The sequence below is a fragment of the Eubalaena glacialis genome, chromosome 6, assembly GCF_028564815.1.
Source record: "Eubalaena glacialis isolate mEubGla1 chromosome 6, mEubGla1.1.hap2.+ XY, whole genome shotgun sequence".
Classification (NCBI taxonomy): Eukaryota; Metazoa; Chordata; class Mammalia; order Artiodactyla; family Balaenidae; genus Eubalaena; species Eubalaena glacialis.
The window spans coordinates 2,326,437-2,441,453 of NC_083721.1; the positions used below are offsets into that span (position 1 = coordinate 2,326,437).

Sequence of the window (115,017 nt, forward strand, 5' to 3'; positions counted from 1 at the left end):
GGTGATGTCACAGGAGCAACCCTCCAACACGGAGACAGGACGCTGCATGGACCTCGGTGGAGTGTTCCCTGCCGTCTCTCCCCGGTCCTCCCTTCCCGGTCCTCTCCCGTCCCCCCTCAAGGGGACCACCCTGAGCCTTGGGCCAGCTTTGGTGGGAACCCACACTAAGATGCATTTCCCTGGGTTAGGGTTAGTCTTAATTCTCTGGAAACATCAGTTTCAGTCACTGCATAATATTCCATCCAATATATTGACCATTGTTTTCTCAACCCTTCCTTCTTTTTGGTGAGCTTTTCAATCTCAAGAGTTGTACATGATGATTTTTGGTATCTAGAGTAATTTCCTCAGGATCGTTTCTTGGAACAGGAATTTTTTTTTTTTTTTAAGGCTCTGAATTTGTTCTGCCAAAACGCTCTTCTGAAAAATTAAACCAATTTAGAGTCTTCCCAGTAGGATATAAAAGTGCCTGTTTTATCATATGCTAAATGGCCCATATCTTCTAAGAGGAATTAGCATCTACTCTTAGTTTATGTAATGGAAAAATTTTTAAATCTGAGTGATTTTTTTCCATTTCAGGTGATTCAGGAAGAAAACAGACACACCACTGATTTCCACGGCCTCCTCCTATGTTTCTCTTGTGCAGAAAATAGCTATTATTTTTACCAGGAGGTGCTGGTCAGAACACCCCCGGAACAGGGGGCAGCAGCACCCACAAAGGTAACAGCTTCTGGGCCGCGAGTCGGGTCTGTCCTACATTCGGAGCAACCCAAGGACGCCTCACCGAGTGCCAGGATTTGAGCACAAATTGCTGTTTCGTTTTTCAGGTATTTTTTCATTTGGCTGAAGAAACGTAATAAGGTGAGAAAACGTGTGTAGCTGAGAAATGTGGTTTAGGAAGAATAGATTATTAAAAACTAGTTCTTCACTTTGGTCTCCAAAGAATTCCCACAGAGTCAGTCTCTTGGCATCAATCTCATCCTGGATGAGCGAGACTTGACTTCACGTTTAATTGGTTTCCATGGTGAACAGAATAATGCCCCCCAAAGAGGTCCACATCCTGATTCTCAGAACCTGAGAATGTTACCTCGCAGGGCAAAAGGGACTTTGCAGATGGGGTTAAGTTAAAGACGGGGAGATGCTGGAGGGGGCAGGGGGGACTCCATGTAATCACAAGGGTTCTGTGAGAGGGAGGCAGAGGGTCGGTGTAAGAGGAGCGAGGTGGTGGAAGTGGGTCAAGCTAGGCTGTGTGCTGCTGGCTGTGGAGGGCCCACGAGCCCAGGAGGCTGGCGCCTGTAGGAGCCAGGAAAGGCAAGAAGGGGATTCTCCCCCGGAACCTCCAGGAGGAAGACGGTCTTGCCCAAATCTTGATTTTAGGACCTCCAGAACCATAAGATAATAAATCTGCGTTGTTTTAAGCCACTACATTTGTGGTCATTTATTTGTTCTGCAGCCGCAGGAAACCACTGCAGCTACTTTCTGCTCTCCAGATTATCAAAGACCCTCACAAACACGTCTCCATGGGAAAACCTCTCCTAGAAACACCACTTTCTTAAAATGTCCAGCAGAGTAATAATTACTTTTTTTAAAAACTCCAACATGGATAGACCTAGAGATGATCATACTACGTGAAGTAAGTCAGAAAGAGCAAGACAAATATATGATATCACTTATATGTGGAATCTAAAAAAATGATACAAATGAATTTATTTACAAAACAGAAATAGACTCACAGACATAGAAAACAAACTTATGGTTACCAAAGGGGATAGCGGGGCTGAGGAGAGGTAAATTAGGAGTTTGGGATTAACAGATACACACTACTATATATAAAATAGGTAAACAACAAGGACCTACTTTATGGCACAGAGAACGATACTCAACATCTTGTAATAAACTATAATGGAAAAGAATCTGAAAAAGAATATATGTATGTATAACTGAATCACTTTTCTCTACACTTGAAACTAACACAACATTGTAAATTAACTATACTTCAATTTAAAAAAAAAACTCAACCAGCTTCCCAGACACAGCAACTCTGCAGAACCTGCCCAGAGACCGCCGACCCGGGACAGTGCGTGCTGTCCGTGCGGACCCAGGACAGCAGCCCCCAGCAACCCCTCTCTGTGCAAACAGAGTGTGGGGAAATGGGGTCAGATAGTAAAAGCTAGCAGTAAATTTAGGAAAAATGTTAATTCTACTACATATTAAAGATAAAATGGAGGGACTTCCCTGGTGGTCCAGCGGTTAAGACTCTCTGCTTCCAGGGCAGGGGGCCTGGGTTTGATTCCTGGTCAGGGAACTAGATCCCACATGCCGCAACTAAGAGCCTGCACGCCGCAACTAAGACCCGGCGCAGCCAAATAAATAAATAAATATTAAAAAAAAAATGATAAAATGGACACCTTTACTCCAAGACATTGCCCATTGGCTCCGTTACTGGGCTTCAGGTGTACATGGCTGCACCACACTCGTTGGAGGGTACTGTGTAGACGCTCCTCTCCCAAGTCCATCCACAGGGATGCATCTGCCCTCTCCCGCTGGAGAAGGAGGGAGCCCAGGTTGTGCTTGCTGTGAGTCCTTCCCTAGGTCTCAGCGCTGTCTCATGTCCACGTGGTCGTGTTCACGGGGGACCGCTGCCCACAGTTCCAATTTGATTCCTTTAGCCGGCCAATAAAGCAACATTAAGCACCTACTGTGTGCAAAGCGTGATGGTCACTATTCCTGCCAGCTCAGGGCCATTTAGGGGAGGCTGAAACATGCATCACACTGCCGATACCTTGACTTAATTTCTGTTCTTTTCTTTTAAAAAATAAGCTTTAAATTGTGAAAGACGTGCTGTCCCTTGGGCTCCCCTCGCTGGCCCGGTGCATCTGCACACGTGTCCCCCAGCCCTCCAGTGGGACAGAACCAACCTGCAAAGCCAGCTGAGCCTGTCTGGGGCTGTTCTGTTGTTGGCTGGCCAGTTTTATTTTTTTTACTTTTTAAAAATTTATTTAATTTTATTCATTTATTTAATTTTTGGCTGCATTGGGTCTTCGCTGCTGCGCACGGGCTTTCTCTAGTTTCGGTGAATGGGGGCTACTCTTCGTTGTGGTGTGCGGGCTTCTCATTGCAGTGGCTTCTCTTGTTGCGGAGCATGGGCTCTAGGCACGCGCGCTTCAGTAGTTGCGGCTTGTGGGCTCAGTAGATGTGGCTCGTGGGCTCTAGAGCGCAGGCTCAGTAGTTGTGGCGCACGGGCTTAGTTGCTCCGCGGCATGTGGGATCTTCCCGGACCAGGGCGTGAACCCGTGTCCCGTGCATTGGCAGGCAGATTCTTAACCACTGTGTCACCAGGGAAGCCCTGGCCAGTTTTAATGTTGCTGTTTTCTTGGAAACTGCTGAGCCCATGTCTGACGACAATCAGAGTTTCCAGACTTTCTCTTCCTCTTGTATCAATTCTGGTAAATCTGGGTTTTGTTTTTTTAGGAATTGGCCTTTTCATTCAAATGTTTTATACGTTGGTATAAAGCTGTTCATAAAGTTCTCTTGTTCCTGCTCTCTAAATGTTTTTTATTTATATCATCTATTTGAAACTTTTGGGGTATTTTTTTTCCTTGGTCATTCTTTGCTGAAGGATTTTCATTTTTTCTTGAGTGGCTTTTCAAGAGCCAGGATGGGATTGGTGGTGTTGATCTGTTTTATTGTCATTTCTGACTTTCTGGTGCCACGCCTGGTGCCAACCTGCCTCAGTGCGGTACCTCGTCAACCAAAAGGTGAATGAAATCACAGGGAGAATTCACTCAGCAAATGATTGAAATTGATTAAATGATTTAAATTGTGAGATGAAGATGGTCTTCTGTGTTTTAGCTTTTTTAATGTTCCAGCAATTTAAACAGTTACTATGTACGATAAGATTACTATTTTAGAATGACTGGTTAATGAATGAAACTCATGTATGACGGCGCCTGTTAGCACTCCAAGGGAAAGTCTGGGCGATTCACCTCCGCTCAGCATCTCCGTATACTGTACGCAGGTGGATTAACCGTTGCCTCTTTGGGAAGTCATGAAGCACACTCACAAGGCATCCTGGACAGTCCAGTCAGGATGACGCAGGGCCAGCGAAAGGTCCCCCGGCCTGGGGACCTGCGTGTCCCCCCCGTGCTCACCTGCGTGGTGAGCTCGGGTTTTCTCCTCGGCCACAGGTGAGAGTTTGGATTTGGAGTCGACGAGCCTATGGTTGTCAACTTGGCTGTACCTGCTGCCACTGCAAAACCTCAGCACACCTCAGTCTCAGAAGCTGCCACGGGGCCTCGCCCTCCTTCGGGCCTGGTGGGAAGTGGCCAGCGCTGCTGGACTGAAGTCCCCCCACTTCCGGAGGCCTGGAGGACGAGGATAATCCCTCCACTACGTGCAGGCCTCGAGATGCCACCGTGCAGGTGATGTCACGTCACATTGGGCCCCAAACCGCACACCCAGTCCTGTCTCCGCCTCGCAGGGATCAGGTCTTGATGCTCTTAGTCTGTTCTGATGGAGCCCGAGGTGCCAGCAGAGCTGGCCGAGGCCCCCCCTGGCCTTGCTGCCCACGCCGAGGCCCCTCCCCATGCCCCCCACACCCCAACGTCAGCCCAGCGTCACCCCCTCCTGTGGGTCAGGTCAGCCCAGCACAGGATCCGGGCCCCCGGCTCTGCACCCCTGGCGCTGGGCGGATGCCGCTGCATTGCTCCGTCATCCGTGTAGCCGTCGCGGCCACGTCTCCTTCCCTGCAGCTCTCCCTTCTCCCCTCGCAGCCCTCAGCGCCTCCAGGCCCCCCACTGCAGCCCCGCCGGGGGCCTGGGTCTCCACTGAACTTGGTGCTGTAGGGGCACGGGGAGGGGGGGCCACTCAGTCCTAAAGGAACAAAGTCATCGATCCTGGTGAGTCTTCTGCTTCCTCAGCGTTTCCTCCCATCGTGGAACCCGCCTCTGTGGAGGGGACGGAGCACGAATGTTCAGCATACTCGGCCTCGGGCCATAACACCAGAGCAGAAACTAACCTGATGGAGGCTTCCTGTGAGTCAGGACCAGTCGATGCTCCTCTCTCCCCGCTAGCGTGTTCACTGTCTGCCGTGGCCGGTCCTCAGCCGTCAGAGCTGGGGTGGCTGCCGTGTGCTCACACCTCACTGGAGGGGCCGCCCAGGTGAGCAAGCAGGTGGGGAGGGGGACACCTCCACGTGCGGAGACCTCCGAGAGGCTGAGTGGGCCCCAGGAGGGGGAACTGTAACCTCTGACTCCCTCGGCCTGAAGGACAAAGTTCAGCCCCGACCCCCGGCCCACGTGCTGGGGTGACCCTCCCGCTGGCCTCCAGAGAGGACGGACAGGAGTGAGAGGCTGCTTTGGCAGAGCTGGTCTCCGCGTGGCCACTGCGGGGACAAGTGGCAAAGGGCCAGAGACCGAGAGGCTCTGAGAGGGCACAGGGGAGGTCAGGACCCCCAGACAGGGAAGGAGGCCCCTCCCGTTAGAGGCTGAGCCCTGCCCCAGAGGGCGAGGCGTTCGCAGGCCGAAGAGATGACCAGAGCCCCTCCCGGCCTTCCTGACCCTGGTCCAGTCACCAGGACTCGGATTTCTTGCCCAGGGGCCACCTCCGGGGTCTGCATCCTGCGGGGGAGAACCACCCCAGGCCCGAGGGGCTGCTTGCTGCGGGGGCAGGGGGAGCAGGGACCCAGGCTGGGAAGGGTGGGGGGGGAGGGGAGGCAGGCCGGTGCCTCCAGCACCACCTTCCAGAGCCCCTCAGAACAGCCAGATTCCCAGGTCCCACCTGGTCCCCGCTCTTTGTGGCTCGTTGGCTCGTTTATGACTCTCAAATATTCAGGCACAGCCGCCTGCCTGCACGTGTCCTGCCCGCCTTGCCGGCCCATGACCGGGGTGGGGGGGGGGGCCGGTGGTGGGTAGGCTGATGCTCCCTGCCGCCGGCCATCAGCGCCACACCCATCCCCACATCCGGTGAGGAGCTGAGCTCAGGGGGACCTTCCTGGGCCCCAGAGACAAGAGTGGAGCCGCTATCCCAGCAGAGTCAACACTGGGCAGACACCTGGGAGGCGCTCAAATGCCCGGGTGTGTTGGGGGGCCTGCACACCTGAGCACCTGCTGTGTGCCCTCAGTGAGTCACCTTCAAACAGTCCCTTCAGAACAATCCCAAAGAGAAGCATCAGTATGTTACGGTATTATTATCTTTATTGCATTGGTGAGAACATTGGAATAGACCCAACGAAGGGGCTGGAAGACCCCTACTCCCTAGAGCCAGGTGACTACTCTGACCCTCAGTTTCCTCATCTCTGAGATAGAAATGAGCACAACGACTGTAGTTCTGCGAAAGTGCTGGACCCAGCACACTCACAGCCCCCGAAGACAGTGCAAACCAGCAGGCTGCTATTACTATTACGACCTCCGTACTCCAATTCCCTGTTTCAAAAAATCTCCGGGACACAACTAAACACACATAAAATGTAAGGGCAAAGGATGCTGACCATAAAGGGAACGTGTCTTTGATCACTCGAAACACACTGGTCTTCAGGGACATGGTTGCGAGAGGCCCGCCTTGAACTCAGGACAACCTGACCGATGGCCAGCCCTGTTAAGAAGGGGACCCAGCTGACCAGGTTTTCTGAACACCGCACACAGCCAAGCTGGCCAGAAACAGCTGGCCTGAGGAGGGAGACGCTGAGTCATCGGCAGCTCCTGATGCCCACACTTCTAGAAACAGATATTCTGGGTTCCTTTGGAAAGCAGTTTCTAAAGAGGAGTTGGACTGGGCCGTCGTGTACCAAGGACAGAAAGGAGCAGCCCTCAGAGCCGAGTTCAAGGGGGGCCGGGGAGGGGGCTGAGCCCTCCTTCCATCCTGGGGGCCCAGGGACTGGGGTTCCTCACACAACCACTTCAGGCCTCTGTTTGTGTTTGGGCTCACGATGCGATCGCGAAAGGACCCCAAGGGAGATGGGGATCTTTTGGGGGGTGCATTTCTAAGGGTTCTGCGTAGCTCTGACCAGGATGCCCTCTCCACCGGGGTCTCTGTGGGGATCTCCGCAGCCCTCTCTGCAGATCCTGGCGTGTTCTCCAAGATGAAGCAGGCCGAGGTCACCAGGGGACAGACACACAGTCAGGAGGCCTCAGAGCAGAGGATCCCCGCCCCCATTGTGGGCGGCAGACCCAGCCTGTAGAGGGCCTGAGGGACAGGAGATGGGTCAGCGCCTCTCTGTGGGCCACTTTCTTCATTTGCATAAAAGGAAGCAGCAAGAGGAACTTGGGAGGATTCTAGAAGACTCACCACAGGACGCTCTGCGATCGAGGTCTGGACAGGGGCAGTGGAACCTGAAACCTCGGGACTGAGGTCGGCCCCTCAGCTTCCATCTGCGTCCTAAGTGCTCAGACCCCTTACAGTTAGCAGGTCACCTCCTGATGCCTGCTTTCCAGACGCCCGTCCTCGGAACGAAAGAGCTGATTCCGCCCCAGACAACCTATAAACAGAACAGCCAGGGACAGGGGTGCTGGGCAGGTGCTCTTTCCAGGCCTGAAAGCGGGGAGCAACTCTTCTGGAGACATTCTTAGGCCCAAACACAACAGCTCTCAACGGACTGTGTGCGGGAAACACCTCCTGCTGACCCCAAGCTGGAGCCGGCGGGCCTGGGGCCTCGAGGGAGGACGGACTCCTGCATCCCGGATCCACCCGGCTGTGTCAGTGGGTCTAGAAGCCTGTGTTCTCACGGTAGAAACTGCCATCAGCAGTGCATCTTCCCCGTTTCTGACTGTGGCGTTATCGTGGCCGGACCCACGGTGAGGACGCCCTGCTGCGTGGCTTAGGGGTTGTCTAATGGCCAGAAGCTTGGGGCCGCAGGGACTCAGCACCAGGCGGGAACGGGGTCCCCCCACTGGCGCCCCTGCTGTCACCGGAGCCTGTGCTGGGAAACTGGGACAGTCCTGTGTCCCTCTGTTCTCAGCTCCCCCCGACTCCCTGGCCTGGCTGCTATGTGAACAGCTGCGCTTGCTTGCCCTGTGCCCATCTGCAGCTCTGCCCCGTGACAGAGGTCTGCCGGGTCAGACCCCACCCTTCCCTGCTTACCCCTGCCGTTCCCAGCAGCCTCTCTGTCCAACAGCTTCCTCCCTTCCCACTTCAGCTCTCTCCTGCCAGCCTGCAGGCATTGCCCCCTCAAGGAACCTTCCCCCGCCGCCTGCCCTGCTGGGTGGTCCCGATAGCCTCCCCCTTCTCCTCTTGCCCCGGGGTGTGGGACCCGCCACCAGCCATGCCCCTGAGGAGGGGGCTTACATCCCAGTCCCCTGCATCCCCTGCACCCAGCTCGGAGCCGGGGCTATGCTCAGACTACAGTGGACAAACAGGCGGTTAAAGCAAAATGAAAGCGTCCATTTAAAAAAAAAACAGTGGTTACTCTTAGAAACTGAGAAGAGGTGGGACTTTCCTGGCGGTCCAGTGGTTAGGACTCTGTGATTCCACTGCTGGGGGCCCGGATTCCATCCCTGGTCGGGGAACTGAGATCCCACATGCCGTGTGGCACAGCCAAAAAAAAAGAAATTGAGAAGAGGTGTGGGGTGTCGGGAGTGAGGAGTGGGTAGGTTTTTTAAATAAATGTGTGTTAACTGACTTTAAAAAAACCTTAAAAACCCTCATGCCTTCCACTGACATTATTTGAAATGTGAAATTAAATTCTGCGACCAAAGACAAATCAGAGCTGCAGACACAGACTGCTTATCTCCAAGTCTGCTTATCTCGTGCAGGGGGCCCCACACCCCACGAGGATCTCAGCCTAAACTAGTCTGCAGTGATGGGTCCCACTTTATTCCAGCCCCCTCCTCCTCGAGAGCTGTGGTCACTTGGGCTAAAGACAAATTTTTGCCAAAGTATGGGTTTGTGATGGTCAGTGGGGTTCGGTGAGCTCTGCTCTCCTTCACCCCAACTTCTGTGGCCACAGAGACTGATCCCAGCTGGAAACAAGACCCAGACTGGGGAGGGCAGGCATGTGCAGGTCTGAATCAGGTAGGATGCCGGCAGGGCTCAGACCCATCCTCCAGCAAACACTCACACTGCACTCCTCTGTGGGCCAATCAGGACCGGGGCCGGAATTCGGGGGACAGATCAGCCCAGCCCCCACCCTCAGGGAGTTTGCACTTTTATGGGGAGACATAGTTACAGACTGTGGTTAGTGCTGTGAACAAAGCAAATAGGGGCCGAGAAAAACAGACGAAGCTTGGGGCACCTCCTTCAATGTGCGAGTGAGGAAACTTGCCCCTCGCAGCCTGTCCAATATCCATTCTCTTCTCTTCCCTTTTAACACAACTCCAGTATTGGTGGTGCAGCCATGAGCACAGCTCCGAAAATTTCCCCCTGCAATGGGGTTTGCCAATGAGATATAAATGATAGGCTGAGACTTCCAGAAAAGTTCCTTATAGAGGGCGGCCTCCACTAAGAAATGCTCTCTTCCTCGCTCCATTCTTCTTCTTCCTGCCTGAAATATGGTTGTGATGGTTGGAGCTCCAGTGGCCATTTTGTGACATGAAGTGACCTTCTCAAACAGTGTTTGGGAATCCAAAGTTTAAACAGCAGGTAAGTTCTAGAGCCAAGCATTGGACTTTTGATTTTAAAACCTATATTCCTCACCCTCTCCAACCCCTTCCCTCTAACACACACACACACACACACACACACACACACACACAACCCTAAGATGGAAAACAGGGGGAGCCTTTCCATGTTAAGGAGACCTTCTTGTGGGATGGAAGCCTCCTATGACTGCAGGGAAAGTTCTTGCCCATGTGAGTTCGGCCTCAGGCAGAGGAAGCAGACAGACCAGATGACAGCAATTCTTGTTCTACTGAGAGCTCTAAGATCAAATTCCCAATTCTCCTCTGTGACTACACCAGATAGAATTACACAGTGCCAGCAACTTATAAATAGAAGAAAATAAATGGGGAGAAACCAGCAGATTAAGCTGTAAGCCACCGGGAGAAATCAGAGGGTGGAATTTGCTTGGTTGCTTTTTCTTGCATCCTGCCAACACCGTGGCTGGAATTCTCTGTGCTCTGCATCTGCTGTGTATGGTCCCCTGTGAGTCTCTGGCTCCATCCCCTTCTCACGTCAGCTGAATCCGAGGTGACAATGCAGAACATCGTGCTCTGGAACCTCGTCTGCACTTTCCAGTCTGCTTAGGACGCTGAGTCCATAGAGTGAGACAAATCAGGAGACATGTGGTCACCTCGATGGTCTGTATTTAGTGGCGCCACATTCCTGCAGGTGAGGGTCCCACAGAGAGCAGCCCCAGGCAGACCCCAAGGTAAGCGGGGTGGCAGAACACCAAGTTCATGGCCAAGTCAGCAAAGGGATGCGTTTTCTCCTCCAGCACCATTTCTGACTTGCTCTTAACCAGGAATCAGATGCTCACTCGTCTTTGCAAATGCACTTAAAGTGCACTGGACGTCGACATGAAGCAAACCGAAGGGGAGACAAATTTAAAAAGAAAAGATCCAGTGCTTTGTCTCCGGAGCTGCGGACCTCTTCTGATGTGCAGAAGAGACACAGCTGTGATCTTTTTTTGATTGCATTGCTCCGCCACACAGAAGGCGACGTTGAAATACGTCAGGCGACATGGTGAGAGCCAGGAAAAGCTCATCTCCCCTGCGATGCCCCCGCAATCATTGCCCAAAGAGACGTCTGCGGGGGGCAAGTCTCAAGCAGCCCAGCCTGCATCTCAGGCCTGTGAGTTTCTTTTCTTTTTTTTTTTCATGGAAGAATGAGGACTGTTTTCCTCTTTTTTTTTTTGGTCTGCGAGTTTCTGAGCAGGACAGAGAGCCTGCCCCGTGAAAGCCTTGGGCACGGGCTCCAGGAAGGGTCTAGGTACCCACATGCAGTGGTCCTGGCTGCTTGCTGTTTTTTTATTATTATAAAACTTTTAATTTTAAGATAATAGTAGATTCACATGCAGTTGCAAGAAATAATACAGAGAGATCCTTTATTCCGTTTCCCCCACGGTAACATGTTGCAAACTGTAGAGGAGTGTCACACCAGGACGGTGACACTGACACAGACACAGAACCTCCCGTCCCCGTGAGGTCCCTCCTGCTGCCCTTCTGTAGCCTCACCTCTTCACTCTCGCCCCCCCGAACCCCACCAACCTCCAACCTGCCCTCTGTTTCCATAATTTTGTCATTTTAAGAATGCTCTCTAAAAGGAATCGTAGGTATGTAACCTTTTGGAATTGGGTTTTTTTTTGCTCAGCTTAATTTTCTGGCGATTCGTCCAGCTGGCTGTTTGTCAAGGCTGTTCCTTTTTGTCACCAGTGTCTTTTGAATGGCCCATCTGTATTCGAGGAAGCGCCAGGTCATTGGCGCCCTGGTGTAGGAGCCGGAGCTCCCTCTCCACCCCCAGCAGCCCGACCCAGCCCGGATGCACCGGTTGAGGCTTCAGATTGATGGGGGGGGGGGGCGGGGGCGGTGTCAGCACTTGACATGCGTGTTTCCAGGTGCAGGTGAGCTCGGGTTGCTTTTAGGGCCACAGCGTCCAGGGTCAGGGTGGGCGGCCGGCAGTCAGGAGCTTTCCTGGCACGAGTGTGCAGCGCCAGGGCAGGGGCTGGGGGATCCTGGGGCCCGGTCTCAGCGAGGCTTGGGGTGCTGATTTTGGAAGCTTCCCCTGCTTCTATGGCCTCCCAAGCCCCCCGACGTCCCTGTAAACATCCCCTCCAGCTGAACTGAACTGGCCTGAGAAGCTTCTGCTGCTGTCAACCGAGGACCCCAATCGGGGTACCCTCTTCTCCTGAGGTGAGACGGGGCACCAGGCCCCGCCAGCCACGAACGCACGGCTGGGGACGGAGCCCCACACGCCCGCACGAGCCCACCCGCGGAAAGGAGTCCAGCCCCGCTGTGCAACGGTCACAGCCCCGGCTCTTGGGTCTCGGTCTCCCCGGCTGGAAGCCAACTGGTATCACACAACGTCTGTCACGGCCAACATCTCTGTTTAGTGGGCGAGAGCCCAGGTCTGGCTGCGAGGCTGCCACTGGATTGGAGGGGGAGAGGCTTCCCGAGGAGACCTCATCTCACAGCAGGTCGGGCCGATGGAGTCTCCTCCTGGCCTCCTTTCTCTGCCCTCCCCCGCCCGCGCACGCTCTCTCACACATGCTCACGTTTGCACGCACCGTTGCACACCCATACTCGCATGCTCACACCCAACACTCGTGTGCCCACACACGCTCATGCTCACACTCACATTTAAGGTCTGAGCTCACTTTCTGGGTCCTTTATGTGCCTCGGCCTTTAAACTCAAAGATGAGCTTGAAGCAGGAGGAAAAAAGAAAACAAAATCCGTGGTCCGCCTGCTGTTTAACTGCTTAATCTTCGTGTCTTTTGCTACCCTGGCGAGGCACTCATTTGGCTTTTGTTTTGTTTTGTTTCTACTTCTTAGGAAATGAACCGATGGAGCCGGGCAGGCATATGAGGGCAGCAGGCCCGGCCCTCGCCCTCCTCCAGCCGGGGTCGGGGATGGGGGTGACTTCAGGCCTCGCGCCCCACCTGCCCTCGTGGTCCAGGCCCCACCGCAGGGTCCCCTCCTCTTGTCCTCACATCCCACTAGGCCCAAGGGCGTTACCAGGTCACCCCAGGCTGCGAGTATAAAGGACAAAACCCCAGATGCTGGTTGGGGGGGCAGGGGAGGCTGGCTGGGGTCCCCGAGGGATCCTGCAGGCAGGGCGGGGCCGGGCAAGAGAGCTGTGCCTACTTGGGTGAAGTACTTGAGGGGTTGCCAAAAACTCAGCAGTGAGATAAATAACATTTTATTTCAATATTTTAATAAATCAAAATGGATGCCCCCAAATCAACAATAAACAAAACAGCAAATTTTTAAATAAAGGCAGAATCTGGCCCTGGCCTCGCCGGCTCTTTTCCCTCCCCTCCCCCAACCCCGGTCCCACCCGTGGGCAGCTCGGGCCCCAAAGCAGGGAAGGAAGTAGGGGTCAGGGGTCCCTCTGTGGCTCAGAGCTCTCTGGCCTTTGCAGCCTGTCAGGTCCTCATGTCACCCATGTGGCAGGGGGGCTTTGAGAAGTGAGTTGGGGTCTTTCCCTGGAGTCCCATAGCTCTTGCCTCTGGGCGTCCCCAACACACACGCACACGTGTGCACACACACATGCACACACTCACATCCACACACGCACATGTGTGTGCACAGCAGCCAGCCTCCAGGGAGCCCCTCCTCGCTGCCCACAGGCCGGAGCAGTGGCTGCAGGGTCCTCATCAGCCAGAGCAGATTTCTGAATCCGGGTCAAAGGCCACCTGGGCAAGAACTGGCGGAGGCCCAGGCGCCCCACGGGGCTGAGTCCATGATGCTCCCCGACCCGGGCCCCAGCCGGGCAGCACCGACCCTCCGGCTGTGGCACCTCCGCGCACGTGCGTGTGTGCTCAGCATCTACTTCCCCGGCTGGACGGCACCTCCACAGGCCACAGCCCTGCCACACCATCTACCCCTTGACTCTGCTGCACAGTCACTCGTTCTGCTAGAATGCATGAACAAATGACGTGGGCGGGGAAGCACTGCGCTTAGCTCTCAGCAGGGGGTGTCCCTTTGCTGTGCAGCCTGTCCTGTGAAGCCCCCGTGCTGCAGGGTGGACCGTGGTCTGGTGCAGGCTCGACAGGCCACGTGTCAGCCACATAGCTCTTCAGGGCCGTGGGGAGGGCAGGTGGGCTCGGGGGCAGAGGGGCGGCCCCCACTGGCCCCAGGGAGGGCACGGTACAGAGAGTACCATCTACACTGGCCGGGCTAGGAGCCTGAGTCCTGCGGCCAGTAGAGACGAGGTTCTGTCCTTTCTTCCCTCCCAGCAGTGACCCTTCTGCCTGACCCGACCCGCCGTGCACGTTCATTGCTATTCCGAGCACCTTCACCCCCTCCTTGCTGTTTCCAGCTCTGTCAGTCCCACTATTTATAGCTGACTATTTCAGAGACACAAACGACTACTGGGGCATGGCCTTCAAACTTCGTTGAAGACAGTGGGCTGAAACGTTTGCCAACGGACTTCGCGTCTCTGGCGGGAGAGCAGTAAAACTGACTCTCTTCTCTTCAGCGATGAGTGTCCTTTCACGTTGCAAGAGGCTTCGCCAGAAACACACCTTCCTTTAAATAAACTGCCCGATCACCCCGCTCTCCTAACCTGCCATCCCCGGGAGAAAGGCCGTCTTCCACACTGGGCTTTAGGAAGGTCCCAGACGTTCCCACGTGGCCCCGGTTCCCAATTCCACGGCCCCTCCCGCGTCCTCCCCAAGCTTGGAGGTCGGCCTCCATTCGGCACAAGCAGAGTGAAAAAAATGATAAAAAATCAAATCGCTGACACGTGCCCACAGCTGCTCTGGGCCCCGTGTGCGTCTAAGTACTTTACACGTATTAGTTCACTGAATCCTCAGACGACCTCGGAGGCCGGCGCCGGCGCCAATCCCAGGCGGGAGACGGGGAGACAGGCCTGGCTGCCGCTGCGCCGGCGTCGCGAGGCTGCTCTGGGCCCCGACGGCCCTGCGGGGGCTCCTGGGCCCCAGCCCTGCCTGCGCTGAGCTGCTGGTCAGGGAGCACTGGGGCCTGGGGTTACTGGACGGGCGCGTGCGTAAAGCGTGGGGAGGGATGGGGCAGCAGCGCTGGCAGACAGACCCCCGCCTTCTGGGGGCCGCTGGGCGGGGCAGGTCACGAGCCTACAGCCGAGTCACGATGAATGCCCACAGGATTTAGGGCCGACGGTTGCCTCTCTGGCCCATGAGGCAGAAGGAGGTGTAGCTGGGAGAAGCCCCACTCCGGCCCGCAGAGGAGAGGGCGCTGGTGCTGGGACCCAGGTCGGGCTGAGTAGTTACCCGGCGCGGCGTTTGGACTTGGGGAGATGAGTTATGAGAGTCCTCGGGGTTCGCTCCACCTCCAGACAGGCCTCGGCCACTCAAACCCAAACCCGCCAAGCCCATCGGAGGGGTCAGAGCCCGGGAGGGACGTGAGCTTGTTCAGGACGTGGCCCACGGACTCCATTCCAGCCCCGGGGGAGCCGCTGCGTGGGACCCTGGGCCTGGCGGTGACTCACCCGGCGCCCCCTCCCCCGCCCCCGCGGGGTGTGCGTCCCCACCTCTCCTGCCGTTTCTAACACAGCAGAGGAGACACGGGCCCGGGGGCCCCAGGCCCCGAGAGCTGGAGGGCAGCAAGACGAGACCCCTCCCAGCCAGCCCCGCGCGGGGGCAGGACGAGGTCAGGTAACCCAGCCTGGGAAAGCCTGTGGGGAGACGGCTGGAAGGGAGTCAGACGCCCCGGGCGCCGGGGCAGGGCCTGGAGAAGGGGGGCTCTGCGCCACCCCACCGCACCCACCCAAGAGGAATCGCTGCCCCTCGAGGAACCAGACAGAGCTGGTGGCCGCCTACCTGGCCTCTCGGCCGGGGCGTTCACGCCGGGTCCAAGGGGAGCCCCCCCATCAGCGGGTCTCCCCCTCCCGCCAGGTCACAGTGGCTGCCAGATGCTGTCCCCGGCATGTGTGATCTGGGCGGTATCAGGCTGCGATCAGGCTGCTGAGAAGCCAGGCAGACAGCGGGAGGAAGCGTCGGGCTGCCAGCAGCTCTCCCGCCCGTACAGACACCAGAGGCGCCAAGCGGACCTCCTGAGGCTGCGTGCCAGGCCAGCCAGGGCCCAGCGCCCGAGAAGCTGGGGAGACGGGCACCCTCGCCTGAACCGGGTGTCGGCGGGCGGCTTCCCTGCAGGCCCGGCCCGCTCCAGGAAGGGACTGGCAAACACCCAGGCCAGCGGATGGCAAGTGTCAAAACCCCGAGAGAGGGCAAGTCAGATGAGGGCGGCAGAGCCTCAGGCACGGGCGGGGGAGCAGGGGCCGCGCGCCCACCTCCTACCGCCAGGACAGACGGGCCAGCTTTCCTATAAACACACACACACACGTTCACACTCACATGCATACACTCATAGCACATACACACCACAGACACATGCACACACAACACAGATACACACTCGCAAGTACACGCGTTTCCCTGAACCTGAACTGTATTATGGTCCTGTGGACCCGTGCAAAGTATGAACACAAGAATGCATGGTGACACAAGTAACAGTCCCACCCCAGCAGGGTCACACTGTGAGGACCCCAGGATAACAGCCAGGGTGTTTACCAGGCCATCAGGGCCCAGGTTGAGGCCGACGCCACACACACACACACACACACACACACACAAACACACAGTGCTGGTCCAGTGAGGATGTGTCCCAGGATGTCCTGGCACTGTGGTCGGGGGTATGGGCAGCCCAGGCCGGCCAGGGGGCTCCCCAGGGGCGGGGCTCCACGTGGCCATGAGCCACGGAGGAAGGGATGTCCCCGACATGCGTGGGAAGCCTCACAGACAGCGGAGGGGCGAACAGCGGAGGAGGGATGAAGCCCCGGCACAGCGATGTGTCCATGGACCCAACAGACGGCCCTGTGCCCAAGGACCAGCCAGCAAAGTCTGACTGTGGGAGTCTGAGGGTCAGAGCCCAGACTCCCCAAGAGACAAGTCATAGGGAAAAGAAAGGGATGGAAGGGGGCGCTCTGGGTGAAGAGGGACTTAAACATTTCAATCTAAAAACAAACGGAGAAGTTTGGCAGGCCTGAAATAGTTAAACAGAATTGAAAATAGGTGTTCAAACAAAAACGTGTCCCCCCAGGAGAGGGGCCAAGATGGCAGAGCAGGAGGACCCTGAGCTCCCCTCTTCCCACGGGCGCTCCCAAATCACAGCTGTTCACAGAGCAACTGTCGGTGAGAAGGACCAGGAGATTAGCAGAAAGGATCTCCTACAACTAAAGACATAAGAAGGAACCACAACGAGACGGGAGGTGGGCAGAGCTGTGGTTTGGTCAAGTCCCACATCCCCGAGCGGGCGACCCGCAAACAGGAGGATCATGACAGTGGCAGAGGTTCTCCCCAAAGAGCAAGGGGTCTGCGCCCCGTATCGGTCTCCCCAGCCCGGGGGTCCTGTGCTGGGAAGACAAACCCCCAGAACATTGGGCTTTGAAGGCCAGCAGTGCTTAATTTGGGGGGACCCAGAGGGCTGGGGGAAATAGAGACCCCCGCTCCTTTAGGGCCCACACAACCTCACACACTCGAGAATGCAGGGCAGAAGCAGGAATTTGAAAAAAGCCTGGGTCAGACCGCCTGCTGGCCTTGGGGAAGCAGGAGGTAACTGGACCTCACCCTGGGGATACAGACACTGGTGGCAGCAAGTAGGAGAGGTGGTTCTACCACGTGGGCACTGGTGCTTGGCAAGCACCACTGGGGAATCCTCTCTCTAGTTATCAGTGCTGGGACCCGGCCCCGCCCAGCAGCCCGTGGACACCAGTATTGGGACACCTCAGGCCAAGCAGCTGGCAAACAGTTAGCCTGATGGGGACACAGCCCCACCCACCAGTAGGCCTGCTGTCTTGAGACCTTCTGAGCCCACAGCTGCCCCAAGACCCAGTCCTGTCCACCAGAGAGCCAAGGACCTAGACCCACTCACCAGTGGGACAAGACATCAACTCCTGGACACCCAGGGCCCTGTCTCCAGAGACCCCAGGATCCAGCTCCACCCACCACTGGGCTGGCACTAACCCCAGGATCCAGCCCATCCACCAGCAGGCCAGCACCAGCCCCGGGACCTCCTGGGCACCAACCCCATCCACCAGCTTTGGGATCCCCCCAGGGCTCTACAGCCAGAGACCCCAGGACCCAGCCCTGCCCATCAGTGAGCCAGCACTAGCCCCAAGACCACCTGGGGCTCTGCAGCCAGACACCTCATGACCTGGCCCCACCAACCAGTGGCCAGCAGCCTTGCCACACAAGGCAGGGCCTGGCAACCAACCAGATGGGGGCAGCCAAACCTACCAGATGCCCACAGTCAGCCCTCCACAACACAAGGACCCACCCAGCCCAGATAGGGAGCACCCCTTAGAGCACACGGTTCTCGCAACCAGACGAGAATGCGTTCCTGGGGCGCACGGGATGTCTCCTACAAAAGGCCACTTCTCAAAGGCCAGGAAAAATAACCAACCTATCGCATACGTAGAAATAAAAACAGCATATTAGGCAAAATGAGGCGACAGAGTAATATGTCCCAAATGAAGGTACAAGATAAAACCCCAGAAGAAGAACTAAGTGAAGGCAATCTACCCAAGAAAGTTCAGAGCAATGATTGTAAAAATGATCAAAGAATTCGAGAGGAGAATGGATGCACAGAGCGAGAAGTTAGCAGTTTTTAAAAAAGAGTTAGAAAATATAAAGAACAACAAAAAAGAGCTGAAGAATACAATAACTGAAATGAAAACTACACTAGAAGGAATCAACAGTAAACTAAATGAGGCAGAAGAAGGGATCAGTGAGCTGGAAGACAGAGTGGTGGAAATCACTGCTGCTAAAAAAAAAGAAAAGAAAGAAAAAGAAAAAGAATCAAAAGAAATGAGGACAGTGTAAGAGACCTCTGTGATAACAAAAGCCATACTAACATTTACACTATAGGGGTCCCAGAAGGAGCAGAGAGAGAGGAAGGGGCAGAGAACATATCTGAAGACATAATAGCTGAAAACTTCCCTAACCTGGGAAAAGAAACAGACATCCAAGTCCAGGAAGCACAGAGAGTCCCAAATAGGATCGACCCAAAGAGGACCAGGCCAAGACACACTGCACTTAAAATGTCAAAAATTAAAGATAAAGAGAGACTATTAAAAGCATCAGGGAGGGGACTTCCCTGGTGGCACAGTGGTTAAGAATCCGCCTGCTAACGCAGGGGACACGGGTTCGAGCCCTGGTCCGGGAAGATCCCACATGCCGTGGAGCAACTAAGCCCGTGTGCCACAACTACTGAAGCCCACGCACCTAGAGCCCATGCTCCACAACAAGAGAAGCCACTGCAATGAGAAGCCCATGCACCACAACGAAGAGTAGCCCCCGCTCACTGCAACTAGAGAAAGCCCACGCACAGCAACGAATACCCAACACTGCCAAAAATAAATAAATAATAAAATAAATAAATTTTTTTAAAAAGCATCAGGGAAAAGCAACAAATAACATACAAGGGAACTCCCACAAGGCTATCAGCTGACTTTTCACCTGAAGGGAGTGGCGTGATATTAAAGTGATGAAAGAGAAAAACCTACAGCTAACTCTACTCAACAAGGCTCTTGTTCAGATTTGATGGACAGATCAAAAGTTTACAGACCAGCAAAAGCTGAAAGAGTTTAGCAGCACCAAATCAGCTTTACAAGAAATGTCAAAGGGACTTTTCCAAGGAAAAAAGAACAGACCACAACTAGAGACATGAAAATTACAAAAGGAAAAATCTCACTGGTAAAGGTAAACGTACAGTAAAGGCAGCGAATCATCCACACACAGAGCTAATGGGAAGGTTAAAAGACAAAAGCAGTAAAATCATCTATAACCACAATAAGCAGTTAAGGGATACACAGGACAATTAAACGTAAAGTATGTCAAAAACAGTAACTGTGAGGGAAAGAGTACAAATGCAGGATTTTTAAAATGTACTTGAACTTAGGAGATCAGTCACTTTAAATAATCATATATACACACATATATGTATGTATATGTGTGCATATATGATTATACATACACACATCATGGTAACCACAAACAAAAATCTATAATAAATACACACATTCAAAAGAGAAAGGAATCCAAACATAACACTAAAGATAGTCATCAAATCATAAGGGAAGAGAGCAAAAGAAGAAAGGAATAATAAAGAACCACAAACCAACCCCAAATAGTTAACAAAATGGCAATAAGTACATACCTATCAATAATTAATTTAAATGTAAATGGACTAAATGCCCCAATCAAGAGTGGCTAAATGGATCCAAAAACAAGACCCGTAATGCTGCCCATATATATACAGCAGAATATTACTCAGCCATAAAAAAGAATGAAATCTTGCCATTTGTGATAACATGGATGAACCAAGAGGGTATTACGCTGAGTGAAATAAGTCAGACAGAGAAAGACAAATACTGTATGATTTCACTTATATGTGGAATCTAAAAAACAAAACAAATGAACAAACGTAACAAACTTATGAGATACAGAGTTGTAGATACAGAGAACAAACAGGTTGCCGAGGGAGGGGGGCTGGTAGAGAGGAGGAGAGAAATAGTGAGGGAGAGTAAGAGGTACAAACTTCCAGCTGCAAAATAAATGAGTCACAGGTATGAAATGCGCAGTGTGGGGAATATAGTCAATTACTACGTACTACCTTTGTGTGGTGACAGATCGGAACTAGACTTAGCGTGGTGATCATTTTGGAATGTATAGAAATATCGAATCGCTACGTTGCGTAACAGGAACTAACATAGTGTTATAGGTCAATTATACTTCAGAAACAAACAAACGCATAGAAAAAGAGATCAGATTTGTGGTTACCAGGGGTGGGAAGGGGCAGGGGAATTGGATGAAAGTGGTCAAAATGTACAAACTCCCATTATAAGTACCAGGGATATAATGTACAACATGATAAATATAACTTACACTGCTGTACGCTATACATGAAAGTTGTTCAGAGGATAAATCCTCAGAGTTCGCATCACAACGAAAAATAATTTTTTTCTACTTCTTTAATGCTGTATCTATACAAGACGAAGGATGTTGATGAAACTCATTGTGGTCGTCATTTCATGACGGGTGTACGTCAAATCATTATGCTGTCCACCTTAAACTTGTACAGTGTCGCATGTCAACTACATCTCAATAAAACTGGAAGAGAAAAACACACTCCAGTGTTCACAGCAGCACGATGCACAACAGCAAAATGTGGGAACAACCCAAGTGTCCATCGGCAGATGATGGATAAACACAACGTGGTCCCCCCCCCGCTCAGTGGAACAGGGTTCAACTACAAAAAGGAAGGAAGTACTGACACACGGGACAACAGGGATGAGCCTTGAAAACACTCTGGTCAGTGAAAGAAGCCAGACACAAAAGGCCACGTACTGTACACTCCCATTTAGAGGAAATTCCCAGAATAACAAATCCACAGAGGCAGAAGTAGCTTAGTGGGTGTCAGGGGCTGAGGCTGGGGGTGGGGAGTGACGGGTAATGGTGCAGGGCTCCTGTTGGGGTGGTGAGAATGTTCTGGAACTACATAGAGATGATGGCTGCACCGCACTGGGAGTGGACTAAATGCCACTAATGGTAAAGTTCATGTTATGTGTATTTTAGCACAATAAAAACCATGTAGAAAAACAAGAAACAGACCAGAGTAAACTATAGGCTCTAGGGAAGCACACTTGGGTGGTGACCCTATTTAAACACACAGGCGGTGATAACTATGATGAAATAAAATTTATATGTGAAGGCAGGACAAGAAAAATTAAACGTAAGATCCTCTCTGTGTGTGTGTTTGGGCCTCTGCATTACACATGAGGCCGACCTCCTCAAAGGTGGGAAGCACTGCTCACCGCAAGGATCAATTTATTTTCTCCCTTCTGACGCTGGCACTTCGAAGGATGTCAGAAGGATGATGCCATCTTAGAAGGATGGCGTCTTTCCCAACTCTAGGAAGTCATGGTGACCTGCTGCTTGCTGGGTACGTGCTACCGGGACTGTGTATCCCTGGTGAACTTTATGCAAGATACCAGCATGTCCTTTTGACATATGATCCTTTGTCTCGAAAATGTATATGACTGTGCCTTGGACTTCTAGCAGGCAGAACAGTGCTCAGAGCTTCTGAGAATCTGCTTCCCGGGTTAGAATCCTCAGTTTGGAATAAAATTCCCTTTTTGATTCGTAACTTGATTGTTAACTGAATTTTCGTGGACCACAAGAAGCCAGGATGGTGGTTACCTGTGTGACTGGGAGGGGCACGTGGAGGGGCCTCTGGGGGGCTGCTTGGTGCTCCTGCCTGACCTGGGTGGGCTTCCCTCTTCTTCACCTGCTTTTGCGTGGCCTCTGCGTCCTCTGGTTTCTAGGACAAAAGACTTTCGGACGTGCCCTGATGGCCCTGAACATTGCACAGGGCGGCTGCTTGCCCCTCACCTGCTCCCTCCCCTGGCTCCCCCGAGGACTTGCCCATCCGTGGGTACCGCGAAGTGGCTGTGTGACCCCCAGGGCCATGGCCAGCTGGCGCCTCTGAGCCCCCTGGCGCCACTGGAAATGGGAGGAGGAGGCCCAGCCCCTGCCCCCAGCCTCCCGTGTCCGTGGGTTCCTGTGGGCAGAATCAGCAGGAAGCTGGCTGGTGAGGAAGGCTGGGAGTCCTTCAGAGACCCCTGCCCTCCTGTGGGTATGGAGCTGAGGACACAGGGCGGGGGCCGGGAGTGGGGGACAGCTGGGCAGGGGAGGGTGGGGAACACAGGGCTATGCCCAGAGCCTGGCCAGTTCCTCAGCACCCCAGCCCCCTGGCTCCCATGTGGGTGTCGCGGTGGCAGGGCATCCAGTGAAAGGGTCAGGGTGAGTGGCGGCTGTCGAGGCCGTGACTGTGGTGCTGATACTGAGCATTGGGGTGACCGTGGTGAGGCAAGAAGGGACGAGGGGGAGCGGGGAGCTAAAATGGTTAACCATGAGAACGCACACATTTACCTCCAGGGCAGGTTTGGAAGGAGGAGGCTGCCTGCCAGGGTAGGTCCCTGTCCCCAGGGGACGCCTCAGCCTGTACCCCCAGGAGGGCCCCACGTGTGTGAACGGTAGGTTTGTGAGTAAGCGAGGGGCCGGACCCACACAGCACACAAATGCTGCATCTAGATTTAGACTCTGTGTATAAACCAGAACAGGATAATTTAAAGCAAAATGATTTCAATTTACAACATAACGTAACCAATTGATCTACTTTGTTCTCATATAAACGCCTGGCTTATTAAACACATCCCATTTCTAAAGCCCTAAAGGTGGCAATAAAACAGAAATCATGGAAATGATGTTTTCCAAAGATTTCTTTTACTTTTCTTTTACTTCTCATAGAGAAGTAGGTGACATCTCAAACAGATGAAAGAAGAAAGAATCATAGGATAAACCCCTGACAACCTCAGTGGTTCCCACCCTTGAACCCTTGAGTGTGTCCTTCCCACAAGGATGCTCTCCCACCTCCGCTGCACGGCCTGAAGGTCAGGGGACATGGCGCACGTGTTGTCCAGCTCTCATTCCCACTCTAGTTCTCCGGGTCCTGTGACATCCTTGGGAGCAAACTGCCCAGCTCAGAACTGGGTCACTGGACACCCCTTATAAACGTCCTCCTCACACCCCAAATCACATCTCCTAAACCAACGCAGCCAAAAATAAATAAATAAAATTAATTAATTAATTAAAAATCTTTAAAAAAAAAAAGAATCTACAAGTGTCCATCTGGTCGCTGCTATGAAGGGAAAAACAACAATCCCCAGAAGAATGTTGAGAAATACCTTAAGATTATTATTTTCAACATCCTTGCCAAGGCAGGAGGGACCCTCTGTCCCTTATTCAGGCTCCTCAAATAACACTCAGTTACTGCACACCTCTGGGCTCATTAGGTGCTGGCGGCTGCCACGGGCTGACCTGTGACCCCCAAAATCCATATGTTGAAGTCCTGGATCTCGGACGTCCAGCCTCCAGACCCTGAGAAGATAAATTTCTGTTGTCTGAGCCCCCAGTCTGCGGTAATTGTTAAGGTGGTCCCGTGACTGGGCCACCTGTTACCACCCATCTGGCCTCTCCAGCCCACTGGCCTCCTCGCCGCTCCACAAGCCAGCATGCTCACCACTCAGGGTGTCTTCACTGGGGTCCCCTCTGCCCCTAATATCCCTCAACTCACGGCTTTGCCCAAAGGTGACCTCACTGGACCACCCCTCGCCCTCCACACCTGACCCTTCACCTTGCTCTACTTTCTCCAAGCCCGTGGTCTCTGCCTCTAGAATGTGGGTTCCGTGAGGACAGAGCCTAGCACGTGGTAGGCCCTCAGGTGAGGCTCAGAGAGGAGCCCAAACCCGCGGAGCCCACAGCAGGGATGCCAGGAGCTCCCGTCAGGGGTGGGGGCCCGGCTCCATGGCTGCGGCCTGCACGGTTGCTCAGGGTCCTGCACTCAGAGACCCTGCGCTTGGGTTCATGTCCTGCTCAGAATTCCACATGATTTTAAAGAGGGGCCCCGCCCCACAGGCTCATTATTTTAGACGGGGTCCTGCAAACTGTGGGCCTCAGGGCCCTCACCCAGTTCTAGACACGTGGACGCAGACTCCTGGACACCGTACACCTTGAACACTCTCGTCAAGGTTTTACCCTAACCCCACAGCCAACGACTGATTTGGGGGCTTCCCCCAACAGGCCAGCCTGGCCTTAAGACGCCCGACTCTATGGCGGCCCTGCTCCGGGGCTCCCGTGGGACCAGGTGGAAGGTCCCCAGCCGAGCCCACAAGCCAGCCGCTCCTTCCCAGCCTGTCCTGCCTGCCCCCTCCTCCCGAGAGCTGCGCCATCAGTCACGTGGATGAGAACCCCCGTCTCAGGCTCTGCTTCCGAGAGCCAGCTGTCAATGACCCCCTGGGCCCCCTGCAGGCAAACCTGGGCTCCACATCCACGCTGGGCTGCGTGTGCTTTAGCCCAAGTTCACGCAGAAAATGGGGCCCTTCGACAGCACCTACAGACCTGGACGCAGCTGCCCCTGCACTCACAGGGGCCCCGTCCTGGCCTGAGCCTGGCTTCCGGGCGAGAGCCTTTCCTCCTGTGTCAGCTCATTTCCTCCTTCCCAGGACCTTCTGGAACGTGCTCGGACTCCCACAGGGTCGTTACTCCGAGGGGACTTTTGCTCTCATCTAGAGAGAAATGTGTGCCTTTCACTGGAACTTTCTAAAAAGAAATTCTTTCAAAGGAAAAACAACAACAAAATAATAAAATCTCACCAAGCCTCTCAGCTGCTTCCAGCCAGGAAAGTAAAATGCTCATCGTCACGTCACTTTCAAACAGGCACAAGCAGGGCTGTGAAGGATCAGGCCCCGGCCGCAGTTCCCACGCTGCCCACGTGGGGAAGAGGGGAGGCCGGGCGGACCAGAAAACCCACGTGAGTCCTGCACTGAGGGGCTTTGGGAGAAAGAGGGACACCAGGCCACCATGTGTCATCAATGATACTCAGCTTCAGAGCCAACCGCCCCTGACTTGCCGGCACTTCTCTACTTTGTCCGGAGTTTTTGCCCTAAGAAAAGGTGAAGACAGGAAACCCTGGGGGACGGGGGAGTAGGTGTTCTGCGCTCCACCTGCCCGACGCCTCCATCACTATGTTGTGGTCCCAGAGGTTCCGTGGCCTGTGGGTGTCAGGCTGTGGCACCCTCCTCTGACCAGCGGCGGGTCAGGGCAGCGTGAGCCTCAGGACTCAGGCTGCGAACACGAGACCCTCCCCAGTGGGGCGACTGAGGGCGCGGAAGCCCCAGGAGCGGCCGCTCGGTCAGGGGGCACCAGCCATGCAGGGAGGAAAAGGGACTTGATGGTTGGTGACCTCACCTGAGGCCAGCCCACTCCCAGAATTCTCCAGGGCAAGGCCCGTGACCCCCCTCCCCTGCATAAGCCAATGCGAGTCTGGGTTCTGGGAGCTGAAGCATTCCGAATCCACATGCCCCCAGTTTTGAAATTCAACCCCATCTTCAATTCACATCAAGGCAGAATTTACTTAGTCATTAAAAGGAGAGGGACTTCCCTGGCAGTCCAGTGGTTAGGACGCCACGCTTCCACTGCAGGGCGCACGGGTTCGATCCCTGGCGGGGGACTAAGATCCCACATGCCACGAGGCGTGGCCAAAATTTTTTTTTAATTTAAAAATTAAAAAATAAAAGGACAGAGACAGACTGCAATGCCAAAAGCCCAAGGCACAAACCCCTCGGCCTGAGAGCAGCTGAGGCCACTCCTCCAGGGGTAGGGGGTGGGGCTGCAGCCAGAGGCCCAGGCTTGGACGGGGATCCCGATGACCCTGCTTGGTGCCAAGTGAAGGGGGCTGTGAGCAAGTCAGAGCCGGTCGGACTGACCTGGAAGGCCCGTTTCCTTGGAAACCACGTTGCTGAGAGACGTGTAGCAAGCCGTGTGCCCAGGCGCAGAGCCGCACTCCGACAGTGGGGTTTGCAGCAAAGTTAAGGGTTTACTGCAGGCCGGGAGCGAGGGAAGGGGAGACAAGCCTCAGAGCCACTCCCACCTGGTCTTTGGGTTGGGGGATGTGTTTAAGGGGAAGAACAAAGAAGCTGGGGTGAACCTTTGTCTTGTGACATTTCTGAATCATGGTTTCGGGAGTCAGGGTGTCCCAGGTGGTCCCTGGCTCAGGGGTCTGTGAGCTCACCTTGCCCTGGAGAAACAACCCGAGTTTGTACGTTAATGATGAATCTATAATAGCAATTTTAGTACGTTAACAATGCTATGGACAACAGCAACCTAAAGCATCTGACTCTGGTGACCAGTGCTGTTAGCACAGGCTTGAGGTCAGAGGGTACAGAAAGGGGATGAAGTTTTGGATGAGAGATGAATCGTAAACTCGGCAAAGGAACTCAGCTTTAGGGGTCTCGGCTCCAGAAGACGGGGTCTGGCCGGCAGGGTGGGGAGCCTGCTCCGGGGGGCGGCCCCTGGACGGGGAGCTGCGGGGTGTGCAGACCTCAGGCCTCCTCGGGGACGGTGGGGGGTTTCTCCGTGTGCAGGTGACATGGAGCCCTTAGGTGAGAGCAGGACCTTCTGTCCCCACAGTGGGAGGTCCCCACCCCCTCCCCGGAGGGACACCTCCAGGGCAAGGCCCAGGCCGCTCAAGTGCCACGAAGCAAATGGGGTGCCGGGGGTGCCCAAGGGACACCCCGCACACCATGCCAGGGCCTTGGGGCCATCATCCTCTCCCATCGGTCAGGAGAGGACCGAGGGGCGCTGGGGGCTCAGCGAGCAGCGCCGTCCCCGCCACCGGCCGCCGCGGAGCTCAGGCTCAGAACCGCATCAGGGATGCCTGCCAGCCCCGGCAGCGGCCTGCCCTCCAGCCTGGAGCAGGTGGGAAAGGAGCCAGTCCAGGCGGCTCCACACTACAGGGGAGGCCAGGGCCGGCCGCCGGCCCTCAGGGTGACGTGGGCCCACGCCCAGCAGACGGCGCCGCAGCCACCACTGGTCCTGCAGGCGTCACCAGCTCCTGCCAGGCCCCAGGTGCTCTGGGGGCAGCAGGCAGGGCAGAGCCCAGGGCGGGAGTAGCGCAGGGTGAGGACCAACAGGGAAGCGCTGGCTGTGAGACAGGGGCAGCCGGGCCAAGGGTCACGGGGGGGCAGGTGGTGACAGGAAGACCTGGAACATCTCCCCCTGCCCCCTCATCACCCTGGACCCCCGCCAGGGAATTAGCAGCACTGCAGGACGAGGCAGACCAGTCTGGGCGTCAGGGGGTCTGGGCCCCCTTCTGGCTCAGTCGACCCTAAGCTGCTCCCCAACAGTGCGGTGTTTTCTATCCTTTCACTCTCTGGCAAACCTCCCAGGGCAAGGAACTTTCCAGGGGCAGGAGAGGGAAAGGGCCCCTCAGTCTTCTGCTCCTGGGTCAAGCTCTGAGGGTTAAGACTCAGGAGAGAAAAAGGGACGGGACATGGGGACTGTGCGGGTGGATTCTCAGCCGGCCCCTGGGTGCCCACCCCTAGGTGTGCACACCCTACGTGTCCCCTCCCCCAGCATGGGTGGGCCCGACCTCATCAGGTGCGCTGGAGCTGGGGACAAAGTCAGAGGTTCGAAGTGTGAGCATTTCTCCTGCCGGCCTTGGGCACGTGGCCAGGAGCTGTGGGCAGTGCCTAGGAGCTCAGAGCCACGCTGGCTGACAGCCAGCAAGAAAACGGGGACCTTGGCCTCATTCTGCCAACAAGCAGTGAGCCGGGAAGGGGACCTGAGCCTCGAGTGTGGTGGCAGCCCCGCGACACCTGATCTCAGCCTGTGAGACCCCGAGCAGGGGCCCCACTACCCACGCCCTGACTCCTAACCTACAGAGCTGCCAATTCCACCACCAAGTTTGCAGTAGTTCCTGACGCAGCAGCTATCCCATACAGGATTGTCCTGCAGCTATCTCCTGCGAGACTGAATAAACATTTAGGCAGGAAAGGGGGGAGGGGAGGGGGGGAGGAAAAAAGGGAGAGGGGGTGACTACGAAGAGGGGCAGGGAGCTGGGCTGCCAGGGGCACGGGACACCCGAAGGTCTCAGGTCCAGCCAGGGAGTACAGCCCCCAAAACACCGAACGTCAAAACTGGAAATCATGCAGCTCAGACCCCCAAGCGAGATGGAGGAGGGGAAAGGGCAATCGGGGGCGCCGGGAGGTGTGCAGGCACCCACGTGTGGCCGGACCCCAGGGGCTGGGGGCGGGTGCTGCCCTGGAACCACCAGGAGGGGCCGGGCGCAGACTGCCCGCCTCCCGTCCTCTACGGGCACTGGGGCAGCTGTTGCAAGACGCTGTGCAAATCCTAACTCGGGTGAATGCCTCCCAGGAAAGGAGGACAGAGGTGAGGCTGGTTTCCATCGTCCCTCCCCCGGCACCCCATGCTCTGTCGTGCTGGCGCCAGGGGCAGGCCACTGCCCACTTGTCAGGGATGCCCTGTGGTGTCGCCTGATACCACTGGCCACACCCCATGTACAGATGAGGAAACAGGCCCAGAGCAGGCGGGGACTCTCCTGGGGAGGGACCAGGACCCGGTCTCAGCTGCCAGGGGGACTGTCCCCAAATCCACCCCACCGCACTACCCGAGGGGGGTCCCAAACCGCCCTGGCAGGTCCCTCCCCTGTGTGAACTGTCTGCAGCACACAGGCCCCTCCTCACGCCCACCCCTCCCGGAACAAGACCTTCCCATGCAGCCCTTAGACTCAGCCTGGGCCAGAGCTACCCCGCCGGCGCTAAGGAATCAAAGTAGCCAGCCTGGCTCCAACTGGTCCCGGCAACGACGGAGTTTTGGGCCACAGGAGTGTCTGATGAGCAAATAGGCTGATGTAAGCACTTTAAGAACTTCGGGCTGTTGTTCTGGACCTTTCTCAGAAAGCCAGGGCGAAGAGCCGAGAAGCCCACGGCACGGCTGCCATCTCGTCATCAGGACGAAGCTCCGGGTCGGTCCACGTGTACCGGCACACGGCGGGGGGGGGGGGGGCGGGGGGGTTCCCGAGACACTGCTAGTGAACTAGCTCGAGCGACCATCCAGTCTCCCGGGAAGAGAACCTTTAGCAGAGCCAATCATAACCGCAAGCTATAAAAACACACTTGCTACTGGAAGCTCTTAGGTCCCTCAGACACAGTGATATCTGTCCTAGACCCCAACTGCTCCAGGAAACTATAACTGAACGTTTTAGCCTGGTGATCAATAATCCCACGGTGGGGGCCCCTGGGGGTCCAAAAGCCTCCCTCAGGCTTTCTCCCCAGTGTACAGGAGGCCCTGAGCACAGGGTTTCTTTGGGGGTAAATGAAAATGTCCTAAGATGGACTGAGGTGACAGACACACAACCCTACGAATATACTAAGAACCACTGGATCGTATGGTCTGTAAAGTAAATCTCAATAAGAAAGACGAGGGGCCCAGAAGACCCTCACCCACACCAGCTCCTCCAGGGCCGTGCAGGGCCAGGCCCTCAAAGGAGCCAGCGCTCTCTGGAGACATGGCTGGTCCAGGGCTGGGGCTTCCTGCCGTAACGAGGGCAAGGGAGCGAGCGCCTGGGGGTCTCAGGAGCCGGCCTGAGGGCTCCCACCGGAGACTGCACCGAGCAGTAATGTAAGTGACAGTAAGGGATTACGTATAACCACTAGATCAGACAGGAAACCAGGGGCTGCTGACACGGATCAATGAGTAAGTGGAAGTCTGATGAGAAACTGGGCACCAGAATTCCAGAGCCCCCTCCTACAGCACTGTGTTAGCCCCCAGGGGTAAGGTCACTTTCTCAAGACCCCCCTCCCAGCTGCAGGGCAGGTGGAAAGCCGGTGGCCTGGGCAGGACCGAGGGAGAGCCGACGTCGCTTCTGCGATGCTCCCGCCCAAGAGGGCCTATCCGCACAGTGGGGTATTTACTACTCAGCCATAAGGGGAAGGAAATTCTGACATATGTCCCAAGCCGCATGAACGCTGAACACACGCTGAAGGAAGCCACACACTGATTTTCACTATCTGAAAATCGAGAAAGCAGCACAGAAAGTAGTTAGCGGTTGCCAGCGGCTGGGAGGGGCCCAGACATCCTCAGGAGTGAAAACGTTGTATGGAGTGTGAATCATATCTCAATAAGGCGCTTAAAAAAACGATGCCCCCTTTGGAACACAAGCTTTCCTGGGGCACAATGGCTGGCGGTCGTATTTCATTTCCTCATTTTGCCCGATGGGAACGTTTCCTCACACCGGAGAACGCTGCCCGTCAGAGCAACTGCAACCCACAGCCCACCAGTGCCCGCAGCTACGTAACGCGGTTACAGTTGAAGGATCCTGAAGACACGGGAGGTGTTCATACAACGTGGCCTGAAAACGGTGACAGGAGAATGGCACTGGTTTAAGAACTGCAATCAGGAATGACTGCTGCTTCTTTCCCCCCAGAAACCTCTATAGTATGGCTGCTTCCATACTTTTCTATCAAAGGAATTTCAATAAAAACAAAAAAAATACCTGCCCGCACCCACAAAACAGCGCTAACAGCAGCAGCGCCCTCCCTCCCAGGGTCCCTGCTGGGGAGGAAGTGACGGCTCGAGGGTGTCAGCCAGGTGTCACCTCGCCCCTTAGCCAGCCCTGCCCGCCGGCAGTCTGTGGTGGGCGTCTCCTGAAGCCGCTTTGGGGTGGTGAAAGGAATGTTCACATACTGAGGCCTGGGGAAGTCGTTCTGGCTTATGCATGAGCTAACTTGCATTTGATGTTGACTAGAACAGCCTGTTTGTGGCCTATCAAACATACACTGTCCATCTGCTGCAATTATTAAAGCGATGGGCGCACTGACCGGAAGAATGTCCATGTTAAACATAAAGATGAAATGCCTCCCTTCCTGGGAGGCCAACGCTGGTCCTCCTTTGACGATAAGCCTCCCTCCCAGGTGCCAAGGCCACGCTGACTCGCTGTGTACCTGCTGGTCTGGCTTTTACTGAAACCTTGAAGGAATGTACCCCTGACTTCACGTTCTGTTCTGACAGGACAGAAAACTGTGCTGAAAGCCCTGCTTCTCCGGAGCAGTCCTCAGAGTTACGACAGGCTGCCTTCCGGGCTAGAGTCCTCAGTCCGGCTCAAATAAAACTCTTTCCTATCCCTATTACAGATTGTTTACTGATTATTCTTGCCAACAGGGAAAGGCACTTAAACTTTAAGGGACGTAGACTCTGGGACTTGTCACTACTCTCCCAGCTCCTGCACCCCACCAGCCCCACCCACCTCACAGCTGGACCAAAATGGGGTCCCCGGGCATCTACTCCAGGGGCGCCGTGCTCACACACGGCTGGGCTTTGGAAACTGAGGTTCGGCTCCGGCCTCTACGGGCCCCCCAGGCTGGGCCTGTTGCCGGGCTGCACACGCCTCGGCCCAGCAGAGGCCGGCCTGGCTGACTGGGGCGGCACGCACCTGTCACCCGGGCAGCCCTCGCCACGGCCACAGCCCTGCCTGAGAGCCACCAGAGCCCACACGGCACTATGTCCCGTTTCTCTTTTCCATCTAACTGGGGCTCGGGCCAAGGGCTGAAACGGAATCCAAAGGAGCCGAGGGGAGGTATGCAGACGCCCACCGGGACCTCAGATCCAGCTCTGCCTCAGTCACGGACAAGGGGCGGGCAGGGAGCCGACCCTCCTGCCCAGGCAACAGGGTTGGCCCAAAGCACCGGTTCACTGTCAGCTCCCAACCCGAGCCGATAAAGTGCACGTCCAGACGACACTGTTAACCCTCGGCCTCATCTCGCCGAGCGTGTCTGAGGACCGCATCAACAGACTTCGGGTGCAAGACACAAACACCCCCAGAGAACCCGCATAAACGCACCAGGGCAGGACTGGTTGGTAGGCACCGCGTGGCACTTTATTTACAGACGCCCGGCGGGCAGCCGGTCCCCTGCCCAGGGAGGGTGCCTGCAGGGAGGCTCCAGTCCCGGGGGTCCGCCGGCCTGACCGAGGTCAGCACAGCCGCAGCACTTTCTGGGACGCAGGCGCTAAGTGAGGGCCCAACCCCCTTTAGTCCTGACCTCTGCCACTTCCCGACACAGTAAGTCGGGGAGCAGTCGGTGTCCAGAGTCTCGGGAACCCAGCCTGACTGTCCTGTCCCCTCATCCTCCCCGGAGCGCCTGGCGGACGTCACTTCTGGCCCTCCAGGGTCCGCTTCCTTTTCGCCTTTGGCGCCTGGCCATCGGCCGCCTTCGCTCTGGCCCCCGCCCAAGGCCGCCGCCGCCTCCTGGGGGCCCCTCTCCTGCCACGGCCCCCGGGCTGCTCCCGGGGCACGGCGGGGTCAGCCCCTGCGCTCCGGCGTCGCCTCCCGGATGCCGGGCTTGGGTCTGGACACGAGGCCTCCTCTGCAGCTCTCCCTGAAATGGCAAGGCCTAGTAAACGAGGCGTCGAGAAGGCCGGCTCCAACTGCTGTGATGCTGACTGAGGTGGCAGCCCCAGGGCGGCGGAGGACACACAGTGCTCAGCAGAGGCACCGACGGCCTCGGGAGTGGACCCGCGTCGGCCCCACATAGGCCTGTGCCAGTGAGGCTGTGAGTTCCACGGCCGTCAGGCAGGCGAAACCTACTCAGGCTCCCGACGCCAGGGAGGCTGACCGGGAGGTGGGCCTTTAGGACGACCGGCATGAGGCAGAACAAGAAGAAAGGGAACTGGGCAAAGGCAGGACATCTGGGGCGGGTGGGTGGGCCCAGGCTCAGTGCACACAGGGCCAGAGGGTACGCTGGTCGGAAGGGGCCGCTGGGAAAGCAGGGCCGGGCCTCTCAGTCAACGTGACAGCCAACAGTCAGCGTCCACGGCCCAGCCTGGCGTGAGTATGTGAGCCAGTCCACGCCTGCTAAGCGGCCCTGGCGTGAAACGAGCTGGACAGGGCTGGCCCGGGCCGGAGCAGGGGCGAATGGAGAGACCCTTCAAAGGGCGCATCCCCAGGACTTGGGGCCAGTTGACCACACACGGATGACACAGGAGGGGTCTCGGTGGGGGGTGGAGCCACCATCTCTCCCTCTTCTGTGTCCCCTTCCAGCCAGGGGTGCCTCTGGCTCCTGCCCCGCTCGGTGCTGTGGGCACAGCCCATCCCACTGCAGGGGGCAGCCCCAGGGGTCTACAGTGGGTACAGGGCTTGGGGTGTGACAGGAGCGCACGACAGCCCTTAGTAAGGTCAGTCACGTTCTAACCACAGGCCTGTGGACAAGCTGGGGGAGGGAGGGGAGAGAAGGGGGAGAGGCGGGAAGGGGGGAGGGGCAGGAAGGGGGAGGGGCAGGAAGGGGGAGGGGAAGGAAGGGGGAGGGGAAAGAAGGGGGGAGGGGAGGGAAGACGGGAGCGGGGGAAGCCTCTAAAATCAAGGAGGAGAGCGCAGCGAGGTTAGGGGCTCCCTAGAGGACGCCACGGGAGATGGAAGAGGAGGCACGGACCAGGTCAGATCAAAGATGGAAAAGGGTCAGGAAGAGGCACCAGACCGGAGCCACAGGCAAGGAGAGTGGGGAACACAGAGAGTGGCCCACGGGCCAGACAGCAGAAACAGCCCCCGTGCAGCGGGGCGTCAGGGCCAGGGCACCACATCTCCAGGACACACGGGCGCTGGGCGCTGGGGGGCAGCAGGCTGGGGAGGGGGAATCACGCCTGGAGACAGGCCTCAGTCACAGGTGACACGAGCAGGGAGGAAAGAACGCAGGTAACGAAGCCCCAGGCCAGCAGCCCACCCGCCAGGCCTACCTATCTTGTTCTGCAGCTGGGATTCGGACAAGCGCTTCTTCATCCTCACCCGTCTCCCACCCCGCGGATTCCTGTAGGCTTTTTCTGGGATGTCGTCCTCGGGGAAGAGGCCTAAAGACCAAGGCGGGCCATCAGGAGGCTGTGGGCTGGGAGGCTACGGTCTGTGCGTCCACGGCCACCAGCACCACGGCCACAAGCTCCGGGCAAGGAGGCCCCAGCCGGACTCCGCCACAGCTGCGGGCAGCTCACTGGGCACCAACAGACAGCACCCGGAGGAGCCCGTGCCTGGAGCGCCGGGACGCGCCTCACTCCACCCTGGAGCGCCCTGGAGCGCCGGGACGCGCCTCACTCCACCCTGGAGCGCCGGGACGCGCCTCACTCCATCCTGCAGACGCTTATGTTGGGAAGGGGCAGGTGACCTTTCTGAGTCCCGGTGGGTTTGAGTCACACAGGTGTGTGCGTCAGTCTAAGCCCACCAGAGGCACCCAGTATTCATGCGTTCCACTGAACGTACATTTCACCTAAAAAACACTACCCCAGCGTGAAGTATTTGGGGGTACAACCTGACTGAGGGGTGGGCGGGGGGAGGCAGAAACACGGTAAAACAAGAACACTAAACTGATGGCGGAACCAAGGTGGCGGACATGCAGGTATTCACTGTAAAATCCTTTTCGACTTCACCACGTGTCTAAAATTTTTCATAATGAAATGTTGGGGGAAAAACGCTTACATCTTCTACCTTAAACCTTCTAGGAAACTGTCTTTCAGAACAAGTCACGCCGGCTCCGCCAGCCAAACGCCGAGAAGTGGAGTTGGGTGCTGCAGCGCCGAGCAGCAGGGCGGCAGGCCTGGGCACTTACTGGAAATGCAGGTTCTTGGGCGCCAGGTCAGCCCCTCCCGCACACTCAGCCCTGAGATCCCCCAGGCTTCACTAGGACAAGGGCCACAGAGGCCCGCAGCCTGCCTCCCCCAGAGAAACACCACCTCCGGCCTCTCTGCACCCATCCGCGCTGTGGGAGAACACGCCACCCGATCCACTGCCAAGAGGACGAGATGCCGTCTAGGCCTGGCGGCCCAATGCTCACCTTCCGAGAGGGCCTGCAACCTGAAAGAACAAGAGACGGTCACCCGCCACGGCCTCTGGAGAGGGGGGAGCCGCCCCCGGGAAGCAGAGCTCTGAAGACGGCTGCCCTCCCACCTGGCTGAGGCCACCAGAGAGCGGAGGGGCGCGGACACAGCGGAGGGCCCGGGCTACTCACTTCCGGATCACTTTGTAGAGGCGCTTCCGGTTCTGCGGAGGGGTGTCCTGGCGACTGGCCGTCTCGAACAGTCTGTTGGCAACGGCCTCGTAGTCGAACTGTTTCACAGACAGACACCGTGGAGGCCAAAGTCAGCCCCCGCCAGGTGCTCCCAGGACGGGAACCAACAGAGAGAACGAGCGCGAGGACCACACGCCGAGGCTGTGCCCCAAGGTCCCCCGCAAACGCTGTCCCCAGCACACGCGGCAGCAGAGGCTCCAGGGCAGCGCCGCCCAGTGGATCGTGAGGGGCCGCAAGGCGAGCCTCTGCACGACTGTAAACCCTCCGGGAGAAACGAGTAAAATTAATCTGATAAATTTAACCCAAGCTACCTAAAATCTTATTAATTCATCAAGTAATCAACTTCTGAAATGTATCAGGAAGGACCCTACGTGTCCAACTCGCCTGAAGTCACAGATCCTGTCCGCTGAGCTCTGACCCCGAGTGGGGACCCAAAAACCCCCCACTCAGCACACGCCACCCTGGTGGCCCCAGCGCCCTCGAGGGGAGCCGCAGGCAGACCTGGGGCAGCTGTCGAGCAGTGAAGCCGGAGCCCAGCCTTCCGGCGCCCAGCCCCCAACTCCACTCTCAACAAATCTGCGCTTCTTTCTGCAGACGAGGCTCCGGGGCACCTGCGCTCCTCCGAGTCCCGGTTGGACGGATGCCACCCCGCTCTGCCTTCCAGAGGCCGAGAGCTCAGCCCACGTGGAGCCCGGCCACCCACCTGGAGGATGGTGCCGGCGCTGTCCTCCTCCTCCTCCTCGTCGTCTCCCGCCTGCTCCTTGCCCGGGTCAGGCTCAGCCCCACTGACGGAGCCTAGAACGAAAGGGCCCCAGGGACTCAGACACGCCTGATGCCGCAGGTGTCACGGGGCCCCAGCACCTGGGAACCAGAAGCCCTGCCTGCCAGGGCCCACACCTGGGCAGGGGAGCCCATAGCACAGGATAGCAGGGGCACTGACGGCCTCACCCCGAGGGCAGCAGTGCCCACACTGGCCTGGAAACACGGGAGCCATCCCAGAGAAGGTGGGGCCCGACCAGTCCTAAAAGTGAAACCAGGAGGGGATCATGAGTGGGCATCTTAGGCAGAAACCGCAGGGCCAGAAGTCCCAGGATGAGGAAGAAGGGTAGCTGGTCCAGCCACGGCGCAGCCTGGATTGAGGGGCGATGGGAGATGAAGCTTCCGGTGAGGAAGCTTTCGCTGGCCAGACATCTGGGGCCCTGACATCACTACCTACAGAAGACAGGTTCGGTCAACAGGTGGCCGAGAGGGACAGGCATGTGTGGCGCAGAATGACGACAGCAGGGCTGCAGGCAGGCCCTAGGCCGCCATGGGCCCCTGGGTCAGCCTGTGCCGGCGACTCGGGCTACTGAGAAAGAGGAGGAGGGGAAGGGAGGGCCAGGAAGGACGTCCAAGACAGCCGGACAGTGTGGCCGGGGTGCTGACCGACGAGAAAGCCCAGGGGCACGCCAGCAAGGGCACGGGAGTCAGAGGCCACAGAAGTCAGCCCTCGCTTCTACCATCAAACTACCTTCCATGAGGGCACAGGACCGGTCAGTGGGGAAAGGACTGTCCCTTCAACAAACGGTGGGGGGAACACTGGACATTCACATGCAGAGGAATGAAGTTGGACCCTTACCTACCACCGTATACTAAAATTAACTCAAAATGGATCAAAGACCTAAACAAACAATAAAACTCAGAGGAAAATGTAGGGCAAAAACTTCAGGAGATTGGATTTGGCCACGATTTCTTGGATATGACGCTGAAGGCACAGGTAACAAGAAAAATTAGACAAACCAGACTTGATAAGACCTTTAAATTTTGTGCATCAAAAGGGACTAGCAACAGAGTAAAAAGGCCACCCACAGAGCGGTAGAAGATACCGGCAAATCAGGTATCTGGGAAGGGGTTATTATCCAGAACATAGAAAGAACTCCTAAAACTCAACAACAAAGAAATCTGATTCAAAAATGGGCAAAGGACTTGAACAGACATTTCTCCAAAGATATACGGACGGCTAATAAACACATGAAAAGGTGCTTGACACCAATAATCATCAGGGAAATGCAAATCAAAACCACAATGATACTACTTAGCACCCACGAGGATGGCCACTACCAAAAAAAGACAACAACAAATACTGGTGAGGATGTGGAGAAACTGGAACCCTTGTGCACTGTTGGTGGGAATGTAAAACAATGCAGCCGCTATGGAAAACAGTATGGCAGTTCCTAAAAAGTTAAACACAGAAGTACCACATGATCCAGCAATTCCACTTCTGGGTATAGACCAGAAAGAATTGAAAGCAGGGTCTCAAAACAGGTATCTGTACACCCATGTTCACAGCAGCGTTAACCACGACAGCTAAAACATGGAAGCAACCCAAGACTCCATCTACCAATGAATGGAGAACAAAATGTGAAATACGTACAATGGAATATTATTAGGCCTCAAAAAGGAGGAACGTTCTGACACATGATATGGCATGGATGAACCCTGAAGATGTTATGCTGAGTGAAGTGAGACAGACACAAAGACAAATACTGTCTGATCCTACTGACATGAACCACAGAGTCGTCAACAGTTAGATTCACAGAGACAGGAGGCAGAACGGTGGGTGCCAGGAGCTGAGCTGGGCAGAGGGAGGAACGGGGAGTGTTTAACGGGGACAGCTTCACTTTGGGAAGATGAAAAGTTCTGTGGATGGACAGCGGTGACGGCTGCACAAGCGCACTTATGCATGGTCAAGATGGTAAACCTTACGTTACGTGTATTTTACCACAAAAGGCAAGAGGAGAAAAGTCCTGAAGCTGGTGGACAACACACACCCCTAAAGCCACAGGACACAGTGCACAGGTCACCCGGAGGACAGTCACGAGACCAGCTGGCGTCCCACGAAGACCCACGTTAGCATCAAGGTGCACAGGCCAGACTGGACACCACTGATGCGGAGCCCACAGGCCCTGCCCCCAGAGGCTTCAGGGGGACGTTCACAAGTGCTACCTTTGACTCGTTCATTCACCCACTCACTCACTCATCCAGCGCGATCGAGCGGGCGCCTCGTCCCTGCCAGGTGCTGCTCCGAACACCAGGTACGCAACATGGTCAACAGTCCCCGTGCTGGCGGAGCTGACATCCGGTGGCGGAAGCCGGGCCAGAAAGATGAACAAGTGATTTATGTAACTTCAAGTGACTTACGCCAGAAAGTGAGAATCACCATGGAAACGCCCAGTGAGCGAGGCAGGGTCGGGGTTGGGAGGCTGCACTTTAAACAGGGTGGTCAGGGTAGGGCCTGGAGGGACAGAGGGCAGAGACCCTGCCAGGGAGGGGAGAACAGGGCAGACGCCCCGGGGCAGGAGCAGAGCCCAGGAAGTCCTGAGGACACGGACGGCCACGGGGCAAGGGTGAGGAGAGTGAACAACATGTGTGCTTGTTTCCAAGGTCACCCTGGCTGCAGAGCCGAGAACAGACTTCGGTGGGGAGGGCAGAATCGAGGGGACGGGACAGGAGATGAAGGCAGGGGTCCCGCAGAGCCACCGCGGGCTCAGGCCAGGACAGGCCCGTCACCCCGGTCAGTGCGGTCCTCACCCTCAGGGGGCTCCCTGGACGGCGTGTCCCCGTCCCGCTCCTCCTCCTCCTCCAGTTCATTCATGAGCTCCTCGATGGCCAGCGGGGCCTGTTCCACAATCGCCTCAAAGATGCCTCGAGTGATGTTGTGCAAAACCAGGGAGCTAAGGGGCAGCCGCACCAGAGCCACCCGTCAGGCTGGACCCTCCAGGGAAGAAACACCGCCTCCCCGTGCCCGTCTCTCCTGACCCCAGTCCCTCAGCCCCGCCGGCCCCCCTGCTGGCCCGTCGTGAGCACACAGCATTTCCTAAGGGCAGTCCCCTCGGGGACTCAGCGGAACAGAAGAGGCGAGCAGGAGGGAACCGCACTCACTCCTGAGTCTGGGCGGCGACCGTGCAGAAGGGCCCAATGAGCCTGAGGTTCTGGTCCGCCGTCAGCTGCGGGGACAGAGCAGGGGCTCAGTTCCTGGGCCTCAGGCACCCGAGCGGCCCGGCCGCTGCCCTCACCCTGCCGCCTACCACCTACCTCGTGGGCGCCCACTTTGGTCAGCTCCTCCAGGAAGATCTCGATGAAGTGGCTCTTCACTCCGTTCGGGGCCTGGCTGTCGGGGTGCAGGATCTCTGTCATCAGCAGCTCCAGCAGCTGCTCGGTCTGTCTGGGGAAAGAAGAGGCAAGTCCAGCAGCAGCACGAGGGGCAACAAGGCGATGGGTTCACTCTGCCTGAGCGGGGGGCTCTGACGGGACACAGTCACAGGCAGGCGCCCCGTCCACCAACACAGGAAGACCCAATGACCTGGGTCTGTGGCGGCACAAAGGATTCCTGCGATCATGGATCCACGGGCAACAGCCAGGACCATGACACAGGGCAGGACTGAACCTTGGCTATAAAGCAAGAGCCCACCGTGTCTGGTGTCCCTCCTGTCCCCGCTGGGAACTGTGCGGGAAGGCTCACCAGGACAGAGCAAACGCAAAGGGAGACAGAGGCCAGAGAAGGGGACGAGTTTGCCTCCCTGGTCCTGCTGGACCGGGCCTGTGGATGGTCACACATCACATCAGACCTCACCCAGGCACGTGGGTCTCAACGGTCTCAGAGGCCTGGGGATCCCAGATCGGAGAGCTCCAGAGACCGGTCTTTAGTGGCCCAGACGCACCTGAAACTCCTGGGTGCTTGTTAATATACAGATACCTCCACCTGAACTGTAAAGCATGTATCCTTCAAAAAGCTCCCTGGACAGTGCTGATGCTGGCAACACCGGGGTGCCTTCCATGACTCAGCGGAAGGGAGGCAGGCCAGGGGCCAGGGACCTCCTCTGCCAGGCTGCTGACAACACTCACATTCACACGGACAAAAATGTTACACTTACAGCCTGCTACTCGTAAGAACGGAAAAGGGCCAGAAGAGCAGATACAACGAGCAGGGCTGGTTATCCCAGGGCAACGGGAGGTCACCAGTTTCTTCAGAAGGATCTCCGCACTGAGTTCCTAGTGACAATGCGGATGGGACTACTTTCATGGTAACAACCACACCCCCAAAATTAACAGAAATAAAATCGTCCCTTTAACACTGAACCCTGCTTCAGTCACTAGCCACCCCCTGGATAACACAATCCTAAATCCGGAAATGAGTGAGACTCCCAGCCTCAGGTCTTCATAGAACTTTAAGGATGAAAATCACTACAAGAGGCACCGTTGCCCAAAATGTAGTCACCCACAGTCATTCTCAACCTATAACAACAATTCCAGTAACTGCAGTCCAAATCCTGCTGACCTTCTGTGGGGGCAGGGGGGCTGTTAGGCCAGGGACTAAGAGTTTGTTAACTCCGCTATTCAGAAAATGAGAAAGTCCTAGAATAACATGGCCGTAAGCTGCATTCTCTAGTCTGGCAGCTATTTTGACATCTGGGTCCTAGATTTATTATCCTTGGGCTTAAAAATAAACTCTTTTACCATCATTTTTTAATCACAAACCAATTCAAAATATACTGTTTCTAAGCCCTCTCCCCTAGTGCCCGCCCTCCCCAAATCATGCAGCATCAGGACACTGATGTGAGATGTTTCTGACACATTCTCAGTAAAATGAATAAGCAGCCTGCTACACCACTTTTGGACCATGCAATTAGGCAACACTTTAAAAGTATCAATAACTGTCGGGGAGTCCCCTGGTAGCCTAGTGGTTAGGATTCCGCGCTTTCACTGCCGTGGCCCGGGTTCAATCCCTGGTCGAGGAACTGAGATTCCACAAGCCGCGCAGCGCAGCCATAAAAAATATATGTATATATTTAAAAAAAAAAAAAAAAAAGCAATTGTCTGCTGCAGTTAAAATTGCTTTTCAATGTTTGTAAAAAGTTTCCTGAGTTCCTTACATTGAACACCCATCACTCTCATAAGCAGAAAAAAGGTTTTTTTTAAAATTTTAATTAATTCCAAAAACTTTAAAACGTGAATGCTCAGAAACCCACTTTCTGTTGTGATCTCAGACTGCCCCCGGGAGGTTTGGAAACCTGCTGCTGTAACCTGGATGCAGAGCTTCAGGGGAAGGGGCAGGTCCAGGCTGCAGGAGCCCCGCCCCTGCCTGGTCTCCAGGAGGGGTTGTGGGAGGAGCTAAGACGCAGCAGAGCCCAGCCCAGCCCCACCTGAGGATCCCGCCCGGCTGCCAGGTGCCAGGGGAGGCCTGAGGTCAGCCAGAAAACACAGGCCCTTCCAGTTTGGAGGGACACACACAAGCACCACTGTCAAAAATGAGAAGTCTGGACGGCTCAAGTATTTGCAGAGCTGAGAGCAATGACCGCGGACGACAGAGCTGAGAGCAATGACCGCCGACGACAGAGCTGAAGGCGCCGCGTTTTACAAGAACAGCTGCTGAGCTGCGCCTCCTTTGGTGAGGACTTAGTTCTGATCCATAAGAGCCCACCGTCAAGGCTGAAACAAACATTCCCACGAACACGTGCACAAACTTAATTTAAAAAATGCCTTTGTTTCCAGCACTAAGTCACCCTTCAACATAAAGCTGACAAACGAGTAGAGGAGAGACCCAGACCGGCCCGAGTGGCACAGGCTGCCGCAGGCCGCTCTGGGACACTAACCTCTCATCCCATCCGCGCGTCTTCAGGGCCTTCAGTGACTCGTGCAGGACCATCCGCATGAGCTGTGGCACAGGAGGGGGCCCCGTGAGTGGCACCACCCAGACCTCCCCTGTGCCCCGGGTCGTCTGGGCATCCCACTGCACACGGCAGGCCCTGGAGAGCTGCTGGGGACCGGGGCCTGCGGGAGGCGCCCAGCCCCCCAAGAGCAGCAGGACGTCGGGCTCACAGCAGGGACACGGGGAGTGACCGCACACCACAATCGACGGCGACGAGGGACGGGCTTGTTTCCAGAGTGAAAACGGGACGACGTGGAGCTCCCCCAGGAGAGCGGAGCCTCGGCAACACCAGGTCTGCGCCGGAGACCGTTTCCTCTGAGCGCCCCCTGAGCTCCTCCCCAGCCAAGGGAGAAACCAGTTTCCTTCTCTGCCCACAATCCCCAGCACAGTGGCTGACTGCCCGGTTTCCCTACCCATGTTGGGTTCCAGGCATGAACCCAACAAGCCTGCAGGGGGGACCCGTAGTGGTGAAAGGTGACAGAGGACACCTGCGGTGCTGCCTGGAGGACCAGCCTCTAGAGCAGGGCTGCGCTGCCAGACGTGGCCACAGGGGGGTCGTGGGAAACAGGCCGCGGACAGCAGCAGAACCCCCGACCTAAGGCCCAGCACCGCATCCTGGGACACAGCCCCGTGTCTTATGAGCGGGCATTCTGTAACCGTGCAAAGCCCGGCGCCCGACCCCCCGCCCGCCCACACGCATCAGCGCCTGTCCTGCTTCTCTCCTGAGCCCCGCGCTCGCCCACCAGCTGTCCTCACTTTAACACCTGACATCACACACGTGGTGACCGCGTAACCCTGGACCGAGACGGAGCGGGTGACCGGCCTGAGGGGCAGATCACAGGGACCTGTGCTCAGCGAGGCCTGGCCGCTGCCCTGTCCAGTGTCCGCATCGGGCCACCTGCTCTCGGACAGCAGCACTCATCTGGGGACTGTCCCCAGTCCCAGGGGACACCCGCGCAATAACAAAGCTGCAGCTCAACAGGGGCAGCAGCAACACACAGTCCAGTTTCTCCTGCATTTCTGAGCGCAGATCAACAACCTAAATTCACCAGAATGCAGCGCAGGAAAGGACAAAGACAAGGAAGATTCTGCACGCTATTATATAAACTGTCCCTGCCCAGGGGTCTCTGTCCAGGGCCCGAGCTCTAAGCTTTGCTTTCACGGCAGCAAAGAAGCAAGGGCTTCGCCACCGAGTCTCCCCCAGGGGCAACTGTGGCCCTCCCCCCCTGAACCGACAGTCTGTGCAGAAACCTGGCACGCGCACCCCACACGAGGCCGAGGCTCCCCCCACGGCCCAACTAGGCTCACAGGGGACAGACCGCAGGGCGCGCGCCACCCAGCAGCCTTGGTCCTTGGCACTGCTGGGGCAGTGGGGGGCTCAGGGGCCGGGATGCTGGACGCCGTGCCCCAGCACCGCAGGGACCCCGGCGGGCAGCGGGCAGCTTCCTCACCATGTAGAACTTGTCCAGGCGCAGCCTATCGATGCCCATCCACTCGCGGTTCATGGTTTGCCAGAATGTCTGAAGGAACAGGTGCTCTGGTGGAAAGAAAAGGCCAGAAGAGAGTCGGGGGGCGGGGGCGGGGGGGGGGGGGGCGGGGGAAAGCGGCAGCTGCCTCAGGAGGGGAGGGGAGGGGGAGACCGTGAAGAAGCCCTGTCAGGGCCTCGCATGGCACCGGCCTCGGGGGTGCTGAGCCCCTGACTGTGCTGAGCTGAGAGCAGCGCTATGGATTTGGCTTAAAAACGGGGCTTTTAGGAACCTTGGAAAGAAAAGCAAATCCCAGCTACAACCGCAAACTGAAGCCACATCCTCTGAAGATCAGGCAGAGGATGATCTGATCAGCGCTCAGGCCGCTTCTCCCCACTCAGCCACTGCCACTGCCCCACCTCGGCTGGGGCTAAGGACCCTGCCAGGCACCCGTGCCCTGCCCCAGCACTCGCCCCACTGAATCCACTGACCTGATCAAACACAAAGGGCCCCCCACCTTTTCTTTTAATATTTATTTATGTATTTATTATTTTGCTTGCACCAGCTCTTAGTTGCGGCACTCAGGTTCTTCACTGCGGCATGCGGACTTCTTAGTTGCAGCACGTGGGATCTGACCAGGGGTGGAACCCGAGCCCCCTGCCTTGGGAGCGCGGAGCCTTACCCGCTGGACCACTAGGGAAGTCCCCGGAGGGCACCTCTTATCTCCCACAGGACAGGCCTGCATTCACTACCTCACTCAAGTGTCACCAAGTGAACGCTCTGTACCTGGCCTCCTACTGAGCACGGAAACGCTTCTGAAGGTTCTTAGAAGGTGAAAATTATAGAGAATGGATCTCCTCCAGTGACTACTCAAATGCAGTTAAGAGACTCTCCCGAATGGAGAAAGTAGTTACTGTAACTGCACACTCCCTACTTTTGACTACTTCGCCAGCTTAAGCATAACTGAACTAAACCCACCCACACAGCCGGGGCACCACCAGCATCGGTCCCGGGGTCCATGCCAGCGATGCTGCCCAGCCCTAGCTGCCCTCGGAGCAGGGTAGGGGGTGTCGCAGATGCTAGCGCCCAGGCCCCACCCCCAGAGCTTGACCTAATGGGACCAGGGTCTAGACATCGGGATTTCTAAAGACACAACGGGCAGGCTGCAGGGTTGAGAACGGCTGAAGTTGGTCAGAACAAGAACGCAAGAGTTAGAAAGATGCTCTGCAGGAACCTCACCACCATCAGGTGAGATTCAGTCAGACAGCTGCTGACACTACACCACTTTCCCCTGTAATTCTGAAATATAAGGGTTAGCCCTCTAGACTCCTGAACTGAGTCTACTCCAGGCAAGTGAGCGAACGCGTGCAGGACAAACAGAGCAGCATCTCCCACGTCAGCACCAGCAGACGCCAGCTGGGACGGGGCCCTCACTCCCGCTCTCAGAACGCAGGTCTCGTGTCCAGGGGCTGGCGGGGATACTCACGTGCCTCTGTGGTCTGGAAAGCGTGGATGAGCTGGGAAATGGTCCTGCCAAGCTCCTCCTGCGCAGGAAACAGAACGCACGCCCTCAGTCCTGAACGAACGTGATCCCACAGCGACGAGCAACGGCGGTAAGACAGACATTCAACTGTCCTCACTCGTCGCGGGATCTGGCTCCACGGGGCCTCGCAGCCCAGGGAGCTTGGGGCTTGCAAGTCTCACACTGGCTGCGAGAGGCCTGCCCTGAAGGCCAGGGCCCACAGGACCTCACAACAAGCAAGGGCAGGGACTCCCCGCGTGACTGACGCTGAACCCCGAGCAGCGGAGGCTGACGAAGGAAGGGGCGGGAGAGCAGGAGCCTGGGAGCACAAAGCCACCTGACCACCAGAAAGGGGGCTGACGAGACCCCTGTGAGTTCCCGGCTGCCTGCCTGTGTCACTGTGCCAGCCATCACCTGGTGCACTGGCTAAACAGACGACTCCAGAGCCTCCCCCGAGAGCTTCTAGTTTAGCAGGCGTGGAATACAGCCCAGGAATCTGCATTTTAAATAAGTACCCTCACCACCCACGTGATTTTGAACAGTAAACAATTCCCACTGGGAAACACTTCTAAAAAGGCTAGTATCTTAGGACAATGAAACTACTCTGTAAAATACCATAATGACGATGCACGTCATTGTACGTTTATCCAAACCCACGGACTGTACATCACCAAGAGTGAACCTTAAGGTAAGCTGTGGACTCTGGGTGATGACCACGTGTCACGGAGGTCCATGGACTGGGACAAAGGTCCCACGCTGGTACGGGTGATGACGGGGGAGGCTGTGCTGGGGGGGGGGGGGTCAGGGGCACATGAGAAAACTCAGAACCTCCTCCTCTCGTTTTGCTGTGAGCCCAAAACTGCTCTAAAGAATAAAGTCTGTTTTTCTAAAAAAGGCTAGCAGAAAAAATACTTGTCTCAGAAGACTTGAATTCCGTCCCCTGGTTTCCAGCATTTCAGCACTTAATTGCCATCTCTGACAAACACAGAACAGACAACCCGGTGTTCAGCCATGACGTACACTGGCAATCAACAGTGTTGCTGCGGTGCTGGACTCAGCCAGTGCAAGACTCACTTTAACCCAAGGCCCTGGACCCTCCGACCATTAAAAGCAAAAAAAGTATCGAAGCTGTAAGACTGTGCCCAGCATGTCTGCAGTAGTAAAATGAGGGTCGACAACGTGCTCGCCTGTCCCCCCACTGTTACTGCTGCCCTAGCTCCTTCTGTACCCTCCCAGGCACTCACCTGGAGGAGTGGCTTGTCCTGCATCCACACACAATAGAACAGTCCTTTCCACACCTTCAGCAGCTCGTCATGAGTGAAACCACCTGCACCAAAAACAGCAACACTCAGAACAGATGAACGCAACTTTTTAGTGCCAGAACACAGCCAGAGAAATGTGAACGCCTGAATTAGACCAAAGTCATCTTACTGTAAAGGTACCTGGACCTCCCTCTCAAGCCATCCTCCCAACTCAGAACCTGCTGGGCCTGTGGCTGGAAGGACTCCCCCAGATAACTGTCATTTCATTCATTCAATAAACGTTTACCGAGAATCTACAAGTAACAGGCGCTGTACTCCATTTCTGTAGATTCAAAATTGAGTGAATCACCACTTCCTGGTCTGGATGGTGCCTACTCAGGTGAGTCTGTTGGCAACAATTCACCCGGCGTTACACCTGGGCTTTGTGCACTTTTCAAATTTTAAAACTACAAGTTACCTCATTCAGGGTCGTTATGAAGGCAGATACTGAACATACAAAATCACCCAACAAGTATGTACTGAGGTCCTAACTACGTGTCTGGCACCCTGTTCCAGAGCAGTGGTTCTCAGACTTAGCAACAGGATCACATCACCCAGAGGGCTTCTTAAAACGGATTTCTGGCCCACTTGTCAGAGTTTCTGATTCAGCAGTACGGGGATGGGACCCAAGAATTTGCATTTCTAACAAATGTCCAGGTGATGCCGAAGCTGCTGATGGGGCCACGTTTTGAGACCCACATTTTGAGAATCAATTAGGAAGCATGTTCTCTGAGGACTGTACACTACGTGAAACTCAGACGACAACCCAATAATTACACAAGAAAAAGACTACCAACAGTGATAAATGCCGCTCTGAGGAAAAAACGCAGGGTGCCCAAACAGTGGGTAGCAGGGATAGCGGGATATATGGGCTGATGCGGGGGCCGGTTCCCACAGGAACGCAGGTCTTAACTGGGAAGAGGAAATAATGGGCTGGGGAGGGGGAGCCTCCGCATAGGGACACGTGGCCACCGCAGCAGGAGGTGAGCGCCGCGCACCTTCAGGGGAGCCAAGGTGGGGAAAGGGCGGAGGGCCAAGCGCTCAGGCGGGAGCGCGAGCGGGAAGCGGGGGACGGGTGGAAGCATCGCCGCAGGCCCCACCCACTCGGCCCGACCACGTGGAGGCTCCACGAGGTTGAAAGGTCCCCTAGCCCGGGTGGCCGCCCCGCGCCCCCCACCCGGCCCGGCCGCCGAGGCGCCCCCGCCCACATGCCGCCAACCCCGCGCCCACCTTCGGCCCGCTGAGTCCTGGCGACAATGTATTTCCGGAGTTTCCTCACCGCCCGGTCTCGGGTCACCTGCTCGTTCCCTGCCAGGCGCTGCGCCAGCTGGATTTCTGGCGGGAGCTGCACCCGCGGACCCATGGCGACCGCGCCGAGACCCCACGGTATCACCTACCGCACCGCTTCGCCTGGCCGCACGACGTGACGTCACACGACCGCGCCGGCTCCGCCCAGGCGCAGCGTGACATCACACGCCCGCGCCGGCCTCTCTCGGACTCGGCGTGACGTCACGTGCCCGCGCCGGCCTCGCCCGGGCCGCACGCCACCGCCCTCTAGTGGCAGGGCCCGGAATGACAACTCCATCTGGCTGTGTCTTCGCGGACAGTCACTCTGGACACAGGCAATTGAAAGGAGGTCATTAAGCGTTTGCCCGCCTTTTGGGGAGTGGGGGGATGCTGTAGTTCCCCCCCGGCTGCTGAGGGAAGGCACTTCTTTAGCAAAGAACGCCAGCGAGCACAGGCAGAGGAAAGCCCCCAGTGAATCCAGTGAATGTTGGGTCAGCCAAGGTCATCACAAAATGCCACGATGGCTGGGGGGAAGGTGGTCGGGGCGGGGGGGGGCGGGGGGGCGCGAGTATCGCCCCCGCCCGCAGCGGCCTGCCGCTGCCGGCCGGTGCCCCACCCTGCGGCAGCATCACCCATGGGGCAGGCTGCACTGGCCTCGTCCAGCCTGTAGGTCCGCGCCCGGCCTCTGGACACAGGAAGGCCGCGCACGGGGCACGAGGAGGGAATCGCGAACCCGATCTGAGACAGTCCGCATCGCTTCACAGTTAGTGTCATGAACGAAGGCATGGGTGAAGCATGTGTAAAGGAGGGGATGCAATATACAAATCTTGACTGGACTCTGATTTTTTAAAATAAGCTAAAAAATCATTTGGGGGACAGCTGGAAAGCTTGCATAGAAACTAGAGGTTAGGTTATATTGCAGAATTATTGTTTGTTTTCTTAGGTATAACAATGGTGTTTATGTAGAATGGGCCTCAGCAGACGTTTTCTGTAAAGGGCCATGTGTCAGGGGGACCCAAGACGCCCAGATTCATTGATTCGCTAGGAAGACCCATGGCTATGATTTATTATGGCAAAAGGATTCAAGGCACAGGGAAAAGGCTTGTAGAGCGAGCTAACTTCCCAGCAAAGAGCTGTGACAACACGTTAAATGTTAGAAGGAGCTTGTTAGAGACCAGAGCCCAGGGTTTTTTGGGACTTCCCTGGTGGTCCAGTGGTTAAGACTCTGCGATCCCACTGTAGGAGGTGGTCTAAGCTCCCAAATGCTGAGCGGCACAGCCAAAATGTTAATTAAAAAAAAAAAAAAAGTGCCCAGTTTTTATTATGAGCTAGTCACAGACACGCACGGAAACTCCGGACTCCCAGAGAGAGAACAGATGTTCAGCACATGCTGTGTTGTTTGTACAAACGGTTCAAGCCCAGTGAGGCACTCTTATCACAGTTACGGTGATGGGGACCCTCCCCAAATCCACATTCCCAGGTGCCAGCTAAGGGCCAAACTCATAAGCAGGACTTTGTAAGGATAGCATTCAGGCCTTAGGTTAATGCTTTTCTGCACCGGTGAGGTAGTACATATTTTCAGCTTTGTGAGCCAAAACAACTGCTCCTTTAGTGCAAAAGCAGCTACAGGCAACATGCAAATGAATGTGTGTGGCTGTGTTCTAATAAAACTTTATTTACAAAAACAGGTGATGGGCCAGATTAGGCCCAATGATCATAGTTTGCCAACAAGTGATGGAGAAGAATGTCTCTACTTTTAGGAAATAACTGCAAAGTGTTTGGTGGGGGTGAAGTGTCATGTCAATAAAGAGAGAAACAATCACACACAGGGCACACAAGCAAATACGGCAAAATGTTAACAATGGTTGACTCCAGTGGCAGGAATACAAGTGTTCATTGCCCTATTCATCCAACTTTTTCTCTTTGAAAAAGCTATTTAAGTTCTTTCACCAGCAGTGGCGCTGTTGAACAGGACAAGATCCCTGCCTCACCAGCTATGTCTCAGCGGAGGCGCGGGGCAGTGAAATAACAAATCCATGCACTCCAGAGAGGGGGGCGCTACGTGTTTTTTCCTAAAGCAGGAAAAAGAAGACAACAAAGCCTAAAGAAAAGAGCAATGTTAATAGACATTCAGTGAATTTCTGACAGGGAATTTCACCAAAAGAATGCAATGAAATGCACCAACATATACTTTAAAAATATACCAATACTTGACAGCCTATACAGCTATTAGACACTGACAGCTAATGAAAGATTTGTTGCATATACAGTGTAACTAAAAAATACATGTTTTTGTTCAGACGAAGTAAAATTTATATTTTAAGGCAGGACGAGAAAATGAAGCATAAAATTCTCTCTGTCCATTAAGGCCTCCTCACTCCCCCTTTGATGGCAGTGTGCATCCGCATTATACATTAACTGGGCCTCCTCAAAGGTGGGAATGCCTGCTCGACCATAAAGATCAATTTTTTTCCTTTCTTCTGACGCCGGCAATGTAACTTCTTAGAAGAATAGTGTACTTTCCCCACTTCGTAGGGGGTCACGGTGACCTGCTGCTGGCTTTATACGTGCTACCTGGACTATGTATCCTTGGTGAACTTTATTTAAAATGTCAGTACGTCATTTTGATGTATGATCCTTTGTCTCGAAAATGTATATGACCACGCCTTCGACTTCTTACAGGCAGAACAGTCTTTCAGAATTTTCTGAAAGAATTTCTCCTGGGTTATAATTCTCAATTTGGCTCAAATAAAATTCTTTTTTCTTCTTGTCAATTGAATTTTAATCGAAAATTCTAAATGCAAAATTATCCTTCTTTAGGAGACTTTTCAAAGTCCGCTGTGCATCACAGGCAAGAACCATCCATGGATACTAAAATTAGTGGCAAAAGGATGATGACAGACATGATATTTGTGTAGCCTCAAAAGTACTTATTGGTTACAATGGGGAAAATAGTAACTTTACAATGGAGAAACCTGGTAGACACGCCTTCACTCAAGATGGAGATCTACATCATCAGTGCAAGGCGTATGGACATCACGTGCCCTTGAAGTGATGCACTGAAAGGACAGCATCACTTTGGTGGTGTTCCTGCCCCAAACACACAACCTCTACCTGTTCAGGAGAAACATCAGACGAGCCCAAACTAGGATCTTCCTCAAAATAAACAATCCGTACCCTTTAAATGTGTCAAGGTCATGAAAGACAAAGACTAGGAACCTGTCCCAGGTCGAAGCCGGCTCAGGAGACGTTACCGGGAAGGACCACGTGGGAGGAGCCTGGGTCAGACAGAGGACTGTGGTGGGACTCAGTGAAACGTGCGTGGATTCTGGACACGAGCTCATCACAGCGCATTTCAAGGCTCATTTCCTGCTTTTGGTAACTATGCTATGTTTAGGTTTGTGTGAGACATTAACATTTAGGGAAAGTGGATGAAGAGTTTACAAAACCTTTACAGTATTTTTGCAACCTAAAATTATTCCAATATAAAAGGTTTTAAAAATTAGAAAAGCAAAAACAGAAAGTCTGACAGGACTTGGGGAAGGATGTATTTTCCCACTTCTACACACATTACACACCCTCCACCCCATCCCACCCTGAGGGCAGGGTTTTTCTCTGTCCTACTCATCTGCACCCAGGACGGTGCCTAGGAGGTGACAGTGTGTGGAACAGCTGTGACTAGCTCACTAGGTACCAATTAGCAATAGGCGTGTGCTCATGTCTTCCACAAATAACAAAGACCAGCATCTCTCATTTCCTGCAGCATCATGGGATCCACTTCTCATCCTGAGGTTGTCCTGCTTGTGTTTGTTTTCTGTAGAAAAACCCCTGTTCGTGGATCCTGTGTGTTTTCCTGGGTCATGGTCTTTCAACTCTAGGCTCAACTTGGTGAAGAAGGGTAGGCCCATCTTTGAAGCATAATTTTGCATCTGTGCTAGGAAGCGTGTGCGTGATGTGCAAGGGAGGTGACTCAGTTTCCTGGAGCTGCTGTAACAAAGTGCCCAAAACTGGTGGCTTAGAGCAATAGAAAGTTATTGTCTCCCAGTTCTAGAGGCCAGAAGTCTGAAATCCATGTGTCCACGGGGCCACGCTCCCTCCGAAGGCTCCAGGGGAGGGTCCTTCCTGCCTCTTCCTGCTTCTGGGGCTCCTGGTGATCCTGGGCCTGTGGCTGCGTCATGCCATGTCTGCCTCTGTCCTCACGTGGCCTCCTCCCCTGTAGCTCTGTCTTTACATGCTGTTCTTCTTGTCTGTCTCTCTGTGTCCTCTTGTTTTCTTTTTTTTTTTTTTTTTAATAAACATCTTTATTGGAGTATAATTGCTTTACAATGGTGTGTTAGTTTCTGCTTTATAACAAAGTGAATCAGTTATACATATACATATGTTCCCATATCTCTTCCCTCTTGCATCTCCCTCCCTCCCACCCTCCCTATCCCACCCCTCTAGGTGGTCACAAAGCACCGAGCTGATCTCCCTGTGCTATGCGGCTGCTTGTTTTCTTACAAGGACACCAGTCATTGGACTTAGGGCCCGCCCTAATCCACTATTAACCTCATCTTAACTAGTTACATCTGCAAAGAACTTATTTCCAAATTAAGGTCACATTCTGAGGCTCTGGGTAGATGTGATTTTGGAGGACACTATTGAACGCACTACAGAAGGTGTAAAGAAGATAAAATAAGTAACAGTCACTACCATCTAATGAGGGCCTACTATGTGCGAGGACTTTATAAATCTTAAAACAACCCTGCAAGGGAGGGGTGGCTTTTGCCCTTTTGTAGGTGAGCAAAGAGGCTTACAGGTTATGCTCTTGCCCAGAGTCTGAAAAAGACAAGGCAAAGGTAACACCCAGGCCAGCCCGTCTGCCCAGCACAGCCGTGAGCGCCCTACATCCGGACCAGCACCATTTCACGGGTGGCAGGTGGTCCACGTGTGCAGTTAGCAGCACGGCCCCAAGCAGAAGGGCTGTGCCTGGTATAGCTCTGGTGCTGCCTTCTTGAAATTCTTAATACATTTTGAACAAGGGCCCGAAGATTCATTTTGCACATACATTAGACAGCCTGTCCGTTGTCATGGCCCAGCCGCTCCCCCTCCGGGACCCCCACCACGTCCTCTGTGCCCCCTGCTGCTCAGAGCTGCTCTCCAGACCCAAACCCATTCTCTCCATATTGTGTGCTTCTCCCCCGATATTTATCCCTCAACTGTTATTATAGAAAATCAGGGAAATAAAAAAAGTTAGGGGAGGAAACCAATCATGGTCTCATGGCCTAAAAGAAAAATTTCTGACAGATCTGTTCTTTATTTTCTGTGCATAAGACTTGTATTAATTATATGTTACTATATTATAGTAATCACACTATATTGACAGTTTTGAAACTGCTTTTCAATAACATATCTAGCATTTTCCCATATATTAATTTCTCAAGAATATGCAATATTCCAAAATAAACCTTTCCTCTAAAAGCAAAAAGGCCTTTAAATAAAAGTTTGGGAAAATACTGAAAATCACAGAAAGTTATTAAATACCCATTCCCCACCCCCTAGTGATGGCTACTGTTAACATCGGTGAATATCCGTCAATCCCGCAGGTGCCTGGACCCCACCGAACCCCAGGGACTCGGAATCTCCAGGGAAAATGGCTGGGAACTCAGCATTTCAACACGCACCCAGTGCTGCCAACATCAGGGCCCTGGCAGACACGCTTTTATAAACACTTCTTCCCAACTACACAGGGCTCCTTGCTATGGACGGAGGCTGGGCATGGAGGTGGCTTCTAAATTCTGGGATGGACATTTTTATAGATAAATCTTCTGTCCATCCATTATATTAATTTTCCTTACAATAAATTCCTGGCATTGACTGCTTTGTTTTTATTGGCCACACCACATGGCATGTGGGATCTTAGCTCCCCCACCAGGGATCAAACCTGCATCCCCTGCATTGGAAGTGAGGAGTTTTAACCACTGGCCACCAGGGAAGTCCGAGTCTTAACCACTGGCCACCAGGGAAGTCCCTTTTAGATTTTTTTTTTTTTTTTGATGTGGACCACTTTTAAAGTCTTTATTGAATTGTTACAATATTGCTTCTGTTTTATGTTTTGGTTTTTTGGCCTTGAGGCATGTGGGATCTTAGCTCCCCAACCAGGGATCGAACCCGCACCCCCTGCATTGGAAGGCGAAGTCTTAACCAGTGGACTGTCAGGGAAGTCCCTCGATTGCTTTAATTTGCAGTTTTGTTTTTGATTTACAGAAGTGTGTAAGTGTAACTGAGCAGGACCCTATGGGGCCTTCCCAGGACAGACTGTCGTCCCTCCAGCATCCTCTGCCTGCCTCTTGTCTGTAGAAAAACTTTAGCCAAAGAATAAATTTAATCAGAGAAGAGACAACATGCAGAAGCAAAGGAAAGCTGTCAAACAAGACAAAATAATGTAGTTTAGGCATTAAAGACAAGGACCTGAGACTTCCCTGGTGGCACACTGGTTAACAATCCGCCTGCCAATGCAGGGGACACAGGTTCGATCCCTGGTCCAGGAAGATCCCACATGCCGCGGAGCAACTAAGCCTGCGCGCCACAACTACTGAGCCTGCGCTCTAGAGCCCGCGAGCCACAACTACTGAGCCCACGAGCCACAACTACTGGAGCCCGTGCGCCTAGAGCCCAGGCTCCACAACAAGAGAAGCCACCGCAATGAGAAGCCCACGCACTGCATCGAAGAGTAGCGCCCGCTCGCCGCAACTAGAGAAGGCCCGCGTGCAGCGACGAAGACACAATGCAGCCAAAAATAAATAAATAAATAAGTAAAATTTTAAGTTATAGAAGTATAATTTTAAAAAAGTACTTTAAAAAAGAAAAAGACAAGGACCTTTTGGGACTTCCCTGGCGGTCCAGTTGTTAGGACTTGGCACTTTCACTGCCAGGGCCTGGGTGCAATCCCTGGTCAGGGAACTAAGACCTCGCAAGCCTCGTGGTATGACAAAAAAAAAAAAAAGTCAAGGACCTTTAATTCCTCCTCAAAGTCTGTAGATAATATTCTGAGCCACGTCCTTTGAGCTATTTTGCAGATACTGAAATCCCCACCAGATGGAAGAAGTTAATTACATGACGACAAGACTATAGCCGTGACATGAAGCGCTGGTCCATCTTACACAGTTCCAAGAACTGGCCTCAAGGAGATGGGAACAAACCAGTTCTGGAACTGAAGATTAACTGTACTTAAAACAATCGAAGGACGCTGATCACATCACCGCATGACTAATTTCAAGATGACTATCAGAGCTGACTGTGCTCTTCTGCATGTAGCTTCCCCCAACCCGGGCCTGTGCACCCCTGAAACTCCCCTTTAAAATCTCTTGTCCCCTGATCAGCAAGGGGGAGTTGATTCTTTGGGACATGAGCCCACCTTCTCCCCAGGATTGCCAGCTTCCTCAATAAAGCTGCCTTTCCTCTTACCCAACACTTGGCTCTTAGTATTGTATTCCTGAGTGACGAGCAGCCGCACGTGAGTTCCATAACATAAGGAGTCAAATATTTATTTAATGCCTCCTATGTGACAGGGACGGAGGCAGGGAACAGTCCCACTGCTGCCTGTCTGCTGGGGACCTGGACAAGGGTCCCTAGGTCATTAGGAGACACAGAGAGAACAGCTGGATGGCCGAGGACAGGTCAACAGGTGCACCCAGAGAGTCACCTGCCCCCACGTGGGTCCCGGCCTTTCCCTTCTGATTCTTCCGATGCTTCTAAGCTTAGAAAATCCTTTGCCTACATTAGTTTATAGCAACGGCTCTTCAAGATGTACATCTGTTCCCTCCCTTGAGTCGTCCCAATTTCTGCACCTCCTTCCACCTTTCAGAGGGGGCTCAGGGCTGTCTCTGCTCGAGCTGGCTGCTTCAAGGGGCCTGGCTCGGAGGTAAAGCCACTATCCGCTTTGCTTCCAGCTCGGCCAGGCAGCCAGGCCTGTGATGGATCCTGATGCAGGAGGCTGGGCAGCAATGTGCCCACGTGGGGCACCTATTTTCAGGTTTACCTCCACTGCTATTTCCCTTGTTATTGAAGATGAATAGGTAAATGTAATAAATGCTTACTTGTTTAAATGTTTCATCTTTTTCTTTTTTTTCTCCCCCCACCCAAAGGGTCTCTTGGGCTAGAATTTAATTAGCAACAAATTCTGGTGATGAAACTTTTGCAGTATGAAACACAAGCAACTGAATAGAATGGGGCACAGGTGTATGAGTCACCTGCCTAAGCGTGCCAACAGGGAAACACACAAGCCAGGTTGTGAGGAGAACAGAATACGCCCCTTTGGCATGTGGACTATTTTGAGCTGTAGGCAATCAGGAGCCAGCAGGCTCGGGAAAAACTATGACCTCTTCCTTAACTACCTAAAAGAATTGAGCTAGGGGGCCTGTACCAGAAGAAGAGCTATTACCAGAGATAACTTTTTTATCTGAAAGACTTCCCTGCACAGCAGGGCAAACATTAATTACCAAACTCAGCTCTCTGTATCGCCCCGTGAAGGGCCCTCCTCCCCTTGGGAGCCCCAGGCCCCCATCCCATTCCTTGAGGCATATAAGCCTCAATTGCCAGGCTCGCCCTTGGTCTCATATCTTTGGGGCTCCTATATGTAAGAAATTAAATTTGGTTTTCTCCTGTTACTCTGTCTCATATCAATTTAATTATTAGTCCAGCCAAAGAATCCAGAAGGGAAGAAGGGAAAATGTCTGCAGCTCTACAGCTGTCTTGCTGGGGTAGAAGGGACCAGGAGACACTGAGAAAAAAAAAAAAAAAACAAAACCTTGGCTTCTACTGACTCTGAGAAAATCAGAGATCACAAGTGAAACTTCAAAATTGCTTGAATTTAAAATTTTGATCCTTCTGAATAGGGATTTCAAATTGAAGTGAATGGCCTCAGGACTCTAGGTGGGGAGACGGGGTACTAGGTCTCTTCCCCTGGCTCTAGTAGGATAAAAAGCTGTGTCGTCAAGGAATGAGATGAATGTCAATATTTTTCAGGGCATTTGGGTAGGAAAAGTAATGCTAATTATGGGTTAGACTTATGTTAGTCTAGTAATTATAGGCAATGATAGTGGTGACATCATCAACTCACCCTAGGGCTCAGACACCGTCCCAAGCATTTTATGCTCATTAACTCACTTAGTGCTTCATTTAAGCACAGAGAGGTGCAGCAGTTACTCCTAGGCCACACAGCAGGTACAAGGAAAGGGGGGATCAGCATGCAAGAGTTTGACCTTCAGAACCTGCCTTCCGTGGCAGCTTGAAAACATGTCTGGACCCAAACCTGCAGCAATAAAGCAACATTGACTTCATAAAGCAGCATGAGACAATGACTATACAGACAGACAATGGCCAGACCATGTACATGTGACAAGAGACCCACCCCCTGTGCAACAACCATCCAGAAGCCAAACCACAGCCTCTGCAGCCATTGGCCCAGAATGTCAGGAGGTGGCCGTGACAGTCACCTTCCCTAATTTTTGCCCCATCCCCCTTCTAACTCAGGACAACCAGAGAAGGCCAAATATGCCCCTGAACGCAATCACACAGAACGCCCAGCTTGTAGTGAGCCTGCCCACAGCCTCCCCGGGCCCGAAGACTCCATCAGGGTACACCTAAGCTTTCCTGTTTTCTAGTATAAGCCGCCCCCTCCTCTGCCTGCCTGTGAGTCTCTGTCAAAACCCAAGTGATGGTGGTGGATCCCCTGCTACAGCCAGCTCTGAAAAAACAGCCTTTCCACAGGTGTTACCCTCCTAGTTCTAAAATGTGAGCACCTGCAGACCCAGGTCCAGCAGGGAGAGAGGGTCAGGCGTGAGAGGCGCCTCAAGGTGCCCCCCGCCACCGCCCCGAGCTGCAGGATGACAAAAGCCACAGAACCGCCTGCCTTGCCCTCTGGGTCATTATTTTCTGATGCTTTGTTTTTGACACAGAGGAGTTTTCCATTTTTATGGGGTCAAATCTGGCTCTCATTCATTCATTTATTCAACTATGAATTGTGGGAGTCTTGAAACCCAGTCCTGTGACTGGTTTATAATTAACACTCATGCCCGGGTGTCTGTTCTTGTTCTTCCCTCTTGTCCAGCCCATACCTGTTTGATCACATTTTTGCCTAATCAATAAGGAGTAGTGAAGGTCAGGGGCTTGGAGCCACAGCGTTCCAATAAGCATCACTGCGTATGTGCTGTTCTGAGTCATCTTCCAGGGCAAGATGACCTCTACAGAGTATGTTGACACAGACTCCGGAGTCACAGACCACCAGACCGAAGACACGTAGACGGCAGATGATTCAGATGAGTCACCCCAGCTCCTCTGTTCTTCCCGTTTAAAAACTGCTAACTCAATTTTTCTAAATGTAAATTGGAAGTGCCAGTTCAAGTACACTGCCTATTTTTAATGATCTTTTATTTATTCATTGGTAGGAGTTATTTATATATTGTCAGATATGTGTAATGAGAATATTTATCCCAGTGGGTGGTTTGTTTTTTCATTCTCGTAAAAATGCCTTTCAATGAATAGTTCTTTCTTTTCATTAAATGCAAATGATCAATTAAAAAAAATAAAAACTGCTAACTCAGACCAATGAGGAGTGGATGTGAGGCTTGTCTCCTCCCTTGCTTGGAGCCATTACTTTGCTGCAAACCCCGCTGTCAGGGTTTGGCTTTCTGTGCTTGGGCCTTTGATGGGTGTCAGTCTCTCCTTCCCCTCCCCACAGGGCTCAACCACACACGACCTCCCATGCTTCCCTGAACTTACAGACCAGGCTCTGCCCTAGAAAGTACCAGAAAGGCTCACCTCCCCACACACTTGCTCACGGCCCACTCCCACTGGGCCCACCAGGAGGCGAGGCTGGGCCTCTGCCTGCAGAGTCAGCGCCCAGTGATGGGAGAGGCCCAGTGCCCACTGAGGAGCAGTCCTGTCGGGTGGGGGGCAGCTGGATCTTTCGGAAAGGCCAGTCCTGTCCAGACAGCTCCCAGCACAGGCCCCACCCTGCCCCAATAAGACGGGGACTCTTCCCTTCCCAGGATGTTGAAACTTGTCATCCCAGGATGTCTCAATCCCAAACCAAACCCCGTCAGAACCAAGCCCTTAACTAACTCCATCCACCTGACCCCACCCCAGCCTGAGACCCTGGGAGTCATCACCTCCCCACCACTGGACTCCTTTGTGCCTCTTCTGTCCACCCATGTCAGCCCTTCACTGTGTCCCCGGGTCACACGCCCATGATGTTCACAGCAGGCCACACGACAGGCCGGCCCAGGTGGGGCGCTGGGCCGGGCCATGGGATGAGGGGCGCCAGGCAGGCAGATGCCCGCGGGAGGGAGGGCCTGCCAGCCAGCCCCTGGCCCTCTCCCCCAGCTCCTCCAGCTCCCGCGCTGGGCGGGGGCTTCTCTCCCCTCCGTCCTCGGTCCAGCTGCCCGCTGCTCTCCGGACCCCAAACGCCCCTGTCGTTTCAGGACCAACTACTGTCATCTCACGCAGGGGGTTAGACTGTGGGGACCCGGAGACCAAGACAGGACAGTGGGGTCTGGGGGCACTGTGGTCCGGGAGGCCAGGGAGGAGTCAGGATGGGCCAACTCCACCCCGCGCCCTGCCCCGCACCGGCTCGGTGCCCCCGCGGTTCCCCGCAGGGCAGTGCCCGGGGCAGCGTCCACCCAGCCCCCGCGAGACCCGGAGCACCTCCCTTCCCGGGAACCTGCGGACCGCGCCCGCACTCCCACCCACATCCTGCAGGGTCCCGCCCAGCCTCTCCCCTGGTCCTGCGGACGCGCCGCCACCCCGCCCTCTGACTCAGCCGACGGGGGTGGCCGACACCAAACCCAGGGAGGGGGGACAGCCCTACAGCACACGACCCTTGGTCCCGAGAAGGTGCCTGCCTGCCGGGGGTCCCAGGCTGCGGCCTGCTCCCGCCCACGGCGCATCCCTATCAGGACGCCCCGCGCCCCATTCCCGTCCCGGGCGCCCGGCACCCCATTTCCGGTCCCGGATTCCCCCCAGCCGCGCGCCGTGGTTCCGCCCGCGCGTCACGTGACCGCCGCGCCAGGACCGGGGCTCGATTTCGGTCAGCTGCTCCCGCCACAGTTCGCTGCTCCAGCGCGTCCGCTGCTGCCGAGTGACCGCCGCCTGGTGTCCACGCCCGCCCGCCCCGCCCGCTGCCGAGATGATGTGCGGCGCGCCCACCGCCACGCAGCCGGCCACGGCCGACATCCAGGCCATCGCCGACCGGGTCAGGGCCGCGGGGGGCGGATGGGGTCCTGGGGGGCCGGGCAGTCCGCAGGCATCGCCGCTGGGACGGAGGCGGTGCGTCCGAGCGAGCGCATCCCGCCGTTGGCCGGGCTGGGCGCGGGCCGATGCCCCTCCCCGCCTGGGAAGCGCGACCGCGAGCGGAGGTGTACACAGGGGGAGGACCGCGACGTGCCCGTCGGGGAAAAGCACTTAGAGAGCAAACGGTACGGTAGGAAGGGTGAAGTCACCCTGAGTGAGTCCGGGGACAGGGTCCACAGGCGTCCTAGACTTAGGCTGTTATTCTAGCACTTTCGTGTACGTTTGAAGTTCTCTCCAAATGAACTTCTTCGAAATGCAATCCAGCCTGGGTGGCGGAGGCAGAGCCTGGTTCGGGCCCTGGGCAGCTGTCGGGCCGGGTTCCGAGGAAGGCACCTGCACCCAAAGATCAGGTGAGGGTGGGAGGAGCGGGGCCTGCCCTGCCTATCCTCGTGTGTCAGCAAAGTCGGCTCTTGACAAGCAAGACCCCTTCCCGCCTCTTCGTGGTTTTCCGGGCCTGAGAATTCCCCGCTTGTCAGGTGAACTTTGAATGTGTGTCAGCTCACTTGGGAGGGAAGAGTTACTGTCTCAAAGGGCCCCTTCGTTTGGGGTCAGTCCCTTGAAAGTGATATGTTAGTGGACCGTTTTCACTGCCCCTGGGAACAAGGAGGCCACCTGTGTGCTGGGTGGTCTCTGTGAGGGGCATGGGCACCATCTGGTGGCCCTTTGTACTGACGCTTTTGGGACAGTCTGGGCTGCACATGAGAAGATCAGAGGCCAGAGACCGGCCCCGGTCAGAAGGACGTCGCGGTGCTGCACTCCGCCCCCATCTCCTCCAGTCCCGTCCTAGGGCCCTCCCTAGCCCTCTGCCCCACCTGGTCCTCTCAGGGCTGGGAACTGGCAGCTTCCTTAGTGACCCGGGGCCTTCTGCACACCCCCTGGCTACAGCCCAGCTCATCTTTCTCCTGGCCGGCAGGCAGCGGTGTCAGTGACCTGCCATCCCGCAGGCCGTGGCCTGGCCTGGCATTCGCCGCCTCCACATGCTCTGTTCCGCCACCTCCTTTAGGGTTTTCTCAAGCCAGTCAGGCCTTGCACAGGGCGGGGGCTCTGTGCAAGCCCCCCTGAAGCAGAGAGAGAGACGATTCCATCTCAGACTCCCAGGAGGGTCTGTGGGTGTCACTCACCCCGCTGGTCTTGTAAACTGTCTGCAGGGTCAGTTCCCTGCAGACCTGGCAGGCACCTGGCAGGAAGAAGGGCCCCACGGGGGAGTGTTCAGACGCAGGTGGCACCAGCTCCAGGGGGACACGCGCACCACCGTGAGAGCCGTGGCAGCTGCGTGGAGAGAAGGCGGCCTGCCTTCTCAATTCCTGACCCACCCTCCTGCCCTTTCTGCCCACCTTATCCACAGGGAGCCCCCCTCCCTGAAGGCCTTTGCCACAGGGACTCGCTGGCATGCATGGCGGTGACCCCCTCAGCTCCCAAAGCAGCATGCTTCCGGGCTTCACTGAAGTCCTCCGACCCTCTAGAACTGGTCCTGTGACTGCAGTGCAGAGTCAGCGTGCCCTAGTGCCTGCCAGTAATCCAGAGAGCAGCCAGAGCACTTTGAAACTAGATTAGGTTTTAAAGTCAAGACTCAGCCTCTGCCCAAAGGCATTGCATCCTAGAGAAATCATCTAAAAATGCAGCAAAGCATTTTTCCCTGCAAAAGTGTGTTATCTGCTGCATGATCTGTCACACAAGAAATTGGGAATACTTAAGAGAATTAAGGCACATCTAGAAGATGGAAGATTAAATTTAATATTAAAGTTAGTTTAACATTTTTAACTGTTTTAGCTTTCAATTTTAAAAGAGTAATTAGGGACTTCCATGGTGGTGCAGTGGTTAAAAATCCTTCTGCCAATGCAGGGGACACAGGTTCAATCCCTGGTCTGGGAAGATCGACATGCCACGGAGCAACTAAGCCCGTGCGCCACAATACTGAAGCCCGTGTGCCACAGCTACTGAAGCCCGCGTGCCTAGAGGCCGTGCTCCGCAACGAAGAGTAGCCCCCACTCGCTGCAACTAGAGAAAGCCCGCAAGCAGCAACGAAGACCCAATGCAGCCAAAAATAAATTAATAAATTAATAAATATAATTTCTTTAAAAATAAACAAATAAAAGTGTAATTAGGAACTTCCCTGGTGGTCCAGTGGTCAAGAATCCTGCTTCCAATGCAGGGGACGCAGGTTCGAGCCCTGGTCAGGGAACTAAGATCCCATATGCCGCGGAGCAACTAAGCCCGCATGCCACAACTGCTGAGCCTGTGCACCACAACTACTGAGCCCGTGCGCCGCAAGGGAGAGCCCGCATGTGGCAACTGAGACTCGATGCAGCAAAAAGTAAAATTAAAAAAAAGAATTTAAAAGAGTAATTAAAAAACTATATATACTCTTTGCAATGAACTGTTTGTTAAGTAAAAGAGAAAAACTGTATGAACTTACATACGTTGTCGTGATGATGAAAATATCAAACTATTCCATGCCTGGAAAAGAAAGGGAAAATGACACAGAGAAATAGTACCGTTGAAACTCGGCAGAATGAGAGAGCTGTTTTCTATACTTTATCAGCAGAGCTGACAATTTAATGTGTCTGCTCAGTTGTGAAGAACAGTCGTGTTATAGAAAGTCTGTAGAGGGCCGGCGTCAGAGTTCAGCCGTGACATTTAATTCAAGTAAGTGCACGTATCTCTCTGTTCTCTCCTCCCCCAGGTGAGGTCCCAGCTGGAAGAGAAGGAGAAGAAGTTCCCGATGTTCAAGGCTGTGGAGTTCAAGAGCCAGGTGGTCGCCGGGATGGTCTACTTCATCAAGGTGGGATGTCAGCCTCTTCGGAGGGTCTGGCCTGAATTGGGGGCTCCTAGGTGCCTGGGCAGGGGTGCTTAAGAGGGTCGAGTGGCAGCCCCCAGCTTCAGGAGGTTGCTGGCCATCTAGAATGAGCACGTGTGTGCACACGCGCGCGTGTGTGTGAGCACGTGTGCGCACAGCCTCCTGGAGGGGAGGACCGAGCCTTTCGGGGACTCGGGGCTCTGATGGAGTGCGTGTGGGTGCCGGGTGCTGGCTGGGGCAACGAGGGCGTCCCCTGCACTCGAAGGAGGAAGGTGGGAATGTCCTCAGCCCAGTTGCTGGTCACCTGAAGGGACGTGGCCTCCAGGCACCCAGGGCCTTTCTCCGAGTCCAGCCGAGTCCAGGGGAGCAGGGGGGCTTGGGGTCAGAGGCCGCACCCGCCCCTCACTGGACTCTCTTTCCAGGTTCAAGTGGACGAGGACAACTTCGTGCACATTCGAGCATTTGAAAGCCTCCCACATGAGAGAAAGCCCTTGGCCTTGGTCGGCTACCAGACCCACAAAAGCAGACACGACGAGCTGACCTACTTCTAGTCCTACACGACGGGCACAGAGCCCGTCGCCCACGTGGGTCTCTCCACTGCCAACCTGTGTCTGGGAGCTCACGCGGTGCCACTCGGGGTGGGGGTGGGGGTGGGGGTGGGGGGTGGGACGCACCTCTCCGGTGTCTCTGTTCCTCACTTTCATTGTGTTCATTTTTTTCTCCCAATGATCTTAAGTAAATTACTTTCAAGGAGGGCTTGTGTTATCTTTAAATATATGTATTTTTTCACTGTTCACAAATTTTCTCTGTTCTGGGGTTTTTTCTTCATCTGAAGCCGTAATCACAGTAGAGAGGTGTCACGAGGTGAGAGAGCTGTCCAGGGTGGAGCCCCCGCTGGGCCGCGTGTGGCCTGAGACCCCTCCCCCTGAGGAGCTGAGCAGGGGGCGGGGGATGCCCAGGTCACAGCAGGCGGGCTGTAGACCCAGGATTCCAGGAGCCTGTGTTCTAACCGCAGCTCCACATGCCTCCGTTGCTGTGACTCTGTATGCTGTCTCTAAAATACAAGATTTGAGGGAATTCCCTGGCGGTCCAGTGGTTAGGACTCCGGGCCTTCGCTGCCGAGCGCGAGGGTCAATCCCGGTTGGGGAACTAAGATCTCGCAAGCTGCATGACGCGACCAAAAATGAATAAATACATAAATACATGAATACATTTTTTTCAGCAAATCCGATTCTAGAGCATTAGCTCGAGATGTCCTCAGACACATTGGCACATTTCTGGCTCCGGTATAGAGATGGCCAGGTGCGGGCAGGAGAGGTGGTAACCCTGCAGGTACCGCCGAGCGCCATCAGCCCACAAGGCTGTCGTGAGCTCAGCCTCTGGGCTGCACGTGGTCTGCACTGTCTCCCACCCTGAGACCCCTGCCCACCTGACGCTCCCCATGCCCACTGGCACCCAGGAGCCAGTCCTGCACTTCCTGGGCATGTAGGGCATTCCTGGCCGCTCAGGCCTATGCTTCCCTCTCCGCTTGGCTGAGACCTGGCTGGGGACTGGCCTGGAGCTCCAGAGGTGGTAGAGGTGCATCTGGAAGGGAAAAGTGTTGGTCTGTGAGGCACCTGCCTCAGGTGTGTGGCTGTTGCTTGGTCTCCAGGTGCGGGAGCTGATTTTCAGCCAAGGCGAGTGTGCTGGGCTGCTGGGCATCTGGAGGAATTAGGGGTTCAAGATCCTCAGACTTGTCCTTCCAAACGTCCCTATCCTAGGCCTCGGGGCCCACTCCTCCCCTTTAAGGACCCTACTTTCAACGCAACCCATTTTCTTGGTTTCCCAGGGCTACCAGACCCCAGGCATCCCTGGGCTTGTGGCTGCATCACGCGTCTGCCTCTGTGTGTCTGTGTGCCTCCTCATCCCATCAGGACCCCAGTTACCAGATTTAGGTCCACCCTAATGCAGTGTGACCTCAACTAGTACATCTGCAAAGATCCTATTTCCAAATAAGGTCACATTCTGAGGTCCTGGTGGCCCTGACTTACTGGAGGACACCATTGATTTTGGGGGAGACACCAGTCAAAGCTAAATTTAGCATCCTTTTCAAGGGTGCTACCTTTATAACGAGACCCTGAATTCTACACTCAAAAGTGGGCAAACTGCGTGTAATGTGAATCATATCTGAATAAATCTTTAGCAGTGGGGAAAGGGATGGATGGGAGAGAGAGGAAAGTGCCTACTCTCCTCTCCCTTCCTTTCCCCTGTCCCCCCTACCCCGTACCCCAAGGTCATGGATGACAGCCACACTCCAGGGAAAGCAGAGCAACACGATGGAAGGGGCCTGAGACAGCCTCGTGCAGGCTAAGACTGGTGCAGGGGCCAGCCTTAGTCTGCACCTCATGGGGAACTTCTTCAGTGTCCTAATTTAGGCAGAATTACAGATAGGACGAGGCTGTGTGGCTGAGATCCCAGAGGCCCCTGGAAAGTTCCATGCAACACGTGTCCCAGTGCCCGAAACCTGTGGATGTTACTTTATACAGCAAAAGGGACTTGGCAGATGTGGTTAAGCTAAGGGTCTTAAGATGGGGAGATGGTCTTGGCGTAGCCGGGTGGGCCCAGCGTCATCACAGGGTCCCCATGAGAGGGAGGCAGGAGGGTCAGTGTCAGAGAGACTGAAGGTGGAGGAGGGGCCACGAGCCAAGGAACACAGGTGCCTCCAGAAGCTGGAAAAGGCCGGCAGGGAAGAGTCTCTCCGGAGCCTGCGGAAGGAGCCAGCTCTGCCCACCCATTTTCAGACATCTGACCTCCAGACTGTGAAAGAATACATCTGTGTTGCTTTAAGCTCCTCAACTAGCGGGAACGTGTCACAGCAGCCACAGGAGACTGTCACCAGGAGGGGGAGTCCGGGCCAGGAGGGCCTTGCTGGCGAGCAGAGCAGCACGGGGTTGGCAGAAGCGGATCTGAGGGGTCGAGTCAGAGGCACTTGGGACGGGATCCCGCGTCCTCCCCCACCCCTCCCTGCCTGTCCAGCAGGGCCAGGTGCTGCCCGGAGGCGACCTGAGGACTTATTTACAGAGGTGTGGGCTGATCCTGGGGAGAGCAGGTACCTGCCGGGCTCACAGGACCAGCGCTGTCACCACCCAGGTGTGAAGGAAGCCGGAAGGAGCATGGGGCTTGGTCAGTGACTGAAGCTGGTCCTCAGAATCGGGCAGGGGGGGGCTGGGAAAGGGAGCCCAATCCTGCGGGAAGCCCGCCTGGAGCCCACTGCCCAGAGCATCCAAACCAGCCCTCCCAGGGCACAGAACAGAGCAGGAGAGGGCATCTGGCCATGGCGGGCAGGACAGTGCAGGTCCTTTCCCGAAAGAGGGATGGCAGGTCCTTTCCCGAGGGAATCGGCTGCCCTCCGTCCCCAGCAGTAACCACTGCTTGGTTGGCTGTTTAACACAGCTTTAGGTCCTAGTTCACAGAACGGAGCTCCTCTCGAAAAAAAGAAATCACACTTCAACACAATCACCATGAAAATATTTATTTGTGATAATCATAAGTCAGTAAGACCAGTACAGACAGACACGGCCTCTACAGCACTGGAACGAGTTTTACGTTTAAAACACATCCACACGCACACAGGTGGGGTTGGTAGAGCACGGAGCTAGTGAAACCACTGCCAGAAACACAGAGACCCCCCCCCGCCCCCCGCCAACTTGCAGCCGGGATCGAGCTGTGTCCCAAGGCTGCATCACTTCCCCTGAGAAGCCTCCAAAATCTGAGCTCAATTAGGGAAGGACTGGGTTGGCATCGACTGGCCTGAGTCAGTGCCTCAGTCCTCCAGTGGGTCCAGTTTTGCAACTGTTGGGGGATATCCCAACGAAAATTCTAAATTAGAAGGTATGCAGCTTTAAATCTCAAAACATTCAAAACGCCACCCACATACTTCTTATCCTTTAGGGGCTACATGGAGTAAATCAAGATTTCACTTCCATTTCCCCGTATATCAACATCTACACCTCCCATCATCAAGATGACAGTCCCAGATATTTTGCAGGAATGCACCAAGGCTGGAGTTTTGGGGCACACTGGGGGGGTTGCTGCCAGGCTTACTGATTCCCCCTTTCTGTCCCCTGACCCCCCACCGTGCCCTACACCCACCCTCCTTGTGCCAGAAGCTGGGTCCTCAGTGAGAAAGCAACTAGTGGTCCATTAAAGGCTCTGCGGAGGCCCAGGGCCCTGGGGGACCATATTTTGGAATCTATCTTTAAGGTCTCCAGGAGAAGGTCTGAAATCTATACTCTGGTAATGGGCAAGCAATTCAGGGCCAATATATCTCTCATCTTAAAATAAATGATTATTTTCCATGTTACTAAACTGTGGAAAGTGAATATAAAAAAAAAGGTTAATTCTAACTTGGACCCAAACTGTATTAAAACCCACTGCGACTGGCCATGGATAACTGCCGACCCAGCTCCGGCTCAGAAAAGCATGAGGGAGGGGGCCCAGCTCTGCATCCTCGGATGCACAAGGACTAAGGCCTGCCTGGGGGCTTCACGAGCACAGGGGCCTAGGGTGGCGTGCCCTCCTCTCTGTCTGCCCAGTCCTGGCCCTTCAGGGCAGTGATGCCCCAGGCCAGGGTGAGTGGCCCGTGGCCTCACGAAGGTATGTCCTCCCAGAACGGGTTTCCTGCTGCAGAAGATCGGGGACCTGCCCCATGCTGATGTGGGGCTGGGAGCTTCCTTCACTGCAACCCTGGAGCTTGGGGCCCCTCCCTGAGGGTCAGAGATGGACACAAGGTCTCCCGCTCCGAGCACAGGGCCCTGCTCAGCTCGGACAGTGGAAAGCTTAAAACACACCTGTTTACTCTGCCGGAAGTTAAAAAGAAAATTCTAGGCAGAACTTTCCAATCATATAAAGTTGTAAAATAGTCTCTAAGTCAGACCTAAGATTACTCATCAAATGACCAAACGAACACACCGTGTCGTGAGCGCAAACCTCTAACGAAAGGCAGGAATGTAGTTTGTAAGACATCATTTCTTAATCGGTGTCTTTGCACATTAAGAACAGAAAACGTTCTGCACCGAGAATGAACTACAGGAGTCCACGGGAAGACACGCGCTACGGAGACCTCAGTTTTAGGAACTAGGGCCCCAGGCCACGTGGCAGCGGGACACATTCACGGGCCTCCGCCCCGTGCAGTGCAGCACAGACTACAAAGCCTGGTTCCAATCACCGGACAGGAAGTACTAATGCCCCAAAGAAAAAGCCCCTAGAAGGGCAGCTGCTGTGTGTCACCTACCAGGGCGGGGGCAGGGACCTCTGCCCTCGTTGCCCCCGTCTGGCAGAGGCCAGAAGCGCGTGACTGGATTCTGAAACCACAGCGCTGTCTGTAAAAACAGGCAGGAGTTCATGACACTGTTGGCCGCAGAAGCAAACACACGCGAGGGTGCGCCAGCTCTGCACACAGCTCCAAGGCCACCCTTGTGCGGGCGATGCTCGATCCCTGCTCTGTGGGGGCCCAGCCTGACCGACGCCCATGGGCCGACCTGGAGAACACGGGAGGGTCTCCTGGGCGGACATGCATCCTGACCAACAGGCCCAAGTTCAAGGCTTCCTGGCCTAGGGCCGTGGACCTGGGCTCCCAGAGCTGCCTCGCCCCGAGTGCCCACCAACTGACGTGCTCCCTCTATAGACACGGGAGCAGCTCTCCAGGGGGTCCCGATGCAAAGAACCACACGAGGTGATGCAAAGGGAAGCCCCCTGCAGCCTGGCATGGAATGGAAACGGGTGGGCTCAGGATCTGAGGAGTGAGTCTGGGGGCCACGTGGCTCCCACCCACTCAGAAAGCCAGGACGGACCACATTCACCGCGTCCCTGCTGGCACATAACCCACTCCGCTCACTCCCAATTGCCCTCCTTCCGGCCCAGGCAGGTGCTGGGGGCTCCCGAGCCAACCCCTGCCCATGGGGAGACGTGTGTGAACGAGGCCTGAGACCAGGCAGGTGGCCGAGGCAGGGATTCCAGGTGATTCTGGTGCCGGAGCGGAGCACAGCCCAGCCCCGTGGTCACGGGTATTGATTCACAGACACGGGCCCCGCCGCCGCAGGCAGGTGGTCCTGAGAGGGCGTGTGCACACTGGGGGTCCAGCGGCCTCCAGACGGAACACCGTCCCCCCTCTTCTCTGCCTTTCAACTGATGAGTGAATGTGAGGTTCAAGCGATGAGGTCAGAAGCGCCAAGCCAGGCTCGGCCACTGCAAAATGAAACATGCTCTGAAGACTGGTCCTAACAGCTTAAGGACAGGACAAAAAGCAAAGCGTCGTTGTTCTACCCCCACTGGCCTGCATGGCAAAAGCAGTGCAGACTAACCTGGTTACCTCTGCAGCACTTGGCAATGATTCAAGACTGGTTAAAAAACAAGGACCATATTTTGGAATCCGTCTTTAAGGTCTCCAGGAGAAGGTCTGAAATCTATACTCTGGTAATGGGCAAGCAATTCAGGGCCAATATATCTCTCATCTTAAAATAAATGATTATTTTCCATGTTACTAAACTGTGGAAAGTGAATATAAAAAAAAAGGTTAATTCTAACTTGGACCCAAACTGTATTAAAACCCACTGCGACTGGCCATGGATAACTTCTAGATGGGAAATTCTGAACAGAGACAACCGGGGGCCTCTGCTGTCATCATGACAGATGGACTGGGTCCCAGCAGAAACGAGCCTGAGATACACAGGTTCAGCAACATCACGACAAAAAGTACACTTTGCTCGGGTGGGGAGGTCGAACGTGCTTTCCCACAGAAGCTAATGTTCCGGAGCCTCGCTCTCCTTCTCTTAGGACAGGGGGTTCAGGCCACAGCTCTCCAGATGGCTGGGGCTTTACGGCTGGAGGAGATAGAAGAGTTCATGATTTTATGGGAGGAACAATTCTCATCGTTCTGTGTATGATATCGAGAATTGAGGGCAAAACCCACTGCGGGGGCCAGGACTCTGACATAAAACTGAAAGAACCAGAGTGCATTTTCCTTCAAGTTCACGGTGCACACAGAACAAGCCACCACCCCCAGCACCACGTTTTCAGGGCGGGTCTTCACCGTCTCACTGAAGGGAGAGAGATACTCTGGCTCTTTCCCTGGTCTTACACTTGCTCTCCAAGGTTTAAAAAAAGGAACAAGGAAAGAGAAGAACATGAAGATTTCCCGCTGGCTGGCGGTGTGGCCGTCTCCCCAGCTCTACTTGGCAGTGACAGTATTTTCCATTAAAGGCTCTGCGGAGGCCCAGGGCCCTGGGGGACGATGGCTGGTCCCTGGGCTGCCCTGCTGGGGGGCGGTCCCCCACCAGGCCACAGGCTTCCCCCTCCTCCTGGGCCAGCGGGCCCTGCAGGGACCAGGAAACATGACAGGGACAAAGATGCCCTGACCCGCCAGCCGCTGAGGGGAGCTGAGGCCCCCTGACCCTGCGCGCGGGCACTAACGCCTGAGACTGACAACATTTGGAATGTGAGCGGAGCAGGGAAGAAAGAAAAGAAGAGGGTGCAGAGAGTCCAGTGGAGACTGGCCTGCCTTCGTCCGGGGGCATTTCCAACAAAAGGCAGGAGGTAGTACCAAGGAGGTGAGAGTCCTAGAGACGTGGGCACAGCCAGACGAGGGTGGAGGCTCCAGGAGAGGGCCTGCCTGTGGGGCGAGGCTGGGGGTCGGGGACAAGGGCTGCCCTGGGAGCTTCCCCAGGGACCACGTCCGGGCCCCAGCATCCTGCAGCCTCCCTGCTCTCCTCCAGACTGTGGGCTCCTGAGAGATGCAAACCTCTGCAGCCCCCAGAGTCGGGGGCGGGTGCTGAGGATGGGCAACCCTGCCTGTATCCATGCCTAGGGGTCCTCAAAATTCTGGGTAAAGTGGGGCCAGGGAGGTCACCCCCACAGCGGACAGCTGGACTGGTGACAGGGCCTGCACCACGGCCGGCGCTGCCCCAGCCCAAGGTGTCTGAAAGCCGCTGCTGTGAAGCTCTGCCCCCGCCTGCTGTGGGGAGGGGCGGAGCTGCGGCGACTTCGGGAAGCCTCTTGCTTCCGGGCACCTGGCTGGCACAGGACGCGGGACTGCGGGACTGCGGGGGGAATGGGGGCAGGGGGGTCAGATAACTGGCCGGTGGGGTTAAGCACACCAACGGGGGGTGGGGCAGGAGCCCACCCCTGCCCTCTGTACCTGCACACTGACACGGTGACACGACACGGTTGTCACCAGCTGTAGGTGGCAAACACACAGCACCTGACCTGTTCTGCCCTAAACTGGGTGACTTTTCCAAAAGGAGCCCGGCACAGCGATCTCCCCACAGGCGCGCTCGGCCGCGTGCCAGCTTCTGTCCTGTCGCCCAGGCGGTCCCTAGAGACGCTCCGAGTTACAAGGCAGTCCCCTGACACGCGTGAGACGTGCAGATTTTCGGGGTCCTGGGAAGGTCCCCGCCAAAGTGACTGTGCAGCGTCTGTGCATCTGAGCTGCAGGAGCCCGTCCACACCGTGAACAGAAGGGGAGAATCTGAAACCCCCAGGGGCCTACCCTGCAGCAAAGTACGAGGCAAAAAGTTCTGAAGCAGGAACACAGAAGGTGAGGTCGGACCCAGAATAAAGACATTTGGCATCATCTTTCTGGACATGAACACTAACCCCCGACTCGCTCTCAGAGATGCAGAAACAGGGGCCTCCCTGGGCCTTGCACAAAGGACGGGGATACACCATGTATCCCAAGCCAGCCTGGGGAGGACGCCCTCGAGACGTAAACACGGAGCTGGTTTTCCAGGAGCCTTGTGGGAGGGGAGCTGGGGTCCCGAATTACAAATTTCTGTGATCGCTTTGTTATTTTTAAAAAGCACGACCAGCACATTTTCACAATGAAGACCAGTGGATGCTGGACACTCATGAAAGAAGAAAAAAATATCAAGTTTCGGTCACAGCTCTAAGGCAGACATTACATTTTTCACAAGGACGGAAACGGAGACACCTAACGCTGGGCGTTAAGGAGGCGGGTTCGCGCGGCCCTCACAGCACCGTGGCTTGGACGACGATCTCCGGGTTCTCGATGTCCTTCTTGCTCTGGACCATCCTGAGCTCCAGCTGGGCCGGGCTGGGCTTCAGTCCTTCCCCAGCCCTGGCTGCAGAACAGGCAGAGCATTAGTGATGGGAACGGAGGCAGCGGAAGTTATCCCGAATCTGCCTCCTCCTTCCCTCGCCTTCGTGAGGGCCCCCAATGCTCTGGGTCACCACTGAGTTCCCATCTCAGCAGGGAGCTCCGCAACGCTGCCCCCTGCCCCAGCCCTAAAGGCCAACGCCAGGGAGACGGCGGGGGCCACAGCCCGGTTCACGATGCAGCGCCGCGCCCCTGCCAGCCCGTGAGGGGGTACCTTCTGCACACTTGATGGTCCGCTGCAGCACATGATGCATGGCCGACACGGTCTTCTCACAGGCCACCTGCGGGGAGGCGCGGACGCTGAGCCCCCCGCCCCCGGGCCGCCCGGATGGACGCCCACTGCCATCCTCAGCAAAGCCCTCCCTTTTCATCTGGCTCAGGACCCCTCCTGGGCCTGGGCCCGGCGGACTCCAGCTCTTAACACGTTCTCCCGTTTGCGCCCCACTGACCTTGAGATTGTTGGGGTGCTTGTGCGTCCACGCCAACAGCATGGCGGCAAAGAGGTCCCCGGTGCCCACGAAGACTGCGTCCACCTTGCGCATCTCCATGCGGATGCGCTGTGTCACGACGGAGCCGTCGGGGGTCCCTGGGGGGAAGCGTACGGCAGCTGGGACCCCAGACCCTCAGCCGGCAGAGGCCCCGCGGCCCGGGAACCGGCTTGCCCTCCCCTGCACAGCGTCAGGGGGCTCAGCCTGCAGGGATCGCCCATGCCCCCCAGTGGCTGCCCGTCCCAAGTGAGAAAGTGAGAGACTGGAGCCCCGGAGGGCCACAGGGTCAGGGCGGCCTGGGGGACACCACGCAGCCTGAAGACGAGGGGCCGGAACGTGCGATGATGTGTGATGGGAGCCACGGGGGTGGAGGTAGAGCTGGAGGGGCCGTGCTCACTCACTGAGGTTGGGGTGCGTGCATGGGCGTGAGTGTGTGTGGACGCACGTGCATCTGTGAGTGTATCTGGGTGTGTAAGTGTCCTTTTGCACAGACACAGAGGGGGTGGTGACAGGTACACCTGGGACGGCTCTCTGGGGCAGCGGGTGTGACCCCAGCCTTCTGTGTCATTTTACGCTGCGGCATCAGCATAATTAAACGACTGACACAGCAGAGCGTGAACGGTCCTCCCAGCGATGTCGGCATCAGCTCTGAGGTGGGGGGGATGGGGGGAGGCAGGCCTGGGGACACCTGGTTCCCCGGGAGCCGGGCTCCAGCTGGGCTGGTCCACGTGACCCCCGAGCCCGAAAGACGGGATGTCATCCGTGTGCTGCCAGCACGGTCACAGACACCTGCGTGGTGACCGTGGGGGGAGCAGTCAGCACCCCACGCTCACCGCACCCCGCTTCACGGAAACCTCTCCTGGTTCTGTTTTCAGTCTGATCTTTCTTGGAGGTGTCGGGAGTTGAGGAGACTGGCCACCTGCCGAGTCAGGCTTGATTTTCTTTCCATTGAACCCAAACCTCGGAAGCCTCGAAGGGACGCGCGGCAGGAAGACGGGAGGGAGCCCAGCGCCGGGCGGGGACTTACGTGTCCTCTGGCTCCCCAGCGCGATCAAGTAGTTGCTGCCCCTCGGGGACGGCAGGTCCGAGCTGGTGATGACCACCGTGTCGGGGCCCATCGAGTGCAGCACGTCCATCACCTGCCGGACACGGGGAGCGCATCAGCCGCCCCTTGGCCACCCGAGACGGGGCCCTGGCGGCCCTCGCCCCGTCTCCCACCGCCCCTCAGCTTCTTACAGAGTCTGCCTGGATGGGGCAGCGGCCGCTAAGGGGAGCCACACCCTGGGCCCCGCCCCTGCCCGGCAGTGACAGCTCTGCCAGGCCACAGCCGTCCCAGTTTCCTTCAGCCTCAAGTCCAGGGGTGCACGTCTATCGGTCCCACCCTGCACCCCGCCTGTGCCCGAACCCCGGAGGAAGGAGCCAACCAGCCAGGCCACCGTCTCCTCTCGCCTGGGCTCCGGGGCGGCAGGAGCCGTGCCTGGCAACCGCCAAGCGATGGGCGCTTCCACGCTGTCCATCCTGGGAAACTATGCCCTCCTTTATCCATTCGACAAACGTCTACTGCCCCCTCCCCGGCAGCACGCCGGGGCAAAATGGTCACTGGGGTGAACTGGGGCTCAGGAGGGGTGGGAGGTGGGGGGCCTCGTATCAGGCAGGAGGCGACGCCACCACTAACCCTCCCCTCATCGGCCCGGGGCCTGCAGGCTAGGGAGGTAACCGGCCAGAGGGTCACGGGGTATCGAGGAACAGACATCGCTTTGGGTGGCTTTTTTTTTTAAACAGCCATAGGTGGTCCCGTTTTCCTCGTGCTAATGCATCAGAGAAGTGCCTGTGAACACGCCCTGCGAGCACAGGCTGTCCCCGGCCACACACTCACACACGTGTGCACACACACACACCCAAAGACCCCACACATGCGCACACACTGCACGCAGGCGTATACCCCCAGCACACACACGCGCGTACGTGTACTCCCACACGCCACACGCACACACACAACGCGTGCACATGCCCCAAGCGCAAGCACACACACCCCCTCCACCACACGCACGCACACACATCCCACGCACGCCGCCCCACACACACACGAGGCGTGCCACCAACCCAGCACCCACCCTGCACTGGGTACCATGAGTTTCCTCTGGTTCCCAAGCTGGGCGGGTGTGTAGAGATGGGGTCACTGTGCCCGCGGCCCTGCTTCTTTCCTGCCCCAGGGTCACCTGGCTCTGAGACCCACCAACCGCTGTGCCAGCTCAGAGCAAGGCCCTCAGAGCAGGGAAGCGGGGGGTCCTCCCAGCCTGCTCTCCTGCCCCAGTGAGCCCTCCGCCTCTGGGGGAAACAGACACACAGCCCCACGGGCCCAGGTGTGACCACGACTGGCCGCCGCCAGCTCTGACCCAGGGACCTGGCTCCTCCAAGTGTGTGTTTCCTGGACCGTGAAGGGAGCTCGGCCTCTGAAGAGGCCCAGACGCGGAAGGTGTGAGGCCCTGGCAGCCCCTGGTGCTCTGGACATGCAGCGCAGGGGTGGTAGACCCCACCTAAGGCTAAATCCCAGCAGACCTATGGACCCTCAGCCAGTGCCGAGAGAAGGTTGAAAAGAGCTTTGAAGAAATCTCGCCCAGGGCTGCGGTGTCAGCTCCTGCCCGAGAGGCCCAGCCCGCCCTTCCCGTCCGGAATCCTGACTTGTGGACTCCAGAAACGCCCAGCCAGCCCCCAAAGATACGGGTCCATTCCGTGCAAGAAATCCTCCCACTCACACACACACACACACACGCACACACCCCACACGCACTCTCACACGTGCACGCAGACACACCCCGCATACGCACACAGAGCCTGGGGTGATGCCCACAAGCCCGGGAGCACCAAGGACTGCCAGCCGCCTCCAGAGGGTGGGGCAGGAGAGGATTCTTCCTACAGGCTTCTGACAGAGCACGGGCCAGCCGGCCATTCTGGACTTCTGGCCTCTGAAACTATGAGAGCAAACCTCTGCTGCTCTGAGCCACCCCGTCTGCGGCACTTTGCGATGGCCCCGGACGCTCATTCAGAGACAGCTGTGGCGAGCCGCGGGTGAACCCAGACCCAGCAGGCACTAAGCTGCAGGTGACCAACCAAGGGGCCGAAACGGAATTTACGAAGGCTCCCCGGGCCTCGGGTGGCTGGCTGATGGGAAGCCAAATGCTGGCCACACAGGTGCCCATCTCCTATGCTGGAGGGCGTGTGGCTGTCCCCTCCCACCATGAGCAGGGCTGCCTGTCCCACGCCAGGTACGGGAAGGCCTCCTTACCTCTAAGGCTTCTTCCTGGCTGTGGATCTTTCTCCCGCTCAGCAACCTGGAAGGCAGACAAGCACAGCTGAGCCATCGCCTGTAAGAGCCCCAGGGCTACATACGGTGCACTGGTGACCCCTCCTGCCCCACAGGGAACTGGCTGGCATCTGTCCGCCATCGCGGACCAGGCGGCCACCGTGTCTGGGGACCAGTCAAGAGTCAGTTTGAAAGGGGACTCACAGGACTTCCCTGGTGGCACAGTGGGTAAGACTCCGCACTCCCAATGTAGGGGGCCCGGGTTCGATCCCTGGTCAGGGAACCAGATCCCACATGGGTGCCGCAACTAAGCCTGCGCATGGCACAACTAAGGAGCCCGCGGGCCGCAACTAAGACCCAGCGTAACCAAATAAATAATAAAATAAATAAAAATAAATTTAAGAAATAAAAAGGGACTCACACATCATGGGAGTGGGGTGAAGTTCCAGATCGTGGTAAACGTTTACACATAACAACAGGGAAGGACGGCCGTGCACGGGCACAGCACACGGTGCCACCGAGGGCAGCCAGCGTCCTCGCAAACAGCTGCAAATCTCAGTGCACTACGTTCTTGACCACCAACCATCAGGGACCTCCGGCTGAGCCGTCACCCCCGGCATCGACAGGCCCAGGTTAGGGACCTCTGGGTGAGCCGCCACCCCCAGCATTGACAGGCCCAGGTTAGGGAACCCCGGGCCCCCAAGAGTCCAGGGGCCCCATCCCTACTTTATAGGGCGGCCCTGGGGCCGGAGGGATTATCACTGCTGGCTTAACAGAGCCGAATGCGATGGGGACAGACCCACCACAGCGCTCATGCCCCGAGGCCCCAGGAGCCGCGCCTCAACTCCCTGGGTGCCCAGCTCTCCTGTCCATCGGGGGGGGGGGCGGGGCGGGCATCCAAGAAAGGCCCCTGGAAACATGGCGCTGGGCAGCGGGGCAGGCACAGTCCTTGTAACCTCGTGCAGACATTTGGGATGTGGGTTTCAGAGCTCTGGGGCAGTGGCCCGCGTCAGCTGGCGTGGGCTCCCCGTCCCATCGCCCGTGTCAGGCACGTGCACCCCCGGCTTTGCCACAGCGCCTCTGCCCCCTTCTGTCCCCAGAGGCTCTTGCTGCTTGGGGACCGGCGTGACCACAGGGAGTCGGGGGGAAATGAGTGCCCACGGCTGCTGACAACCAGTGCCCGCCCTGGCACTCAGGTGGGCTGGCAGCTCCCTGCCCCGCAGACTGGGGCTCTCCAGCAGGGTCCCTGTCACTCTCCCCACGGGCATGGGGGGTGGGTCTGACTGCTCCAGCCGATTCAAATGACTTGACTTACTCAGCCTCAAACTGGTTGGGGGTGATGATGTCTGCAACCGGCACGACCTTCTCTCTGTAAACCGGAAGGAGGTCCTCGGGGACGTACTGCGGGAAAAAAGACAGGAACAGGCTGACGCATGAGGGGTGAGGGAGGGAGGCCAGGGCGGCTCGTGCTGTGGGGACCCCAAGGCTCCAAGGGGTCCCGAGGCAGGGCTGGGGCAGCCCTTCCACCCTGACGATCCGGGTCAGGTCCCCACTAGTGGCTTTCCACCGTATCCGTGTGATGACACCGCCCGCTCAACCCACATCGGCGTCGGGAACCCAGGCCCACAGTCTGTTGGTGTGTGGCTGGTGGGCTGAGAGTGACTTTTATGTTTTTAAATGGTTGGGGGGAAAGTCAAAAGAAAAACAGTATTTTGTGACACGTGGAAATTAGAGGAAATTCAAAGCTCAGTGTCCACACCTGAAATTCGATTAGAAAACGGCCACGTTCGTTCTTTGCAAATCATCTGCGGCTGCTTGAGCTGCAACAGGGATGCACGGCCCTGAAATACCTCCTCTGGGGCCCTGCGCGGAAACCTCTTCTGCCAGCCCCGGCCCCTCCTTCCCGACAAGGGACAAGGACGTGTCTCTGGCCCGAGAGCAGTGTCTCGCCCAGGCAGACACTTTCAGAGTGCTGCTGTCAACAGCCCCACGGCCCGCACCCCAACGCGGGGAAGCACTAACCATGGAGCCTTCTCCGTTCCACTTGTCTCCCATCACGGGGTCGCACACTGTGGGACAAAGGGCATCTTATCAGCAAAAGCGGCGGCGCTGAGAGGAGCGCCCCACGTCTGACTTGTTAAGTTTCACACGCGCAACTAAAATGGGAAAAGCATGGCCTCCCGTCCTCATTTACCTCCTTACCTGGCATTTTGCATTTTGCTGTCCGGGCCCCACCTGGGGAGTCCCTCACCCCACCCTGACACCAATCACAGCCCTGTGTCACCGGCTTCTCTCACCCGCCCCAGACAGACGCCAGGTTCACCGTGAGGACGCCTGTGAGGCTCTCGTCCCCAGAGGCCCAGCTGCTACAGAGCCCACGTGCTGGGAGGAGCAGAACGTGAAGATGGGGCGCCCAGAAGGGAGGAGGCTGAGCTGCCCATTCCCGGGGCTCCCGGCACCTACCGTACACGAGCCTGGAGTTCTGCTGCTTCAGCTCCTGCACGATGTCCACCACCGTGGCCAGGAAGGACTTGTCTCGCGTGTAACCTTTGGGAGGGACAGAGAACTCTCGTCACCCAACCACGGAAACAGTGCCATCAAGCCCATCTGCCCAGAGAATGGCAGGCAGTGCCCAGACCCTGCGGCCGGGGCCAAGACAAGTGCTCCCCACAACTGCAGACACCAGGGGACACCGGGCATTTCCCAGAAGAAACGTTAACTTTTACATGAAAGGGAGAAGCCGTGGGTGTACGAGGAATGTTCTCCTTCCTCTTTTCCATTTTCCAGAATCAGCATGTTCACTTCTAACCACGTATATAAATAAACGCAACCATGTGGGTTTGTAAATGAAACCAACACACCAGGTGGCAGCGTGTTACTTATCTGGGTGTTTTTGTCCCAGACCCCTTCCCAACACCCCACCTGTCCCCCGCCATGGGCATGGAAACCCCAGTATGGAGACGTGGCACAGCCAGGACCCTCAAGGTCATGCTACCTGGATGTGGCAGTCACTAGGGCCCCACTGAGTTCCTGATGGCAGGACCATCCCTCCTCGAGGGAGGCAGGGACCAGGGAGCAGCCCAGGTCAGGGGTGCTCTGGGCCTCCCCAGCCCACCCCAGGTGGGAGCCAGGCCCCGGTTCCGGCACCCCCTCCCCTGGGCCTCACCCGTGAGCACGTAGTCATACTTGTTCACGTCGTTCAGCTTCAGCCCGTCGTACAGCTCGTGGAGCTCATCCGAGTTCAGCACTTGGCCCTTCCAGTGCGAGTAGCCTGGTGGGGGGAGAGCAGAACACGCAGGCCCTGACGCGTGGGGCACGCGGGTGACACGGCCCTCGGCAGGTCCCCCCCCGAAAGCACATCTGGCTCCGACACGTTCTGGGGTTGTTATTACTGAGTCCGGGGTCCACCCTCCCACCCGTGCAGCGAGGGCCCAGCTCTGCAGGCCGCCTGAGGACACCTGTGCAGCCTGCATTGCACCGACAGACGGGACACAGGGCTGCGAAACTTCTCCCTGTCCTCGGCGGGGCACCTGGGAGCGTCCCCATCGTGTCACGGTCCCTGGCTTTGCCAGCCTCTCCTGTGCACGTCCCCCATCCAGGCTGAGTTGCTTGAAGACTGTTACCTGCGCACCCTGGCAGGTAGGGGCTCCTCGCATCCCCACCTCCATCCAAGATGAGTTGCAACTGATCCAAGTCTCGGGCCAAATCCTGACCAAGAGCCAAATGTGAACTAGAAAGAGGATGCGGCCCGGGTTCCTGACCCGACAGGCACCCGGGTGAAGCGCCCACGGCGCAGGCAGGGGGCCCTCTCGAGGTCACTCGGGGCGGGCGCACCCCGCCAGGGACACCCCGCAGTCCGCCCACGGCAAGTCCATCCTGGCAGCCCTTACGCCAAGAGGGACCACTCAAACGGATGGGTTCCTAAGCACATAAGTAAAAGCCTCCGGAGGGCTGATTTCTATGACAGCAAAGTCGAGTACAGACCACGGGAAGCAGATCCCGGCCACAGCCCCAGACCCTCCCTGCCGTCTCGGGTGTTGTCCTGCAGGTCCCGCACCGGCTGGGCTGTGGGCCTGGAGAAGGGGCCGCGGCACCCTCTGTGCACGTGGGGCGAGGGCTCTCCTGCCGCAGAGGGGCCAACACCCGACAACACCTGTCAGCAGTTCTCCAGGACGGCGCGGCCTCTGGTGGACGCCCATTAACCAGTCGGGAGGGCCAGAGGCAAGGAGGGTCCACCGAGGCGAGGTGACCCACCTCTCGCAGGCCTGTCCCCCAAGGCTCAGGTGTCTGCTAAGAGCCGGCAGCCTCTGGCTGTGTCCCGCAGGTGTTGCTGCCACAAAATCCCACCGGCCCAGGTGGGAGGAACAACGGCCCTTCCTGCCCCTTGGTTTTCCGAACATCATTCCAGACATGGTGGTTTTTTCTTTTTCTTTTTTTTTTTTTTGGCTGCGCTACGTGGCTTGCGGGATCTCAGTTCCCTGACCAGGGATTGAAACGGGGCCCTCAGCGGTGAAAGCGCCGAGTCCTAACCACTGGACCGCCAGGGAATTCCCAACACCGTGCGGTTTGACTCCATTGCACATGTACTGCTCTCTTGTCCTAGGGCTGCTGTGACCAAGAACCACAGGGGCTCCCACAGTTCTGGAGGCCGGAGGCCGGGATCACGGTGTCGCAGGGCTGGTTGCTCTGAGAGCTCCACGGCTGGCTTCTCCTGCATCCTCACGTGGTTGTCCCTCTGGGCATGTGTCTGTGTCCTAATCTCCTCCATGGGCACCGATCAGATTGGAGTAGGGGCACACCAATGACCTCATGTACCTTTTAACTGCCTCTTTAAAGACCCTATCACATCGGAGGTTCTGGGAGTTAGGACTCTGACACGTGAATTGAGGGGACACAGTGCAGCCCGTGATGTGCAGTCAGCCCCCGCCAGGTCTCAAGCATCGGTCAACCCCCGCCCGGCGGGCCAGCTTCCTAACATGATGAGAAGGTTCGGGCCCACTCCTTTTACTGCCCACCCCCCCAACCCAGCCTCTCCTCTCCAAACTCAGGAGACCCTTCTGAAACACAGGGGCACTCTGGTCCTCTGTCCAACCCACCCAATTTACAGTTTACAGATGAAAAAACAAACTCCGCAGAGGCCGAGCAGGTGACGCCGAGGGACCCAGCTCCTCCCTGCACGTCTGCTGCAGGCACCTGGTCCTGCTCCCCCAGGGGGTCACCACCAGGCCTGGCAGCAGGTCACACCCCAAACCCTACGTCCCTGGAAGGCTGGCCCTGCCCCACCCACCAACCTCCAGCCCCGTCCAGTTTCTTCCAGCCGCCCGTCCAAGGGCTCGGATCTTGGGTAACAGGAAACTCTTGCTAAAGGAGCAGCCACAGAACACTGGCTGCTGCTTCAGAGCCCAGCGCTGCCCTGGAGCTGGGGGCGGGTGTGGGGGGGGGGATCATCATCTAATGTCTAAGCCAACTTGGCTCTTTTACTTTAAAAAAAAAAAAAAAAAAAAAGAGGGTAGTTAAAACAGCCAGTAAAACCCATAAGCTCTGAGGAGGTTCACTGGATTGACAACTTTTGGGGACGTGTCCAAATGTCACTGTGCCCAGCACTCTGAAAGCAAAAGCAGGAAAGGATTCTTAGTGGGAACTGTAGCCTTTTCATCTGAATTCAGTGTAGTTCCTCCTCAACTGATGACTTGTAACACCCCCTCCCTTCCAAGAACCCCACCCGGAAGAATCGGGCTGAGGGGAAGCAAGCACCCTTCCGCGTATCTGGTCGGCACTCTGCCAGCAGTTTCTGGGACCTTCTGTGCTCTGAGATTCCGTCAGGGTTCAGAGTAATTTCAAAGAAGGGATGTGGGGATGTTTCCAAGAACTGAGAGGCTTTGTCCCCCTGCCAGCATTAGCTCAGGGATCCCAGGTCAGGGCAGCTCTGAGGCCATGGGGGTGGGGAGCCCAGGGCCCTCGCCTGACACCTTGGGGGCTTTCCAAGGGCTGTGACCCTCACGAACCCGAGGCAGCAATCACACAGCTTTCTGTGCACAGAAATCCTTGGGGTCCCCGTGCACGAAGAGACACACACACGAGCTCCCCGAGGCTCTGGCTTTTAAGAGAAAGTTGGGATCTGCTCTCCTCCCAGTCCAGTGTCACCCAGGTGGAGGGGTCCAGAGCAGGTACGAGGATCACCACCCTTGGTTCACGGAGGAAAGCAGGGGGCCGAGAGGTCATGTCACCCGCCAGGTCATCCAACTCCAAAGCAGCCACGCTGATTTAAACACGCAGCCGGCAAACCCAGGCCCCCCGACCCCCGTCTGCATGTGCTGCGCAGCCTCGGCCAGGACCACACCCCCGGCTCCATTTCCCGTCTGTAAGGTGAGGAGTGGCCCCCGATTTCTAAGGGACCACTTCCTACGCCCACACTCAGCTCTGTGAGGACCGCTGAGGCCGACGCCTTACCTGTGTGGTTTGAAAACTGGACAGAGTTCACTGCGTCGACCTCAAACCCCAAAACCTGCAAGACGGACAGAGAAGGAGCGGGTGTAAGAGAGCTGGTGGGCTTCTAGGGACCCACGGCAGGTGGCTGACACAGCCTGGGGCAGGCTGGAGAGTCCCCGATGCGGAGGACAGGAGGGGGGGGTCTCCCCAGGTCAGCCTCAGCACCCGCACTTCCAGTGATGTGCGTGGAGGTGACGGGAAACATGTTGGGGAGCAGGCACCCCTGAAGGGCCGGGGCTCAGAGGCCACTGCCCGCCCGTTGGAACTCAGCACATCACTTCTGGAAATGCCACCAAATGAAAGTGCTCAGAGAGACCAGCAAGGCATCCATCTGTTGGGACACAAAGAGGGCAGTGAGGCCGTCTATGTTCCGGCCCCCAGCCCAATGCGGGGGCAAGGCCAAGGGCCCCCAGTCCCTCCCTGGGAGCCTGGCTTGTAGCCCCTGCATCGTCACGTGCCAGCTGGGGAGAAAGAAGGCACCCAGCCCTGAGCCAAAGGTCCTAAACGATCGCAGCCACAGACCCGCTCCCGGACAAGGGAGGAACCCCACCCCAGAGGGCCAGCCTCATGCGGTCCCGGCTCAGGTCACCTGGGCCACCAGCCTCTCCAGAGGCACCGGGGGCAGAGCGGTTAAGCGGGGGGAGGGGTGGCGCTCTGGTGCCGAGAGAGCCCGAACACAAGGTCTAGAAAGTTCATTTCCAGCAGTCAGAGCAGGTGACTGGAGAAAAGGTAAAGCCAGCACGGAGCTAAAGTCAAGTTTATGAAGTAGAAGCCCCCCTTCTTAATGAAGGGGACAAAAGGTTGTGTCTAAAACGGCCGGACGTCTCCACAAGTCGAGGCCGACAGCTGTGCACTCGTGACACGGAAAGTCCCACAGTGGCTTTTCCTTGTGCTTATCTCTACTTTCCTATTTTTCTGCATTGAATAGGTCTTGGTTCCTTCGGGTGAACTGAGGTACAGGACACCGCAGATCCCTCGGGGGCACAAAGTCACATTCCCTTTGGGGCCCGCTTGCCCCTCGGCCCTCAGAGGTGGTGGGCATCAGGGCCCAGGACCCCCGCCAGGCCCCACCAGCCTCTTCCAGGATGGCCCCGCCGCCATCGCCGTGGGCAGACCCGGGATGAGGGCCCCGCTGTGTGGTCCCCTCCCCGCCTCTCAGAGCGCCTACTGCATCGCTCCACATGGCCGGCCACCCCAGCTGCCCAAGGAACGTGGCCAGCACGGCACCAAGACCCCTGTGCAGGGCCCTGTGCTCAGGGTACAGCCGGGAGGCACCACCCACCCGGGCGAGGCCAGACACCCAGGAGTCCACCCAGCGTGAGCGGCACCCAGGGCCCGGCCGCGTCCTGCGGCACCAGGCGGCCACCCCCGAGGGGCAGAGCACAGGTGACCAACTCAGGCCTTCTTTCGTGTCCCCCCACCCCGGTGAGGCAAGGGGCTCGTGCGCGGGCTCTGACCACGGCCGCCTTCCCACTCAGTCCAAACAAGCTCAGGGCCAGCCTGACCCTGGAGCCGCCACCCCGGCCGACACCGCCTCAGGACGGGGATTCATGTCGGATTCGCTGCCTGCCGGGAGCCGAGCCTCCCGTGGGCGCCACCGCTGGGGGAGGGTCTTCCCACCCACGGGTTCTGGGGAGGGGCTGAGCTGAAGCCCACGTCGTCCACCAGGATCAGGCGCGCCTGGAAAGCGCGGGCGGCGGCCCTGGCACCTCTGCCTCCCGTGCGTCTGCTCCCGCCCCTGCCCCCACCCCAGGCCACCAGCGCGGCCCCTCGGAACCTCCCACGCGACCCACCACTTCCCACCGCCCTCCCTGAGGGGAGGGCACCCCCGCCGGCCCCCTCCCCACCTCGCACACGGCTCCCCAGGGGCTGGCGCTGAGCCACCCTGGCACCTGCCCGGACGGGTCCCTCCTCCTCTCCTGGACTCGCCCCTCCCACCTCTACGCCGCTCCTGCCCTCCCCCCCCCCAGGGAGGCTGTGACTCTGTCCTTTGGGACGCGCGGCACAGAGCAGGGCCCGATGGGTATTCGCTCATTGGACACACACATCGGTCTCACGCGCGCCCCGCTCCACACCCCGGCCCTGGTGCCCAGTCCCCTCCGTCCTCTCCCCACCCCCAGCCGGGTCTCAGCTGGGAAGTTCACTTCCACACGGGCCACCAGAGACCCCACCAAAGGAGCCACACAAGCCCGGGAAGCTGGCAGCCACCGGGGGAAGCAGGAGACGGTGCCCTGCGGGGTGGGAAGTGGGGCCGGCCCCTGAGCTCAACCGCTGAGCTCACTGATGCAGGAGGAGATGCCGCCCACCGGGGACTCCCAGTGAGATGGGAGTCTCACTGGCCGGGACTCCCAGCGAGACATGGCCCCTGACCTTCGGGCCCTCTCCCTCCTGGAAACCACAAAAATGAGAACAAGGGACCCTTTTATAACTGATTCTCAAGGACAGAGAAAAGGAGGAGACGCAGCAGGTGAGCAATTCCACCAACTCTGGAAACAGACACTGCACAGCCCAGGTAACTGAGAATCTCAGCACCTGCGGAGGGGATGCAGGTGAGAGCGGGGCCCCCACCTGCAGAACCTCTCGGAGAGAAAGAGTGTGGGAGACGGAGGTCGGGGAGAGAGCATGGAAACCCAGGGCCGTGGCTGCCCCAGGGGCCCCATCGTCGGCCACCTTGCCCTGGCCGTCCACGCCTGCCCGTGCACCAGTGACTTCCCAAACCCTCCCTCCCTCCTTCACCTGAACAACACCAACCAACCTTCAGGTCTCACCTCAATATCGCAAACAGGCAAAGCTCCCTGGCCACCAGGAGAGCGTCTCTCCGGGCGGTGAGGGTAGTGACTCGGGGGGCCCTGGGCGCAGACGAGGACCACACCCCAGCTCTCCACGGGGGCAGTGGTTACCCAGGCGCGCTCCCTTTGTGAACACGTGGAGCTACACGCTTATGACGTGTATTTCAAAGTCTTTCTAAAAATTTCAAGCCAGTACTATGAGGATGTAAAGTAATAAAGCAAAAATCAACAGTCTTCTTAAACTAGAAACTTAAAATTGCCACTTTGCAACTTTACTTGCCAGATTTCATGGCCTCCTAGACAGAGCTTGCAGTATTCCAGGTCCCTAAATTCTAATCAACTTCAAAGAAACAAGATTTGAAGCAACGATGACACACATCCTGAAAATCCTGTCAAAATATCCTGCTCCACTGCTTCTGGATGCAGAGATAATTAATCCTTTAGAGCCGGCACATTCGAAGCCACTATTCTCTGCTTTTAAATGATAGCGCTAAGCCCCTGGGCTGGCATCTGCATTTCACCTACCAGCAGCTTATGAATTGGCATCACAGGCTAGTGTGAGGGCAGGGCCGGGGGATGCAGCAGGAAGACAGGGCACAGGGCCAGGCTCCAACATGGGAGCCCCTGGACCCCAGAAAAAGGAGATGCCTGTTGTTAAAACCTAGTCTTCAGCTCAACACCCGCCCCCACCTTTTGCGCTCAGCTCTGGGATCTGGGGCTGCGACCCCGGACATCACATCCCTGCTCAGCCAGGGGCTCCCGACTGAGCACTGAGGGGGAGAGACTGGGAGACGGGGAGGGTCCTGCCCCTGCTGGTCACTCTACCCCAGCACCGCTCTTCATCTGCAGAAGGGGGGCCCCCAGAAGCAGCTGTGGTCTTTCCGTTGTTCCCAGCACCCGCACTACACAGCCCTACACATCCCCCCGCCCCCTCAGCTTTAAGTCCCAGCCGTAGACAGATAGGGTGGGGGGGGGGTCCCAGGAGGAAGAGGACCAGGCATGGCTTTCTTGACACAAGAGAAGCCACTTCTGGTCTAAGCCATGTTGTGACCTAAGCCTGGTCACAGTGCTTGCCCCTGAACAGGTCTCAGCAATTAATGATCTTAAGGGAACAAAAGAATGCAGGAACAAACCGTTATTAAGCAAGAGAAGTGACAATAGCAAAGGAAATCAATCAGCTGTCAAGACGCCCAGTTCTGTCTCCCCTAGCTCACCCCTGGCTCACCCTTGCACAACCCCATCAAGTGTGGGTGGAACCTCCAGGAGAGTCCAGTCTACTCACACGCACCCTTTAGGAGCAGAGTTCTCTTCTCCCGAGACAAAAGAAATAAAAGCAAAAATAAACAAATGGGACCTAATCAAACTTAAATGCTTTTGCACAGCAACGGAAACCATCAACAAACCAAAAACACAACCTACAGGATGGGAAAAACATTTGCAAACGATGCGACCAACAAGGGCTTAACTTCCAAAATACACCAACAGCTCACACAGCTGAATAGCAAAAAAAAAAAAAGCCAAACAGAAAATGAGGAGACCTAAATAGCCATTTCTCCAAAGAAAACATACAAACGGCCAACAAGCACATGAAAATATGCTCAACATTGCAAATTATTAGAGAAATGCAAATCAAAAGTACAATGAGGTACTACCTCACATGGGTCAGAATGGCCATCATTAGGGCTTCCCTGGTGGCGCAGTGGTTGGGAATCCACCTGCCAATGCAAGGGACACGGGTTCGAGCCCTGGCCCGGGAAGATCCCACATGCCGTGGAGCGACTAAGCCCGTGCGCCACAGCTGCTGAGCCTGAGCTCTAGAGCCCGCAAGCCACAACTACTGAGCCCACGTGCCACAACTACTGAAGCCTGCGTTCCTGGAGCCCGTGCTCTGCAACAAGAGAGGCCACGACAATGAGAAGCCCGCACACCGCGACAAAGAGTAGCCTCCACTCACCGCAACTAGAGAAAGCCTGCGCACAGCAATGAAGACCCAACACAGCCAAAAAAAAAAGAAAAAAAAAAAAGAACGGCCATAATTAAAAAGTCTACAAATAATAAATGCTGGAGAGGGTGTGGAGAAAAGGGAACCCTCCTACACTGTTGGTGGGAATGTATATTGGTGCAGTAACTATGGAGAACAGTATGAAGGGTCCTTAAAGAACGAAAAATAGAGTTGCCATATGATCCAGCAATTCCAGTCCTGGGTATAAAGCCAGAAAAGACGAAAACTCTAATCCGAAAAGATACATGCACCCCAATGTTTACAGCAGCACTATCTACAATAGCCAAGATACGGAAGTGTGAAATAAAATTCATATTTTATGGCAAGACAAGAAAAATTTAAACATAAAAAAAATGTCCTCTGCCCTCTGGCCTCCTCTCTCCCTGCACTTTGCATCGTATATCTGCATCTACAAACCTCCCCGTCGGCAGAAATACCTGCTCACCCATAAAGAGCGACATTCTCCCGGCATCTACAATTCCTTAAAAGATAACATTCCTTCTTGATCTTTAAGGGGTCACATGGATCATGTAAACTGTCAATAATATGACATTTGATGCCCAGCTGTCTCCAAAAACTTATGTAACTGTGCCTTGACTTCTAACAGGCCTAACAGGTCTCAGAGCTTTCTGAGATGCTCTTCCTGGGTTATAATCCTCAAATTTGGTTTGAATAAGATTTTCCATTTCTTTCTTAGATTGACGGATTAATTTTTCGTCAACAGAAGCAACCTAAGTGTCCATCAAGAGACGACTGGTTCAAGAAGATGTGGTGAGATGTGACAGGGTGAGAGAGTGTCATGGACATATATACGCTACCAAATGTACAATAGATAGCTAGTGGGAAGCAGCCGCATAGCACAGGGAGATCAGCTCGGTGCTTTGTGACCACCTAGAGGGGTGGGATGGGGAGGGTGGGAGGGAGGGAGATGCAAGAGGGAAGACATATGGGAACATATGTATATGTATAACTGATTCACTTTGTTATAAAGCAGAAACTAACACACCATTGTAAAGCAATTATACTTCAATAAAGATGTTTAAAAAAAAAAAAAGATGTGGTGTGTGTATATATATTCATTCATTCATTCATTCTTCTACTTAACTCAGATTTATTAGGAGCCTACCCAGTGCTGGGCACTTTTCTAGGTCTTGTGAAATAGAGTTGAACAAAGTAAGTTTTTTGTTCTCTTAGAGCTTATTTATGCACACACACACACTGGAATATTACTCAGACATAAAAAAGAATGAAACACTGCCATTTGAAGCAATGGGGATGGCTCTAGAGATTATCATACTAAGTGAAGTCAGACAGAGAAAGACAAGTATTAGATAATATCACATATATATGGATACTAAAAAATAATACAAAACCAGAAATAGACTCACGGACACAGGAAACAAATGTATGGTTAGAGAAGGGGAAAGGAAGGCGGGGAAGGGATAAATTAGGAATATGGGAACACGTCACTACATATAAAACAGATAAACCACAAGGATTTACTGTATAACACAGGTAACTATACCCAATATCTTGTAATAGACTATAATGGAAAATAATCTGAAAGAACATATATGTATAACCGAGTCACTGTGCTGTACACCTGAAACTAACACAATATCGTAAATCAACTATGCTTCAATTAAAAAAAAGCAAAGCAGAGTTCTCTGGCTGGGGCGGAAGAGGAAGTCGGCGTGCTCTGAACGAGAAGACACCGTGCACTGCTGGCCCTGAACTCGGAGGCCCCTTGAGGAGCGATGCAACTGTGCAGCCATAACGCTCACGCTGATGTCAATTATATTGACATCAGCAGGTCTGGTAACTATCCCAGCTCACACCCCTCCATCAGTTACTGCATTTCACGGCAAGGCTCACTCGCTGCTGTGGCCGCATCCTAGGCTCTGGAACCAACAAGCCTGCCTTCCCACTCAGCTTGGCAGCTGGTGGTCAGCCGGTGGCATTACTCACACCGGGGACACTGGCCCTGCCCCACCCCTGCCATTTTCACCATTTACCAGCAATAAGACTCATTTTAAGAAAAAAGAGGAAGAACTGACTTGTTCAGCGCGGGGAGGGGAGGGGAGGGGAAGTGAGGCCTCACGAGATAAGGAGAAACACCCCTTCTGGCCTCTCCCCTCCCCCCTCCCCCCCCCCTCCGGTGTATCCCCCTCCTCCACCGTCCCCAGCCCGGCGCCAGCCAGGGGCAGATGCTCCTGGAATTCTCTGTGGAGATGGCCCAAGAGGGCCTGTTTCAAGTCCTCACTCCCATCCCGGGAGCCTCTGTGCCGCCATATTCCCCTGGCGCTGGGGCCCCAGATGCACCTCGGTGACCCCCAACCTTCGAGGGCTGCCGTGGGATGAAGCCCAGACCCCAGGCTGCACGTCCCACCGCCTGTGAATTCCACGCCGCTTTCTGAAGCCCCAAAAGCTCTGTCGCCTCTGGCCTCTGTGAGCTCCCCTCCTCAGTGTAGAAAAAGGTCTCTTGGCCCCAAGCCCCTGCTGGAAACCTTGCCTCCTCTGCCTCTGCTGGAGCCCCTGGACTTGAGGGGATTTTAGGAGTTTGAGCTCCCCGCCAACCGGGACCCGTGGGCCTCGGGATGCCGGCGGGGGGCCAAAGCCGGGCCTCAGGCTCCGAGAGCAGAAAGAACTAGAGCCTCAGCCGAGAAGCACCACACCCAGCCGGCCTGCTGCCCACTGGGTTCGTGCAAGTCCGCACGCGACCACGCGAGCACAGCTAACGCCGGGGACGCAGTCTCAGACCCGGGAGGCCCACCGAGATGCACAGGCAAAATCGAGGCAATTGGGCGAGGTCCCGGCGTCAGGCGCTGCTCTCAACCCCACGCTCCAGCTTCCCACCCCCCTGCCGGGGCAGGGGAGACCCCAACGACCGATGCGCAGGAGCACCCGGGGACAGGGGGGAGAGCACGGCGAGATGCTCCGGAGGCGTCCGGCCACAAACAGCAGGGACGCCAAAGGCGCCATCCACACAGGCCCCTGCCTCCCGCCCCACGCAGACCCCTGTCCACCTCTGCGGGCAGAGCATCCCTCCCCGAGGGCAGCTACACGTGCTGGGGGGCGGGGAGCCATGCTCGGATCCCGCGGCCTCGGGGGGATATGTGCTCCCGGCTGCCCGCCTAGCTGCTGCATCATCAACCCGCTGCTGACAGCCAGGCGGACACCGTGAGACCGGGTCCTTAACTCAGCAGAGCACGCAGACGGCAGAGGCGGGGGCGCTCAGACCCCCCTGGTTCCTCCAGGGCCAGTGCTCGGCAGCGAGAGCGGCCACTTCGCCATCTTCAGAAACCCTCACTGTGGCTTGTTTTGCAAGACCTTTAGTCACTCTCCTAGGAAATCAGCTTTAGGAAAGAGGGGACACAAGAAAGCCCCATGCCTGTGATCGGCCTGATTAGCCTCAGGGCTGGGTGCCTGGCGTCCCTCACGCCACCCATCCCTGGTCTGCCCTACCTCTCAGCTCAACCCCCAACCTCTAGTCTCCAACGGGAGCTCCTCCTGGAAACAGCCCTGTGTCCCCCAAAGCAGCCTTAAGTCCCAAGGCCACCTGCACCCCATGGGCACTCTCACCTCAGCATCACAGCCCCAGACCCCATCACCCCAGCCCCAGCCCTGCTCCCAGCACAGTGCACCCGCCCCGGCTCCCAGGCCCCGCACACTAGCCCGTCACGTTCAGCTGGGCTGCACTGCAAAGCCCTAAATAAAAGAAGGGCTTTCGCCCCAAGTTCCCAGCGGCAATGGGATCAGACGGGGGACAGGAGAGCAGCTCTGGGTCAGCAGGGAGGGAGGAGTTGCCCCTCCTCGGCTGACCGTGCGATACCAGCCCAAGGCCCGTGGCCGCACACCTCCTTCCCTGCTTCTTGAGAAACTCCATTTATTCTACTCCTCGGCGTCACTCTTCTGGATCACTCTGTGATCTTATTTCAGAAGCTCCGAGTGGCTGAGCACCAGGGGACATCCAAGCCCACGAGCCACACAGCCAACGGTCCCTGCTGCGTGCAGCCCCGGAAGCCACCTGCTCGCAGACGCTTCCGCCCCTTCCAGAGAGGTCCCTGTGAGGGGCGGTCACTGCAGCACAAGACAGGGTGCCACGAAGAGTACAGCAATGCCGCACAACACAACTGCACGGGTGTCCACACACGTACACAGCCACCCCTGAGCATGCACACGTATATGCTCACGCACATGCATACACCCACACACCACAGACAATTAAGTTCTTGCTTTTCTGCATGACAGGCAAAGAAGAATAACAGAAATCTCAGTCCCAAACTAAGAGAGTTAGAAAATCAAGATATTACGCAATTCTGGACCTTCTTGGGAAAATAAAAGGTCGGAGAAATAATGAAGCAACACCCAAGTTCCAGGACTGGGACACACTGTGGATGAGATGGGGACTTCCAGAGGCCAGAGGGGAGCAAGCAGATCCATGTGGCCTGCAGAGCACAGAACGTCCCAGAGGGCGGTCACAGGGTTCCAGCCCCAGTGCATCCCCCCCAGGAAGTGCTAGGTGGCCTGAGCGGAGCCAGAGGGAGGTGTGCTTTTGGGTGTCGGCTCCCTTGCACTGTTTGCCAATGCATGTGTCACCGTGAAAGATGCGAAGGCAAAACCTATTTCTTTTAAAGGGCAGGTGACATTCTTCCAGTATCTTCCAAATGCAGTTCTGCTGCAAAGGTCATTTTTATCCCAGGAATTCTAAGGAAAAAATGTAAAGATTTTCCAAAGGACCAGGTATTTTAACCACGAATCAATACACCCTCTGAAGAAGACCACCCTGTGGCTCAGAGGGTTCTTAAATGTGAGAGGCTGGAAATAAGCTCCTTATGGTCTGAAGCGCCTCCCTGGGACCCAGTCATGAGCCTCTAGGAGACGCTGGGGTGAGTCGTCCACACGTGCACATGTGCTTCTAACACCCCAGGACCGTCTACCTCTGCTCAGCTCCTGTGGCCATGTCACTAGGCAAGGGAGGGGCCTGTATCCAGGTTTCCAGGCCAGGGGCCTCTCAGCACACCCACTGCCACCAGCCTGCCTCTTCCTGCGGGGTGTCTGAGCCAGTCCGCGGGCAATCAGGCCTGGCTTTGGGGTCCCTGTACAAAGAAACAGAGTCTCCACCCAGCCCTCTTAGATGTCTCAGTTCTGCTTCTATACCAAGGGGCCAGGAAACTCAGAGAATGAAGTGGATTTCTGCAGGCCCCAAACTGAGATGTCCCCCTAAACCATCTTCCGGGGCCGCCTGTGGTCTTGCCTTCCCATCTTGGCGACGTGGTGTTTAAATGGGTTCTGAGCTAAGGTCCCAAGTCAGATTCTCAAGGTCACAGAATTCTATAATTTAATGTCCCTGCCCCCAGCACGGCCCTTCAAGGAGGCACCGTGAGCCTCTGGTGACCCCTACCACAGAGGTCACATGTGCCTAAAGCAGCAGTGCCAAACTCCAGACACAGCCTCAGAAGGAAGGGCGCACCACAGAGCCAGCCCGAAGGCAGCTACCTAGCCGGCTGGACACCTTCAGACGGGCTTGTCCGCCCAGCAGAGCGGCTGCTGGCTGGAGAAGCACCTGGCGGCCGGAGAAGCACCTGGCTGGAGAAGCACCTGGAGGCAGACACAAGAGCCGCAGCTGAACAGGCAGCCTGATGCCCGCCGGTGCCATCCTTCCCAAAAAGGACAGCTTTGGGATGTTTTGTCAACTTCTGGGCCTTTAATTAAACCTCCAATTTGTGCCACTTTTAAAGTTCTCCGAACAGGCTCCTTCTAACCTACAGTGGATTGAACTGTGGCCCTTAAAATACATGTTGGCTGGGGACTCACGCACATACCAAATTGGAAATATGGTCCTTGAAGACATAATCAAGTTAAACATCTCGAGATAAGATCATCCTGGATTATCTGGGTGGACCCAGATACACCCAATGACAGAGGTCCTTATAAGAGACACACAGGAGGGGGACATGTGACAGGAGGCAGGGATTGGAGTGATGCTGCCACAAGCTAAGGAGTGCCCGGAGCCCCCAGAAGCTGGAGGAGGCAGGAAGGACCCGCCCCTCCAGCCTCTGGAGGGGATGCAGTCCCGCCAACGTCTTGATTTCAGACTTCTGGCCCCTAGAGCTGCGGGAGAATAAATCTGTGGTTTTAAGCCCCCAGTCTGTGGCACTTTGTTGTGGCCGCCCCGGGAAACGCATACATAAGCCAAAGCTTCGTGTACCTGCTGGATTCTCACCAAAATGGGAAGCAACAGGGCAGAAGAGAGTCTGTGCGGCTGCAAAAACAAGGGAGGAGCTGCTAGATCAATGGGCCTGGTAGACTGTACACAAACGCGCGCGCGCGGGGGATCCAGAGACCCACACTCCCAGCAGGGAAGCACGCGAGGTTTTCTACTTCCAGGAGGAAACAAGCCCCCCAGCGTTTGGGGTGGGAGGAGGCCTCACTGGGTCCATCACTCCTTCCCTTTTCTTTCCCCAGAATCAAGGCCTGAGCAGCGGGAGGTCCCTGGCCCTGCGCAGGGAGGGCGCCCCAGATGCATCACATGGCCTGACGCCCTTGACTCAGCAGCGCCCTCTCCAGGGACGGGGGCGCGAAGACCACGAGCCCGCCCTCGCTTTCCTTGCTCACTGCAAACGCGGGATCATCTTGCCCACGGCTCTACCTGCTGTGTCGCTGGTCACAGCGCCATGCTCCTCTCGGCCCCTAAGGTGGACTCTGGACTCGAGGCCAGAAACAAATCCACAACCAGGGTCAAGGTTCTGGTCCTTTCTCTTCTGTATAACGTTCCCCTCTGCCCAGGGAAGGCAGCTGCTCGCAGGCTGCCCACCAGTGCGCTGTGGGGACCTGGCAAAAAGCGGTTTGGGAACCAGAGTCCTGAAGCCCAGGCTCGCAGGCATCCAGCCGGGACAACTCTGGGCCACGTCCACCTGGGAGCGGGGAGTGGGGGTCCCCCGGATCAGCCCGCACTGCGCCCCACCACGGCAGAGCTGCCCCCGGGCAGTGTCCCGGGAGCCTGGCACCATCTGATTGCCAAGGGGACCGTTCTCGCTGTGCAGACGAGGCTTAGAAAGTCTCAGGAGGCACTGACGGTCCCCGAGTCGGACCTCCAACACCAGGGGCACCGGGTAGCCCCCCAGGCGGCCTCTCCACCCCCAAGTGCATCTTCCCATCTCCCCAAGTCTGTGGGACCCAGCCAGACCCCACCTTCTCTTGCCATTTCCAAGTTCTCGTCCCATACTCAGCTCTGCGGATAACCACGCCTTTGGAGTCTCCAGCTGAATTCAGAATATATTCCCCACTCAGCACAGCTCTGGGAGTTAAGGGATGGCTGGCTGGAACCGTGCAGGGAGAGGCCACTTCCAGGCTCCACCCACCCCCCAGCCCATCCTGGGCTAAGGCTGGTGGGTGCAAGCCGGGTCTGCGGGCCAGCGCCACCCATCTCCCTGCCTCTCCCTGATCCAGCAGTGCTCACACGTGGGGAGGGGAGCAAAATGCCTGCATGGGACCCCATGGAGCATCCTGCAGTGCTTACAAGAGCTCCGCAGCCTGGGCCCAAGCAAGAGGAAGACCCATGAGAAATCTGGACTCCAGACAAGGAAGCACTCAGTGGTTAGCGAGCTAAGGAATCTCTGGAAATTGTTCTTGTCATGGGCTGAACTGTGTGCCCCAAGCTGGACCTCAAACAGGGACCGTGTTAGTGCGCAAGCCGCAAAATAAAGTTCACTGTCTCACAAATCTAGAGGCTGGAAGTCCACCATCAAGGTGGGCATGGTTCGGTGGAACATGTTTTGAGGGCCACCCTCTCTGACTTTCTCCCTCTCCTCAGCTCTTTCCATCCTCCAAGACTACGTCTTATTTCTGTAATTAGGAGGAGGAGGTAATGAGGGCAAAGGACATGGGTAAGGAACCCTAACCCACATCCAGTCCTGATGGGGGTCTTGGCCTCCCCGAGATGCGCCAGGCACGCTTGCTGCCACCAGCCCTACCACCTTCCTGTCTGGTCTTTCTGCACAGTGAGGGGTACGAAAAGCACCCTTGGGTACTGGGGCCACCTCATTCAGCAGCCAGCACCTCCCAGGCATCTCCCAGAGACGTTCGCCCTCCCCATGTTCCCTGGCCCAAAAATGACGTGAGGCAGGCGTCGTGTCCATTCTACAGATGAGGCAACTGAGCACCAGAGGGCTCAAGGCGGAAGGTAGCTTCTTCAAGGTCACGGGCTAAAGAACTGCCCCTCTTCCTGGGCCTCCTAAGCCTCCAGGGGAGTGTGAACAAAGAAAAACAAAGAGCCTGGCTCACTTCCGGTTCAACTGATACAAGCCTAAGTCTAACCCACTTCAGTCGCTCACCTGAAGAATTCAGGATAAAAAAAAAAAACCTGGGAGGCACTCTGTGCTTTAGGTAAACAGGCCCTATGATAGTTAGATGCATATCTCAGAAAGAATTTCAATGACGCCAAATTCCTGCAACTTCGTATACTTATTAGAAAAGCACTAAAATCATTAACTTAAGATATCTGTTCTTCCTGATTAGCAGTAACCTTCTACCAAGATGTATGCTTGACTGCATGTATTTCCCAGCCAAAAAACATCACATATAAACTGGTTTCTCCCCAACCTCTTCAGAGCGGCGCCCTGAGAGGCTGTCTCCCGGGCTACAGTCCTCAGTAAGTCCGCGGGGGGGGGGGGGGGGGGGGGGGGGACTTAAACTCACAAGCCTCATGTTGTGTGTTTTTCTTTAAGTAGACAGAAGGAAGTGCAAGGATGGATTAAATCAGAGGCAGAGGTGTCACCCCCACCCCAGGGATGACAGGAGGGAGATGACAGCCCCCTACCTATGTCTCTCAAGCCCACAGGTAAAGATGCTGGATGCTGGGCACTGGGGAGACCCCAGGTAAGAACCGAGGTTCAGTCCTTAAGAGGCACTTCCCCAAGTGGGTGGGGTCCGGAGAAGCACCCCGTCAAGTAACTGGAAAAGGACATTTTGGTGTGGAAGTTGAGGCTAAGTGCCAGGAAATTCAGAAACAAGGTGACCAGAGGAACAGTTTGCCCCGGGGAAAGAGAAAGAAGGGAGTGGCCGCAGGCGGGTGGGGAGGAGGGAGAAGCAGAGGCTCAGGGAAGCCAGCAGAGGCCCGCGCACCTCTGCACACCTCTGCGCACCTCTGCACACCTCTGGGAAGGGCGGCTCCTCATGCTCCCTCCCAGTGGGGGGCGGCGGCCACCGGTATCTGCCGGGGAACTGCCTGTTTCCACCTTCCCGTCTGCCCCTGCTTCAGGGACCCTGCGCTTCCCCCCAGCATCGTCCCACCGCACTGGCCCTGCCCAAGCAATCAGTGACCAAGAAGAGCTGGGGCCTCCGGACAGGTGCAAGCGCGCACCCTGACTGCCCCTGCGGTCTGCAGCCCCACTGGTCAGAACAGGAGGGCCAAGGACCTCACATGATCTCCACAGGTGCTCACAGATCAGTGGCGGCCAGGCGGGTCCCTTGGACTTGAACCCCTGTACCTTTCCACCTTCAGTCTTCATTCCACTGCTTCCTCCTCGGGCGATGGGCATGCTAGCCTCAGATCGGCCCTCAATCTCTACTGAGGTGGTTCCAACCCTCCCCAGGGTCCCTCCAGCCTGCCGGCACCCCACATGCCATTGTGAGTGGGGGGCCCTTCACGTCCTTGAGGGCCCAGAACAGGGACCTAGCACACACAGCAGGGGCCCGACACCGGCTCCTTACTCAGGGATGGGGCCCAGGGACAATGGACCAAAGGTGACTGGTCCAAGAGAGCCACCACCTTGCCCGGACGCCCAGCCTCCTCCTGAGCCCACAGGGCAAGGAAGTGCCAGGGACCCCAACGCTGACACCCCAGCATGACACCCCACTGCACCCGGGCCTCCCCCTGCCCCTCCAAGGGCCGCCCAACCGTAACCTCGGGGCTGCGACAGGAAGCAGCAGGTGCCGGCTGACGAGCCAGAGAGACGGCGAGCCCCTGACCCAGGACAGGCGGGGGAGGCGGGAGGAAGCCCGTGGCACCCCAGTAGGGAAAGGCTGACACGTGTAACTAGCGGCTTCTAAAGCCAGACCCTGCACGGGCCCGAACTGCCCGCTGGGCTTTTCTTCTCCAGAGCCAACTCCGGCAGGTAGGCCTTCTCCGCCCCATCCCCTGCCCGGCGACCACCTCCACGGAACGGTCACTCGCAGGATGGAGCCCACCCTTGCCGCCCGGGGCCTCACTGCGGGGTTCCTCCTCCTCCTGCCTCCCAGCATCCTGACCCACAGGGGGCGGGGACGGAATGGGGAGCCCACCAGGTGAGCAGTGCCTACACCTGCCTACCCAGCGCCCTCCTTCGCAGGGTCTCCGGCCGCGACGCCGCATTTTCTCGTCCCCAGGGTCGGGCCGGTGGGTGCGCACCGCTCGCGCCGGGGGCTTCATTCTAACCAAGGGCCCGCATCCCCGCCCCATCCCACCCGCAAGGTCCAAGTGCTGCCCCGAGCCCCGCCCCGGCAAAGCGCCTGCCTCCCCCGCCCGCGTCGGGCACCCCGCGCTCCAGACCCTTGGGGCTGCCCGGCCAAGGTCACGCGGCCCGGCTGCGGCCACCCCTTCGCGGGCCCGCACGGCCGGGCGCGGGGACACCGCCGGGTTACGTAAGCGTACCTGCAGCGGGAACGTGGCCGCCCGGTTGCCCACGTAGCCGCGGACGACGTGGCTCTGAATGGAGAGCACCCGGCACTCCTCCTCCATGCCGGGCCTGCCGCGGCGGCGCGGGGCCGGGCGGGGTCAGCGTCTCCGCCGCGCGCTGGGGCTGCGCTCCGCTCGGCTCCGGCCACGCTCTGGCTCTGCTCCGCTACCGCCCCGCTCGGCGCAGGCGCTCCGCTCGGGCGACAGGCCGCCTCCCTCTGACCTCAGCGCGGCTGGAAACCCGCGGGTCCGGCGCTGCGCCGGGGCGGGCCGGGGGCGGGGCCGGGGTGGGGCATCCGTGCGCGGCCCGCCCCTCCCGGGGGACAGGGAAAATGCAGACCGCACTCCCGGCCCGGGCGACCCAGCCACGTCACTCAGCGCTCCTGGCACGTGGGCGGCCACCCTCCAAAACCAGGCTTGCACTTTCGATTTTACCCCGTAGGGCACTGCAGCGTCGGCCGCCCTTCATCCTTCGGTTCCTCGGGCCATTCATTCACTCCACTGAGGTCCGCCCCCTGGCCCTGCGCCACGCCTCTAACCCACACTTCCCGGCGCCGCTGGACTACGAGGCGGTCCGACAAGGACTCCCACAGAGGAAACGCACTGGTGCGGCGCCCCGAGAGTGGGCGCGGGCAGGGGTGCCAGCAGAGGGGCGGCCGGGCTGGGAGTTACCGGGAGAGCCCTCCCTAGGGCCCCGTGGCGCGCAGTGCCTGGTTCCCACTCCAGGGCCTGCAGGTCCTGGAACCCCCGCGCGGTCCATGGCCCCTGCGGCCACCGCGCGGACCAGCGCTAGGACGCACGAGCCCCACGACCGCCCCGCAGGACCAAGGATCCAGGCCCACCTTGTCCACGGGGGCGCCCCCGCCTAGGGCACGCAGACCTGATCCACGCGGTGTTACCCGGCTAGCGGGGACCCAAACTACCCCGCAGAGGCCTGGAGGGCGGACACCTCCACGATGCCGTGAGACCCTTGGGGACCCCCAGGAGCCCAGTTCCCCAACCCCTGACACGTGGCTGGCCCTCTGCCTCAGGGTGTTCTGGGCCTGGCCACCTGGCCAGTGTACACCGCACCACCCCTGTGCAATGTCCTCTTTCAGAACCTGCAGGCAAGGGCAAACCCACGTGGTGGGAGCCCAGCCTGTTACTGAAGGCAAGTTCCTGTGCCCCATGCACAGTGAGGCCAAACAAACGGAAAAGTTGGAGTTTGGGGCAAAGAAAGGTTTATTGCAGAGCCCAACAGGGAGAACAGGGTGGCTGGTGCTCAAAACTCTGAACTCCTCCATGGTTTTCAAGGAGAAGTCTTATAGGAAAAGTTTGGGGTGAGGGCTGCAGGGTGTGTGACTTCCTTCTGGTTGGTGGTGAGGTAAGGCGGGGGTGGGGGGGTGATCCAGGGATCTTGTGCTCAGCCTGAAGTTACCATCCTCCACCTGGGTTGGGGCCTTAGTTCCTGCAGAAGAACTCAAAGATATTGTCCCCTGAGGAGAAACCAGGGTCCTGCTTTAATCACTGCACTATAGTTTCTTGATTTTCCTCCTTTGTTTCTGCATTCCTTACTTCCCTGATTAGCAACTGTTTGAATCTGCTCTTTGATATTCAGGAAGGTCTAGGAGGCTGAATAAAGCCTATTTCCTACAAACCAGAAATGGGGGACACAGAAAAGATTTGTACCTGGGAGGACCCCACAGGGTCCTGCTGGGTTTCAAGCGCCGTGGTCATGACCCTGCCCTTTATCTCTCACTCCCAACCTGCTGCCTCTGGGGTTTCACCCTTGCAGACACAGTTATTTTCGTCCCTCTGGTGACCCAAGTCAGCAAGTTTAAACCTCTCTAGCCTGGTGGGAACAGTGGATGCAGTGACCCGGCTTCTGCCTGGGACAGTGAGGAAGGGGGCAGGGTCTTAGCCAACCAGATTTTAAAGAGGAAGCACATCATAGTTAATTAATTGTTGATTAATAATAGCTAAGGGAACTCCCTGGCGGTCCAGTGGTTAGGACACGGCACTTTCACTGCCAAGGGCCCGGGTTCGATCCCTGGTTGGGGAACTAAGATCCCACATGCCGCGCAGCGTGGTCAAAAAATAAAAATAATTTTAAAAAAGATCAAGGGACTTCCCTGGTGGCACAGTGGTTAAGAATCCGCCTGCCAATGCAGGGGACACAGGTTCGATCCCTGGTCCGGGAGGATCCCCACGTGCTGTGGAGCAACTAAGCCCGCGAGCCACAACTACCGAGCCCGCGCTCTAGAGCCCGTGAGCCACAACTACCGAGCCCGCATGCCTAGAGCCCGTGCTCCGCAACAAGAGAAGCCACCACAATGAGAAGCCTGCGCACCGCAACGAAGAGTAGCCCCTGCTCACCGCAACTAGAGAAAGCCTGTGAGCTGCAACAAAGACCCAAAGCAGCCAAAAATAAATTAAAAAAAAAAAAAAAAGTAGGCTGTATTATTATTCAGATAGGGTGAGGTCAACAGAACAGGAGACACTTGCCACTAAAGACAGTTTGTCACTCACGGTTCCTAAGAGGTGGGGGCATACTGTAAGCAGGCGGGGGAGGGCGGTCCCCAGAGAAAGAGAATCAGGCACAGCTTTCTTGACACAAGAGAAGCCATTTTTGGTCTAAACCATTTCATAACCAAAGCCTGGTCACAGTGCTTGCCCTTGAACAGGTCTCAGCAATTAATGATCTTAAAGGAACAAAAGAATGCAGGAACAAACCATTATTAAGCAAGAGAAGTAACAATAGCAAAGATAATAAATCAGTTGTACCTTTTCTGACCCCCGTGACTTTAATCAACTAAAGCTTGGACTCTGTCAGCCTTGACCCCAATTCTATACGGAATTCTCCTCTGCCCAAGCCCCTTCATGAATATGCATGTACCCTTAGCTTCAAACTTCCCCAGTTTTGCTGTTCAGGTATACAGTGCTTTGGGAAAAATCCCCTGTGTTCTCCTTACTTGCTGCAAGTAATAATAAATCCTTCCTTCTCTCTATCTTTGCCTTGGTTGTGTCTTTTGGCTCCACACGCTCCAAGAGGCAAACCCAGTTTTTCGGGTGACAATGCCACTCCAGGCAGGGCCATGTGGGGAAGCACCGGGTTGAGTCAGGAAGCAGAAGGGGGCGGGGGGAAAACCCAGGCAGGAATCTTTATTGCTGTTTCTATGAGAAAGCCAAGGCAAGGCAGGTAAGCAGGCTGAATATTGACTCATTTGAATAACTGTGGCCAGCTCTGGGGCATCGGGGCTGTCTCTGGTTGTACGGTTCCTGGCCCTGGGACAATCATAGCCGAGAGACAGTGCCTCCCACCATGTAAGCCAGTCAGAGGAGTGGTTTGGAGCCTGGGCTCTGGATTGGTGAGTTTGCAGGTGGAAGCCATGTTTGCCATCTCTAAGAATGGGCTAGCACTGGGAGGAGGGTCTCTCCCCCAGTCAGCGAGGCCCAGATGCCGCAACATCAAGAATACAGAACCTAGGCTTCCCTGATGGCACAGTGGTTAAGAATCCGCCTGCCAATGCAGGGGACACAGGTTCGAGCCCTGGTCCGGGAAGATCCCTCATGCCGCGGAGCAACGAAGCCCGTTCACCACAACTACTGAGCCTGCGCTCTAGAGCCCGCGAGCCACATCTGCCGAGCCCACACACCGCAACTACTGAAGCCCGTGTGCCTAGAACCCGTGATCCACAAGGAGAGAAGCCACCGCGATGAGAAGCCCACACACGCAGAGAAGAGCAGCCCCCGCTCTCCGCAACTAGAGAAAGCCCGCGCGCAGCAATGAAGACCCAACGCAGCCAAAAAAAAAGAATACAGAACCTAAGAAAATGTAGTTAATACACTAGGGTGAGCTCTGGACTCTGGAGCTGAAACAGGAGGGAAGGGGACAGGGCACAACCTCTAAAAGAATGACATAGCCCTTGAGGTTAGACATAACCTGCCTAGAACCAACTAGGTCCAAGACAGTGGAAGATTTGACTTCCAGGAGACCTTGAGCCTCATTTTAAACTGATTGTAATGCGTTAGCATATGCTAAATCACACACCTACAGGCACCATGATAGGTCCAAGGCCGACCATAAAAGGTCAAAAATTGGGCAGTGGCCCAATTCCTGGAAATCTCCACTCCTTCCCCCAAATAGTTGGAATAATCCTCCCACTCATTAGCCTATGAAATTATCCAACCCATAAAAACTAACCACCCCATATTTCAGGGTCTCTCCACTTCTGAGATGGCCCACCCTCTGTCTGTGGAGGGTGTTTCTCCCAGGGCCGCTCTCACTTGCCAGATGACCCCACGCCCTGGCATCCCTCTTGCCTTTTGAGACAGACTGCATTCTGTCTATGCATTGTGTATCTCTCTAAATAAAACCACTTCTTACCTATCACTTTGTCTCTCACTGAATTCTTTCTGTGACCAGACATAAAGGACCTGAGCTTCATTAAGTCCTGAGACCAGGTGTGTGATCTCAATTAAAAGACAGTGGGTTCGAGTTCCAATCTGGGTTGTGGGTTTCAGAGCCACACATCCCGGGTTGGATCCCAGCACCTCTGACGGCCGTATCACCTCGGAGTGACAAGTTAGATCAACCCTTGGACTCAGTTTCCCCATTTCCTCAAGCAGAGACGTGATCATAGTAACCATGTCCAAGTGATGTTAAGGGGAGTCAGCAGATTGGCCCACACGGGGCTGAGAACAGGGCCCAGCGTGCGTGAGAGTTCAGTAAGAGTTTCCTCTTTGGTACTTACCCAGGATTCCCCTGGCCCTGCTGGAACAGAAGCTGGTGGGAAAGTCTGCTTGCTCTCATGACTAATGGACTCCGGGAGCCATTTTTATGGGATGAAGAATCTGGTTTGAAATCCTTCCGTATTTACAAAGTTGCTTCATCCTTTTGGGAACAGGCTTTGGGATGTTTCCCAGTTTCAGAATGTCTTAAGAGACAACAGCTGAACTTGAAGCCTAGATTACAAGTTTCATTTTTTTTGTTTACTTTTAATTAGAGTAGGTTATTTACTTATTTTTTGCTTAATCTTGGGAATAGCCAAGATTTTCTGAACCTTTAAAACACTTCGGGCTAGTGTCTTCAAAACACTAGAAGATCCCCTAGATTCTTTCCTGGGCTGTCCGGGTATCATTTGACTTTTTAATCCTCAATCCTTGTCTGGTTTGAAGCTCACCTCGCTGTCTTTGGGTCACTGAGCTGACCCCTCTGACAGCCTCTCTGGCTCCACCTGAAACAGCTCCAGGCCACCTGGACAGTCCTCCCCCAGGAGATCATGGAAGTGTGTGCTGAGTTTCAGGGCTAGTCTGTGAGGGGTTATCACTGCTCAGAATCCCCACCCACAGAAATAACTTCAAGCCTTACCCTCTTCCCAGACAACCTTCATTGGAAGTGTTTCCTCTCTCTCCCTAGTGATACTCTAATTACGAAAAGATTCAAAATCTGGGCCAAAACCCAAGAATTTTAGAGAGGCCCCCTCAAGGGGCCTCTTGGGGCAAATGATTCACCAAGAAAGAAAAGAGAGAGAGCAAGGGAATTCTCTCTTTTACTGTGAATTCATCTTCCATGGGCGTTTGGATTTTCCTGCCATCTAACTGGAAGCAAAGTTTGCTGTCCTAGATGGTTTGGGATTAACTTTGCTGCAACGGCTGCTTTTCTTTCTATTCGCCGTGCCCCACAGAGTTTCTTAAACATCATTCACTGTGTCTCTAGTTATCAGAGAAACTCGTGTTGTGGAAAGCTGGGGAAGATTACAAACACTACAAAGAAGAAACCCAAAACTCCTCAGCATCCCATTATCTTGAGGGTGTGTAGCTTTCTGGCCTTATTTCTATGCATATCTGCCTGGTTTTACATGATACCTGGTAAGTATCTGATACATGGTAAGTGCTCAAGAAACATATTGATGTTAGATATTTTGAACATTGGGATTGTAATGTACTATGTGTATATGTAATATTATATTTTCTTTTTGTTATTTTAATAGATCTTTATTGGGGTATAATTGCTTCACATTACTGTGTTAGTTTCTGTTGCACAACAAAGCGAATCAGCCATATTTTCATGCTCTCAATGGTATCCTCCAATATTTCTCCGTAGTCTTTCATGGCTACATTATTTCCATCATATGGAGTTACAAGAATTTCTTTAATCCTCTATTATTTGATAGTCAGGCTGTCTCCAGCTTTTCAGTGTTATAAATATTTCATTGGACTTACTTGTAAGTAAATCTTTGTGTGAATTTCTGGTTATTTTTTTTAAAAAGATTTATCAATTATTATTTTTTAAATTTTATTGAAGTATAGTTGATTTACAATGTTGTGTTAATTTCTGCTGTACAGTAAAGTTACTCAGTTATACATAGTCTTTTTCATATTCTTTTCCATTATGGTTTATCACAGGATATTGAATATAGTTCCCTGTCCTATGCAGTAGGACCTTGCTGTCTGGTTACTTTCTTAGCATAGATTCCTTGAAGTGGAATGACAGGTAAAAGGGTAGTTTATCTTAAATTACTAATATATATTGCCAAATTATACTCTAGGAAGGTGTGTAATTGACACTCCTGTCAGCAGCTGATGATAATTAGCACAGACTCGTCAGGACTAGGTATCTATATTTTTAAAGAATCCTTGAAAATTGGAAAATAAAAAACACATGAGACATTTTTAGATAAGAACTTGTGTAACGTCTCCCTAGAGTTTTATAGAAGTTATATGTGCAAATAAAAGGGATTGATCTAATTGTAGAAGCTGGATTTTTAGAGTGCTAACCAAGAATTCCAAGAATGGAGACATGGTTGAAATAAAGAGACGTTTATTTGGGGCTTGTTAGGACTGCAGCCCGGGAGACACAGATTCAAGAAGCATTTGAATTGTGTTCTGCAGGACTACAAAATGGGGGAGGCTTATAAAGGCCCAAAACCGCAAGGTTACAAAACTTGTTTGCCAAGAACTAGGACTGGATCTGGCTAGAAGTAAGGGTGCTTGTTAAACAGTAATTGGTTGGGGGGCACCCCTGGTGGCACAGTGGTTAAGAATCCACCTGCCAAGGCTGGGGACACGGGTTTGAGCCCTGGTCCAGGAAGATCCCACATGCCACAGAGCAACTGAGCCCGTGCACCACAACTACTGAGCCTGCGCTCTAGAGCCCGCGAGCTACAACTACTGAGCCCGTGTGCCACAACTACTGAAGCCCATGCGTCTAGAGCCCGTGCTCCGCAACAAGAGAAGCCACCGCAATGAGAAGCCCGCGCACCGCAACGAAGAGTAGCCCCCGCTCGCCACAACTAGAGAAAGCCCACGCGCAGCAACGAAGACCCAACGCAGCCAAAAGTAAATAAATAAATAAAACAATAGATCACTAGGTAAAAAAATCAAATCATCTTAAAAAAAATAATTGGCTGGGGTTCCAAACGATTGCACAGTTGAGAAATGGGGGGACTTTGAAACTACAAGGTTGCTGCTGGCAGCTGCCGGCAGCTTTTGTTTTGGAAATGGTTTGTCGTGTGCTTGAGTTTGATACAGTTCAAAAATTCAAGTTCTCAGTGATGCAGGAATGTTTCTGAAGCCACATCCACAATGGCCACCCGGCTCCATTTTGGATGCCTGAACCATAGTTACTCCATTTAAATTTTATTTTATTTTATTTATTTATTGGCTGCGTTGGGTCTTCATTGCTGCGCACAGGCTTTCTCTAGTTGTGGCGAGCGGGGGCTACTCTTCGTTGCAGTGCGCGGGCTTCTCATTGCGGTGGCTTCTCTTGTTGTGGTGCACAGGCTCAGTAGGTGTGGAGCACGGGCTTAGTTGCTCCGCGGCATGTGGGATCTTCCCGGACCAGGGCTCGAACCCGTGTCCCCTGCATTGGCAGGCAGATTCTTAACCACTGTGCCACCAGAGAAGTCCAGTTACTCCATTTAGATTTTTAAATGATCTTAAATGTGCCATCAGCTCACACAACTGCAGTCCTTTATTAAGGTCTGCGCTGGCCAAGGTGCGCCCTCAGCTCAGTAGCACCTCATCTGGAAAACAGGGGTAATAACAGCATCCCTCCCACATATTTCCTGGGGGAATCACATGGGGGCACACGATAAATGCTGGTGGTTAATAAAATCAGCTTCCCCCACTTGACTGTTAACTCCATTAAGGCAGGGACCAGTGCCGTCTGTCTTACACCACAACAGCCACACTGCGCCTGGCCGGTGGTAGTCAATAAACGTTGGATACAGGGAGGGAAGGAGGGAGGAGTGGAGGGGTGGATGGATAAATCAACCAACTGGTAATAAAAAAAGCAAGTCTCAAAAAATTAAATATAAAATTACCATACGACCAGCAATCCCATGTCTGGGTATATGCCCCAAAGAATTGAAAGCAGAGACTCAAATAGATATTTGCACACCCATGTTCCATAACAGCATTATTTACAAAGCCAAACAGTGGAAACAACTCAGATATCCATCAAGGCATGAATGGATAAACTAAATGTGGTGTATACATAGAATGGAATACTATTCAGCCTTAAAAAAGAAGGAAATCCTGATGTACGCAGTATGGATGAACCTTGAGGACGTTATGCTCAGTGACATAAACCAGTCACAAAACGACAAATACTGTATGATTCCTCGTACATGAGGTACTTAGATTAGTCAAAATCGTAGAGGCAGAAAGTAGAGTGGTGGGTGCCAGGGGTGGGTGGGAATGGGGAGTGAGTGTGTAATGGGGGTAGAGTTTCAGGTTTACGAGATGGAAAGAGTTATAGAGAGGAACAGTGGCGATGGTTGCACGACATTATGACTATATTTAATATCACTGAACTGTATACTTAAAAATGGTTAAAGTGGTAAATCTACATTCTGTATACTTTACTGCAAAAAAAGAGAAAAAGGCAAGCAAGCTCACTGCGTTATCAAATGTCATGAAAGCAAACTCTCCATTCTAGGAGCTGACACATCAAATTTAAGCAGAACAAACCGAGTGACAAGCCAAGGGTGGTAAAACATAACGTTCATTTAGAACAAAACACAAAGCTAGAGGTGTGGCCGGGAGTTCTGATTCATTCCAGATGCTGGGAAGCTGAGGCGGGGCCTGGACACCTCACCCCAACCAGAGGGCCCCTCGAGCGGCTGGGGTGGCCTGGTGCTGAGACCTGTTCCTGCTCCTCTTGGCAGCCAGTCTCCAGAGGGTGTCCCCAGCTGTGAGGCCCCCGGATGGAGGGGGACCCAGGATGCTGTCTCTGGTGCTGCACCCTCAGCTTCCCTCCGCTTCGTCTTCCCCATCCTCTTCCCAGTGACTTCCCTCCTTTCTCGGAAGCTCCAGCCTGGCCTCCTTCCACCTCTGACCCATGCTGACTCTCCTGCTGTCCAGCTCCCGGGGCACCAACACAGGGCGCCCGTCGGACAAGAGGCAGGCGTGGCCTCCTGGGCGGGGCATCCACACTGGCCCGCAGGCTCCTCGACGCGGGAACAGCACCCGGCGGCACTCCCGTGGCCCATGCGTCTGTGACCGGGGCTCTCAGGCTCCACTGGACGCTGCCCAGGGCGAGCCAGGAGCTCGGCTGTAGCGCGGGAGCTGCCTTGCCACTGGGTGAGGACCAGGCCAAGAAAGTGCGGGGCCAGCCAGGCCCTGCCCTTCGGAGCAGACTGGAGGGGAGGCGGCAGAGGAGTTTTTTCCCCAGTCAACACTGGTGCCCATCACAAGCTCACAGACTATAGGCTGCATTTCTACGAAACGTCCAGAATAGGCAACTCTACAGATCCATAGAGACAGAAAGCAGATCAGTGGTTGCTCACGGCTGAGGTTTGGGCAGAGAATGGGAGTGATGGCTAAATACGGACATGATTTTGAAGGATTATGCTGAAAATGTTCTAAAATTAGATTATTCTACAGATGCACAATTCTGTCAATATACTAAAAATCATCAAAATGTACATTTTCTTTTTTTAAAAATTTATAAACATTTATTTATTTATTTATTTTTGGCTGCGTTGGGTCTTTGTTGCTACACATGGACTTTCTCTACTTGCGGCGAGTGGGGGCTACTCTTCGTTGTGGTGCGTGGGCTTCTCATTGCGGTGATTTCTCTTGTTGAGGAGCACGGGCTCTAGGCGCACGGGCTTCAGTAGTTGTGGCACGTGGGCTCAGTAGTTGAAGCTCGTGGGCTCTAGAGCGCAGGCTCAGTAGTTGTGGTACACGGGCTTAGTTGCTCTGCGGCATGTGGGATCTTCCCGGACCAGGGCTCAAACCCATGTACCCTGCATTGGCAGACGGATTCTTAACCACTGCACCACCAGGGCAGTCCCAAAATGTACATTTTCAATGGTTGAACTTTGTCATATGAATTGTATTTCAATAAAGCTGTTTTTAAATTTTTTAAGAAAAAGACATTCAAAGCAAAACAAAAAGAAAAAAGAAAACTGAATTCTTCAAGGAAAATCCCAAACTTAGAAAAGAGATGCACAGGGAGTTCATTCTTTCAAAACTGTTTTCTTTCTTTTTCCTTCCTTCCTTCCTTCCTCCCTCCCTCCCTCTCTCTCTCTCTCTCTTTCTCTCTCTCTTTCTTTCTTTCTTTCTTTCTTTCTTTCTTCCTTCCTTCCTTCCTTCCTTTCTTTCTTTCTTTCCTTTCCTTCCTTCCTTCCTTCCTTCCACCCTCCCTCCCTTCTTCCTTCCTTCCCTCCTCTCTTCCTTCCTTCCTTCCTTCCTTTCTTTCTTTCTCTCTCTCTCTCTCTCTCTCTCTCCTTCCTTCCTTCCTTCCCTGAGCCTGCCTGACCAAGGGGGAGGGAAGCCCCCAGCTTGCTGTCCCAAGTGAGGGGAGGAAGAAAAGACCCAGAAATGCTTCTGAGTGGATACCCAGAGAACTTCTCTTAACATTTCTTGCAAGGCAGATCTACCAGCAACAAATGCCCTCAGGTTTTGTTTGTCAGAGAAAGTCTTTATTGCTCCTTCACTTTTGAAGGAAGAGTTCACTGGATACGGAATCTTGTTGGTGGTTTTTTCGTTGAGCACATTGGATGTTTCACTCCACCCTCCTGCTTGCGTGGTTTCTGAGGACACGTCAGATGTAATCCCTATCCTTGTGCCTCTATAGGTAAGGTGGTTTTTCCCTCTGACCTATTTTAATGTTTTCTCTGTCTTTGATTTCCTGCAGTTTGAATATGATATGCCTGGGTGTAGTTTTTTCTGGCATTTATCCTGTTTGGTGTTCTCTCAGCTTCCTGGATCTGTGGTTTGGTGTCTGTTATTGATTTTGGAAAAGTATCAGCCATTGTTACTTCAGTTATTTCATCAGTTCCTTTCTTTTGTCTCCTGGTATTTCCACTGTGTGTGTGCTACACCTTTTGCAATTGTCCCACGGTTCTTGGATCTTCTGTTCAATGTTTTTCATTCCTTTTTCTCTCTGCATTTGAGTTGGTTTCTACTGACATATCTTCAAGCTCATTGAGTCTTTCCTTGGTCACGTCAGTCTACTGATATCCCCAGGTGCAACCTCTGTGTGGCCCTGTGTGGCAGCCTACTCCTGTTTGGACCTCTAAGTAATGGAGAGTCCTGCCTTTCATCTGCCTGAGTGTCAGTGTGTTGTGTCCCACCATCAAAGAAAATCTTTAAATCTTATAAAACACTGATAAAGGACCAGTGTCCAAAATACACAAAGAATTCTTAAAACTCAATAATAAGAAAACAAACACTCCAATTAAAAATAAGCAAGGGAATTCTCTGGCGGTCCAGTGGTTAGGACTCCACACTTCCTCTGCAAGGGGTGCGGGTTCGATTCCTGGTCAGGGAACTAGCATCATGGTGTGGCCAATAAATAAATAAATAAAATACAATGGGCAAAAGATCTGAACAGAAACCTCACCCAAGAAGGTACGCATGTGAAAATTTCTCAACATTGTATGTCATCAGGGATATGCAAATTAAAACAACGATATCACCTTTTAGAATAGCTGAAGTCCAGAACCCTGACAACACCAAGTGCTGACGAGGGTGTAGAGCAACAGGAACTCTCATTCATTGCTGGTGGGAATCCAAAATGGTACAGCCACTTTGGAACACTGTTTGGCTAATAAAGCTTAATAAAGCTACACATAGTTTTACCATACAATCTAGCAACTGCATTCCTTGATATTTACCTAATAAGTTGAAAACTTATGTCCACACAGAAACCTGTACACAGATTTTATAGCCGCCTTTTTTTTTCTGGCCATGCCACACAGCATATGGGATCCTAGTTCCCTGACCAGGGATCAAACCCACACCCTCTGCATTGGAAGTGTAGAGTCTTAATCACTGGACCACCAGGGAAGTCCCTATAGCAGCTTTATTCACAATTGCCAGGAATGGAAACAACCAAGACACCCCTCAGTAGACGAATGGATAAACAAACCAAGGTATGTCCACAGAGTGGACTGTTATTTAGAAGTTAAATAAATAAGCTATCAAAACACGAAAAGACAAGACATGCAAGAAACTTGAATGCATTGCTGAGTGGAAAAAGCCAATCTGAGAAGTCTACAGACTGTATGATTCCAACTGTGTGACATCTGGAGAGGGTAAGACTACACAGGTAGTAAAAGAGAATCAGTGGTTGCCAACGGGGAGGGGAGGGAGGGATGAATAGGTGGAGTGCAGAGGATTTTTAGGGCAGAGAAACTACTCTATGTGAGACTGTAAATGGTGGACGTGTGTCATCACGCGTTTGTCCAAATCCACGGAATGTACAACACCAAGAGTAAACCCTATTGTAAACTATGGACTTCACTTAATAACAATGTTATAACACTGGTTCATTAATTGTAACAAATGTACTACACTAATACCAGAGGTTAATAATAGGGGAAACTGTGTATGTGAGAGGTGGTGGATCAAAATTCTCTGTACTATCTGCTCAATTTTTCTACAAACTTAGAACTATTCTAAAAAAATAAGATCTATGAATTAAAATGATACAAGTTTATAAATAAAAATCGTGTGTAATTCTATGACCCATTGGTAACATTTTGATTTAAATCTAGAATTTTTATGTTTTTTTTAAGAGTTGAAGAGTCAGATCTCTCATGCTATTTTATAACCTGCCATTTTCATTAATGCATGACTGTGCGCATCTTTCTACATCAATAATTATTTTATATCATCATTTTTCATGACTGTATTTTACTCAAATAGAGGGATATTTAGTTTTTTCTTCAGCACATCCTTGTCTCAGTTAATGGATGTTTAGGTTGTTACTTTTTCGCAAGAGTAGAGTCTCATTTAAGCTGTGTGATTTCAACTCCAAGTGTTCAGCCTAAGAAAAGAGAGTGAAACCACCTATTTAAGAAAGGAAAGGCAAGACACGGAAACAACTTAAATGTCCATCAACAGATGAATGGATAAAGATGTGGTACAGGGACTTCCCTAGTGGTCCAGTGGTTAAGAATCCTCCTTCCAATGCAGGGGACACGCGTTTAATCCTTGGTCCAGGAACTAAGATTCCACGTGCCGCAGGGCAACTAAACCCGCACGCTACAACTAGAGAGCTTGCATGCCACTACTACTGAGCCTCTGGGCTCTCGCCACAACTAGAGAGGAGCCTGCAACGAAGAGCTCACGCATGACAACGAAGACCCAGCATAGCCAAAATTAAAAAAATAATAATAATAATAAAAAGAAGATGTGCTACATGCATGCAACGGAATATTACTCAACCATAAAAAAGAATGAAATAATGCCATTTACAGCATCATGGATGGACCTAGAGATTATCATACTAAGTGAAGTAAGCCAGACAAAGATAAATATCATATGATGTCGCTTATGTGTGGAATCTAAAAAAAAAAAATACAAATGAACTTATTTACAAAACAGAAACAGACTCGACAGTCATAGAAAACAGAATTGTGGTTGCCAGGGGGGAGTGCAGTGGGGGAGGAATGGAGTGGGAGTTTGGGATTAGCAGATGCAAACTATTACGTATAGGATGGATAAACAACAAGGTCCTACTGTATAACACAGGGAACTATAATCAATATCCTGGGATAAACCATAATGGAAAAGAATATATATATAAAAAGAATGTATATACATGTATAATGGAATCACTTTGCTGTACAGCATAAATTATCACAACATTGTAAATCAACTATACTTCAGTTAAAAAAAAAAAAAGTAAAGGCAGTGGGTGTGGGTGTGGCTGGTAGTCTGGGCCAGGGCTGGTGTCCCTGTGAGAAGGGGGCCGCCTCCCCCCACCCCGACCCCAAGCTCCTCTCCCTTCCCCTGATTGCCCAGGGGGAGCGCAGGCCAGCTGAGCCAGTCTCTCGTGTCCAAAGACAGACTTTCTGAGCAATGTGGCCTGGAAACACAAGTCAGACATTTCTTCTGGCCGTCGACCAGAGTGACAGTGCCCTGTCCCAACATTAGAGGGACAGCCTTCGTGGAACTCCCAGGCCAATTTTGGTTCCACGCAAGTTTCACCAGTGAGGTAACTATAGACTCAGCCCCTGAGTTATGAACAGCTCTGGGAGTGCAAACTTGCACAGCCTTTGCACACCCTCCTATTGCCTAATGTCAAATTCCAAGCAGTGGAATTTTGGGGTTAAAAGGTGTGCACATGTGTGAGAATCTGGATGCATATTGCCAAACCATACTTGTATAAATGTGTGCCAAGGAAATGACTACCAGCTGTGTATGAGAACCATGTGGAAAAAGGCAACATCTGAAACGAAGTCAGTGGGGGATTTGATGGGAGATTGGACATGGGCATGATGAATGAACGGGAAGACATTAACAGGAAATGTCCAAGCCAAGCACACAGAGAAAACAGAGCTTTTTAAAAACCACAGGGGGGGGACTTCCCTGGTGGTGTGGTGGTTAGGAATCCACCTGCCAATGCAGAGGACATGGGTTCGAGCCCTGGTCCGGGAAGATCCCACATGCCGTGGAGCAACTAAGCCCATGCGCCACAACTACTGAGCCTGCGCTCTAGAGCCCTCGAGCCACAACTACTGAAGCCCGCATGCCTGGAGCCCATGCTCTGCAACAAGAGAAGCCACCACAGTGAGAAGCCTGCACACTGCAACGAAGAGTAGCCCCCGCTCGCCGCAACTAGAGAAAGCCCGTGTGCAGCAGTGAAGACCCAAAGCAGCCAAAAATAAATAAATGAAATATACTTATAAAAACCAACCAAACAAACAAACAAAAAAATCATAGGGGGACTTCCCTGGCAGTCCATTGGGCAAGACTCTGTGCTCCCAATGCAGGGGGCCTGGGTTCAATCCCTGGTGGGGGAACTAGATCCTGCATGCCGCAACTAAGACCCAGCACAGCTTAAATAAATAAATAAATATTAAAAAACAAAAACAAAAAAACAAAAAACCATGGGAGCTAATGAGAACCTACTGTATAGCACAGGGAACTCTACTCAGTGCTCTGTGGTGACCTAAATGGGAAGGAAATCCAAAAAAGAGGGGATATATGCATACGTATAGCTGATTCACTTTGCTGTACAGTAGAAACTAACACAACATTGTAAAGCAACTATACTCCAATAATATTTAATTATAAATAAATAAATAAAAACCATAGGAGGAGCTTAAACGACACGTGGAAGGCAGTGAGAAGGCCCAGTACATGAGTAAAGAGCCCTACGTGGACAGGAGAGAGAATGGGGTGGGAACAATATTTGAAGCAATAGTAGCTGAGAAGCTTCCAAAAGACACCAACCCATTAACTGAAGAAACACAGTGATCCCCAAGCAGGACAAATAAAAAGAAAACCATCCCCAGGTCCACCCTAGAAAAATCCTCCCCACCCCACGATCTCCCAACAGAAGGGTCTTCCGTGACTTCCTGTGGACAGTGGTGCTCAGCTGGGCGAACCCAGCTCGGGGTGCTTTCTACCCAGCAAAGTGCAGGGTGGTCTCACAGACACAAAAGATCCTGGCACATTTTCAAGTGTGCAAAATTTTTAAAATTATGAGCCTAATCTAGGTCCTAAGTGTGTTTTACATCTAAACACTGTATGGGCTGAACTGTGTCCCCCCAGATCCATATGTTGAGGTCCTGAAACTCCAGTGTGCTGTATTTGGACCAGGGAAATAATTAAGGTTTAATGAGGTCATAAGGGTGGGGGCCCTGATCCTATGGGATTAGTGTCCTTATAACACTGGAGAGCTCTCCCCCCTCCCTCCACCATGTGAGGTCACAGTGAGAAGATGGCCATCCATAAGCCAGGAAGAGGGGCTTACAAAGAACCCATCTGTGCTGGCACCCAGATCCTGGACGTCCAGCCTCCAAAACCGTGAGAAATGAATGTCTGTGGTTTAAACTGCCCCGTGTGTTGTATTCTGTTCTGGCTGCCTGAGCTGACCAATATAAACACAAAGACATTTTTGCATGGCTTTAACATAATTTTCCAGGAGTAGAAATGCCATGCAAATTGACAGATTACATTTTGTTTTGTTTTGACCTTTACCTAGAGTTGCTCACCATTTCATAAAATCATGTTTCCAATGGCAACGTCAGATGGGACCTGAGTGGTCCATTCCGTGCGTCTTGTATCTGCATCTGTGGCTTTTGTAATTGTTCGTTTTGATGGGTCTGTGTGTCAGCCCAAGCATGGCCCTCACCCATGCATGTACATGTCAAATCAGTTGATGTAGATATAAATGTATTTCTCCTTTATATTATAGTCAGGGCATAATATTAATTTTTAAAGTATATGAATGTAGTAGGTTCATTTCAGGATGGAGGTGTTCAGTTTTTGTTATAAAGGGGGACTTGGGTCTGACAGGAGGAAATACTTTATTCAGGAATAACCTCCTCCCCATCAGACACAGGATCCTAAGAAGCTCACCTCCCAAATTTGGCTCCATCCCAAATGCAGGCCAATTTGTTTTGATGCATTTCAGCAAATCTTCGTTAAGAGGGAATGCCGACAGGCAGTTATGCCACGGCCTGCGTTCAAAACCAGCCTCACCACTCACTAACTTACATGACCTTTCTCTGCCACAGTCTCCTCAGTTGTAAAAATGGGGTCTATAGTTTTGAGGGCTGCTATAACAAACTGGGTGACTGAAACAACAGAGATTTGTTCTCTCTCAGTTCTGGAGGCTGGAAGTCCAAGATCGAGGTGTGGGCAGGGCTGGTTCCTTCTGAGGCCTCTGAGGGAGAATTTGTTACAGGCTTCTCCCCCAGCTTCTGGTGGTGTGCTGGCAATCTTCGGGGTTTTTTGGCTTGTAGAGGCATCACTCTGATCTCTGCCATTTTTTTTTTTTATATAATTTTTTATTTTTGGCCGCATTGGGTCTTTGTTGCTGCGTGCAGGCTTTCTCTAGTTGAGGCGAGCGGGGGCTACTCTTCGTTGTGGTGCGCGGGCTTCTCATTGTGGTGGCTTCTCTTGTTGCAGAGCACGGGCTCTAGGCTCGTGGGCTTCAGTAGTTGCAGCACGCAGGCTCAGTAGTTGTGGTGCATGGGGTTAGTTGCTCCGCGGCATGTGGGATCCTCCCAGACCAGGGATCGAACCCATGTCCCCTGCATTGGCAGGCGGATTCTTAACCACTGCATCACCAGGGAAGCCCCTCTGCCTTCGTTTTTACATGGCGTTCTCCCTATGTGCCTTGTCTGTGTCCAAATGTTCCCTTTGTATTAGGACACAGTCATAATGGATTAGGGCCCTCCCTAACGAGCTCATCTTACCTTGAT

The 115,017-nt window shown here is 54.9% G+C and overlaps 3 protein-coding genes across 3 annotated transcripts; 1 reads left to right on the plus strand and 2 right to left on the minus strand.

Moving 5' to 3' along the window:
* Positions 1-31,898: 31,898 nt before the first annotated feature.
* RRP1 (ribosomal RNA processing 1) lies at positions 31,899-47,494 on the minus strand. Its single transcript, XM_061193850.1, has 13 exons — positions 47,297-47,494; positions 46,010-46,092; positions 44,730-44,787; positions 43,229-43,314; positions 41,722-41,783; positions 39,164-39,293; positions 39,011-39,075; positions 38,660-38,802; positions 35,793-35,884; positions 35,030-35,127; positions 34,856-34,875; positions 33,771-33,881; positions 31,899-32,419 (listed from the first exon to the last, which is right to left on the minus strand). The coding sequence occupies exons 1-13, from the start codon at positions 47,427-47,429 to the stop codon at positions 32,193-32,195; spliced, it is 1,308 nt and encodes a 435-aa protein (XP_061049833.1). The 5' UTR covers positions 47,430-47,494; the 3' UTR covers positions 31,899-32,192.
* An 11,905-nt stretch (positions 47,495-59,399) lies between these two features.
* On the plus strand, positions 59,400-63,233 carry CSTB (cystatin B). The gene is made up of 3 exons (XM_061192827.1): positions 59,400-59,585; positions 62,367-62,465; positions 62,903-63,233. The coding sequence occupies exons 1-3, from the start codon at positions 59,520-59,522 to the stop codon at positions 63,029-63,031; spliced, it is 294 nt and encodes a 97-aa protein (XP_061048810.1). The 5' UTR covers positions 59,400-59,519; the 3' UTR covers positions 63,032-63,233.
* Positions 63,234-71,363: 8,130 nt separating this feature from the next.
* PDXK (pyridoxal kinase) lies at positions 71,364-97,589 on the minus strand. Its single transcript, XM_061193851.1, has 11 exons — positions 97,337-97,589; positions 81,874-81,928; positions 78,590-78,694; positions 77,887-77,970; positions 77,446-77,492; positions 76,739-76,824; positions 75,406-75,451; positions 73,147-73,258; positions 72,081-72,217; positions 71,846-71,912; positions 71,364-71,596 (listed from the first exon to the last, which is right to left on the minus strand). Exons 1-11 carry the CDS (start codon positions 97,421-97,423, stop codon positions 71,484-71,486), a joined length of 939 nt encoding a protein of 312 aa, XP_061049834.1. The 5' UTR covers positions 97,424-97,589; the 3' UTR covers positions 71,364-71,483.
* Positions 97,590-115,017: the final 17,428 nt, after the last annotated feature.

Coding starts and splice junctions, on each gene's coding strand:
- RRP1 (XM_061193850.1), bottom strand. CDS start 47,429: ATGGGTCCGCGGGTGCAGCTCCCGCCAGAAATCCAGCTGGCGCAGCGC. Junction 38,803..39,010: donor GTCGCCGCCCAGACTCAGGA/GTGAGTGCGGTT, acceptor GCTGCCCCTTAG/CTCCCTGGTTTTGCACAACA. Junction 35,885..38,659: donor GTCCAGGGAGCCCCCTGAGG/GTGAGGACCGCA, acceptor CTTTCGTTCTAG/GCTCCGTCAGTGGGGCTGAG.
- CSTB (XM_061192827.1), top strand. CDS start 59,520: ATGATGTGCGGCGCGCCCACCGCCACGCAGCCGGCCACGGCCGACATC. Junction 59,586..62,366: donor TCCAGGCCATCGCCGACCGG/GTCAGGGCCGCG, acceptor CTCCTCCCCCAG/GTGAGGTCCCAGCTGGAAGA. Junction 62,466..62,902: donor GGATGGTCTACTTCATCAAG/GTGGGATGTCAG, acceptor CTCTCTTTCCAG/GTTCAAGTGGACGAGGACAA.
- PDXK (XM_061193851.1), bottom strand. CDS start 97,423: ATGGAGGAGGAGTGCCGGGTGCTCTCCATTCAGAGCCACGTCGTCCGC. Junction 77,493..77,886: donor GAACTCCAGGCTCGTGTACG/GTAGGTGCCGGG, acceptor TTTGTCCCACAG/TGTGCGACCCCGTGATGGGA. Junction 71,913..72,080: donor AGCACCCCAACAATCTCAAG/GTCAGTGGGGCG, acceptor GCCTCCCCGCAG/GTGGCCTGTGAGAAGACCGT.